This window comes from Bombyx mandarina, chromosome 19 (assembly GCF_030267445.1).
Source record: "Bombyx mandarina strain Sakado chromosome 19, ASM3026744v2".
In the NCBI taxonomy this organism is placed as follows: Eukaryota; Metazoa; Arthropoda; class Insecta; order Lepidoptera; family Bombycidae; genus Bombyx; species Bombyx mandarina.
This window is the reverse complement of record NC_143225.1, coordinates 1-142,920: the sequence shown is the minus strand read 5'-3', so window position 1 is coordinate 142,920 and position 142,920 is coordinate 1. Positions and strand designations below refer to the sequence as shown.

Sequence of the window (142,920 nt, the reverse complement as noted above, 5' to 3'; positions counted from 1 at the left end):
CGGTGGTTTATTAACTGTTTAATATCTGTGAAAGTGCAAAAATGTGGGAAAATGAAACAAAGCCGCTGAACGTAACTTCTCGGGATCCTCCAAAAAGTCCACTGAAAAAATCTCAGTAGATGACCACCATTTCATTGAGATTATATTTCATCCCATCATATCATCTCATTTCTTTTAATTTCATCCCAGTTGATTAGGGTTTCAAATTAATCATCTTCATTTAATTTCATTTCACTCCATATTATCATTTTTCATAAAAATAAGAATATAAATTATAATAAGATATAACCTAAAGGTCTTAGTTACCAGGTCATAAAATCCCTTAGAAAAAAAAAACTAGGTACCTATCAAAAGCTACCGTTCATCACTTCTTTTCTAATTCTTATCGGCGAGCAGTGCGTGCGAGGTGAATATTATTTTGTTATTTGCTGAAATACTGATGTTAAACTTAGTGGAAAAGTGATAAATAACGTTTGGTTTTAATAATTTCGATAACGGTGATCAAAATTTACCGATGAAACAGGATTTGACACACAATCTTAACCTAAACTGCCTTTCAGTAGATCATGGCGTTAAATTATTTACGTTTATGAATGGACAATAAGGCGAAAGTAGTGCCCCAATTAATGACTCCCAAGCGTACTCAACTCTGGAATTATGACTTCTAATTCTAGATATTTACGTTTGCAACAATTAGTGGCAACAACCTGTCTAACATAAGTATCTGGTATTTACAGTTTTCCTTCGTCAATATAACGTTATGAATTTGTTCCGTAATTTAGCTCGCCAAGATGGTGAACAACAGAGTACCGTCGGTATTTTCAAAGACGTACGTGACACCTCGTCGTCCTTTTGAAAAGGCACGCCTTGACCAAGAGTTGAAGATCATCGGAGAGTACGGTCTCCGCAACAAGCGTGAAGTATGGCGCGTCAAATACACGCTCGCTCGTATCCGTAAGGCTGCTCGTGAGCTCCTCACCCTCGAGGAGAAGGACCCCAAGAGATTGTTCGAAGGTACTTAAACCAATTATTTCATCAATGGATACAGCCAATTACCATGCAATTGTAGCTTCTCAAGACTTCGTCTCTTGGTACGCGTGGCGGCATTCACATCGCTTTAGTAACTAACTTTGACCAGTTCAGCTGTGTCCGCACATCTAGGACGGAAAAAACTTAAACATGATGAAAATTGTTCTGGCAACCTCTTATCAGATTACTCTTGGTGACCATAAATTCACTGATACATTCTCAACATTAGCATAATAAGCTTTTTCGAAACAAAATATGATTTTACTGAAACATCTAGGTAATGCCCTTCTACGTCGTCTGGTTCGTATTGGAGTACTGGATGAAAAACAGATGAAACTCGATTATGTGCTTGGTCTGAAGATTGAGGACTTCTTGGAGCGTCGTCTGCAGACGCAGGTGTTCAAAGCTGGCCTGGCGAAGTCCATCCATCATGCCAGAATTTTGATCCGGCAAAGGCATATTCGGTAAGATTTTCAAAAGTAGCATACCATTAATAATCTGCACCTTCTCAGTATATCATAACATGGTAAAGAAATAGTAAATTGTAAATTTGTAAAAGCAACACTGCAAAAAGCGATTAGTAATTGACATGGAGGCCTGAATAAAACTTACTGACATTTGGCATAACAATTTATATATGTACTTAGTGTGTATATGTATCATGTTTAAATTTTTGATTGTACAAACATGAAATTTAAACTAATGCAGGTGAGATAACAGTGGCGCTCTAATTGCTGCTGCCTGAATCTGTTTTGTTCGTATAGACCACTTGAACTTCAACTTTGTTGAATTCAATGTCTTGAAACCATATGTGTTCTCATAATATGAGGCGTTTGTCTGATAATAATGTAAGTAATTTTTTTTTTATTACATATCTGGGAGAACCATTTTACAACATTCTTAGTGTTACTTAATTACCATAGCACATAAACATCACATCTGATGTGGAAGTCTCAATTGCACAGTATAACTTTACCAGTATTTAACTGGAATGCATGACTGCTTTAAGGCAGATCCATATCTGAGTGATGACATTCTCATTTTTATTGAATGAAATGTTTGAAATTAAAGCCGTGTAATTATAGTATAGCTGATGATAACTTTTGGTCACAAAAAGCTAATCTACCATAATAAGTAAGCCAATCAATGAAAACAAAATTTTAATAGTTAACTAATTTCATGTTTATAATGATGTTAAACTTGTTGGATAATGTGATCATGTTCTGCTCTGTGCATTAGGCGTACCATCTCAATATGTACCAAAATGGTAAACTCTGATATTTTAGCCATTGGGATTATTTATAGAATTAGTGTACTTCAGTTAGTTTCTGTAAAACAAGTCTAAGTCAATTAGTTAAATTGAAATATCAATTAATTTAAAACAGCAAGTAATTTGAATGTTCAGATGATAAGTTCAGTAGTTGCTTAAAACTTTTACATAGTGCACTATTTGAGCAAATGTTCAGTGCTGAATATCTTGCCACATTATTTTAGATTCTGAAAGGTCATACACATTTAGATGTCTCCCATCTGATTAAGATGAGCTATAAAAGTTCTATTTACCTAATAACCTTTCCCATATTTTTATTAGTACCTAATTGCATCATTGCAAGCAATCCACCATAGATTGCTTACAATTCTTTTTAAGAAATAAATAATCTTTGAAACAGCAATTCTTGAATGTTATAATATATAATAAGGTTTCTGATTGTAATGCATTTGTTTCCAGTGTCCGCAAGCAAGTTGTGAACATCCCATCATTTATTGTGCGCCTGGACTCTGGCAAGCACATTGACTTCTCTCTGAAATCTCCATTCGGTGGAGGTCGTCCTGGACGTGTCAAGAGGAAGAACCTCCGCAAGGGACAAGGTGGCGGAGCCGCCAATGATGAAGAGGAAGATTAATAAGACAATAAATATATATAATTATTAAATTTGTTTTATTATTCAACGCTAGTTAAGAGGCTGTAGGTCCATCAGTGCCCTACGTGGCGCATGAAGTAGTTATGTCGATTTCTCTTACTAAGCACCTGGCTTGCCTAACTGTCTTTTTTGTTTGTAATGTACTTTGTCTATTAATAGATTCATTCTCAGTATTTTGGGATTCGTCTAGAGACTACTAGTCTAGTACAGAGACTACTAGTCTAGTAGTCTCTGGGAAAGACTAGTAGTACTAGATATCCTGGTGCCTCAGTCAGAAGCTCGAAGAGAGAAATCGATCTACCTCCGACGATCCCGCGTGTAATTAGCATAGGTAGTAGTAGCTTACATGGCAGAAGCGTAAGGGCCCAGTCACACCGGGATGGCAGCGGTCGGCGCCAATGCCAGCGGCACCCGGCGGCGTCGCGCGGCCTCCAGACTGCACGCGCCTAGTCTCCTCTTGACTAGTTTAGTTTTTTAATTCGGCAATGATCGTATAATAAAAATGAAACCTGCAAAATTATAATTTGTGTAATTACTGGTTGTAGGACCTCTTGAGTCCGCGCGGTTAGGTACCACCGCCCTGCCTATTTCTGCCGTGAAGCAGTAATGCGTTTCGATTTGAAGGTTGGGGCAGCCGTTGTAACTATACTTGTGACCTTAGAACTTATATCTCAAGGTGGGTGGCGCATTTACGTTATGGATGTCTATGGGCTCCAGTAACCACTTAACACCGGGTGGGCTGTGAGCTCTCAGCTTATATAAGCAATAAATAAAAACGTGGGCTTGGAGTGAACGTGATGGAATTGGTTATTATATATAACCGCGATGCCGCGAGTGGCCTTGTGTCGCCGCGGGCAAAAACACCGACAAGACGCACGTGGCGGGCGGCTGCTCGCTTCACCGCGGTTTCTTTTAAGTATATAGATAAAGTTTAAAATTATTTCTCACTGAAAGTGCTCGCCGCGACGCTACCGGTCGCTGCCATTCTGGTGTGACTCGACCCTTAAGGATTATTTGTGAACTCGCACGCTTCTAGTCCCGAGTGCTTCAGCCGTATACCAGTTTCGCATTTCGGTTTGGAATGAGATAGATTTCATAAATATCTGCAATGGAGACTGTCTCACGTCTCAGGGCGACTTCTCAAATATATTAAGTGTACAATCTATGGGGTGACTGCAACTAGTTAACAGTAGTCAACGGCGGTAGGAAGACACCGTCGGACGTCGAACGCTATCAAAAGACCGCCATAACTTTGCTTAAACCTTGTTATTTCGTAAACCTTAAGTTTAAAAGCTTTAATTTTGAAAGAAGCAATGTCTTGTAGCACAAGTAATAAGTTAGTCATTCGTTTCGTCTAAAACATCAAGCACGATTTATGTAATCGAGTGGAACTGAATTGGGTAGGTACATAAAAAGTCACAATGGTCAAACTTGGCCAAAAGTGTTCATAAATTTGTGTAGGCTACTCTTTTTTTTTTTTTTTTTTTTTTTCCTACCTAAGCTGATAGCCTTGAGAGGCTATGTCAGCGTAACCCTAACTTTAGTAGGTGAGCTCACGGGGCTCAACCTGACGATGTTGCTAACACGAACCCTAGCAAGAGCCGTGCTTCGCAGAATATACCACCGGATCGGAAACGCGACCCACTGAGAAGATCCGGCGAGAAACTCAGTGGGCTGTGTCTGAGAGTTAGTTTACTCGTCGAGCCCTTCGTCGCAAGCGACGGGTTTGACGAGAACGGTGACCGGTGCTTGAAGTACCTAAAAGCACCGTTAGTGGATCGGGAGGATCCGAGATGACGTGTTTTGGGCGACGTCGACTGCTTTCCATTCTGTCCACAGGATCGGGAATGTAGGCTACTCACTGAAGTAGGAAACCTATGGAAATGAAACGTCAACAAAAAATTCGTGCCACTGTGACGCACTGAAGTAGGAAACCTATGGAAATGAAACGTCAACAAAAAATTCGTGCCACTGTGACGTCATCTGGCCACAAAACATGGCGGTTATAGTGCTGCCCAGAAGATTTTAATGTTAGTAGGTTTTATCGATAAACGTTCTTGGCTCATTTTATTTTAAATATTGTTGAGTGAATGTATTTGTAGAATTTATACTTTAATAGGAAGTAAGTATATTGTTATGTGCAAAGATGATGGGATTTAGATATTATGTGAAATCTAAGAAGAGTTCGTGCTTCAAATTTGCCATGTAAACGATATGACGATTTTTTAAATTTGCTATACTGATTTTATAAAGTTGTCGTTTGCCGCAAAACATAAAGATATGGCGTAGTACAGTGCCATCTGCCCATTTCTAGCATGCTGAATGTTATCGTATTTTGAGTACGTGTTTTTCTTAGACTATTACAATCTATTTTAATTGTTTTGCTGACTCTAAAGTCCGTAACACACTACCGCAGCGCACCTCAAGGAAGGTACGTCGCACCATCAAGTGAGAGTGATTCAAATTTTAAACTTATCAAGGGACCGCCTGATAAAAAAAAACACAAGAACATTTATTCGTTAATAAAATTACAAACGTCATTCCTTGTGACTTCCTCTCTAAAATCACTTAATTATTAAATATTTAACGAGTTGACAATAGTGTTATAAAACTATTTTATTTAAATAGTTCTAACGAATTTCTTGAGATCCTATAAAATATGTTTTAATTATTATTTTTGTATGTTTTAAGCATGATAAAATAAGAAATTTTAGATAAGCAATCATATTAAATCGATATCAAAGTCAATAAATAATGTACAACCCAAAACAGACGGCCGAACTGACGTGACAATGACATTTGGCGCGCTAAACATGGCGGATTTTCGGCCTCATTAGACGGAGACGGAGACATTTACGTATATTCAATGTTCATTTTATGTACGCACTGAAATACTGTTATATTGTTTTCCTGCGAGTTAAAGTGCTGAGTAAGAACGAGATAGATATATGTTTATGTATGTGCCTTCAAAATGGGTGCTATTTATATAAGCAATTGTACGTATAGAACAATATGTCGTGTCCCTACTATATAGGTCTATGCTGTGACGTCATCTGGCCACAAAACATGGCGGTTTTAGTGCTGCCCAGAAGATTTTAATGTTAGTAGGTTTTATCGATAAACGTTCTTGGCTTATTTTATTTTAAATATTGTTGAGTATGAATGTATTTGTAGAATTTATACTTTAATAGGAATTAAGTATATTGTTATGTGCAAAGATGATGTGATTTAGATATTATGTGAAATCTAAGACGAGTTCGTGCTTCAAATTCTCCAAGTAAACGATATGACGATTTTTAAAATTTGCTACACTGATTTTATAAAGTTGTCGTTTGCCGCAAAACATAAAGATATGGCATAGTACAGTGCCATCAGCCCATTTCTAGCATGCTGAATGTTATCGTATTTTGAGTACGTGTTTTTCTTAGACTATTACAATCTATTTTAATTGTTTTGCTGACTCTAAAGTAAGTAACAGACTACCGCAGTGCACCTCAAGGAAGGTGCACTGCACCATTTGAATCATTCTCACTTGAAAGTGATTCAAATTTTAAACTTATCAAGGGACCACCTGATAAAAAAAAACACCTACAGAACATTTATTCGTTAATGAAATTACAAACGTCATTCCTTGTGACTTCCTCTCTAAAATCACTTAATTATTAAATATTTAACGAATTTACAATAGTGTTTTACTCACTGCGGAATAAAACTATTTTATTTAAATAGTTCCGAAGAGATTTTGTCGGTAGCCTTTTTCCCGAAATATCTAAACAGAATGTCTAAATATGTTTTGATGACATATTTTAAAGAGGTATTTATGATTAGTGTCATGATTAATAGATTCCGACCGAAAAATGGTGTCCGGTTTTTCGGATGAGGGCTCCATAATGAATTTAAATATATATATAGATAATAGTTTTGGGGCATCGACTTTCTTGAGATCCTATAAAATATGTTTTAATTATTATTTTTGTATGTTTTAAGGATGATAAAACTAGAAATTTTATATAAGCAATCATATTAAATCGATATCAAAGTCAATAAATAATGTACAACCCAAAACAGACGGCCGAACTGACGTGACAATGACATTTGGCGCGCTAAACATGGCGGATTTTCGGCCTCATTAGACGGAGACGGAGACATTTACGTATATTCATGTTTAATTTTATGTACGCACTGAAATACTGTTATATTGTTTTCCTGCGAGTTAAAGTACTGAGTAAGAACGAGATAGATATATGTTTATGAGTGTGCCTTCAAAATGGGTGCTATTTATATAAGCAATTGTACGTATAGAACAATATGTCGTGTCCCTACTATATAAGTCTATGTGGCTACTCTTAAAACTCGTCAACAGATAATGTCAATCAAACCACTTTAAAGTGTTCAATTTTATAATGCCTGTTATTTGATAACTATTATACCATATGCTGACTCTACTTTAATAATAAAAAATCACAAGTGAACGACACGGACGTAGTATTAGCTGCGACCAAGACTTAATTAGAATAATTCTGGTGTCTAGCGAGAACGGTAGAGCACAGGCTGTGTGCTTAGTGCGAGTTATTGTTCTCGATAGCGTAAAAGTTAATTCAAAGTATGCAATCGGAATAACGCCCATAGCGGCAAACGTTCCAACTCCTTACAAATTTAAGTTAACTTTTACGCTATTGAGAAAGTTAAAAAACTCGCACTAAGTACATCGGTAGATAAACCCACTGTGTTTCTCGCTGGATCTTCCGCGTAGGTCGCAATTCTGATCTGATAATAGATTATACGAAGCCTTGTCCTAGGGCTAGTATTAGCGAATTCTTTCAGGTTAAGCCCGTGAGCTCACCTGCTCGTCCCCGGGGAAGTTTGAATAGCCTCTTGTGCTTTTTTTTATTTATTGCTTAGATGGGTGGACGAGCTTGCAGCCCCCCTGGTGTTAAGTGGTTACTGGAGCCCATAGACATCTACAACGTAAATGCGCCACCCACCCTGAGATATAAGTTCTAACGTCTCAGTATAGTTACAACGGGTGCCCCACCCTTCAAACCGAAACGCATTACTGCTTCACGGCAGAAATAGGCAGGGTGGTGGTACCTACCCGTGCGGTGCTTCCAGTAATTAGGTAGAGGAAAAAACGAGCATGGGCAGTTAGGCGCCCTTCATATTAAGTATAATCTATGCGCCTTACCTATTCTGTTCATCGAGGTTCACTGAATTTGGCCCCACTTTTTTTTTTTTCGGGGTTTTTATTTTATTTTTAATTATTTTTTCGTTAATGTCCGAATGTAAAAATTGTTTGTTCGCCTTTTATTTATTTATAATTAATTAAACAAATGATCACCCTTAAGTCGGCCCCCCTTACTAGATATCTTTATTTCTATCGCTCAGATTAATTAATTTTGATCAATTATCGTTTGTTCGACGACTATTGGTGATTGTTCGATCATAAAAACAATTAAATTCCCAATTATTAATTATTTTATATCTAATAAACAAACCATCACCTCACGCCTTGCGCATGCGCCGGTTTTGTCAGTCAGCTGGCAATGGCCGTATTTACTAGCGTTTTGTTAACAAGTGCGTTTATGCTGTCTAATTATTTCTTATGTAGATCAAAAATTAAACATAAAAAACTCCGTGAGGCTGCAATTGAGTGCTAGGTGACACATACTCTTGTTTTTTTTAAATAAAATTTTGTTTATAGAGATATATATATACTAAGTTTATTCTTCCATATTAAATGAATTTCTACTAAATGTTCCTGCAATATATTTATTGAACTTATAAATAATTATCATTTCAACAAAAACAGATTTTGTGTGACTTTTTCATTTTTTGACTACGTAATGAATTTAGGAATTATTAATTTTATTATAAAATACAAGTATCATAACTATCTCTTATTGCATGTTAATGTTAATGAATTTTAACACGAAAGTTGTACTCCTTAAATATTCTTAGAATAGTTAGAAATCAGTGAAATTTCTATATGCTTGTTAATATTCAATATCATTAAAAATAACTGAATTTATTAAAACCGCGCTAATCGTACTTTAACGACTAATTGGCCGTCTTCATTGACATTTTTTTGTTGAAGTATTGTTGAAGTTTTCAGTATTTTTTTGATCTACTTAAGAAATAATTAGACAGTATAAACGCACTTGTTAACAAAACGCTAGTAAAAACGGCAATTGCCAGCTGACTGATAAAACCGGCGCGTGCGCTATGTAGGCGTGAGGTGATGGTTTGTTTATTAGATACAAAATAATTAATAATTGGGAATTTAAATATTTTTATGATCGAACAATCACCAATAGTCGTCAAACAAACGATAATTAATCAAAATTAATTAATCTGAGCGATAAAAATTAAGATATCTAGTAAGAGGGGCCGACTTAAGGGTGATCATTTGTTTAATTAATTATAAATAAATAAAAGATGAACAAACAATTTTTACATTCGAAGATTACCGAACAAACGACGAAAAAATAATTAAAAATAAAAAAAATCCGAAAATTAAAAAAGTGGGGGCCAAATTCCGTGAGCCGTTCATCGAGGCGTTAAAATTTTCAGTCAATCTGGTGGCAGGTTATTAGTTTATTTTTATTGCACTTAAGAAATAATTAGACAGTATAAACGCACTTGTTAACAAAACGCTAGTAAATACGGCAATTGCCAGCTGACTGATAAAACCGGCGCATGCGCTATGTAGGCGTGAGGTGATGGTTTGTTTATTAGATATAAAATAATTAATAATTGGGAATTTAAATATTTTTATGATCGAACAATCACCAATAGTCGCCAAACAAACGATAATTAATCAAAATTAATTAATCTGAGCGATAAAAATTAAGATATCTAGTAAGAGGGGCCGACTTAAGGGTGATCATTTGTTTAATTAATTATAAATAAATAAAAGATGAACAAACAATTTTTACATTCGAAGATTACCGAAGAAACGACGAAAAAATAATTAAAAATAAAAAAAATCCGAAAATCAAAAAAGTGGGGGCCAAATTCCGTGAGCCGTTCATCGAGGCGTTAAAATTTTCAGTCAATCTGGTGGCAGGTTATTAGTTTATTTTTATTGCACAATTATAAGGCGGCCCTGCGACACATGAGTTATTTATTAAATCGTGTGATTTTAATGATTACTTCGAAAGATATGACGATACACCAGGTGGGCCGTGACTCGTGAGCTCATTGACACCTCTACGCAAACAATAATCAGATTTATCTATGCGAGTGTGCAACCGACACAGTCCCTGCTCCGACCCGGAGCCTCCAGACTCCAGAGGAATGTGGAGCGGTCTTGTGGTTATGTTGGCAGTTCAGTGCTTGTGAAGATAATTAGAAATTAATAGTTTTAATGTTTTTTAATAAATATTATATTAGATATAATTAAGGTTTGTACAAATGAATGACGTGTGTGCAGCGCAGTCTAAGCCCAGTTCCTAATGACGTTATAATAACGTTACTTGCCACGTCTGAAACTTAAAAACAAAAATAAGTGTGCGACGCGACGTCGGCCTTGGCTCAGTCGCCGCCGCCACGGAGCTGCACGCCAGCTGTTATAACAAAAAGCTGGTTTTGGTTATTCATATTTTGTTATCGATCGCTTCCTTCTCGGCGTCAGCGAGCCCAGTGTCTCGCAAAGTGGCTGCGAGGCGGGTCGCTGCTTCGGCCTCGTGGATCTGTTCGATGCAGAGCTCTATGATGCGCTGCAAGCCTCGAGCGGTTTGTTCCGACGAGTACACATTAGTGTCCGGGACGTGGACAAACAATGTGCGGCTATTATCCACGGACAGCGATGTGTAGTAGATGTACTCACACAAATACCTAAAATTAAAAAGATTTAATTGAAGCAGGCCGTCGACATAGTCGGTTTGAAAAAGTCATGACTACCACCGATTCGGAATGCAGTTCACAGCTGAGAATATGGGTTACCACTAACGTTTTGTACATTGATATTATGGAATTGTACATTGATATCATGGAAATTAATGCTCAGAAGCCCTCCTCGAGACCTCAAATAGTATTATTAATTGAACTGAATTAGTGTCGAGAATAACTTGTAAGTTGCAAAAGAGTGATCTGTACCATGGTTCGTTGGTCGCAAAACTACGCTGTTGTAGTTCACAGTTAATATGTCAGTTGAAGTTGTGGTTGCGGGAACAGGTTACCTACGCTTGGTTAAATTACATAAATATTAAGACTAAATGTATTAACTAATTATATTATTTCAGTTAGGTATATGGGATTGTGGAACGGGTAGAGTAAAATCACGGGATGATGGTAAAACAAGCTAAAATTGTGAATACCGTGATGAAACGGTAACGTTGTTGAAGCGGCTAACAGTGCTAACACTGTTTTAATACATATTCCTTTAAAAATAAAGAACCTACAACTCTTGCACAAAATATATCACATTGTTTTTGCGCAGCACATTATGGGAGGTCAGGCCGCGTCCGCGGAGGGCATTTGTTGGCCATCTGAAACACAATCACTGATAACGAGCCCCTGATTAGACAAACGGGCTTATGAAAATATTTAGAAATCGAACAAATTCATAATATTGTAATTGACTTATTTAAGAATTGCAAAATTGCCTATGATAATTGAATGATCGCTTCGTGGGTCTAGAGTACTAGTTAGCGCTCCTCAAAACTGCATGACGAGAACAAGATTCGGTTTGCAAATACTGAATCTAAAACATCTGTTTATCTTGGGCTGTAGGGGCTGGGCAAACTGTTACCTGACGCTTTGACCCAAAGGATCTGTTGTGTCATTCTGCTGTTGTGTACTCTTGATTTCCAAACAGCACCCGCACTAGCACTGCAAGTGTCGGAGACTATAAACATATTGGTGACCACTGTTCAATGTTCATTCTTTTTTTTATTGCTTAGACAGGTGAATGAGTGAATATACATATTGGCATTCATCTTGAGACGTGAGTTTCAAGTATCAGTTATATAGTACCATGGTCGTCTCATCCTTTAAACTGGAACATATTACTACTTCATGGCAGAAATAGACAAGGTGGTGGTAATTATATACTATTATTATGTAATTAAAGAATTACCTGCCAGCATCTTTGGAGCTCACAGCCCTGGTGGAGTCTTCAGGGCTTGCATCATTGAATTCCTTACATATTCTTTCAACATTAAGCTTAGTATGGATCCTGACTGCTCCGTCTGCTGTACAGACATGATTAGCAGGACATTTGTCAAAATAATCCAAACGTTGATAGCCTTTCTTATGTGCTTGAACCTCTAGAGTCAGTTCATTAGCTATACTGGACACCCCCACATGGATCATTAGCTGCAAACATACTATTCATCAATATTACTACATAATACTATCTGTTTTTTTTGTATAACAAACATTGTTAAGTTAATCTACTTTTATCTCTTCATTTCATTCTGTTGTATTATTCTTATTTGAGATATGCAATAAAACTTGTAATATTACTCCAAATAAGAAAAAAATGTTTGGTCATAAAAAAGTATCATATTAAAATTTGTTAAACATTTTAAAAGAGGTTCCTCAAAGCTTGCGGTAAAGTAGGTGCTACGCTACAGAAAAGTTACACAGGTTCTCAAAGAGTATTTGTCTGAGAGTTAATATTCAACATTTTTTAATTAGGCATAACTAAATGAAAGTAACAGAAAGTCATCAACAAAGATAATGTATCTTTGTTCATACCCCGCGCGCCCCCTAGGCGCGGGGACCTCGTAGCAGGTTCGGCACTCGGCCCGAAAAAAAAAAAAAATCTTTGTTGCAGGAGAGCAGATCTCTGTCCACCAAGTGTAAATAGTTAGGAAGGAGGTAACTACAAAGAGGATACTGATGCTGTAGCTGCTGCTACAGGAACGCTCACCACAGCCCTAATTAATAGGACCGACCAGAGCATTATCATTTGTTTTTATTGCAGTACACATCAAATGGCACAGAGCATTGTTAACACAACTTTATTAATTCTAAGTAATTCTGTATTTTTTACTCAATGTGATCAGAAGATCACAACGATTATTTGTCACCAAAACAAAAACAAATGTTTTAATAAAAAAATGGAATTGCATTTAATTTACCTTAGGGGTGTGTGTCTCCCACAGCGCAGGTACAAACTCATCCACGTTTTCATAAGTTACTGGTATTTCAATCAAAACAAGCTCGCACCTGTGTTTATTTTCTATTTCTTGTTTATCTAAAAGTTTCACGGCTTCCCAACTGGCGTTCACTGGATGATTAGCAAACGGGCCGAAACCAGTTACCATTATTATGGGTTTAAATAAAAAATCTAAGTCATTAGACATATTTTAAATGTATTTGCAGATTTGAGAATTCAGTGAGCTCAATCTTGTTTGTGTTATAATCAAAGAATAGAATAAGTAGTGCTTATACTTTAATCTTAGCCTTAAACTTAATTTTCATTACTAGTAGGTTGAATTTGCTACATTTCAAAACATTATCAGTGATAAGTAGGTGCTATTTTACTTGGTCAGCTGATACATTATTTTAATGTTGGTAATGGAAAAACCATAGATTAGTAGAACAATCCAAGAGAGTTAAGTTCTAGATTGGCTTCGATCAACAATAGTAACTAGATAAAGGGATACGTACAAAATTAAAGCAAAAACTGTCCGCGTGAATATATACTTATATAGCTACATTCGTTTATTAACAAACGGAGAAAAAAGTTTTGAAACACTTTTACTTTCAAACTAATAACAACTATGGCACCTAGTAATAAAGTCACAAATCTCCAAAACATTATCTAATACTTACGATCATTCGTCACATAAAACGAGCAAAGCAATAAATTACTCCTGTCACTTACCAATAAAAAGACATTTTAAACAACTTTTAATGTTAAATCAATCTTAAGGCGCAACAAATAAAGTAACTTTTCCCTTAATTGCTCTGAGAACTAACATCGTTTTGCTTTATTTATTTTTGCTTCTTGAAATGCCGATTTCTATTTACTACAGGAGGTAAGGGAGTCGCGCTTAACACTAAAATAATTTATTAATGAATTAAAGTAAAAGTTTAGTTGTTTACTTTTTATGTTTTGGAAATGTATGTTTGTTAGTATCTATACATTACTTAATATTTTATTAGCGTTACGTTTTTGTGTAATATATATTTTTAAGTTTTCGCGACCAGTGCACATAATAAAACAACGTTTAAACGGTTTCAAGCGTGGTATTTTTATTACAATGTTTCGGCCACATTTCAGTAGCCGTGAGCACGGAAGGCAAAGATGTCCAGTGTCAATAAGCGGAGTTCTTAGCTGGCTTATAAGAGTCATCTCTTGTTTCTCTGGCGACAATCGAGATCCATTCTGCACACGTGATTGCTAGGAAAGCTAAAATAAAAATGGAAAGCTAAGTATCTAATGAGAGTCCAACAAACAGACACAAAAGCAGCATTAACCAATTTTAACCAACTAATTTTGAAGTGCTGCTAAAAAATTTTAAAAAATTATTACAACACAAATCTACTCCATGCATTTACTGTTCTGTTAAGCAAAAGTTTGTCCATGTGTTGGCCGAGCCTTGGCCAACATTTGTAGCGGTGGTTAAAAATCGGTAATTTTGTTCAAAATTTAATATTATTTATAAGTTTAAAGCTTACAATATAGTTTATACTTCATGTACTTACCGAAAGTAAGATACTCCGGCCGTTAAATTGCTTTTTCGGGCCTTATTTTTGCAACTTTTGAATACACACTGCAGTATTGTGAGACGGGTTGACATTGGCTGTGTTTGAAGTGAACTAAACAAAATAAGAGCTCACATTTCAAGTGCGCTGTTATTTGTCGAGACGGATTTTATGCACCGACCCGAAATCTAGTTACTATTGTTGATCGAAGTAGATTGGGAAAGCTCAATGATATCAGTGTAAAACTTGTAGCCTGATAATAATGGTAAAAAATATAAATAAAACTTGTAGCCAATACCGTCTTTACCATAAGGGCACACGGGGCCCGTGCCCAGGGCCCCCATTCTCAGGAGGCCCCGAAGGGCCGGCAATTTGTTTACCAATTGTAGTCGAGAGCGGTCATTTTCGCAGCTTAAGAGAATAAAAAATGAATTGCGAACAACAATGTTACAAGAACGGCTGAGTAATTTGTCAATTATGGGCATAGAAAGTGATATCCTTCAAAAAATTTACTTTAAAGATATAATGGAATATTTCGCTCAACAGAAATCCCGAAAGAAACTGTGGCGTGTATATATTTTGTGTAGCTTTAAGTTTATTTTATTGTATAGTGTTATTGTATTTAGTCTAAAATATATTTTATGTTAAATTAAATAATATTATTTCCGGACAAGCAGTTAAATTTTATATATATATGGTGGTGGCTACGCATCCTCGGCGCCCGCGGCCCGATGGAGCGGCTCCGCTGCCGGCCGTGCAGTTCGATCAGTTGGCTCGCCACTACGGACACGCGCGACGTATATGTCTCTAATGAACGCTGCTTCCGATTAGCTATAATTTTCTATGTAACTTCAGCTTTGTTGCTTTCTCGTGTGCTTATACTCCTTCTTGTGGTGTTGACTATTATTGTGTTAAAATATCAAATAAACTGTATAAACCTTTGGGAACTATCATTCAGTTTTAACACCCTACGCTAACTAAAACCACATTGGTGACCCCGTCAGAACACGGAAATGAGTGTATCCAAAAAACAAGTTGTGTCTGCGGAACAAAATCGTGGTGATGTTCCAGAAACTTATCGTGTGGGCGTGCGGATACCCCCATTTTACGCCGAGAAACCCTCACTTTGGTTCTCCCAGATGGAAGCACAGTTTGCTTTAGCAAACATCAAGACGGACGAGACAAAGTTTTACTACGTCACAGGCAACCTGGATCCATAATTTGCAAGCGAGGTCGAAGATATAATTTGCTACCCACCCACGGAAGAAAAATATGAAAAATTGAAAACTGAACTCATAAAGAGGCTGTCAGCATCGCGTGAGAAAAAGGTGAAGCAGCTTCTTATGCATGAGGAGCTTGGGGACAGAAAACCATCGCAGTTCTACCGCCACCTTCTTAATTTGGGTGGACCTGGGGTTCCGGAGGAGTTTCTGCGCACAATTTGGACAAGCCGCCTGCCCAACAGTACGCAAGCCATCATCGCGTCACAGACCAAGGCCGATATGGATGAACTTACGGAACTAGCCGACAGAGTTCACGACGTAGTCGGCTCGCAAATTGCATCGACATCCGTCGTCACAGCATCATCGGGGACTTCTAGTGACGGTATGGCCCTCCAGATTGCCGCGCTGACCAGGCAGGTGGAAAAGCTAACAGGAAGAATGGAACGAATGTCTCGACCCAGGCGACGCTTCGACAGCCGTACGCGTAATCGTTCGAGCTCCACAAGATCACAATCCAATTACCGACGGTACCCTCTATGTTGGTACCACCACAAATTCGGGGAGGAAGCTAAAAAATGCATCAGACCATGTGATCATCACACAGCGGGAAATGCAAGGGGCAATCAATAATGGCGACCGATGATTGCCCGAGCGCTGGTCGCTTGTTCGTCACCGATCGAACATCAAAGACGCAGTTTCTGGTCGATACAGGTAGCGTCCTCTGCGTTTTTCCTCAGTCGGCATTGCCCGAACGCCGGCAGAAGACCAGCTACCAATTATGCGCAGCTAACGGAACGCCCATTTGTACATATGGTTACAAAAATTTTATTTTAAACTTAGGACTACGCCGTGACTTCACCTGGCAATTTATAGTCGCTGACGTCACAAAGGCAATAATAGGTGTAGATTTCTTGTCGTTTTACAATTTAATTGTTGGTTGCAGGAACCACCGTCTTATGGACAGTAATACAACACTCGCGGCCCCGGCTTCTCCTGCCTGCCCGTCTGATGTTGTTTCTTCGGTAAAGGTACTCATTGGTGACAGCACATACCATCACATACTAAGAGAGTATCCTGACATCACCCGTCCTTCAGGTATTCATCGCACACCAACACATAATACGTTACATTACATAAATACTACACCTGGGCCACCAGTTTCATGTACACCGCGTAGGCTGGCCCCCAACAAACTAAAAATTGCAAAAGAGGAGTTTGATGCGATGCTGCGTAATGGCACAGCCAGACCCTCAAAATCACCATGGTCATCTCCGTTGCACTTGGCCCCCAAGAAGGACAATGGATGGCGACCTTGTGGGGACTATCGGATGTTGAACGCCAGAACAGTGCCAGACAAATACCCAATCAGACACATTCACAATTTTTCACACAGTCTATCAGGGTGCTCTGTGTTTTCCACTATTGACCTTGAAAAAGCCTACAATCAAATTCCCGTGAACCCTGAGGACATTCCAAAAACGGCCATTACAACAAGCTTTGGGCTATATGAATTTCCATATATGACCTTTGGACTCCGTAACGCTGGACAGACGTTTCAGCGTTTCGTTGACGAAATGCTGCGTGGTCTGGATTTCTGTTACGCTTATTTAGACGATTTTTTTATTTTTTCGAAAGACCAAAACGAACACGAGGACCACTTACGTCAAATTTTCACCCGTCTTCAAGAATACGGCATGGTCATCAACGCTGCTAAATGTGTCTTCGGTGTAAGCGAGGTATCTTTCTTAGGTTATAGTATATCAGCCAAAGGTACCAGACCGTTACCAGATAAAGTGGAGGCCATCAAGGGATACCCTGCTCCTAAGACCGTTCGGGAGCTCCGACGATTTTTAGGGATGATAAACTTTTATAGGCGGTTCATACCTAATGCTGTGCAGAGCCAGGCTCCTTTAAATGCCTTATTAACAGGATCTGCAAAAGGTTCTCACCCTGTACACTTCACGTCAGAGGAGACAACAGCATTCAACAATTGCAAAGAAAGCCTTTGCAAAGCTGCAATGCTGGCGCACCCAGACTGTGAGGCTAAGCTTGCAATTATGACCGACGCCTCCGACTCAGCTGTAGGTGCCGTGTTGCAGCAGTGCAGAGATGGAAAGCCATGGCAACCACTTGCATTTTACTCCCGTAAATTAAGTCCGTCACAGCAGAAATACTCGCCCTACGATAGGGAATTGCTTGCCATCTACGAAGCAATAAAACACTTCAGGCATATGGTCGAAGCACGGAATTCATCATCTACACAGATCATAAGCCCATCTGTTTCGCATTCCATTCGCGAAAGGAAAACTGCTCACCAAGACAGTTCAGACATTTAGATTTCATCTCACAATTTACGACTGACATAAGACACATCGCAGGTAAGGACAATGTTGTCGCTGACAGTCTCTCACGGATCGAGGAAATCGTCCAACCGGTGGACTTGAACAAATTATCCGAGGCCCAGAAAGGCGATCGTGAGCTTGAACAGTTATTGGACAGTGATACGTCATTACTCTTAACAAAAGTTAAACTGCCGGGATCGAATGTTGAGCTGTACTGTGACGAGAGTACCAAAATCATTCGACCGTATGTCACTAAAGAGTACCGATGTCAGGTATTCGAGAGCTTACACTCCTTAAGTCATCCTGGCGCTAACGCAACGACAAAATTAGTTACCGAGAGGTACGTTTGGCCAGGCATGAAGAAAGACTGTAAAGAATGGAGCCGCGCTTGCATCGCGTGTCAACGTGCCAAGGTTTCCCGTCACGTAGCTTCACCAATTGGAACCTTCAGGCTACCAAAGGCTAGGTTCATGTATATCCACATCGACCTTATAGGGCCTCTGCCGTTCTCACAAGGTTGCCGATATTGCCTCACTGCCATCGATAGGTTCACACGTTGGCCTGAGTGATACCGATACCAGACATCACGGCCGAAACGGTTGCCAAGGCCCTAGTGAGTGGATGGTTTTCACGATTCGGTTGCCCATTGGACATCGTGACAGATCGTGGCCGCCATCGTCTGTCACGCCAAAGACAATTGGATCGAATCTCTGCCCTTGGTGCTTTTGGGTATCCGGAATGCATACAAGGAGGACCTCAAGACAACATCTGCTGAACTTCTGTACGGCGAAACTCTCAGACTGCCAGGAGAGTTCTTTCAGGCAAAAGTTGATGACACAGAAGACATGAGCGAGTATGTGGTGCGTTTAAGAAACTTTGCCAAGAGACTTCAACCGTTACCAGCCTCCCGTCATGGTAGCAAACCAACGTTCGTTTTTAAAGACCTTTCTTCAACCAGCCACGTATTTCTAAGAGATGAAACATCGGGTTCCTTAAAAGCGGCTTACACCGGACCACATGAGGTAGTGCAACGAGGAGACAAGGTGTTCAACCTCCTTGTCAATGGCAAAAGAGTTACAGTTTCTATAGACCGACTTAAGCCAGCCTACACACTACACCGGGTGGTGGCCGCCCGCATCGTCCAGCATCTGACGGGGGTGGGTCCCGATCTGTCAGCGGAGCAGTTCGGATTCAGGGAGGGCCGCTCGACCATCGACGCGGTGATGCGCGTGCGTGCCCTCTCTGATGAGGCTGTCGGCCGGGGCGGGGTTGCACTGGCGGTGTCCCTTGACATCGCCAACGCGTTCAACACCTTGCCCTGGTCGGTGATCGCAGGGGCGCTGGAGTATCACGGCGTCCCTGCGTATCTCCGTCGGCTGATCGGGTCCTTTTTTTTTTTTTTTTTTTTTTTTTTTTTTTTTTTTTTTTTTTTTTTTTTTTTTTTTTTTTTTTTTTTTTTTCGGGTAGAGGGCCGAACCTCCTACGAGGTCCCCGCGCAAGAGGGGCGCGCGGGGTATGTGAGACTCAACGATCTGCATGGTGTTGTGAGCAGACCGCGGGCCCAAGGATTTTAGAGCCCACCCACTAAACGACTCCCCTGCACTCTTACACCCGACGTCCGATCCCCTCCGAGGTCAGAGCCCGGATGAGGTAGGGGGGCTACCGCGGTCAACACTACAACCAGACGGCGCGGCTCACCCCAAGGACGCCCAGCCGACTGAGCCTTCGAGGCGAATCGAAGGCTCTGAAACGTCGGCCGTCCGGGCAGCCCGTCGGGCCGCCCGGACGGTGCCGCTGGTGTCCCGGAATACCCCGCTGGACCAGAACCAGCCTATATATATAGATCGGGTCCTACCTCGAGGACAGGTCGGTCGTGTGCACCGGGCACGGTGGGGCGGTGCTCCGCTTCCCCGTCCAGCGCGGTGTTCCACAGGGGTCGGTCCTTGGCCCTCTCTTGTGGAACATCGGCTACGACTGGGTCCTGCGTAGCGCCCTAAGTGCTCCTCTTCCGGGTCTGAGCGTAGTTTGTTACGCGGACGACACTTTGGTCGTGGCCCGGGGGAGGGACTTACGAGAGTCTGCCCGTCTTTCCTGCGCGGGGGTGGCCTTCGTCATCGGCAGGATCCGAAGGCTGGGTCTGGAGGTGGCGCTCGATAAATCCCAGGCCCTGTTGTTTCACGGGGCCCGGAGAGCGCCGCCTCAGGGGGCCCACCTTGTGATCGGAGGCGTTCGCGTCGAGATCGAGGCGACCGGATTACGGTACCTCGGTCTCGTACTGGACGGTCGTTGGAGCTTCCGCACTCACTTTGAGAGATTAGGTCCCCGATTGATGGCGGCCGCCGGCTCGCTGAGTCGGCTGTTGCCGAACGTCGGGGGGCCTGACGTGGTGGTGCGCCGCCTCTACACGGGGGTAGTGCGGTCGATGGCACTGTACGGGGCTCCCGTGTGGTGCCACGCCCTGACCCGCGACAACGTTGCGGCGTTGCGACGTCCGCAGCGCGCGATTGCGGTCAGGGCGGTTCGTGGATACCGCACCGTCTCGTTCGAGGCGGCGTGCGTGCTAGCTGGGACGCCTCCCTGGGACCTGGAAGCGGAGGCGCTCGCTGCGGATTACGCGTGGCGATGCGATCTCCGCTCCAGGGGGGAGCCGCGTCCTGGCGCGGTGGAAGTTCGAGCGCGGAAGCTTCAATCTCGGCGTGCCGTGCTCGAGGCGTGGTCTCGCCGCCTGGCGGACCCCGCCTACGGGCGACGGACCGTCGAGGCGATCCGCCCGGTCCTCTCGGACTGGGTGAATCGCGACCGAGGACGTCTCACCTTCCGAGCGACGCAGGTGCTCACGGGACACGGCTGTTTCGGTCGCTACCTGCACCTCGTCGCCCGGAGGGAGCCGATGCCGAAGTGCCACCACTGCAGTGGCTGCAACGAGGACACGGCGGAGCACACGCTCACGTACTGCCCCGCTTTCGCGGAGCAGCGCCGCGTCCTCGTTGCAAAAATAGGACCGGACTTGTCGCTTCCGACCGTCGTGGCTACGATGCTCGGCAGCGACGAGTCCTGGCAGGCGATGCTCGACTTCTGCGAGTCCACCATCTCGCAGAAGGAGGCGGCGGAACGGGAGAGGGAGAGCTCTTCTTCCCTCTCGGCGCCGTGCCGCCGCCGTCGGGCCGGGGGTCGGAGGAGGGCGTTTGTCCAGCTCCAGCCCCTATGAGGAGGCAGTCTCCTCCCGGTGATGGTCACGGGGCGACCTAAGGGGGTTGAGACTGCGCCGCACGCTACCGTCACTCTAGCGCGCTGGCACCAGGAGGACGGGACGGCGCGTCGGCGGCTGCGGACTGCGATGCGGTCCGCATTTTCGTCGTCGCTGTCGTCGCCGAACATACTGTTGAAGAGCAACCCGGTCGGCGGTGTATCGCGTTCCGACCCGGCAGGCTGGTTCTGGCCCAGCGGGGTATCCCGGAACACCAGCGGCACCGCCCGGGCGGCCTGGTAGGGCCGCCGTACCGCGGAGACTGACGTCGTTGGTCGTCGACTATCGCCTCGACGACCCGTCGGTCGGGCGTCCTCGGGGTGGCGCCGCGTGTCTGGTTGTAGTGTTGACCGCGGGAACCCCCCTACTCTGAACGGGTTCTGACCCCGGACGGAGATCGGACGTCGGGTGTAAGAGTGCAGGGGAGTCGTTTAGTGGGTGGGCCCTAAAATCCTTGGGCCCGCGATCTGCTCTCAACACCTGCAGATCGTTGAGTCTCACATACCCCGCGCGCCCCCTAGGCGCGGGGACCTCGTAGGAGGTTCGGCCCCCGGCCCGAGAAAAAAAAAGCCTACACACTACACGACTCAACTACACATACTAATACAGCAACAACGCATACTAACACGCACATACCAATACCCACCACCAATTCACCTACTGAGAGAAGCAACATCAGAACGACGAGGTCTGGTCGTAAAGTACGATTCCCAAACTATTATCGCCCGTAGGACGGTCTCTGGAGGGGGGTGATGTGGCGTGTATATATTTTGTGTAGCTTTAAGTTTATTTTATTGTATAGTGTTATTGTATTTAGTCTAAAATATATTTTATGTTAAATTAAATAATATTATTTCCGGACAAGCAGTTAAATTTTATATATATATGGTGGTGGCTACGCATCCTCGGCGCCCGCGGCCCGATGGAGCGGCTCCGCTGCCGGCCGTGCAGTTCGATCAGTTGGCTCGCCACTACGGACACGCGCGACGTATATGTCTCTAATGAACGCTGCTTCTGATTAGCTATAATTTTCTATGTAACTTCAGCTTTGTTGCTTTCTCGTGTGCTTATACTCCTTCTTGTGGTGTTGACTATTATTGTGTTAAAATAACAAATAAACTGTATAAACCTTTGGGAACTATCATTCAGTTTTAACACCCTACGCTAACTAAAACCACAAAACCATTATCGTAATCGTAACCAAAAAACCAGCAGCATTCTAATTTAATATTATTATAACATACTGTATTTCATTACCTATAGTAAATGGTCATACACAGTAAAAAAATGTTTAAGGTGGGTGGCGCATTTAGCGGAACACACGCTGGCGCGTTGCTCTGGATTCGACGAGCAACGCGCCGCCCTCGTCGCGGTCATTGGAGAGGACCTCTCGCTGCCGCGCGTCGTGGCTACGATGCTCGGCAGCGACGCGTCCTGGAAGGCGATGCTCGACTTCTGCGAGTCCACCATCTCGCAGAAGGAGGCGGCGGAGCGAGAGAGGGAGAGCTCTTCCCTTTCCGCACCGATCCGTCGCCGTCGAGCCGGGGGCCGGAGGCGGGAATACGCCCGTACGTCCCGGCCCCTGTAGGTGGCGGCCTCCCCCCGGTGAAGGTCAAGGGGCGACCTGAGGGGGTGAGGCCGCGCGGCGCGCTACCAGCACTCTAGCGCGCTGCCGTGGAGTGAATAGAGCGACCGGTCGACGGTGTATCGCGTCCCGACCCGGCAGGCTGGTTCTGGTCCAGCGGGGTATTCCGGGACACCAGCGGCACCGTCTGGGAGGCCCGACGGGCTGCCGTACCGAGACGGCCGACGTTCCAGAGCCTTCGATTCGCCTCGAAGGCTCCGTCGGCTGGGCGTCCTTGGGGTGAGCCGCGCCGTCTGGTTGTAGTGTTGACCGTGGTAGCCCCCCTACCTCATCCGGGTTCTGACCTCGGAGGGGATCGGACGTCGGGTGTAAGAGTGCAGGGGAGTCGTTTAGTGGGTGGGTCCTAAAATCCTTGGGCCCGCGGTCTGCTCACAACACCATGCAGACCGTTGAGTCTCACATACCCCGCGCGCCCCTCTTGCGCGGGGACCTCGTAGGAGGTTCAGCCCTCTACCCGAAAAAAAAAAAAAAAAGGGTGGCGCATTTACGTTCTAGATGTCCATGAGCTCCAGTAACCACTTAACACCAGGTGGGCTGTGAGCTCGTCCACCTAACTAAGCAATAATAATAATAATAAAAATATAATTCGCTTTTTTTACTTTCCAAAAGGGCCTCAAATTCTTGTGTGCCCAAGGGCCCCAGCCTAGCTTAAGACGTCCCTGCTTGTAGCCTGTAACTGGCAACCTATGAGGCTTTTCCAGATACGCTCTGACGGGCAGGTGAGCTCAGGAGCTCAACCTGAGAGAATTTGATAACACTAGCCTTGACAAGAGAGTAGGGCTTCGCAGAAACTACCACCGGATCGGAATCGCGACCAACTGTGAAGAGCCGGCAAGAACCTCAGTGGACTGTGTCTATGGGTTAGTTCACTCGTTGTAATCAACGAGGACAGTGACCGGTGCTTAAGGGTCCTAAAAGCACAGAGAAAATCCAGAGGATCCGACAAGACATGTCGGGCGACTGCGCGGCGGCGGCTTTGTGTTGCCCCATCGTGGTCGGTTTAGTAAATTTTGTGGGTTAAGCATCGACTTACATCTAAACATCTTAATCTATAAAATAAAGTTTTGATTGAACACATTTGTGGATATACTTGAAAATACTCAACAAACAATCCCTTATTTTACTAGAACATGTCGGCGTTATGCCAGGCTTTTCACACGTAAGATTGATTACAATTAAAATACAATATAATTCTATAAAAAGCTAACATTGCGTGAATACTACAAAAAGCACTGTGTTATTTTTTACACAATTAACCATTTTGTAATGGTTTTAGCAATTACAGCTTCTTATATACAAACAAATGGAATTACTGCGAAACAATTCATGAAATGAAGCATAAAAGTCAAAATGTTAATATTCATTTATTTTGTAACCTATGCTGATAGCCTTTAGATGCTATTTCAGCGTCACCCTAACGTATATGTAGGTGAGCTTACGGGGCTCAAACCAGAAGTGTTCCTAACACTGGCCCTAGTAAGAGCAGTGCTTCGCAGAATCTATCAACGGATCGGAAATGCAACCCACTAACGGCCGTTTTCAATAACCTATCTATCCCTAGTTACGGTTACTAAAGATAGACAAATCTATATTTTTGTCCTTACTTACGTTCCAATAACCTATCGACGGGCAGCAGTTCCTATCGGATTTATCTATCCATCGTCGGGAGGACGGATAGCCTGCTAAAGATAGAACGCTCATACAAATCGTGCTTACTTCCGTTTCAATATGAGTTTTAAGTAACTCTCCGGTAGGCGGCGCTATCTCTAGTATGGACATTCGCTTATCTGTCAAAATCGGCCGGTTACATGTTTATCTTTCGAAAGTAAATCGCTATAATTTAATAATTGTTTCTCTTCATATTGGCATATTGTAGCAGTGATGATAGTGATATGGAATTATTTCAAATGATAATGGATTGTGATGCAGATAGTGATAGTGAGGCCGATATCATATGGTTAGGAAAATAAAGATCGTCTGAATTACATGGCGAAGATCAATAATTACGAATTTGACTATAGATTTCTGAGCAAAGGTGTTGTGAATGAATTGACTAATTTAATGAGACCATATTTGAGTGTAACGTCAAAAAGGTAAGATAAATTTTAACCATAAAAGTACTCGTTATTACAACTTATATTTTTAAAGCAATAGCAAAATTATACCTAATTTTTGTTGTGTTACAAAATCACACTCGACAGGAATTCTATAATACTGCTGGATTCCCATGGTGCCCTAAATGACATTCATATACTAATACAATAACCTGGTAGGCTATTTACCTTCATTCTTATTACACACTGATACCTCTACATTTTATATTTGTGTTACAGATTCAAATATAGGAGAGGAATTTAGCAATAGAAAAAGTGTATTTCGAATGTGTAATTTGTGTGCAATGCATCATTGATGTTTCAAAATGTTGTTGCTTGATGGCCTGGGTCTACTCATGATACAACTATAATTAACCATTCTGATTGAAAAGGTATTTCTTATTTATATTACCTTATTTATATTATTATTATTATATACTAGCTGACCCGGCAGACTTCGTAGTGCCTCAATAGATCAATAAAAGACCTAAACTTTTGTTTAAGATAAACTTAAAACAAACAAAAGGAATCCATCCGACGGGGGACACATCAAAGGAAAAACAAAATTGTTATTTTTATTTAATTCCGAATATTTTTATATTTATCTAACCTTTTAAACCTTCTCTGGACTTCAACGTTTTCATGTTATGTCGTGACGACGGAAAACGGATTTCATTTATATATATATATAGATTATTATTATATTTTTATTTATTTATATTATATATTTAGGTGTTTATATGAATTTAATATGACACTATTATAATAAATTATCTACATATCAAGAGAACATTGATAACAAGGTGGACTTGAAAATTGCTATTTGCTTGCCGATAGAGGCTATCCCCAAAACCCTATCTTTTAACGTGATTAATTAACCCACATACTCAATCGGAACGATTTAAAATGAATCACATATTCAAACAAGGAATACTATAGAGAGGTAATCTTTTTTTTTAGTTAAGAGTTTGTTATACTGTATTGTAAAATAATGTAAGCGAATAATGTATAATTTTCAGATGCATTGGTGTTTGTAAAAGAAGACTCCCTGTATATCATTGAAAAGTAGATTAAAACTAGAAAATATGCAAGCTGTTATTATAGCTGCCATGCTGCATAATATCGTCAGAAGTATGAATTTAGAAGAATTAGAATCAGAAATTTCAGTCGCAGATACACTACAGGAAAATAATATAATTGTTCGTAACAATTTTTCAAAACTTACATCTGAAATACAACTATGTACTTATAAATAATTGCTTCCAAAGATAATTTATAAAATAAACTCCAAAGATAATTTGACAATTTTTTATTTTCCAAAATGATAATTACATGGTAGTTAGTATATGCAAGATATTTAATTTAGAATTTGTACATATACTTAAAAAACTATCTAACATAAAATTATTATTGCCTACTTAATTTATGAAATTTAATATTCCTTTTAAGTAATTTTTAATTTTTTAAACTAGCATTATCTAAATCTAACTTAACTTTTGCTACAACAATCTCCTTTTATTTATTTTCCAAGTCAAGTCTCTTTTTTGCTATTAGATATTCTGCTAATGCATTGTCCCTATGCTAGCCTTGCATTTCTTTTCTTCCATCTTGTTTCCGCTTGGCTGTATAAGTGTTAAAAATATTATATGTGACCTACAACAATGTGCATGCTTTATCCAAAATTTCATCTGCAATCCTTACCACCTCCAGCCTGTAACAAAGAGCATAATTATTTCAAATACTACGGCAACCTGAAGAAAAAATCATGTTTATCAATGTGTTATTAGAGACAAACAATCAACTAATTATACTAACCTTACTAAGGTTGTTTCTTAAGTTGCCGTAGCGTTCTTTAAGTTTTCCCATTTTAGTCGAAGCTGCGATGGAGTTCGTCGGAAACGACGAATCGACGAATTAAAATCATTTATAAGGGTTTGCGAAGCCTGCTCCTTCAATTTATTGTTTGTGGCATTTGTTGCCTTATTATTGAAATGTTTTTTCGCCGCCACAAGTTCTGCTAGAATCATCGTCTCATCTTTTGTCATGGGTGCTGCCTTTCTTGACTGAAAAAGATATATTTTCTAAACTTGAACTCAAAGTTTTCAAAGTAAAATTATTATTATCAATGTAGTTCATAGATACTTACAGAATTCATTTTATTTCACTGTAGCTCTTTAATTATAAACACACTTAGAATTATAAACGAAAGTTTTAAAGCGTTTTGGAGGTAAGTCATCATATAATATAATAGGTAAACAATAGAAAAACAAACAAAAGAAACTGATCACTGCTTATTGGCAAACGGACTGTCAAAACGTTTCGTTTCATAATTTCGACTAGGATAAAAATAGCAATACGTCCAATTTAAAAAAATCTACATATGTTTTTATTACTTTTTGTTATAAACAAATGTGTTTATGATAGTCTACGATATGCTGGTTAAATTATAGATATAATTTAGAATAAAATAAAATAAGTCTTGATCCTGATGTTGTTTCGTATTTGTAGTAGAACGAAACGTATCAAGAGGCTCGGATAAATCGGAGGGAAGAAGCTATCTACTGTTGGTTAAAGAGAGATAGCACTTATCCGTGATTGTGAAACGCAAACTAAGGATAGATACGCTCTTGCTGATATTCGGAGATAGCTATCTATCCGAAAACTCAGATACGTTATTGAAAACGGCCGTTATAAGGGTTTGCGAAGGCTGCTCCTTCAATTTATTGTTTGTGGCATTTGTTGCCTTATTATTGAAATGTTTTTTCGCCGCCACAAGTTCTGCTAGAATCATCGTCTCATCTTTTGTCATGGGTGCTGCCTTTCTTGACTGAAAAAGATATATTTTCTAAACTTGAACTCAAAGTTTTCAAAGTAAAATTATTATTATCAATGTAGTTCATAGATACTTACAGAATTCATTTTATTTCACTGTAGCTCTTTAATTATAAACACACTTAGAATTATAAACGAAAGTTTTAAAGCGTTTTGGAGGTAAGTCATCATCTAATATAATAGGTAAACAATAGAAAAACAAACAAAAGAAACTGATCACTGCTTATTGGCAAACGGACTGTCAAAACGTTTCGTTTCATAATTTCGACTAGGATAAAAATAGCAATACGTCCAATTTAAAAAAATCTACATATGTTTTTATTACTTTTTGTTATAAACAAATGTGTTTATGATAGTCTACGATATGCTGGTTACATTATAGATATAATTTAGAATAAAATAAAATAAGTCTTGATCCTGATGTTGTTTCGTATTTGTAGTAGAACGAAACGTATCAAGAGGCTCGGATAAATCGGAGGGAAGAAGCTATCTACTGTTGGTTAAAGAGAGATAGCACTTATCCGTGATTGTGAAACGCAAACTAAGGATAGATACGCTCTTGCTGATATTCGGAGATAGCTATCTATCCGAAAACTCAGATACGTTATTGAAAACGGCCGTATGAAGATCCGGCGAGAAACTCAGTGGGCCGTGTTTATGGGTTTATTGACTCGTCGAGTCCTTCGTCGCAAGCGACGGGTTTTTTTTTTTTTTTTTATTGCCCTTGTAGGCAGACGAGCATACGGCCCACCTGATGGTGAGTGGTTACCGTCGCCCATGGACTTCAGCAATGCCAGGGGCAGAGCCAAGCCGCTGCCTACCGCTTAATACTCTCCACAAGCCTCGTTTGAAGAAGGACATGTCATAGCGCTCGGGAAACACCGTGGAGGGGAGCTCATTCCATAGCCGGATGGTACGTGGCAAAAAAGACCTCTGGAAACGCACTGTGGATGACCGCAGTGGCTCCAGGTAGTATGGATGAACTCTACTCCGGTGGCGGGCGGTGCGATGGTAAAAACGAGATGCCGGTATAATCTCGAACAATTCCTCAGAGCACTCCCCATGGAACAAACGGTACAAAATACAGAGGGAACCGAAGGTTCGGCGAGGACTGTGATTCGGTACTTGAGGTACCTAAAAGCACCGTTAATGGATCGAGAGGATCCGTAATGACGTGTTTAGCGCGACGTCGACTGTTTACCATTCTGTCCACGGGATCGGGTATGAAAATATTCAGAATAAATATTTTAGTGAATCTGATCCTGACATGTATTTATTTTAGTTATTAAATATTTTTTTAATTAGTTTATTACATACATACATATAGGTCTACCGGAATCTGATGGCAAAAAAAAGTTAAAAAAATAGCGATTTTCATATAGCAACAAAAAAAATGTCATCTGTCAAAACTGAAATTTCGTGGAATTGTTTTTGGTTTGGCTTCAAATTTCCTTTATAAAGTGGTGAAAATGTCGAAGAAACCTCTTCGATCTGTTATAGGGATTTGGCCGAAGGCCTTTTTAAAAAATGAAATTAAGAAAGAATAGATTTATTTAATTAAATTACAATAAATTGGGCTCAATTTAGGGCAAGTGTCACGCGCGCGGATGATGGTTTCAAAGTTTCAAACTGATTTAAATTATACGAGTAATTATAAAGAGATGATAAAACTGCTGACTTTGTGATTTGTAATAGGGTTCCTTAGCACTATTGTATACGGGAACCATTTATAACAGCCCCGGGGCCGAGAGTAAACTTACCCCAAAAGGGTTAAGTTTAGGAAAAAGATGTACGGAGTTTTGGCACACTAGGGGAGACGGCGGCGACTTCCGATAATTCTTCGATTTTTTCAATATTTAATTTAGTTTTGAATTTTAAAAGACGGTGACACGTGCCCGATTTTACAACATTATAAAAAAGAGCTAAAATAAAAATAATAACTATAATAGAAATAATTATGGTTGTATATGAATAATATTCGCCGTACAGAACAATATGCGGCTTTTCATTAATCGTATCTAAACTTTTTATAATATTATTTATCTGTGTATGTTGTTGGGAGGTGATAGAATCAAGGTTAAAGTTAGATAAATTTAATAAAGGCAATTTAGTTTTGTATAGAGTTACAGAATTACAGCAAGAGTCGTTTAAAAGGTTGAAATTTACAATAATTGGTTGAGATTTTATTATCTTTGAATATTTTGGTATTAACCTTGAATCTTTATAAAATGCTACACAATGTATGGGAAGGTTAATGATGCCTGTACCTACTATTATTATCTCTGTACTGGGTTGGTCTTGACAATCTATGGAGAGTTTATAAGGTTCTGTAATTACAAAGACCCACCTATTATTGGACAGTGGTTGCAAAATATCTAAATGACCTCCAAGAAAATTAGTTTTACAAACATTAGGTACAGAGTTTAAGGCTTTAGAAATAATTTCCGATTCGCAGATCGGGGATCTAGAACTGGAATAGGCATCTATCTATGTTTTCACAAATGTAATTTAAATTATATATTACCTTACAACTAATTAAACTATTCAACTTACAATAATGATTTCTATTTCTAGTGATGGCGATATATTTAGTTGATGGAATGATAGTTGCGTATGTTTTGTTAGAAATAATGACTGGATATGGAATACTATGGTATAAGTGATAATCTTTTGAATCGACAAGTGGTACTTTTAAAACAAATACAATTTTATTGTTATTATAATAGGTAGCGATTTCAGATACATTCATTAGTGTATAAATATTATCTAATGACAAACTTATGGGGAATTGGTGATAATCAACCAAAAATCTATAATTGTCTACAAGCTCTGAAAACAATTGTTTCGGGGTTATTATAGACGGATATAAAATATTTGACTTGCTGAACATAATTGCGTTAATAATATCTTGTAATTTAAACGATAGTGTTAACAAACTGCTCTCTAGAACGTTCAATATTTCGTTAAGTTTTGACCTTTGAAGTAGATTGTCGGAAAGTAATGTGGAGTTTTGTTGTGCATGCATTAGAGTATCAATTGCACTGTTTAGCTGTTGTTCATTGATATTGATTTTATTTAAAGTATCTTTAAAAGAAGAGATGGTTGATGTAGTTACCAAAATATTTTGTTTGATTAATTTAGATAATTTAGTTTGGTCTTCTTCTATAACTTGAATGGCATTACTATAACGTATGGCATCGTTTTCGTCCATTGTACCGAATAGATGTTTGGACAAAGTACCGACTCCACCAAACCAGGCCGACCTTTTAGTTATAATTTCGATTAAGTGTGATATTGATTCAAAGTCGCGAACTATGTCATTATATCTTATTGATAACGGCTGGTGTAAGTTTAAACATTCGACATTGGAGTAGAGAGCACTTTGCCTACACAGAAATTTTGAGCTGCCTATCACACCGGTCAGATTTATAATGTGTGGTTGTATGTAAGAAATATCTACAGGAACTATTACACTAAGATGTCCGTCTATTATTTTGAGTGACCCGATAGGGACAAAGTATATACCAGATGTATTCATTGAGGGTTCAATGAATGTTTCGTGTACTGAAGACAAGGAACTGTAAAGGAATAATAACTATACTAAATCTTAATATACGTATCTTACTATAGTTATGTATTAAATATAGTTATCTATTAAACACTTATTAAACATATATAATAATAATTTCATGCATTACATCGGCGTGCTAGTTTTATTTCATCATAGTGATGAATTACGTGACGCCTATTTATTAATAAGGTTAAACTATTCCTACCATTTAATTTAATTACTTTATAAGGACCCTTCCAGATAGGTGAAAGAGCCTTGCGCATTCTGAGGTGATTTTTCAAATAAACGTAGTCGCCAACATGATAAGTTACTGGGCGAGTGTGGGCGTCGTAGCGGGCCTTGGAAGACTCTTTAGATTTCAGTGTATGTTTAGTAGCTTGTTCTCTAGTGACTTTAAGGCGATGTTGCAGCATTCGAATATAATCAGGGTAAGTTGCATTTGGAGCTGGTTCATAAATGGAGTTTGGAAGAACGGGTTTGTGACCGAAAATTAACTCGTAAGGCGTATAATTTGTTGTTGAATGGGTTGCAGTATTATATGCTAACATGGCTGTGTATACATATCTTGGCCAGTTGTCCTGGTTTTCGTATACGTAGGATTTCAAATACTCTTTCAATGTAGAGTGGCTCCTTTCTAATGCACCTTGCGTCTGTGGGTGATAGGGAGACGACCAGAGCTGTTTAATTTTTAAGAATTTGCATGTTTCTTTAAACATTTCAGAAGTAAAATTTGAACCCTGGTCGGTTAAGATGGTTTTGGGAATGCCAAATAAGGAAATAAAATGAATCAGACAATCGCTGGTTTCTTCAGCGGTAGTACTGCGAATGGGATAAGCTACAGAATACTTGGTGAGATCGTCTTGAAGGGTAAGGATGTATTTAATTTTTGCTGTACCGGATTCGGGGAGAAGACCAACTATATCTAGGGACAATCTTTCGAAGGGAGCTGTTGAGGTGGTCGTTATCTGCATTGGTGCACGGTTGATTTTCCTAAGCGCTTTATTAGTTTGACATTGATTACAGTTTTTAACATAATTTTCTATTTCACTACGCATGTTCTTCCAATAGAATTGTTCCCGGATTTTGTTGAACATTCTACTAGAACCGAGGTGTCCGGCGACAGTACAGTAAGTCATGATTTTCGTGGAGAATTTTTTGGACTTCGGTAGGGCAAGGATAGTATATTTTATTACTATAAATGTGTATTTGAATACCGGTATTATGGAATAAGTGAGCAAGTATGTTGTAGATTTTTATATAAATATGTTTATCGAACGGGTTCTTGAAGTCAGTGATGCTTATTTTATCGATAGTTTCATTCATGGATATTAAATGGTTTCTAAGGGCTTTTAATGACTCAAAAATGTCACTGTAGGTGCAATTATCAAAGTGATGTACCTTTATAAATAGAAAGTAATAGTTTTTATCATTAAGTAAAAGGTTTTTGTAGGAAAGTAAGGTTTTCTCTGAATTCGTGAATGATTCTGAATCTGGTGAATTTAATAAGATTTCTTGAACGTAGGGAATTGACTCATCTAAATCAAGGGATGCAGGTATTACGATAGTTTTGTGTTGGCTTTTTATTATACTATCATTATGTTCAAAAATGGCTGTATCGTATTTAAAGCTTGAAGGAGTTTTTAAGAATTTAGTATAGGTGTCGTCGAGATCAGGTAAGTTATGGGGGCTTATTAAAGTATTAGGTTGTTGTAGAATAGGAGCTTGACTACTAGAAGGTTGGGGTTCATTTTCTATTATTGGATTTTGATCAGTGATTTCAGGTACAATTTCTGGTTGGAGCAGAGTATCAGGTAAATTGTTAGGACTTGGACTTAGAGGCGTAAAATCAGGGACTTCGGCATTAAAGGGACTGATGTCTAATGGACCCAGATCAATCAGTTCATTTTCATTTAAGTTTTCAGGATTTTCGGTATAGACAGGATTGACGGGATAACGAGATAGAGCGTCAGCTGCTGAATTTAATTTGCCTTTTCTATATATAATTTCGTATTCAAATTCTTGTAGTTGGAGACGCCAACGTTATAGTTTGCTACTTGGATCAGTATGGTTAAATAGCCATTTTAGTGGACGATGATCTGTTACTATGATGAACTTACGACCAAATAAATACGGTCTAAAAGAATTGCAGCCCCAAACTATATCTAGCAACTCCTTTTCGGTTGTACTATAGTTAGTTTCACATTTATTTAGTGTTCTGGATGCATAGGCTACAGGGCGGTCTTTACCTATAGGACCTTGCGAAAGGATAGCTGATATTGCATAGTTCGATGCATCGCAAGTAAGGTTGAATGGTTTAGTAAAATCTGGGTATATTAATACAGGAGAGGTAATGAGTTTATCTTTGAGCGTTTCGAAAGCTAATTGTTGTTCGTTAGTCCAAAGAAAAGATGCATCCTTTTTCAAGAGGGATGTGAGTGGTTTTGATAGTTTGGAGAACTCTGGGATAAAGCGTCTATAGTATGATATTAGTCCTGAAAAGGATTTAATGTCCTTGGGGGATTTTGGGATTGGAAACTCTTTAACGGATTTTATTTTATTAGGGTCTGGTTTTAGTCCTTCTTCGCTAATTATATGACCTAGGTAGCCGACTTCTTTTCGTAGAAATTCACATTTGTCTGGCTGCAATTTTAGGTTAAATTTACGTAGTCTATCGAATATTGCACCGAGGTTTTCAATGTGAGTTTTAAGGTCATGAGAATAAGACACAATATCGTCTAAATACACAAAACAGCGCTAACCTTGTAGGCCAGTAAGCACATTGTTCATTAAGCGCTGAAAAGTTGATGGGGCATTTTTTAGGCCAAAGGGCATCCTTGTAAATTCAAAGTGTCCTTGAGGGACACTAAACGCGGTTTTGCAAGCGTCTTTTTGAGTCATTGTTATCTGATGAAAGCCAGAAGCGAGATCTAATGTTGTGAAGTACTTTGAGTTTCCTAATTGGTCAAGAATTTCGACAATGTTAGGTATGGGGTAAGTTTCACCATAGTAATATCGTTAAGTTTCCTATAATCAATTACAATCCGCCATTTCTTTTGACCAGAGGCATCGGTCTTTTTTGGGACAATCCATATAGGCGAGGACCAAGGAGATAGAGAAGGTTGTATGATTTTTTGGTCGAGCATTTTTTGTATTTGTGAGTTTACTTCTTGTTTATGAATCTCAGGAAATCGATAGGATTTGACATTAATAGGTTGATCGGAAGAAGTTCTAATCTCATGTTGGATGGCGTCAGTCGAGGTGAGTAAGTCATCAGGGAGGTGAAATATATCAGAATATTTAGAGCACATATCGTAAAGGGCTTCACTTTCTTCGCTATTTAAATGTGATACGCGTAATAATTTAAAGACATCATTAGTTCTATCTAAGCAGGTTTTAGTTGTGATTTGCGACTTACAGAGTTCATAGTCAACTGGAAGTAGAGTGAGTTGAAGTTTAGAATTTATAATAGCAGGTTTTTCAGAGGTATTTAAGACAGTAAGATTTACGCGATTATTATTTTTTACCTTCACTAAGAAATTAGCAATATAAAGTGTATCACTTACGTGTTGATCAAGAATGAGACCTTCTCTTAGCTCAGGATTTGTAACTGAGCACTCAACAGTTACCTCTGAGCGAGGCGGAATTTGGTAAGTGGGATCCGTGAAATTGAGTTTAATTTTATTTTTATTTAAGTAGAGAATTTGACGATTGTAATCTATAGAGCACTGAAAACAGGTAAGTAAATCTGTGCCTATTATTCCGTCATAGGGTAAATCTATTTTGTCTATTACGTGAAAAGTGAAAGGAATTGATTGTTTTCCAAATATAAGTTTAAGATCAAAACTACCCAAAGTAGGTATGGGGTCTTCCGTACTATCTATACCTTTTAATTTAATTATATTATTTATGAGATTTATGTGTGAAAATGATTGAATAGATGTTTTTTTTATGAGGCATACGGAGGATCCAGTGTCAACAAGGAAAGTAAGCGGCTTGAAGGATATAGATGTCGAAACAAGTACATGGGGTAAGGATATTTTACTAGAAATACAAGATAGTTCATAAATTTTACTTTCGTTTTGTTTTGTAATTGTATTTTCAATGATATTGCGTTTGTGTTTTGATATTGGATGAAATGAATGATGAACTTGCTTGGGGCTGGTTACCCGTGTGGTCTTTGGAAATTGAATTAGGGACACTTGTTTGGGGCTGGTTACCCGTGTGGTCCTTGGGAATTGAATTATGGACACTTGTTTGGGGCTGGTTACCCGTGTGGTCCTTGGGAATTGAATTATGGACACTTGTTTGGGGCTGGTTACCCGTGTGGTCCTTGGGAATTGAATTAAGGACACTTGCTCGGGGCTGATTACCCATGTGGTCCTTGGATATAGAAAAGGTGTCTTTATCGTTACAGTTAGCTTGAAGTTGCGGTTTGGGCCTCACGAGACACCTTCGTGAGTCCCTTATTCGTTTAAATTCTGATTAAGATTATCTTGTGCATAATCTGTGCTAGATGATGGTTGCGGCTCGAAATCATCGTAGGTATAATTTTTGTCAACTAAACAGTTTACGCGAGCAGGATTAGGTTTAATTTTTTCTTGAATTGGACGTTGTTGAAAATAGGGTTGAGGTATTTTGAATCGATTATTATTGTATTCACGTTTTTTACAGGTGTCGATTGTGTGGCCTTGGGTTTTGCAGTAACGACAGTACAGACCTTGGTTGCTTTGATTGTAAGGTCTCTGTATTTGAGGTTGAGGCCTAGGATTTCCGTTGAAGTTGGGAGGTTTGGAGATTTGGAAGGGTTTTGGGGACTGGCGTTGTGGCATGGAAGGGTTACGTTTGTTAAATAAATTTAATATTTTCTCCTCGGCAATTGCTAAATTAATAGCTTCGTTGAGGTTTAATGGATTTTTACCTCTGACTAAATTAGAAATTTCAGGCTTAAGGCCGAGTAAAAATGTATGAAGAGCTAAGCCTTCCATGGCTGCTACGCGGCCGCTAAGCTCAGACTTCTTTTTATTGGATAAGGTTACTTCTGTTAATAATTTTGAGAGGCAAGTTTCTAGGCGTAGAGCAAATTGGCTGACGGGTTCACTAATACCTTGACGGCATTCTTGAAAATCGGTTAATAAATGGGCGTAATGCTTTCTTTCCCCAAATTGTGTCTTTAGAAAATCACGTAACTGGTCCCAACTACTGAATTCTTTTATTGAACAGGCTCTTTCGGCTTTTCCCTCTAGTTGTGATAATATAAATTTAAAAATAATTTCTTGTTGTGGTTCTGACGCTAATTCAATGGCATTACTACAGTTAGAAAGAAACGAATTTAATTTCTCGCGTGTTCCGTCAAATGGTTTAATAAATTTAAATAATGTATTAATCGTTACGTTATCGGTTTTTTCTAGTTTAAACTGAGACTCTTTTTGAGACATAGCTAAAAGTAATTAATACACACAAATGAAATAGAATAAAATATAGTGAACAATGATACTATACGGTGTAATAGGCAGCCACCTAAGTAACTTGATACACAGATAGCGTTGAGTAGTTAATGCAGGTGTGACGAGTGACAAGTATAATTCTAAGAATTGACCCGTGAGAATATAATGTTAAAAACAATATTGGCAACTTATGATTAATATTATTAAAATTATTTTCTTTTATATTATTTCTAATTCTTCAATTCGTCAAACACGGATTTTCAGTCACGATGATTCACTTTAATTACGCACTTGATTATTTTCAGCTAATATTGATATGCACTTTCACTATGGAGTAAATTGGTAAATAAATTCACTTACAGGATCACGCAGCAACAGAGGTATAGGAACATGACTGGTTCACCTTGTTTTCTTTCAGGAAACGCCACACGCCTTAGGACTCGCAGATTTTCCACAGGAACAGCAGGTAAGTTTGATAATTATTTTTCTTTTCAGGAGCGTAATGCGTAACAAGACGAAAGCAACTACTTTCGTTTTTAAATAATACGTTTTTCAGGAAACTGGTATATTTTATTTTTTTTAGGGTCGAGACTAAGTGTTCGCCAGGATAATGCGGCGTATTTGAGCACGAAATTCTTCTTAATTATTGGAATTGAGATGGATATGAGTTTGATGCACTTCTTGACACTCGCAGCAAGGTCACTTTAGTTTTCACTTTTAGTTTTTCACTAATTAATGAGCCCGGACGGAGACGTCCCAGGGATACCTTAACCTTCGGTATCCCACCGCTGCCACCAAATTGTTATAGGGATTTGGCCGAAGGCCTTTTTAAAAAATGAAATTAAGAAAGAATAGATTTATTTAATTAAATTACAATAAATTGGGCTCAATTTAGGGCAAGTGTCACGCGCGCGGATGATGGTTTCAAACTGATTTAAATTATACGAGTAATTATAAAGAGATGATAAAACTGCTGACTTTGTGATTTGTAATAGGGTTCCTTAGCACTATTGTATACGGGAACCATTTATAACAGATCGCAAGCAAGAAATATTGTTTTAAATGTTTATCAAAGAATACTGGATGAACAAGGTGCAGAACAAACACAATCATCGATATTGAGCCATGTGCAAGCGTTGACTGGTTAGTAGGAATGACACGTCTTGATACTTTGGTTTATTGCAGTTTCGTTTATATTATGTATACTAAACTTTGGTTTATTTCAGGTGTTTCTAATACTACCATAAGACGAATTGTTGCCTAAGGCAGATCTAACAGAGGCATATTTAGTACGCCCGGTCAAAAGAGGAAAGGTGGCAAAAATACTGCGTTTTCTTCGTCTTCCTCTTCTGATGAAGACTTTTATGGATGTGCAGTATTTGGAACCATTTTCAAGCTCTGATAGCCTATAATTAATTAATTAATTCATGAACAGAGTAATTGGAGTTTTCATCTAAATTTCGAACCCCACATTCGCAGTAAGATTTTCAAACATTATCCTTGATCATTGCATACATTCTTATATTTGCATGTATCATACACAGAATCAGCCGCTATAAGAAAAAAAAGTATCAAAACGTTTTACTCCAATTTTTCCAGTATTGCTAGCGTCAATTTCTTTTTTCCCTTTTTGCCATCAGGTCCTGGTAGACCCATACATACTAACATACGTCTGAACCTAATAAAAGCGTATTATACCTTAATAATAATTAAATAATAACATAGACTTACCTAAACTATAAATCATGTTTTAAGCGTCATTATTGCCAATAATGGTGGTTTGCACCCATAAACACTATCTGCGCTATTGAACTTAAATTAAATGTGTAATAATAATGACTAATTGAATATTTAGGCTCTGTGAAAATCACTACGCATGCATTCTTTGCTTTTTCCAATAGGTTCCCTGAAATATTAGTAATTGTCATCCTATTACTGGGATAAAATTTTACTTCATTTGTTTTTAAATCTTCTCATTTAATCTCATACTTTAATTAATTTCACAAAGATAATCTTCATTTCACTTAAATTTACTTTCCATTCGAAAATTATTTTATTAGTAAGACTCGATGCTGGCAACAACAAAGACCAATTATCATATTAAAAAAAAAAGTAGTGAATACTTGTGAAACCATAATAATACTTGTTTAACATTTTTTGCCTCGTTCAAGTAATTAGTTGAACCCAATATAAACTATTAATTTATGTTTGCATCACTGAGCAAGTAATATCACTACGTTATATTCGAAACAAAAGAATTGAATGTCGATGTTCTGACCAACGGAAATCGATTCATTTGCTTTTAATCGATTCAAAATCTGTGTTTTCAGGTCAATCGATTTTGCGAGTAATTGATCAAAAGGTATTTTAGTGGTATTTTATGACCTGGTAACTAGGACGTTTAAGTCATGTCTTATTTTAATTTATATCCTTATTTTTATGGCAAATGATTACGGAGTGAAATGACATGAAATGAAGATGATTAGACATTAATTAGCTGCGATGAAATTAAATGAGATGATTTTTTTTTTATTGCCCATGTAGGCAGGCGAGCATACGGCCCACCTGATGGTGAGTGGTTACCGTCGCCCATGGACTTCAGCAATGCCAGGGGCAAAGCCAAACCACTGCCTACCGCTTAATACTCTCCACAAGCCTCGTTTGAAGAAGGACATGTCATAGCGCTCGGGAAACACCGTGGAGGGGAGCTCATTCCATAGCCGGATGGTACGTGGCAAAAAAGACCTCTGGAAACGCACTGTGGATGACCGCAGTGGCTCCAGGTAGTATGGATGAACTCTACTCCGGTGGCGTGCGGTGCGATGGTAAAAACGAGATGCCGGTATCATCTCGAACAATTCCTCAGAGCACTTCCCATGGAACATACGGTAGCACTCCCCATGGAACATACGGAACACACGATATGTAATCTTAGTAAAATGGTGGTCATTTACTAAGATTTTTTCAGTGGACTTTTTGGAGGATCCCGAGAAGTTGCGTCCAGCGGCTTTGTTTCATTTTCCCACATTTGTGCACTTTCACAGATATTAAACAGTGAATAAACCAACGTCATTACACATTTAAACCCGAAGAAACACTAAATAGACAAAATAAAACAAATCACACAACTTCACTTCTCGCGTTCCCGCCAAAAAGTCCAAATTTTTTTTAGGAGATTTTATGACCTGGTAACTGCGACCTTTAGGTCATGTCTTATTTTAATGGATATTCTTAATTTTATGAAAAATGATATTATGGAGTGAAATGAAATGAAAATGATTAATATGAGACATGAATCAACTGGGATGAAATTAAATGAGATGATATGAGATGAAATCTAATCTCAGTAAAATGGTGGTCATTTACTAAGATTTTTTCAGTGGACTTTTTGGAGGATCACGAGAAGTTACGTCCAGCGGCTTTGTTTCATTTTCCCACATTTGTGCACTTTCACAGATATTCAACGGTTAATAAACCATCATTATTACACATTTAAACCTGAAGAAACACTAAATAGACAAAATAAAACAAATCACACAACTTCACTCATCGCGTTCCCGCCAAAAAGTCCCTCCCTAAAATTAATGTTAAAGACATAGATTATACACTTAATAGTCAAAGAGTAAAATATTCTGAAGGAAAGTAATATCTAAGCGATCTTTACAACGGTGCTTATTCCTGTTCTATGGATATTAAACAGTGTGTAAAAAAGTGCTTTAAATTGTTACAATAATTTGTTGTAGTATACTACATACTAATATTATATTAAAGTTTAATTTAGATTAACATTACCTAAAATCACGAGGTGTTTACTCTTTCGAATTAGGTTATGTTAGTGAGTCTTTTTTATTCAAAAATTTTGAAATCAGAATGGCCGAGAAAGATTCAAATAGTAATTGTCGTATAGTATCATTATCGTGGCCATGTGTCAAAAAGAAAGTGGAATGCGTAGGGTCAGCATTCCTCAGATATTATAACATTAAATGTCACGGCGATGATCCATCCTTTACCGAGTCCAAATCTCACGAGAAGGCGGAGGAGATAGTCTTCGATGACGATGTGGAGTACTTGCGAAGCCTCGACCCTAAGGAGTGGAAGTCACAGGATCACTATGCGGTACTTGGTATGAAGGAACTTAGATATGAAGCTACTGATGACGACATTAAACGCGCTTACCGGCAAAAGGTTTTGAAACATCATCCCGACAAGCGTAAGGCGCAGGGCGAGGACATCAGGAGTGACGATGATTACTTTACATGTATCACTAAAGCATATGAAATCCTCGGGACACCAGTCAAACGTAGGTCTTATGATTCAGTTGACCACACTGTGGATGATACCATACCCTCAACGGCTGAGATTAAGAAAGAAGGATTTTTCGAAGTATTTACTAAACATTTTGAATCAAATGCTAGGTGGTCAGAAAAAAAGAATGTTCCATTACTTGGTGATGAGAACAGCTCTCGGGAACAGGTAGAAAGGTTTTATGCATTTTGGTATGAGTTTGAATCGTGGAGAGAATTCTCGTATCTTGATGAGGAAGAGAAGGAGAAGGGAGCTGATAGAGAGGAAAGAAGATGGATAGAGAAGCAGAATAAAGCTGCTAGAGCTAAACTAAAGAAAGAAGAGATGGCAAGGTTGAGGAGTTTGGTAGATCTGGCTTATACTTATGATCCTAGAATACAGAGGTTTAAGCAAGAGGACAAGGATAAAAAACTGGCTGCCAAAAAAGCCAGACAGGTAGATATACATTAATGAGGCTTTTGAATCTATTTCAGATAAGACATTTATATTTTTATTAACATTAAATGTGTAGATGCCGCCATTAGCAGCCCCTTTGGTTAAGTGGTTACTGAAGCATACCGACATCAATGCAAATGCTGTCATCCACCTTTTGGCACTGGTACATTGCACTAGGTGAGATTGTGGTAACATACTCAACCAGTCCGCAACACAAAAATATTATAAGTTGTTTTCTTTACAAATAAGCCAAATTAATACTAAATAAGTCTTAGTAAAGCAACATTGCTGCTAGTTAAGAATTTTAATAAATAAAATAAATTTGATAAATATGAATACAAAGTAGATTGAACATCAAATTTGATTTCAGGATGCTGTTCAGGCTAAAAAAGCAGAAGAAGAGCGTATAATGAAGGAAGCTCTCCTCGCTAAGCAAAAAGCAGAAGAGGCAGAGAGAGCACGTCTGGATGCTGCTAGAGCTGAACGAGAAATACAAAAGAAAAATTTACGCAAGGAACGAAAGGCACTTCGTGATCTTTGTAAGGCAAATAACTATTATGCCCAAGGGGAAGATCAAACTGTGACACATATGGCAGCTGTTGAGAAAATCTGTGAAGTCATGAAACTCACTGAACTTCAAGATTTTATGAAAGAACTTGGAATTAATGGTCGAATTGCTTTTGTTAAGACTGTGCAAGAAACAGAAGAAAAACTTGAAGCAGAGAGGAAAGCATTATTTGATACAAAGAAACAAGATGAGCAGAAAATAAAGAAAGATGCTGTTCTGAGGACACCTGTTGAGTGGACTGTTGAGATGACACAGATGCTCATTAAGGCTGTGAATTTATTCCCTGCTGGCACAAACCAGAGGTGGGAAGTGGTGGCAAATTTCTTGAACCAGCATTGCACATTTATTGATGACAAACGGCTATCAGCAAAAGAAGTATTAAACAAAGCTAAGGACTTACAAAGTTCAGACTTTTCAAAAAGTAGTCTAAAGAAAGCTGCCAATGAAGAGGCCTTTGACCAGTTTGAAAAAGAAAAGAAAAAAATTTCCAATCACGTAGACAATACCGGAATTTCAAAGAGCGATAAATTGGTGAATGGAACTACCACTGCTGAGATCAAGCCTGAAGAAAAACCCTGGACCAAAACAGAACAAGAATTGTTGGAACAAGCAATTAAGACGTTTCCAGTAAACACTCCAGAGCGGTGGGAGAAGATCTCTGACTGTATCCCGAATCGATCAAAAAAAGACTGCATGAAGAGATATAAAGAGTTAGTTGAATTAGTAAAAGCAAAGAAACAAGCCGCAAACTTGTCTAAATAACACTCAAATTATATTAGTTTAGTAACAAATTGAATGTCTGTAGATCAGACCATTGCCTTCATGTTGTAAAATATAAACGAGATTGTTTTATATGGAAATGATATGACAAAAAATTTTAAGACTAAAATGTAAAAGATTGTTAAATTATGAGCAAATAATTCCATTCAGGTTAAATGTACTCTACGTAACGGTGTGTTTCATTCCTCACTCACTACTCGTCCACTGTTTGACATTGCAACCGCTCATTGTGTCCTAACATAATAAGTTCCATCCTATTTCATATTTTTGTATTTATTTTTGTTTTATGTGATGAAAATAGTTAATTTAAAATTTACATTGTTTTATTTTTTCTTTCAATTGATGACGGCGGCGAATATCTATAATCTACCTGTTTACGACCCATTTGGACTTGTAGGTACTGTCTCGAATTCATTTATTTTTATAATTAAATGATGATAATTGTTTATTTGAAGGGAGGGCCAGCTGTGGTACTGAGACTTGGAATTCATGTTTCAAGGAGGGCGGGGGCGATTACTAACTCCTACACTACACTAACCACTTAGCATCAGTTGGCTGTGAGTTCGTTAAGTTTTGATGTCTATTCGAACTCTTGGCTTCAAATTTGGCTTGAAAAAATTACTTGGATCAGTTTCTTGCCCAGATGTCTCGGAGTTCCATAGTGATGTAATTAAGATTTACTGGAGGTAGGACCTCTTGCGAGTCCGCGCGGGTAAGTACCACCATCCTGCCTATTTCTGCCGTGATGCAGTAATGCGTTTCGGTTTAAAGGGTGGGGCAGCCGCTGTAACTATACCTGAGACCTTAGAACTTATGTCTCAAGGTGGGTGGCACATTTACGTTGTAGATGTCTATGGGCTCCGGTAACCAGTTAACACCAGGTGGACTGTGAGCTCGTCGACCGATCTAAGCAATTAAAAAAAACTACCAGATTTGTGATAGGTTAATTTGTGGATCGGGAGGATTCGAAATGACGTGTTGTGGCTGTTGTGGGCGACGTCGATGTCTTCTTCATGTCATCTCTGCAACGCTGTTATAGTCGATACAAGTATATAATTATCGAGAAAATTCTCGGGTAGTATGTACTAGTCGTTTCCATATATTATGGTTCAGCTATTTGATAATAAATGGCGTTACACTTCTCGAGCGTTCTTGATATTACTAGTTCTTTTGATATTCGTTTCTGCTATTTGATGACAGATGGCATTACTCTTACTGTCATAACACAATGTTCTAAAGGATTACTACCTATTACTTGACACAAGTAGGTACTCCATCTACTTCGCCCCGGTTAGATTTCGACCAAGTAAATAACACGCATGAAACTTAGATCCTGACAACTCTGTGTGCCGTGAGGTCAGGGTGTGTTTCAATCAGCTGACTTCACTTGTACCTTTTTGGAATTCGGAGAATCCACTCGATTGGGCGGGCTGCAAAACTTCAGACTTTCGAAAGCAACCCAAAGTTGTTGGGATTTTTACAATATTTTTTACATTAATTAATTTATTTAATAATTTTTACTCTTGTTCTCTTCACCCTATTCCATTTTACAAAACACAGATAGCAAGGTTTTCATGAGAAAACTTGGAATATTCTATAAGGGTTCTAAATAATAAGATTCACAAGTATATATTGAAATTACACTCATTTTTATTGAATAAATTTGTATCACTAGAAATTGACATCGACAATAGTTAACAATTTTAATAATCAATTTAAAATATTAACTTAACAGTCCTTTCAATTAACAATCAACATTGTCCTTAAATCTATGTACATATTATACTCGTAAATCTGCAAGACATCGTTTTTTTTATTTTTATTGGAACGAAGTTTCTTACGGCAGGCTTGGAGGGGATAGGGATTTTGCTGCGCGACCGAACTGAAAAAAATGTGATAGTAAAACCGTAAGAAAAAATCCGTGGAAAAAAGTGCGTGGAATGAAACCGTTAAATGAGACGTGCGCAGGCGCGAGGGGATAGGGATTTTGCTGTGCGACCGAACTGAAAAAAATGTGGTAGTAAAACCGTAAGAAAAAAGTGCGTGGAATAAAACCGTTAAATGAGACGTGCGCAGGCGCAACAGTCGCATGCACAAGCGAGTAGTGTTTAATACCTTTCTCTTTCTCCCTCTTTCTTTTACTTTTACATCCTTTCCTGCACTTAAATAAAAACTAATCAACAAAATTTAAGAGAAAAATCAAGAAAACCTACATAAAATTGAGCAAGTTTTTTTTTGCAAATTGTGACGATTCTACATTAGCCGAAGGAACTTCGTTCCTACCTGGTGTCCCACGACACTACATCTTTTTTTTTTTGTATTGTAGATGCCGTAAATCCTCAGCAATGCCAGGGGCAGAGCCAAGCCGCTGCCTATTCTGTCACTGATTATGGACAAATGTTGATTATTCATGAAAATAAATAGAAGAAAAATGACATTCTATAATTAATTAATAGAATAGGTATCATAAAAGTGTTGTCATTATGTTCACACACACTAAGTATTAGATTAAATATTAACTATTCATGTTTGGTTCGGTTTCATATGGGCACTCAGTGGCCACAGATGCAATTAAAGCTTACATTACTTACATTATACACCTGTAAAATATTAAGATAGTGTTGAATATAATACTACATACTATGAAATAACACTTGATATGACAAAATAATATTACTTTATTGCATATTATAAATTAGGTATGTTTTATTGGTGGTACTGCATGAAAGCCCATATTTGTTGGTGCCGCAGTCCTGACTGTTTATGTTGCAAGGTTGTCTGTGGCATTGCTGTAGGCTTGTCTGTTGTTTATATTAACAATGACTAGGCCATTAAGTAATTTACACAAATATGCCATAAAAAAAAAAGAAATTAAGATTGGTAGTATGTAGGGCAGTGAGAAATTATACTACCATTTTAATGTTATTTCCACTTCAGTGCATATATATTCATTATTATACATAGGTTAGAGTATTATTAAATTTCTAATTAATTCCATCCCATATTACCAGCACCATCTTGGATAATGAAATTCACTAATAAAATATCTTGTGGGATTATTATAAAATCAGTCTTAAATAGTAGTATCAAGAGATTAAGTACAGATTCTTCGTTATTATCTACATTGATGACAACAAGCTAGAATAGTCATAAACATTGTAGATTTAGAATTACCTTGCTAAGCTCCTACTTATTTAGAAACGATTCTAAATAATTACAACTGTTATGTCATAAATCAACTTAAAAAACATTATATATATATTCAATCATAATCACAAAATGGAATGTTATCCTAATGCTACTCTTATTACTAAAAGGCACTCTCTGAATTGCAATAATTATATCAAATGGCTCATTGGTCGATACAGGTACCTCAGCACTTACATATAACCCAACCCCATTTCAAATTTTAAAGCAATACATTATAATATTGCTAATGAACTTAGAAAAGTTTATGTCAGTGACTTACTGTATTTTACAACCGCGTCGTTTCTTTTCCTTGTTAGCTTGTTTATTTTTTTTTTTAACCAAGTCATCTGCTGTCATATCAGAAATTACTGACAACCTCTTGGAAGTGTCATGAGTTTCTGATGCAAGTCTAGAATGAGTTCCTAAGTCTGATGGAAATGTGGAACTGTATAGGTTGTTATTTTCACTAAAGCTATGAGATATGTTCTGACTGCTAGACCCATTTTCTGTCGGATCCTCTGTAGAATAATGCGAAGCAGGCCGGATGATAACAGGATCAGGAAATCGTGGCTTTTTACTTGTAGATGGAGGAAGGGGCGGGTGTCTGTGCTGTAAACCAACTGGAGAATTATGAGTCCATTTATCGTTATCAAAAGATCTGGATTGTAAATTTGAAATATTGTTATTAGATTTTACTACATCAGACTTTTGTGTGATATACTGTTTGGAGAACTCCTTTGCTTTTAAAGCACTAGTTCGAGACTCAATATGTTCTTTCTCAAATGGCTCAACATAATTCAAATCTGAATCAACTGATTTACAAAGACGTAATCGATTTTCCTTAATCATATCTCGTGGGTTGCTATATGCATCACAGAGTTCAGCCTGTGGAGGGCTTGGGTATTCAATGTCTCTTTGTAAATGCTGTTGTGGCGCTACACGCTGCTGCTTCTTTAGCAATGCTTTCTGTCTGGCTTTTTCTTTTGCTCGTTGCAATTTTTTATATTCCCTTTCTTGTAATAACCTGGCTAATTCACCATCCTGTGCTTCTACAGCATACTTCATGTCAGTGAGGAGTGCATCACGGTCATTTGCTTCATGACTCAGCTCTCTAGCAAGCCTTGCGTCTCTTTCTTCTTGTTCCATGCGTCTTCTTATCTCCTCTAGTTCTGCAGACGAGAGACCTAATTCCTCTGGGTTTAAGTCATCAGAGGCTATAGGTGGAGGTGTCTTCATAGGTGCTCGAGATGAACTTGGTTGCTGGAGATCCTCATTGCGTTGACGACGTTGTCTCCGTAAATTTATCTCCGCCATCTCACGTGCGATTTCTGCATCTATTTCAGCTTGCCGACGTCGGGAATATTCACGCAAACGAGCTTCGTGCTCGAGGTCTTTCTGTTCGTTGACGGCGACAGGAAAATCTTCGCGGATCTGTTGATTTCTATACCTATTCTCGCAGAGGTGAGAAGATATCTCGCGGTCTTGCAAACGATGAGCAAGCGCTCCGTCGGTGCGCACAAGCCACTGTTCGCGCAGATCCGTTACGTGTCCGAACTTCGGCATAGTATCGCTTGCCTGAAACCCTGCCATCGTTCGTGCGCAACGCTAGAAAGTCGAGACTTTCCACAACGTTTGTCTTTAAGCGAAAATGTGGAGTTGCATTAGCAGCACGTTACACGAATTCGTTGTCAACACGACTATTCCGGACGTAAATAGTTGGACAATGACGGCATTAGTCAGTGCTAGTAACATCGCATACACTCTTACAACACGATAATATGTATTTGTAGGCAGATACGTTTCACGTCTTTCTGAGCGCTTTGTGAGCAGCGTGGGAACTTTTTAATTTCTCTCTGTGAACTAGTCAAACAATGGAAACAGAAAATTATCTATCGATGATTACTTTCGAATGAATGTATCCACCATCACTAACGCAGCTTTTATATTATATTCTTTGCTTAAAACCGTACATGTATATTTCGTAATTACATTATCTAGCAATGCTAGCATATTTTCCAAAACAAACACTTTTGTCATATAGTCATATTTAGTAGCTAGCTACAGTAGGCGCGCGAGTTCATGTCCATCCTGAGGAATGCAGTAGTGCTGAACATAGTTAATTATGGTAATATCGATAATAACTACCGATTTAGTCAAGAGCTGTCAATTTGGTTTAATGTGGTAGTTTTCCAATTACAGAGCATAATGCGACTCAGTGACGCACAATGCCGAATTATGCTGAAGCTTAATTGGAACGTGAATTAGTTTTCAAATGCATCAGCAGAGTGCGCTAAGTTAGCACAGTTTTAATTAACATTGATTATTTCTAAGAAACTACGACGAAACGAAAGCCTTACAATTTTTTTCAACATTTAATAATATTATTATCGATAATATAAACAAAATTTCGATCAATGCCAACTTAAAGAAAAAACACTTGTCAATTTTTTGTCACTGAGCCGGTATCGATTGTGAGTATTACGCGATAGCAGTACTTTTGAGAGTGCTCGATTGTGCGAAGCGTTGCTGTAGTTGGAACATACAACGTTGAGCATTATGCCGCATGCCGCATAATGCGCTCTTGTGCTGTAATTGGAAAACTACCTGTAACTAGCTAGTTTTGCAAATTATAAAATGAATGTGATAAGTAATTACTTATTTATTTCTAATAGAGAAAAATATTTTTTAAATTCCGATTCAATTACTATCAGATGAAAAGACAACCGATAGATCAGAGTCCGAATGAGTGTAGGTTTTTTTCTATCTGAACTTGTTGGAGTAGTTGGCGGTAGTTCTTTTGACGTTCAACAAGTACCTATGTACTTTCATTTATGTTGAATAATTTTTTTTTTATTTGATTTGATTTGATTTGGAAGCGGAGTAGTCATGGACATGAACTCGCACGCATACTGTAGGTACCTACGTGTATTTAATAATTAGGTAGGTACCTATGTCATTTATGGTAGCATCGGGAGGAGAATAGGTAGGTAATAAATATGCAGTGATTATCTATGGGTCACTCCCATCAAATGTCATCAAATGGACTTTTTGGCGGGAACGCGAGGAGTGAAGTTGTGCGATTTGTTTTATTTTGTCTATTTAGTGTTTCTTCAGATTTAAATGTGTAATAACGGTGGTTTATTAACTGCTTAATATCTGTAAAAGTGCACAAATATGGGAAATGAAACAAAGCCACTGGACGTAACTTCTCGGGATCCTCCAAAAAGTCCACTGAAAAAATCTCATTAAATGACCACCATTTTACTGAGATTATATTTCATCCCATATCATCTCACATCATTTCATTTAATTTCATCCCAGTTGATTAATGTCTCAAATTAATCATATTCATTTCATTTCACTCCATATTATAATTTTTCATAAAAATAAGAATATAAATTAAAATAAGATATGACTTAAAGGTCATAATTACCCTAATACCCATAAATCCATAAATTACCATAAAATCCCTTAAAAAAATATTCATCAAATCCCTCTATTATTTTTTGAAATGATGATGAAAAATGATAATATGGCGTGAAATGAAATGAAGATGATTAATTTGAGATCAACTGGGATGAAATTAAATGAAATGAGATGAGATCATGTGGGATGAAATATAATCTCATTAGAATGGTGGTAATTTACTGAGATTTTTTCAGTGGACTTTTTGGAAGACAAAATAAAACAAATCACGCAACTTCACTCCTTGCGTTCCCACCAAAAAGTCAAAAATCTCTCTATAATTATTTAAGGTGCTGCTAGCCAAAATTACGGTAGATGGAAGACTATTACGGTAAGGTTAAATTAAAATTGATCTTATCCGATTCCAGGCGACGCGGACGGGGCAAAGCAAAGCCGCCGCCGCGCCCTGGCCCAAAACATGACGTCTAATCAGATCCCCCAGATCCACTCTCGGTGCTTTAAGGTTCTCCAAGCACCGCTCACCGGTTTCCGCCCTCGTCGAACTCGGCGACTGTGACGAAGAGTTCGACATGCGAACTAACCCATAGACACAACCCACTGTAGATTCATTCGCGAACTAGCTGGTTTTATGTCATTAGGTCCCTTTTGGAGGTGTTCGGGCAGCTATCAGCATATCCCATCCCTTCTGGCTATGCCTTTGCTCGCCCACCTGTCCTGATGATCTGATGAAACTGGAAAGACATCCGAGCTACTAATCATCCCTAAATCACAAAAAAAGCAAGACCGTAACAAACCTGTTTTTTTTAAAGGGATTTTATGACCTGGTAACTAATACCTTTAGGTCAAGGTAACAAACTGTACATTTGAGTCTTACTACTCAACCAAGCGAAATGCTGCCCCCTTCCCGATTCCCCGCACGCTCTACCGCTGTTGCCCACGATGCCGCGACGGGCGCGCAAACCGGCGCATGCGCAATGTAGGCGTGAGGTGGTGGTTTGCAATATTTGAGAAGTGTCTAATCTATGGCTAGTAGGGTTACGACGTTACCGTGGTCACTCGTTATTTTTGCGCGCTTCTTTTTGATTGTTATAGTTTAGTTGTTATTAGTGTATTCTTTTGCCAAATATTGTTGTTGTTGATTTAAAGTTTTACTTGTTGTTGTTATTATTTAATTGTAAAAATTAGTAAAATCATACATAGCAGAGAACGCAGATTTTAAAAATTGAGTTTTTTGAACGGGAAAAGAAGAAGAAATCTTACATTATTCCGATCGACAATATTATTAAAAGAACTTGGCAAGCAACGGGAGTGTCAAAACGAACAATAATGAGAATTAAAAATGAATTTAAAAAAATGAAAGAAAGTTCTGCGTTGGAAATACAGATCCCAGAAGCATCAACATCAGCGACCTCTCATATGACTCTTGTACCGAGGCTTACAACACCTCGCAAGAAGCGATGTCTGAGTAATAAAATTAACGTAGACAGTTTTACTATTTGCGCCATACGCAATATAATAAGTAATTTTTATGTTGTCAAAAAGGAAGAAAAAATATTAACTCGAATTCCGAATAAAACGCACATCGATGAATAATAAAACGCACATATCACTATCCGTCAAATTGACAGCACTGGCAACCTACAGAAAGAATTTAGGGAAATTCCCTAAGCATAACATTTGAATTTCTCTCATCTGAGTTGTCATGATTAAAGTGGGGTTGCAGCCCGTCATATTCATTTTGAAAATAGGAGAAATTTCCAAAAGTTCAGATTGATCGAGATTTCTGGTAAGGATTCGAGGGCCCCTGAGATTGGGGGCCCCGGGGCACTGCCCCGTCTAGCCCCTGGGTAGCTACGCCACTGGGCAAAATGAGTCTGATGCTGACATCAAAAAGAACGAAAACCCCGGCCAACGTCGGATAATGCTGACGGCGAAAACGGTTTTGTCAAAGGTGCAAATTTGGTATATAAGTGCAAATCTAAAAAAGGAGACTACCATGATGAAATGGACTCAAATAATTTCATGAAATTGTTACAAGAAAAATTATTGCCGTATATACCAAATAACTCCATAGTTGTAATGGATAACGCTCCTTATACAGTAAATTAGCAACAAAGTACCAACAACAACAGCCAGAAAAGAGGATATTATATACAGAAATAGTTAACTGAAAATAGAATACCTTTTCAAGAAAAAAATACCAAACCGGAATTAATAGGTCGGGGAAAAGTTTCTTCGCATTTTTTAAGAAAATTCACAAAATTTTTGATATAGTTTATTTACATTTAACTAAAGTATGTAGGTACGATTTTGGTCGATAACTTTTTGCCATCTTGTAGGTAGACATGATTCCATTGTTATAGAAATTTTGGGGCTTCTGATCAAAAACCGCTACAATTAGTTTTGGCAGTCATCTCGTGATGTTAACCTGACACTGCCTAAAAAAATCTGAAGAGACCGAAACAGATGGAAATCTAAAGATGCAAGGTCAGGACTATACGGCGGATGCATTAACATCTCCCAGCCAAGCTCTCTTAATTTTTGCTGAGTGGCTAAAGATGTGTGAGGTCTAGCGTTATCATGATGGAAAACCACACCCCTTCTGTTGATTAATTCCGGCCGCTTTTTCTCAACTTCTTGCTTTAATCTCATCAGTTGTTCGCAGTAGAATTCAGAATCGATGGTCCTGCCTGGTGGTAACAGCTCATAATAAATAATGCCCTTCCAATCCCACCACACACACATCATCACCTTGTTGCGAGTTAGCCCGGGTTTCGCCAGTCTGTGAAGCCTGACCGGCCTTTGACCACGACCTTTTTCGGACGTTCTTGTCGTACCTGATCCACTTGTCCAATGTTCGGTCTCATTACGTCGTAATAAAGAATCACAAATGAGTACACAGCTTATGAACGGTCACTGGTGTTTGAAAGGCCTAAAAGCACCGATAGTGGATCGGGAGGATCTTAAATGAATTGTTTTTAACAGTATTTATGGCTAGGCTGTATGATAGTATGTTATGTGTGCAAAGAAACTTTATTTCTAAAACATAACGGTTTATTGTTTAGAATTCAAGTAATATATTTTCAAAAGTTGAAATACAATTTTCGATAATAGAACACAGCAGACAAATAAAAATACAAAATTACCTGGCACATTCGCGCACAATCCATTTTATGCATGTATGAGTTTACCTGCTTTTTATTTTACAAGGCACGAGACAGAGAGGTAGTCAACGCTGCTTTGCGAGGACGCCGTGTCAAACTACTTACACATCACAATGTCCATTTTTCGGTGTAATATGTTAAAATTTACATCAATTAAATTGACACGACATTATTCAAAATTCGAGTGTAAAGAGGGGTAAGCTATTCTTTGCTTATTAAATTTCAAGTGATACAAAGACAACAAAAAGTGTTCTAAAAATACAATTATGATTTACAGTTTATGTGCATTCAAATTAAGTAAACTAGACGATGACCGAGCTTTGCTCGGTATTTTTTTTATATTTTATATGAAAAAGACACAAATAATATAAATAAACAAACCAAACACTCATTGGCTTCGGGTGGCTTAACAACGCCATCTGCTGAAATAGCTTAATAGTATTATTATTCACCAATAGATGTCGGGAAGAGTCAATCGATAAAGTTGAAAATAGAAAACACGATTAAAACAACATTTTCTGAAAATAATTCGTAGCTAGATCGATTTATCGCCCCCAAAATCCCCTGTATACTAAATTTTATGAAAATCGTTGGAGCCGTTTCCGAGATTCAGATTATATATATATTAATATACAAGAATTGCTCGTTTAAAGGTATAAGATATGTATCAATATTTTTATTATTTATCAATTCTGTAACAAAAAAGTTGCCTTGACTGTGTAATTTGCTATTATATACACACTCGTAGTTCAGGTAGTCATAAAATTGAAATTACGTTTTTGTCAGAAATTTAAGTGAGTTCGTGAATCAAATGAGATCAAAGTTTAAGAGAATTGAATTTCAATTACATGGAATTTAAATAAACTTGTACATGACGGAGTGATGAAGTCCTGGTGGTTTTAAAAGGCGTGACGTCAGGCATGCTGAGGTCACTTATCATCAGCGTGGCCACTCATGTTTGCTTAGAAGTAGCCGTTTATTTCCTTTTTTTAATATTTCAACCACCCTCCTATAGTACAAACATTAGCTTAATACCGGTCACTCACATTCGCACGAATACGCAAACCCGCAAGTGTAGGACGACATTTGCAAATGATTATGCAAAGTTTTCGCTGCATTCGTGGTTTTCCAAGCTGTGTCGGTTTTTTAACAGACATCAAAGCGCGCGAGCCGCGATCCTTCGCGTAGTCTCCCACACATTCGTGACCAGTTGCGCCCAGGATTGCGAAGGCAACGGACTTTTCGCTATTTTCATAGATCGTGACGTCTGTGTAGCGTATCTTCATCAAAAGAAATCCCATAAAAACAGCATGGCTGTTAATGATGTCTGGGAAAGAATTCAAAACTCTTTTTCTATTCAATGTTCTATTGACGAATTAAAAAGGAGGAGAAATTCGTGAGACATTCGTAAACAAGTGTAGGAGGAAGCGCAAACGGGTTCGCAAATTGAGTACCGAACCCATTTGCACAGCCGCTAAGTTTGCGAATGAATGTTTGACGGCCCTTCACATGCCGATTTTGATACGGTTTTTATTTTTTTTATTTTTTTAATAGATAGAGTGATTGAAGAGGAAGGTTTATATGTATAATAACATCCATTAAATAGTCGAGAAATCAATAACAAATTACAGTTTCCGAAGCGAAGCGAGGGCGGGTCGCTATTATTATAAAGAAGCGCCTAGAAATCGTTGAGGTGCTTTTTCGCAAATATTGTCAAGAAATATAATAATGGGCGACTTCTGATTGGCTCATTATTTTCCGAGAGATGTCAAATGGTAGACACGCGGTGACCGTCGCAGGTGGAAACCGCTCAAAATGTCGCGCAGGAGGGCAGCGCGCGTGGCCCTCGCGAGACGTCACTCAGCATGTTAATAAAACTTACTGCATTGTGGCCAGTATGCACGATAACACCAACAGGAACAGATAAGCCTGTTTTCCATCGTTCTAAATTGATCCTTAAATGTAAATAAATTTATATTAAAAAAATATTTATTTCCAAGCTCATTTTATCGTCAGAAATTCTCTCAGGTTGAGTCCGTGAGCTCACCCTCCCGTCCGGCCGTAGCTGGAATAGCCATAGGAATAGGCTATCAGCGAATAGGTAGGGGAAAAAACAGATAAAAATATTAATTCCATAACATTTATGTGTAGCGGTAGTTGTCACAGAACAGACGAGTTTTTGACAGATTCATAAACCTTTTAAAATACATTATTTATTCGTAGTAAAATACTTACATATTTATTATGTAAGACATGTCGTGAGTCCGCACGGATAGGTACCATCACACTGCCTATTTCTGCCGTGAAGCAGTAATGCGCTTCGGTTTGAAGGGTGGCGCAGACGCTGTACTGTAAAAACGGAGATCTTATAATTATTATTTCAAGGTGGGTGGCGGCATTTACATTGTAGATGTCTATGGACTCCGGTAACCACTTAATATCAGGTGGACCGTGAGTTCGTCCACCCACTTAAGCAATAAAAAAATATGTTGCAAGTCCCGGGCAGTAAGACCTGAACCGTCGGTGTAGGTACCGATAAGATCTCCCCAAGGAGATTTTCTTTTGTTGATTGTCCAAATATGAATAAAACGTCCTCGTCGAACCCGTCGCTTGCGATGAAGGGCTCGACGAGCGAATTAACCCACAGACACAGCCCACTGAGTTTCTCGCCGGATCTTCTCAGTGGGTCGCGTTTCCGATCCGGTGGTAGATTCTGCGAAGCACTGCTCTTGCTAGGGTCAGTGTTAGCAACTCTCCGGTTTGAGCCCCGTGAGCTCACTTACAAACGTTAGGGTGAATCTGAAATAGCCTTTCAAGGCTATCAGCATAGGTAGGAAAAAAAAAATTAAAAAAAAAATGTATTATTGTCTGCCGTATTTTATTTCTTCATTTGGTCAATTTTTGTTTATAATCGTTTTTTTTTCGAGATTTACAATTTCACTGTTTTAGAATAACACTTAATTTAAATTATTTTAAATAATACTGCATTACTTTAAATTTGTCCATGAGTGTAGTACCTGTACCCTTTAGATAAATTATTTAACGTTTGATTTTTCTGCACGAATACCTTGTATTTATTTAAAATTCTTTTAAAGCAGACAAGTAAATTCGGCGAAGAAACCTCCCATACTCTACGGAGATGAAGTATCTCCGCCCGTGAGATTTGTGATGATGACGGCAGCGCACCTCAACATTCAGTTGGATTTCCACCCAATTGATCTCTTTAAGTCTGAACACAAAATGGACGCTTTTAATCAGGTAAACTACGATAAATCTCTCAATCTCTTTATTTATTAGTTTGTGATCGAGGACCCCACACTTCAGCGTGGCACTTTATAGTCACATCAACGAGGGACCGTCTACACTAATTGAGCATCAACAAGGCAAACTTGCTGACGTTCCGCCGACACGTGCTCATATCAGGTTAAGAAGAAAACTTCATTCTTCTCACAAAGAAAATCGTCATTTAAGTATTTCTTTTTCCAAGTGAGCCTTTCATGTTCTGATTTTGGAAGCAATTATTCTGTAATATTATGTTTTGTTATCGTTTTTAATAGCACAAGAAGAAAAAAACTACTAAATTTTCTAGTATTATATCCTCAAAAGCTCTAAGAGATTTTCGTGATTCACATAAATAGATAAAGCCAGATGAAAGTGAACAAATAATACAAGTATTTTTCTTTATTTTATTACCCTTGTCGACGCGATGATGAATAGTTAAATTATTTAAATGTTAAGTTAATGATTGTAAGGGTGATTTGTTAAATGTAAACATGTTGTAAACTCGCTCTTCTTCACAGTGAATGCGCAAACCTACTGTGTCGTCAATGAGTTAAGCTGAACTAAATTAATTTCCAATTCTATGGTATGTGAGTAGCAGCCGTTAACGGCGACTATGATGTTCCGCCCACCCGTCACTCGTGTATCTTGAGACGCGAGGTCTCGCTGTCCCTATTGTGAAATCTATGTAAACGTTAAAAAAATTTTTACCGTTGACGATTAATGTACATGTATGATTAATAATATGTAATGGATGTGAATTTGATTTAAATGGAAAAAAAGTGTGTGTGTCCGCTCCGACGCACGACTGGAGTTTACTGGATATAAAAAATTAAACGAAACAATACGAGAAATAGTTCTATATTACGACAACACGATACACTACAGATTATTAACAAATTAACGAGACACAAAACAAACGACTAACAAATATATGAAAATACAATAATGAGAGAAACGCGCGATCAGTACGAGGCTTTGTGGCGGACTGCCGGCGCAGCAGCCCGGCGTCACCTGCGATAACGCGGCCGCGCGTTGGCTCCTGATTGGCGCGCGCACGCATCACGCAATCAGGAGCCAATCAGGCGCATAACGCATTTCGTGTGACATGCTAGTACGATTTTGATTGGCGCGCGCACGCATCACGCAATCAGGAGCCAATCAGGCGCATAACGCATTTCGTGTGACATGCTAGTACGATTTTGATTGGCGCGCGCACGCATCACGCAATCAGGAGCCAATCAGGCGCATAACGCATTTCGTGTGACATGCTAGTACGATTTTGGTCCCCATAATTTTCATACCCCGGGCCTATATATGTAAATCGATTCTAAAGGAAGTCATATTTAGTAGCTAGCTACAGTAGGCGCGCGAGTTCATGTCCATCCTGAGGAATGCAGTAGTGCTGAACATAGTTAATTATGGTAATATCGATAATAACTACCGATTTAGTCAAGAGCTGTCAATTTGGTTTAATGTGGTAGTTTTCCAATTACAGAGCATAATGCGACTCAGTGACGCACAATGCCGAATTATGCTGAAGCTTAATTGGAACGTGAATTAGTTTTCAAATGCATCAGCAGAGTGCGCTAAGTTAGCACAGTTTTAATTAACATTGATTATTTCTAAGAAACTACGACGAAACGAAAGCCTTACAATTTTTTTCAACATTTAATAATATTACTAACGATAATATAAACAAAATTTCGATCAATGCCAACTTAAAGAAAAAACACTTGTCAATTTTTTGTCACTGAGCCGGTATCGATTGTGAGTATTACGCGATAGCAGTACTTTTGAGAGTGCTCGATTGTGCGAAGCGTTGCTGTAGTTGGAACATACAACGTTGAGCATTATGCCGCATGCCGCATAATGCGCTCTTGTGCTGTAATTGGAAAACTACCTGTAACTAGCTCGTTTTGCAAATTATAAAATGAATGTGATAAGTAATTACTTATTTATTTCTAATAGAGAAAAATATTTTTTAAATTCCGATTCAATTACTATCAGATGAAAAGACAACCGATAGATCAGAGTCCGAATGAGTGTAGGTTTTTTTCTATCTGAACTTGTTGGAGTAGTTGGCGGTAGTTCTTTTGACGTTCAACAAGTACCTATGTACTTTCATTTATGTTGAATAATTTTTTTTGGAGTTTACTCCTTTAGAATCGATTTACATATATAGGCCCGGGGTATGAAAATTATGGGGACCAAAATCGTACTAGCATGTCACACGAAATGCGTTATGCGCCTAGCATGTCACACGAAATGCTTTATGCGCCTGATTGGCTCCTGATTGCGTGATGCGTGCGCGCGCCAATCAGGAGCCAATGCGCGGCCGCGTTATCGCAGGTGACGCCGGGCTGCTGCGCCGGCAGTCCGCCACAAAGCCTCGTACTGATCGCGCGTTTCTCTCATTATTGTATTTTCATATATTTGTTAGTCGTTTGTTTTGTGTCTCGTTAATTTGTTAATAATCTGTTGTGTATCGTGTTGTCGTAATATAGAACTATTTCTCGTATTGTTTCGTTTAATTTTTTATATCCAGTAAACTCCAGTCGTGCGTCGGAGCGGACACACACACTTTTTTTATTTGATTTGATTTGATTTGGAAGCGGAGTAGTCATGGACATGAACTCGCACGCATACTGTAGGTACCTACGTGTATTTAATAATTAGGTAGGTACCTATGTCATTTATGGTAGCATCGGGAGGAGAATAGGTAGGTAATAAATATGCAGTGATTATCTATGGGTCACTCCCATCAAATGTCATCAAATGGACTTTTTGGCGGGAACGCGAGGAGTGAAGTTGTGCGATTTGTTTTATTTTGTCTATTTAGTGTTTCTTCAGATTTAAATGTGTAATAACGGTGGTTTATTAACTGCTTAATATCTGTAAAAGTGCACAAATATGGGAAATGAAACAAAGCCACTGGACGTAACTTCTCGGGATCCTCCAAAAAGTCCACTGAAAAAATCTCATTAAATGACCACCATTTTACTGAGATTATATTTCATCCCATATCATCTCACATCATTTCATTTAATTTCATCCCAGTTGATTAATGTCTCAAATTAATCATATTCATTTCATTTCACTCCATATTATAATTTTTCATAAAAATAAGAATATAAATTAAAATAAGATATGACTTAAAGGTCATAATTACCCTAATACCCATAAATCCATAAATTACCATAAAATCCCTTAAAAAAATATTCATCAAATCCCTCTATTATTTTTTGAAATGATGATGAAAAATGATAATATGGCGTGAAATGAAATGAAGATGATTAATTTGAGATCAACTGGGATGAAATTAAATGAAATGAGATGAGATCATGTGGGATGAAATATAATCTCATTAGAATGGTGGTAATTTACTGAGATTTTTTCAGTGGACTTTTTGGAAGACAAAATAAAACAAATCACGCAACTTCACTCCTTGCGTTCCCACCAAAAAGTCAAAAATCTCTCTATAATTATTTAAGGTGCTGCTAGCCAAAATTACGGTAGATGGAAGACTATTACGGTAAGGTTAAATTAAAATTGATCTTATCCGATTCCAGGCGACGCGGACGGGGCAAAGCAAAGCCGCCGCCGCGCCCTGGCCCAAAACATGACGTCTAATCAGATCCCCCAGATCCACTCTCGGTGCTTTAAGGTTCTCCAAGCACCGCTCACCGGTTTCCGCCCTCGTCGAACTCGGCGACTGTGACGAAGAGTTCGACATGCGAACTAACCCATAGACACAACCCACTGTAGATTCATTCGCGAACTAGCTGGTTTTATGTCATTAGGTCCCTTTTGGAGGTGTTCGGGCAGCTATCAGCATATCCCATCCCTTCTGGCTATGCCTTTGCTCGCCCACCTGTCCTGATGATCTGATGAAACTGGAAAGACATCCGAGCTACTAATCATCCCTAAATCACAAAAAAAGCAAGACCGTAACAAACCTGTTTTTTTTAAAGGGATTTTATGACCTGGTAACTAATACCTTTAGGTCAAGGTAACAAACTGTACATTTGAGTCTTACTACTCAACCAAGCGAAATGCTGCCCCCTTCCCGATTCCCCGCACGCTCTACCGCTGTTGCCCACGATGCCGCGACGGGCGCGCAAACCGGCGCATGCGCAATGTAGGCGTGAGGTGGTGGTTTGCAATATTTGAGAAGTGTCTAATCTATGGCTAGTAGGGTTACGACGTTACCGTGGTCACTCGTTATTTTTGCGCGCTTCTTTTTGATTGTTATAGTTTAGTTGTTATTAGTGTATTCTTTTGCCAAATATTGTTGTTGTTGATTTAAAGTTTTACTTGTTGTTGTTATTATTTAATTGTAAAAATTAGTAAAATCATACATAGCAGAGAACGCAGATTTTAAAAATTGAGTTTTTTGAACGGGAAAAGAAGAAGAAATCTTACATTATTCCGATCGACAATATTATTAAAAGAACTTGGCAAGCAACGGGAGTGTCAAAACGAACAATAATGAGAATTAAAAATGAATTTAAAAAAATGAAAGAAAGTTCTGCGTTGGAAATACAGATCCCAGAAGCATCAACATCAGCGACCTCTCATATGACTCTTGTACCGAGGCTTACAACACCTCGCAAGAAGCGATGTCTGAGTAATAAAATTAACGTAGACAGTTTTACTATTTGCGCCATACGCAATATAATAAGTAATTTTTATGTTGTCAAAAAGGAAGAAAAAATATTAACTCGAATTCCGAATAAAACGCACATCGATGAATAATAAAACGCACATATCACTATCCGTCAAATTGACAGCACTGGCAACCTACAGAAAGAATTTAGGGAAATTCCCTAAGCATAACATTTGAATTTCTCTCATCTGAGTTGTCATGATTAAAGTGGGGTTGCAGCCCGTCATATTCATTTTGAAAATAGGAGAAATTTCCAAAAGTTCAGATTGATCGAGATTTCTGGTAAGGATTCGAGGGCCCCTGAGATTGGGGGCCCCGGGGCACTGCCCCGTCTAGCCCCTGGGTAGCTACGCCACTGGGCAAAATGAGTCTGATGCTGACATCAAAAAGAACGAAAACCCCGGCCAACGTCGGATAATGCTGACGGCGAAAACGGTTTTGTCAAAGGTGCAAATTTGGTATATAAGTGCAAATCTAAAAAAGGAGACTACCATGATGAAATGGACTCAAATAATTTCATGAAATTGTTACAAGAAAAATTATTGCCGTATATACCAAATAACTCCATAGTTGTAATGGATAACGCTCCTTATACAGTAAATTAGCAACAAAGTACCAACAACAACAGCCAGAAAAGAGGATATTATATACAGAAATAGTTAACTGAAAATAGAATACCTTTTCAAGAAAAAAATACCAAACCGGAATTAATAGGTCGGGGAAAAGTTTCTTCGCATTTTTTAAGAAAATTCACAAAATTTTTGATATAGTTTATTTACATTTAACTAAAGTATGTAGGTACGATTTTGGTCGATAACTTTTTGCCATCTTGTAGGTAGACATGATTCCATTGTTATAGAAATTTTGGGGCTTCTGATCAAAAACCGCTACAATTAGTTTTGGCAGTCATCTCGTGATGTTAACCTGACACTGCCTAAAAAAATCTGAAGAGACCGAAACAGATGGAAATCTAAAGATGCAAGGTCAGGACTATACGGCGGATGCATTAACATCTCCCAGCCAAGCTCTCTTAATTTTTGCTGAGTGGCTAAAGATGTGTGAGGTCTAGCGTTATCATGATGGAAAACCACACCCCTTCTGTTGATTAATTCCGGCCGCTTTTTCTCAACTTCTTGCTTTAATCTCATCAGTTGTTCGCAGTAGAATTCAGAATCGATGGTCCTGCCTGGTGGTAACAGCTCATAATAAATAATGCCCTTCCAATCCCACCACACACACATCATCACCTTGTTGCGAGTTAGCCCGGGTTTCGCCAGTCTGTGAAGCCTGACCGGCCTTTGACCACGACCTTTTTCGGACGTTCTTGTCGTACCTGATCCACTTGTCCAATGTTCGGTCTCATTACGTCGTAATAAAGAATCACAAATGAGTACACAGCTTATGAACGGTCACTGGTGTTTGAAAGGCCTAAAAGCACCGATAGTGGATCGGGAGGATCTTAAATGAATTGTTTTTAACAGTATTTATGGCTAGGCTGTATGATAGTATGTTATGTGTGCAAAGAAACTTTATTTCTAAAACATAACGGTTTATTGTTTAGAATTCAAGTAATATATTTTCAAAAGTTGAAATACAATTTTCGATAATAGAACACAGCAGACAAATAAAAATACAAAATTACCTGGCACATTCGCGCACAATCCATTTTATGCATGTATGAGTTTACCTGCTTTTTATTTTACAAGGCACGAGACAGAGAGGTAGTCAACGCTGCTTTGCGAGGACGCCGTGTCAAACTACTTACACATCACAATGTCCATTTTTCGGTGTAATATGTTAAAATTTACATCAATTAAATTGACACGACATTATTCAAAATTCGAGTGTAAAGAGGGGTAAGCTATTCTTTGCTTATTAAATTTCAAGTGATACAAAGACAACAAAAAGTGTTCTAAAAATACAATTATGATTTACAGTTTATGTGCATTCAAATTAAGTAAACTAGACGATGACCGAGCTTTGCTCGGTATTTTTTTTATATTTTATATGAAAAAGACACAAATAATATAAATAAACAAACCAAACACTCATTGGCTTCGGGTGGCTTAACAACGCCATCTGCTGAAATAGCTTAATAGTATTATTATTCACCAATAGATGTCGGGAAGAGTCAATCGATAAAGTTGAAAATAGAAAACACGATTAAAACAACATTTTCTGAAAATAATTCGTAGCTAGATCGATTTATCGCCCCCAAAATCCCCTGTATACTAAATTTTATGAAAATCGTTGGAGCCGTTTCCGAGATTCAGATTATATATATATTAATATACAAGAATTGCTCGTTTAAAGGTATAAGATATGTATCAATATTTTTATTATTTATCAATTCTGTAACAAAAAAGTTGCCTTGACTGTGTAATTTGCTATTATATACACACTCGTAGTTCAGGTAGTCATAAAATTGAAATTACGTTTTTGTCAGAAATTTAAGTGAGTTCGTGAATCAAATGAGATCAAAGTTTAAGAGAATTGAATTTCAATTACATGGAATTTAAATAAACTTGTACATGACGGAGTGATGAAGTCCTGGTGGTTTTAAAAGCCGTGACGTCAGGCATGCTGAGGTCACTTATCATCAGCGTGGCCACTCATGTTTGCTTAGAAGTAGTTTATTTCCTTTTTTTAATATTTCAACCACCCTCCTATAGTACAAACATTAGCTTAATACCGGTCACTCACATTCGCACGAATACGCAAACCCGCAAGTGTAGGACGACATTTGCAAATGATTATGCAAAGTTTTCGCTGCATTCGTGGTTTTCCAAGCTGTGTCGGTTTTTTAACAGACATCAAAGCGCGCGAGCCGCGATCCTTCGCGTAGTCTCCCACACATTCGTGACCAGTTGCGCCCAGGATTGCGAAGGCAACGGACTTTTCGCTATTTTCATAGATCGTGACGTCTGTGTAGCGTATCTTCATCAAAAGAAATCCCATAAAAACAGCATGGCTGTTAATGATGTCTGGGAAAGAATTCAAAACTCTTTTTCTATTCAATGTTCTATTGACGAATTAAAAAGGAGGAGAAATTCGTGAGACATTCGTAAACAAGTGTAGGAGGAAGCGCAAACGGGTTCGCAAATTGAGTACCGAACCCATTTGCACAGCCGCTAAGTTTGCGAATGAATGTTTGACGGCCCTTCACATGCCGATTTTGATGCGGTTTTTATTATTTTTATTTTTTTAATAGATAGAGTGATTGAAGAGGAAGGTTTATATGTATAATAACATCCATTAAATAGTCGAGAAATCAATAACAAATTACAGTTTCCGAAGCGAAGCGAGGGCGGGTCGCTATTATTATAAAGAAGCGCCTAGAAATCGTTGAGGTGCTTTTTCGCAAATATTGTCAAGAAATATAATAATGGGCGACTTCTGATTGGCTCATTATTTTCCGAGAGATGTCAAATGGTAGACACGCGGTGACCGTCGCAGGTGGAAACCGCTCAAAATGTCGCGCAGGAGGGCAGCGCGCGTGGCCCTCGCGAGACGTCACTCAGCATGTTAATAAAACTTACTGCATTGTGGCCAGTATGCACGATAACACCAACAGGAACAGATAAGCCTGTTTTCCATCGTTCTAAATTGATCCTTAAATGTAAATAAATTTATATTAAAAAAATATTTATTTCCAAGCTCATTTTATCGTCAGAAATTCTCTCAGGTTGAGTCCGTGAGCTCACCCTCCCGTCCGGCCGTAGCTGGAATAGCCATAGGAATAGGCTATCAGCGAATAGGTAGGGGAAAAAACAGATAAAAATATTAATTCCATAACATTTATGTGTAGCGGTAGTTGTCACAGAACAGACGAGTTTTTGACAGATTCATAAACCTTTTAAAATACATTATTTATTCGTAGTAAAATACTTACATATTTATTATGTAAGACATGTCGTGAGTCCGCACGGATAGGTACCATCACACTGCCTATTTCTGCCGTGAAGCAGTAATGCGCTTCGGTTTGAAGGGTGGCGCAGACGCTGTACTGTAAAAACGGAGATCTTATACCTAATTATTATTTCAAGGTGGGTGGCGGCATTTACATTGTAGATGTCTATGGACTCCGGTAACCACTTAATATCAGGTGGACCGTGAGTTCGTCCACCCACTTAAGCAATAAAAAAATATGTTGCAAGTCCCGGGCAGTAAGACCTGAACCGTCGGTGTAGGTACCGATAAGATCTCCCCAAGGAGATTTTCTTTTGTTGATTGTCCAAATATGAATAAAACGTCCTCGTCGAACCCGTCGCTTGCGATGAAGGGCTCGACGAGCGAATTAACCCACAGACACAGCCCACTGAGTTTCTCGCCGGATCTTCTCAGTGGGTCGCGTTTCCGATCCGGTGGTAGATTCTGCGAAGCACTGCTCTTGCTAGGGTCAGTGTTAGCAACTCTCCGGTTTGAGCCCCGTGAGCTCACTTACAAACGTTAGGGTGAATCTGAAATAGCCTTTCAAGGCTATCAGCATAGGTAGGAAAAAAAAAAATAAAAAAAAAATGTATTATTGTCTGCCGTATTTTATTTCTTCATTTGGTCAATTTTTGTTTATAATCGTTTTTTTTTCGAGATTTACAATTTCACTGTTTTAGAATAACACTTAATTTAAATTATTTTAAATAATACTGCATTACTTTAAATTTGTCCATGAGTGTAGTACCTGTACCCTTTAGATAAATTATTTAACGTTTGATTTTTCTGCACGAATACCTTGTATTTATTTAAAATTCTTTTAAAGCAGACAAGTAAATTCGGCGAAGAAACCTCCCATACTCTACGGAGATGAAGTATCTCCGCCCGTGAGATTTGTGATGATGACGGCAGCGCACCTCAACATTCAGTTGGATTTCCACCCAATTGATCTCTTTAAGTCTGAACACAAAATGGACGCTTTTAATCAGGTAAACTACGATAAATCTCTCAATCTCTTTATTTATTAGTTTGTGATCGAGGACCCCACACTTCAGCGTGGCACTTTATAGTCACATCAACGAGGGACCGTCTACACTAATTGAGCATCAACAAGGCAAACTTGCTGACGTTCCGCCGACACGTGCTCATATCAGGTTAAGAAGAAAACTTCATTCTTCTCACAAAGAAAATCGTCATTTAAGTATTTCTTTTTCCAAGTGAGCCTTTCATGTTCTGATTTTGGAAGCAATTATTCTGTAATATTATGTTTTGTTATCGTTTTTAATAGCACAAGAAGAAAAAAACTACTAAATTTTCTAGTATTATATCCTCAAAAGCTCTAAGAGATTTTCGTGATTCACATAAATAGATAAAGCCAGATGAAAGTGAACAAATAATACAAGTATTTTTCTTTATTTTATTACCCTTGTCGACGCGATGATGAATAGTTAAATTATTTAAATGTTAAGTTAATGATTGTAAGGGTGATTTGTTAAATGTAAACATGTTGTAAACTCGCTCTTCTTCACAGTGAATGCGCAAACCTACTGTGTCGTCAATGAGTTAAGCTGAACTAAATTAATTTCCAATTCTATGGTATGTGAGTAGCAGCCGTTAACGGCGACTATGATGTTCCGCCCACCCGTCACTCGTGTATCTTGAGACGCGAGGTCTCGCTGTCCCTATTGTGAAATCTATGTAAACGTTAAAAAATTTTTTACCGTTGACGATTAATGTACATGTATGATTAATAATATGTAATGGATGTGAATTTGATTTAAATGGAAAAAAAGTGTGTGTGTCCGCTCCGACGCACGACTGGAGTTTACTGGATATAAAAAATTAAACGAAACAATACGAGAAATAGTTCTATATTACGACAACACGATACACTACAGATTATTAACAAATTAACGAGACACAAAACAAACGACTAACAAATATATGAAAATACAATAATGAGAGAAACGCGCGATCAGTACGAGGCTTTGTGGCGGACTGCCGGCGCAGCAGCCCGGCGTCACCTGCGATAACGCGGCCGCGCGTTGGCTCCTGATTGGCGCGCGCACGCATCACGCAATCAGGAGCCAATCAGGCGCATAACGCATTTCGTGTGACATGCTAGTACGATTTTGATTGGCGCGCGCACGCATCACGCAATCAGGAGCCAATCAGGCGAATAACGCATTTCGTGTGACATGCTAGTACGATTTTGATTGGCGCGCGCACGCATCACGCAATCAGGAGCCAATCAGGCGCATAACGCATTTCGTGTGACATGCTAGTACGATTTTGGTCCCCATAATTTTCATACCCCGGGCCTATATATGTAAATCGATTCTAAAGGAGTAAACTCCAAAAACATGATTCTAGATTAACCCACTTCAAAAGGTGCCAGTGTTGAAAGTTGATAAAGATGTGATCTGTGACAGTCACGCTATTGCAATGTACCTTTGTGAAACTACTAAATCTGAAGATTTGTATCCAGGAAGTGCTTTGGCCAGGGCAAAAATAAATCAAATGCTTTTCTACAATGCGACAACTTTATTTCCAATTGACAGTTTCATACTTGTGAGTACAGTTACACAAAATGGTAGTTACATAAATTTGGATACATATATATTTATTTGAACCGTTGCGTTATTTTTATTTTCAGTCTGAATATTTTTGTGGAAAAATGCCATCTGGAGTTAAAGTTGATGAATGGTTTAATTCTCTGCATTACCTAAATACAGCTCTGTCGGTTTCTCCATGGCTCGCTGGAGATCAGGTAACAAATCTGTACTTAATTCATTCTTCTGTACTCGGCTATCACTGAATGTCTTCATTGAAGGGTTAAACGGCTTGACTGACATCGTTTGTATTTAAAACAAATACTTTGCAGTATTCTATGTAGCGTGGCGCGGCTTCCTTCAAACCCAATGTCTTCTTTTAACACTGCGAGTAATTTATTTAAAGTAGGAAGTTCTTTTTTACCGTATAAAACTGGTGAATTTTATGGCGAATAGCACATAGATCGAATCCATCCAAATCTATTTTTTTGCACGTGGGCGACTCTTCCCTGGTGTGACAATCCTTTTCTAAGTACTAGCCGCTACTTTTCCTTCTTGTGTTATCCTCGAAACTGTTTTCTCAGACACACCTGCATTTTTTTAATAGATATAAAATAAAACAGGCACTTCAGAATTTTCAATAGTGTTGTTAAACTTTGACGAAATGTTTAAATCTTAATAAACAATAATAAAATACTTTAATCTAACAATAAGTACGAAACCATAAAAAAGTCCCAAGTAAAATGGTAAAAATCACATAACTGGTATCCCCAACTAACTACCTGTCATGACGACTACTCTCTTACGAACATTGTTTATTGGTATCAAAACCCCCTGATTCTTCCGTTCTGCTTCACAAAACTCCTTCACCTTCAATATTATTTCACGAACGGCACTTTTTACAACTTTAGGCATCGTAAATAATAGTTTAAATACGACAAATGAATAAAAAACGCAATGGTAACGAACACAACAACACTTGACAGCACCTGATAACGACAAATATGGCCGATCTGTCATATTAGTTCCATTTATCCCCGTGGGACTTCTTCCAGTTTAGATTCATTCAACGTTCTTTTCAGCTTCCTAACTATTATATATTTTGATTTCAATGCAAGACAACGTCATCTTTACAGGAAACATCAATTAATTTGCTTGATTTTATTCTCTAGATGAGGATTTGCGACTTTTGCTGTGCTTCCACCATTAGTTCCATGGAGACGGTCGTTAATGGAATCAAGAAATTTGTTTACTTGAAGAGGTGGATGGATGAATTGGAAAAACTACCTTGTTTTGAAATCAACAGACGTGGCTTAGAGCGATTGAAATATTTTATGAGTCTTTACAAGCCAAACTAAATGAACCATTTTATTATTCAAATGAGTAGATGATTAAATTATTGGTTTGAAAAAGCTACAAAGTTTTTTGATCCGCAGTATCGATGCTTCCTAGTTCTATAGCACCGTATACTGTCGGCCCGAGGGAGAATACCTAAACGACTTAAAGGTTATAGTTTGGACAATTGAAGGGTCATTTGTTACACGCAAGACTCTAGGAAACCAATGGCGTATTACCTTAGCGTCAAATGGGATGTGGCCTTTTTTTTTTCGGGTAACGGCCGAACCTCAGGTGCAGACCGTCAAATCCCACATACCTTGCATGAGGTATATGAGACTTGACAATCTGCAGATGTTTCGAGCAGACCACGGGTCCAAGGATGCTTAAGGGCCCTATCCACCAACCACACGACTCCCCTTGCACTCTTTCAACCGACGTCCGATCTCCACCTGGGATCAGAACCCAGTCAGAGTAGGGGGGTTCCCGCGGTCAGCACTACAACCAGACTCGTGGCGCCAACCTTAGGACGCCCGACCGATAGGTCGACGAGGCCATCGTTTTTTTTTTTTTTTTTTTTTTTCCTACCTAATCTTATAGCCTTGAGAGGCTATGTCAGCGTAACCCTAACTATAGTAGGTGAGCTCACGGGGCTCAACCTGACGATGTTGCTAACACGAACCCTAGCAAGAGCCGTGCTTCGCAGAATCTACCACCGGATCGGAAACGCGACCCACTGAGAAGATCCGGCGAAAAACTCAGTGGGCTGTGTCTGAGAGTTAGTTTACTCGTCGAGCCCTTCGTCGCAAGGGACGGGTTCGACGAGAACGGTGACCAGTGCTTGAATTACCTAAAAGCACCGTTAGTGGATCGGGCGGATCCGAGATGACGTGTTTTGGGCGACGTCGACTGCTTTCCATTCTGTCCGCAGGATCGGGAATGGGGCATCGTTGACGACTCTACGTCGGCCGTCTCGGTGCGGTAGCCCGACGGGCCACCCCAGGCAGTGGTGCTGGTGTTCCGGAATATCCCACTGGACTAGAACCAGCCTGCCAGGTAGGAACGCAACATACCACCAACCGGTTGCTCTCACACAACAGTTTCGTGGAACTGCTGCCATGCAGCGCGCTAGAGCGCAGGTACGCCGTGCGGTAAATGGGATGTGGTCATGGCGCTGGCCCCAGCTAGGTGAGGCCGTAGGCTAAGGCGTAATCGTAGGTAGCCTGGTTCGGGAGGTCAATGGTTTTATTGGTACTCCAACCACTATTGATGACGAGCGTTGAAGTCTTGGACCATTACCTCCACAAATGGTTACTTTGCTCAAGCAAGTGGTCAGTCCTCTCTTGCAAATGCTCAAACTTTTTGGCATGGATGATCTAGTGTGCTCACTGGTTGACAGGGTTGTGTTTGGACTTAATAAAATAAATTCGTGTTGGTAGAAATGCGAGTATTTGGAATTTAAAAAAACACAACGTTGAAATGATTAAATTTTTATAGATTTTCTTTGGTTGTCAACACTGAAATTTGTTTAAAGTTTTAACGTTTTCTTCTATGATCTAAAATTGTAATCAATGAAACGAGATGAAAATAAATTAAATAATATCTCAGTGAAGTAATGGGAGATTCGTTAAGCATTTTGGAAGAATCCGAAAAGCTGGATGAAGATTTTGTTTCAATTTTCCGACATGTTTCATTTTAAACAACATATAGAATGCAATTAATAGTTAAAATTAGACGATAATGCCTGAAGAAAAACAGAAAAATAAATCATTTCACGCAACTTGACATTTCATATTCCTGCCAGAAAGTAAATAATATTTATCAGGCATAGACCTATGTCAGTACCATAGATTATACACTTAATATATTAGAGAGGTCAGAATAGGTCAGTACCTTCCATGACAGTGCCAAGTACAATTTCCTTTCTTTAATCTTTACTCCTTCACTTAGCTTAGTCTATGACTGGCTGCATATTGATTGGTCGACGAGGAGATGTAAAAAATGGCTGCCTTGCCGTCTCCTACCCAGGTAGAAATTAATAAGATTTACTGAGTTGTTTTTGATTAAATTGCTTAAAGGAAGTTAATTAATCAATTTAAAGAGTCCAGGTTTACTAAAGTTTAGTGTGTGGTTACCAAAAATAACCGGTTTTAGTAATTTAGTGTGAAGATCGTGTTAGAAACAAATTTATTTGCTTGAATTTAATGTATTGACGTATTTATCCCAACAGTGTTCATTTAATGCCCATTTCGTAGTCAAAGACTGTACCTCAGTTATGGTGAATAATCTCTTTAATAATTTATTAACCTCTTAATTAGTTGGTTGAATAGTAAATGTTAACAAAAACATATCTCGATTAAAAGTAACGCCACCTCAAAAGTGATATAAACAAGTCGAAAACAAATATTATGGTGATCTAAACGGTGTCAATATGTGGACTCAATCGTTACAGGTGGCAGGGACCCACAGCACGATATATGAAGCCTACTATCATCAGGTAAGTGGAGAGTTCATACATACTTACATGTCTTGTTGGTCATTTTGGTATATTAAATAAATTTGTCATCAACCCTGCTCTTGCCTAAGTGATCTACGAGTACATTTGTATGTACAAATGCATAGTTTAACTCATAGATAATTCGACTATAGCTGATAAATTGTAAAGACGGAATTTTGTATTTATTAACCAATCTAAAAAACCCATCAGATTACATATTGTATTCTCTAATCACTGATGAGATATTAGGAAACTTTAAGTATTTTATTTTCATAAACAGTTCTGAATAAATATTTTAACCATAAATTTAAAGCTGGTCGTCAACTAACTTCCTCCAGGTACTCAGTTGCCTCTGGTTGTTAAATCATTTTTCAAAGAGATGTCAATGACTAGAACAGTGATATTGCAAACAAATTAATTAAAATATAAATAGATTAAATGTTTGCTGAGTTGGTTTTGCTCTTTTTATAACTGTTGGTAGAGTTTATTTTGAAATTTAAATCTTCCTCAAAGAACCCTTCAGTACACTGAAATAACACATGAGTGGCTATTCCAAGCTTATGATCACTGAGATAAATGTCATATTGTGTAAAATATAGGCATATGTGTGTATTTATGTAGGCTCATTTTATGTCACAGTGTGTGTATGTAATTTGAATAGGCTATATCTCACTAAATTATAATTATGCCGTTGGACACTTTTGTCCTCCTTCAAATCTTGCTGAGCTTTACCTACATGAAGCTGTTGTGGCCTAAAGTATAAGACACCCAGTGAATTCATATTGAGTCATGTGACTGACCCAGTATTGAAGTCCTGCAGGCAGGCACCAATTTTTGTGAGGAAACAAGTACTTAAAAATGACTTCACTTTACAAATGACTTTTGTGGTAAAAGAATAACATTGTCTTAGAAATCAAACTTGCAGAATTACTGGTGGTAAACGTTGTAAGATAGATCAGTTCTGTTTAAATTAATGAATAGATTACTTACTCTACCAATTCAATAAAAATGCACAAAGTAAATACCATCTCAGATGTAAGATCAAATATGATAATGAAATTTGTATCTTTGATATATATGGTATATTTTAAGATTAGTTGTGATTGCCAAGAGGTGATAAAAAACGTGAAATCAGATAAATTTAAGTGTTGTGTTTTTGGTCATTGGAGCAACAAATATTTTGTACCCAAATGTGAAATAAGTTATATCTCAACCCTTCTTAACTTTAATGAATGAAATATGGTAATAATTCTCTCCAAATTGTTTAATCATTGGCCGTTTGTTGGTTTGCATTAGAGCAATTTTGAGCAAACTTTAAGTCAAAATTTGTAACTAAGAATTATGATAAATATATTCCTGTAGCCCTAACCAGCTACTTCCAGTTGACTCCATACATAATATAGCCGTTCGGATTTTGTACCGTATGTTCCACAGAGTGCTCTGAGGAATTGTTTGAGATGATCCCATAATTTCATTTTTACCATCGCATCGCCCGCCACCGGTATAGAGTTCATCCATACTAGAGCCAATGTGTTCATCCACACAATTTTTTGCCATGTACCACTAGGTTTTGGAATGAGCTTCCTTCCATGGTGTTTCCCAAGCACTATATGCCCTTCTTCAAATGAGGCTTGTGGATAGTATTAAAACGTAGGCAGCGGCTTGGCTCTGCCCCTGGATTGCTGACGTCTAGGAACGACAGTAACCACTCATCATCAGATGGGCCGTATCCTACATAAGTAATAAAAAAAAGTTATGATTTACAAAATTTTTATACTAGTGCTAGAGATAAGCATAGGCTAGTACTGTTGGATTCTTGATTGTAAGTTAAATAACTTAGAGGCTGTGTGCACATTACAACAAGAACAGATCAGGAAATGTGTTGCTCTAAACTGGCTCTGATCTAACATGTTGGTTTCTTCAATTACAGATGCAATACTTCCTTATTGTTTCTTATGTGCTCTATTCAGTGTATTTTCTTGCTTTTTAAATCAGTACTTACTAATATTGGAAATGCAAACATGAATACATAGCCGGCACTGAAAATTTCGGGAATTAACGAAGTGACACAACATTACTATTTAAAAATGTATTTATTGCTTTTCGAAGTATTCTCCGCGAAATTTGACACATTTTTTCATACGATGGAACCAATCATTGAAGCAACCATTCCATTCGGAAGTTGGGGTCTCCAAAATGGCCGTTTTGTAGGCGTCCACAGCTTCTTCAGGTGATGAAAATCTCTGTCCACGCAATTTATTCTTTATTTTAGGGAAAGTATAGAAATCATTAGGTCGGGGCTGTACGGCGGATGGTCTAATAATTCTATGTTTTCTTGCTCTAAAAACTCTTTTGTTCTGTGCGCGGTGTGAGAACTCGCATTCTCGTGATGGAGGATGATGCGGCGGTTGCAGTTCTCTTTACGGAGTTCAGAAACGACCTGTGGCAAACAAATGCTAGCATACCATTCTGCATTAACCGTTCTTTGTCCCTCAAGAGGAATAGTCGTAACATGGTCGGTTTTGAAGACAAACGTGGCCACCATTTTTTTTGCAACACTCCGTGAACGAACAATTTTTGTTGGTTTTAACTCATTTTCGAACACTCAAACTCGTGACTGGTTTTTTGTTTCGGGTTCGTACGCGTATATCCAGGATTCGTCACCTGATACAATGTTGTATACAGCATTTCAGGATCCTGCGTGGAATCTTTCGAGAGTTCTGACGCACCAAGTAACGCGAGCCGCTTTTTGCTCTTCACAGAGCGAATGCGGTATCCATCGGGAAAACAACTTTTTTACACCTAATTGTTCATGCAAGATTATTTGTATTTGACTCATGCCAATGTCTAAAGTTGCCTGAATTTCGCGGTATGTCACATGTCGATCTTCCTCAATCAGCTTACGCACAGCATCAACGTTTTCTTGGGTGACTGCAGGTTTTGGACGACCTTGACGGGGATCATCACTGAGCTTGACACGTCCACGTTGAAACTCAGCAAACCTGCGATAAATTGTGGTTTTGGATGGGGCTTCATTACCAAATGCAGAAATCATCCGGTCAACACACTGTTTTTGTGTTAAACCACTTCGAAAGTCATAATAAATCATCGCTCTTGAATTTTCTCGAGTCAATTCCATTTTCTCAACGACTAAACAAGTTTGACAAAACCTCCTGACAAGACCGAGAATCTTTTTTTAAATAAATAAATGGTATTCGATTTTTAAAACCAAGGAGTTTTTAATTAAAAATATTTTAATATGACAGGAACAGTGGAAATATTCCATTCCCGATACTTTTAGTGCAGCCCTCGTATGTTTGTCTGTTTCACATTTTAAAGCTAAACTTTACAATACGATTTTAATTGAAAAAATGATGCCCCTATCTAACACCTGTGATCCTCTTATCGTTAGAATGAAAACCTAAATCAAACAATTTGCCAGATCTCGAGTTTTTTTATAGTAAAATAGACTTTAGTTAACACTAATAAAGCACGGAGAGACTAACCCTCTAACCCTCTAACTAATATTTTATGGTCCTCTGGCACACTCAATTTTAAGTATTTTTCCTTTGGAGTTTTGTTTTACACTTATTTAAAGGTCACATTGTTTTATGGTTAAATCAAGAGGCATTTGGCATATGAATATGAAGGTGGGTAGGCGAAAAATTCATTCTGGATAGGATTTGGGTAAAATTCTTTCTTAAATGCCAAATTCAAAGTTCATGGTAATGGATGTATTCAGAGATCTCGTGATGAAGCGCTACATACATACAGCGGAGCAGTCTGACGGACCTTATTACGATTACAGGTGGACCCAAACGGCACTGGGGTCATTCAAGCGCTAGACGCTGCTCGGTTCCTCAAGAAGTCTCGGCTTAGCGACGTTGTCCTCAGCAAGATATGGGACCTATCAGATCCAGCCGGCAAGGGTTGTCTTGATAAGGTAATACATATTTCTTGTTATTTGTAGGTGCTTGATTATTTACACAGTGCAAGCTACCGGACTTGATATAAATATAAGTTGAATGTTAGTAGAGGCATTGCAGACGACGACGACCCAATCAGACACAGATGTGCTTTGTGTCTGGGCTCGACCTTGCTGTCTTTGATACGTTAGGTATGCTTCTTCTCCAGTGTAATTAGAGAAAATAACGAATAACGGATTACCAAAACATCATCATCATTATCCTGCCCTTCTCCCAGTCAGTCACCTGGGGTCGGCGCAACATGTTTTCTCCTTCCATACTCTTCTATCATATACCATTTCTTCGCTCACTCCCCTCTTACCCATATCGTCTTTCACACAATCTATCCATTTCTTCTTAGGTCTACCTCTTCCTCTATATCCTTCCACATTCATAGTTAACACTCTCTTACCAACCTCATTTTAATTTCGTCTCATCACATGTCCATATCATCCCAAACGCGCACTCCTCAGCTTCTCTGTCACAGGTGCCACTTTCAGACTTCCTCTAACATATTCATTCCGTATTCTATCCATTCTCGTTACTCCACACATCCATCGCAACATTCGCATCTCTGCTGCATGCAATCGCCTTTCATTACGGATTACCAAAACATATCTGACTTAATAAATTTATACTAGTGGTCGAAATTGGACCATAATTAATTGAACAACAATAAACAAAAGAGTATAAATGCGTGTGTATGTCAAATACATGGTAGTGTGTGTAATGTGTTTTTTTATTGATTTAGTGTATATTTATACATAAATATAAAAAATATTGGCATTCTGCACTCCTTCTCTATATTCTCTATAAGCGTGGGTAATTTCATACTCGTCCGTCCGCGCAATTGTCGCAAATAGGGTACAAAGTTTTTGCTTCACGTATTAGTATAATAATATAGATAATGTGTTTATTGTCATCTTTTGCCTTTAACTAACAGTACATTATACATTATATTAATGATATATAAACAAAAACCAAACAAATTCCCACCATTAGCACAACACACGAGTAGAGAGTGAGTAAAAATAACTGAAATTAATAATTTAACATCAGGTTTTTTTACTCACTCAAAATTTACAAAAAGGTAATCAACTAAAACAATACAAAATACTATAATTTAAAATTATTATGCTTACATTTGGGTACGTAAAGCATTATAATAGGAAATCTATCATATAAATCCCCTTGTCTTTCTCGAAGAGAAATTGAAACTGGAGTAATCACCAAATCGACAATAACATTTCCATCTTTTTATGGAATTTTCTTTTAATTGCCGCGTGTAACGGTTAGAGGAACATTTTCAAAAATACTTTTGTTTAAGAAATTATGAAAGCTGTTCACAGCCAATACTGATTGTATCCAATAAATTTTTGAAAGTGCCAATAATGTCAATAATAGAATAATCAATTTTATTTAAGAACCACATAGATTGCTCTGTAGCACGGCTAGATCTCATACCAAACTCAGGAAACTCTTATGTCTAAAGGTGGATGGAGATCGTCTTCGGACATCAATAAGCAGTGTCACAGAGTTTATGATTAAAGCGTTATTGAAGCATTAGGCACAGCTTTTTATAGAAAAGGTATCAAAACATGGAACAAACTTGAGAAGGCTGTTAAGCCTCTTGACACACCCATCGTCTCTAACCGAGAGTGGTCCTTTTAGCAAGAGCTAGCACAACAGTGAGTGTAAAGCTCTTCTGACGTCTTCAATCCGCTTCATTAATTTTATGCTCTCTCAAAAATATTCTGTATAAAATTAGGGAGACCAATTATTCTATGGACAATGTGCGCATTAAGTCTATCGCGATGAAGGATTGAGCAATGGTACCCTATGCGACGAGTCAGAAGATTCTTAATTGTGGTGGATTGTGCATGCAAGACTGTTATAATCTTTTACGTTGCGGGATCCAAGAAAATTTAATTGTAGAGCGGATTGCTGAACCCCGTCGTTCAGACTCAGGGTCTCATCTGTAAAACCTGGATTACATGAGTTCCTGTGGCGGGAGCGAATAAAATGAGTTGAAGTAATTATTGCTACAGTAGGCTTAAACCAGTTCCCGCCAAGTATCGCCAGTCACCAAGTTCGATAGACACATAATAATAATACAGGCGACGCGTCGGTATAAATTGGCACTGGAGCCTTTCGTTGCGTAACTGTCGCCGACATTAGGCGGTCTTGGACGTTCAGCGCACAATTCACAAACTTAATAGGTCGGCGCCATCATAAATATTGAAACGAGAGCTTCAAATTGTGTGTTTGTTGCTGTGATTCGTAGCCAAATGATAAAAAAAAACGGAAACCCTATTATAAATGCGTCATGTCCGCATGTGAAGTGGAACATAGACAAATACACAGACCGAGCGTCCAAACAGAGTTCGCATTATAAGCTCCGTTAGTCTGTCTAATTGTGCTGCTGCAGTGCTTCAGTTACTATCGCTCGTATTGTTGGTGTGACGTGTCTGGGGTTCAGACTAGCTAACAGGAAACGGGTGGGCGCTGACTGCACCGCGAGCTACACGGCCCGTCTAAGGAGCATACGTGCACAGGACTAACTCAAAGACATTGGTTGGACCGGATTCACAACTGTGCAGTTTCTCAACTCGCTCTCGACACGATACTAATTCTAATGATGTTAACGGTCCTCAACACTTAATTGTTTTGGTTTAAGAACATAAAATGTGATATTTTAAATCGTTACAAATGAGTCATTCTAATGTTACGCATTAGAGTTCTGGATAAGTAATATAGTATTAATTCGTTTGATATTTGTTTCTACTTTATGGCGGATGCCGTTATACACACCGGCATAACAATATATTATGACCTCTAAATCTCTCAAAGGTTATTAGATAGTGACTCATTTTTTTATCGCACAAGGGCGAGACGTCAGCTTAGCGCCAGATTGTTTCTAGGTTGTTTCGAGAGGAAGGGTGTGAGGCCACGTGGCAGTGATATGCAACACGATAGAGATTCTATTCATGTGCAACATTTATATATATATATATATATATAAGTACACATTTAGTTTAGATCTTTTTTTATAATACTTTTATTAATTCGTGCTGTACAATTTTTATTTATTTTCCTAGTGATTTCACTTTTATGTATTGGTTATCACCTTTAATTGGCTTTTTATTTCTTTCTATTTGTTGTTATTCTATTCTCTTATGTTAATTGAAGCTGTTAGTCCTCCCTGTAATAAAACATGAGAGTTGTGAGCGGCGCGTTGTTTGCTCGCAACAGTCGCGACATTGCAGAGGATGTATTTAATTACGAGGCAACAGATAGTGCCTTATCTGCCTGACGTTTGATCGCCGCACACGCCGCCGCCGCCGCCGCCGCTCGTGTAGCGGGGGAGCTCTGGAACGTGTCGTCCACGTACCGATCGATGTGCTCAAATAAGTTGACTAAACTTCACGTTGGCGTGTGCGATGTATACACACGCACCGCGTCCCGGTACTGAACGCTTCCTTCGTGTGTTGAGGTGAAAGAGATTTGGCAGTGTCTTCCGGGAGAAGAGTATTTTAATTTAGTGGTCGCCTTGTGGCACTTACTTGCTGTGTGTCGATTGTAAAAGGAGCGGCCGTGACTTAGTAACGACGCCGACGCCCGCTGTACTGTAGTGAGCTCCGTGGTGTGGTCCCGGGACAGGTACTCAACTTAGTAATTACAATTGTCTCTAGCATGTGTTCGTCTGCGGCGGACATGTTGTGTGTGCAGGTCGACCGGGCTGGTGCCAGATGTATGCAGGGTGGGGCGATCCGTGGGCTTGCAACTAAGTGCGACCAGTGCTGTTACGGATGGGGGCCGGAAAGAGACCGGAGGTCTATCCAAAACTTGTAGTTGACAGCCGGACCGGTAGTTAACATTCTTTGACTTAATTGTGATACAGGCGGGGTTCTTCGTGGCGCTGAAGCTGGTGGCTCTGGCGCAGGTCGGCAAGGACATCACCATGAGCAATATACACGCAGAGGCGCCTCCTCCGAAGCTCGTGAGTGTTTTGCATGCAACGCGATCTTTTCCTAGTGCATTTTGTAACTCGAAAGCCAGTTCTCTAATTCTAACAAATTTTATTGAATGTTGGAATGAAACCTTGAAAGTCAATAGTCGACTGACTAATGCGAGCGGAAGCAACATGTGGCCCTAAAGGCTTCGCTGTTCAACCTTGTATTTTTGTTGTCCAGGGCGAGCTGCCCAAAATATCGGCGTCAGGATCTGTGCCCCCCGCGCGTCCCCCGGCGCCCGCCTCGCCCGCCCCCGCCCCCGCCCCCGCCGCGTCTCCCGCACTCGGCGACTGGAGCATGAAGCCACACGAGCGGGACAAGTACAGCCAGCTCTTCGATTCTCTGCAACCCACCAACGGACTCATTCCTGGCGCTAAGGTAGTTATAACTAATGCACTGGTCGGTGCTGTCTATACTCACGTAGGACTTACGAGCTGGGTGCATGAGTTCACGTCTCATCTGAAGCTAGTACTTACCGGAGCCCCTAGACATCGCAACGTACATTTAGGTAATACAAAACATTCAAGTGAGTTCTTAACCAAATATCTGGATCGCAGTGGATTGGTCGATGTCGCTCTCCCGCCAGCTCGGGCGCGGAACAATTTGTGCTGGTGGGTTTTTGGTCGGTTCATGAGCTCATCTAACGCTAAGCATCTAAGAGCTGTGTGTTGGCGTGTTACAGGTGAAAGGTGTATTGATGGAGTCCAAGCTCCCTCTCGAGACGCTCGGCAAGATCTGGGACCTCGCCGACCAGGACCGGGACGGCATGCTCGACAGGCACGAGTTCATGGTGGTCAGTGCGCCAGTGTCGTCCCTGACCGCACAAGCATTCATTATTTATCGACAAACATTGCGATTTAAATAAGTTGTGTTTTCATTTTGTAGGCGATGCATTTGGTATACAAGGCGCTGGAGAAACACGCGGTGCCCACGAGCCTGCCCCCCGAGCTGCGGACTCGGCCCCCCCCTCGCCCTCCCTCGCGGCCCCCGTCGCGCCCCCCCTCGCGGGCCCCCTCCCCCGTGCAGACGGCCGCGCCGCCCCGACCCCCGCCGGCGCACTCCGCCCCCTCTAATGCTGATCTACTCGAGGGCCTACTCGACTTATCAGAGGTATGTCAACTCATTTTTTTAAACTTAAAAGAAACTTAAATATGAAAAATCATCGTTTATTTGACAACACTTTCATGAAAAACATAATGAAACGCGTACAACACTAATATCCATACTAATTTTTTTAAATGTGAAAGTGTGTTTGTTTCTCCTTTTCTTGCGTCCAAACGAACAGCGGATTGACATGATTTTTTGAAGTGACAGTATTATGTTAGGGCTACCCTTATCCCGAGAAAACTTCTCAATCCCACGGAAAACTACACTGAGACTTTTCCTTCACCGCGGGTGAAGCTGCGGGTAATAGCTAATCCAGAAATAAATACACAAAATTTGTTAATTAATTTAATTTGGCATAATCCTCGTGTCCAGGATCCCGCACAAGGTGGCGGCGCGGGAGGCGGCGCGGCGGACGAGGGCTGGGAGCCCGTGAGCGAGGCGGAGCTGGCGGCGCTGGAGCCGCAGTTCGCCGCCGCCGACCGCGACCGGGACGGGTTCGTGTCCGGGGACGAGATCAAGCACGTGTTCCTCACTTCGGGCCTGCCGCAGCACACTCTCGCGCGCATATGGTCAGCAAACTGTATTGTACTGTCCCTACATGCGCACCGCCGCCTCGACTAATTACTTAATTTTTAATTTTTTTATTTCAAAGAAACCAACAATTTAGATTATCTTAATATAATATCAGACAGGAAACAGATAGCCAATTAAAACAAAAACAAGTGAAACCTTTAGACAAACTAAAATAATAGCAAAGCTATATGCTGAGTAATGCTGTGAAGCAAGTAATATTTACAAACTGAGTGAACGCATCCGTTTGTTCGTATAAATGTAAGTGCGAGCGTCGCCTGCAGGGCGCTGTGCGACGCGGACGGCGCCGGCAAGCTGTCCCGCGTGCAGTTCGCCGCCAGCGTGCGCCTCCTGCAGCGCGCCCAGCGCGGCCTCTCCCCGCCCCGCGCCCTCCCGCCGCGCGCCCTGCAGCCCCCCGCGCCCGCCCCCGCCGCGCAGCCCACGCCCGAGCTCGAGGCACTGGCGCGCGAGGTGGAGGCGCTGGGACGCGAGCGGCGCGCGCTGGAGCAGGAGCTGGGCGACAAGCAGCGCGCGCTGTCCGCCGCGCACGCCGAGACGCAGGCGCTGCAGGTCAGCCACGCGCTCGCCGCGCCGCCCCGCCCCGCCCCGCCCCGCCCCGCCCCGCCGCGCCGCGCCGCGCTGTAGCCCGCGCTTCTGTTGCAGAGCGAGCTGGAGACGCTGACGGCGACGCTAAAGCAACTAGAGAACCAGAAGGGCGAGGCGCAGAAGCGGCTGCAGGACCTGAAGGCGCAGGTGGAGCGGCTCCGCGGGCAGGCCGCCGCGCAGGAGGCCGCGGCCGCCGAGACGGAGGCGGAGGTGGGCGCGCGTAGGGCCGCCGCGCTCTCGCTGGCCGCGCGCCACCGCGCCCTCACCGATGACCTCGCCCTCATGCAGGAGCGCGCCACCCTCGCGCTGGCCGCGCTGCCGCAAGCCGTGCTGGCGCTCAGCCAGGTGCGGCCCCTTCACGCCACTAACAAATACGGATTCTTCTGGCACGAGACACCTTTGTTATTAGTTAGTCCTTTCGGAGAAAGTCGCGCAGATTCCTCCCAATGCCCTTGCCGCAGCACGAATCAGTGGTAAAGTCATGACGCATTAGACGCGCCCGTGAATGAGAACTTTATTTAAAGATATTTTCGTATTAATTGATAATAATGGAAGCATGTATTTCTGCGAATACAAAGTGTGAACGCACACCCACAGCGCTCGCCTACAAGTAAACAAATTGTCAATAGCGGCCGAGTGACCCGCTCTCCCCTGTGCAGGCCAAGATCAAGATCTCTCACCTGGAGGAACACTACCGCGCGCTGGAGGAAGCCTGCGACGCGCTGGAGCGGGGCGCGGCGTCGCACGTGCAGTTAGCGCTGCAGCCGCTGCACGCGCCCGCGCACCTGGAGCGCCTCGTGCGCGGAGCCACGCCCAACGACGCGCTGGTACGTACAGCCGCCGCCCGGAGCCTGCAGCACGCGCACTCAGCGCTGCAGCCGCTGCACGCGCTGGTACGTACAGCCGCCGCCCGGAGCCTGCAGCACGCGCACTCGGCGCTGCAGCCGCTGCACGCGCTGGTACGTACAGCCGCCGCCCGGAGCCTGCAGCACGCGCACTCGGCGCTGCAGCCGCTGCACGCGCTGGTACGTACAGCCGCCGCCCGGAGCCTGCAGCACGCGCACTCAGCGCTGCAGCCGCTGCACGCGCTGGTACGTACAGCCGCCGCCCGGAGCCTGCAGCACGCGCACTCGGCGCTGCAGCCGCTGCACGCGCTGGTACGTACAGCCGCCGCCCGGAGCCTGCAGCACGCGCACTCGGCGCTGCAGCCGCTGCACGCGCTGGTACGTACAGCCGCCGCCCGGAGCCTGCAGCACGCGCACTCGGCGCTGCAGCCGCTGCACGCGCTGGTACGTACAGCCGCCGCCCGGAGCCTGCAGCACGCGCACTCAGCGCTGCAGCCGCTGCACGCGCTGGTACGTACAGCCGCCGCCCGGAGCCTGCAGCACGCGCACTCGGCGCTGCAGCCGCTGCACGCGCTGGTACGTACAGCCGCCGCCCGGAGCCTGCAGCACGCGCACTCGGCGCTGCAGCCGCTGCACGCGCTGGTACGTACAGCCGCCGCCCGGAGCCTGCAGCACGCGCACTCGGCGCTGCAGCCGCTGCACGCGCTGGTACGTACAGCCGCCGCCCGGAGCCTGCAGCACGCGCACTCGGCGCTGCAGCCGCTGCACGCGCTGGTACGTACAGCCGCCGCCCGGAGCCTGCAGCACGCGCACTCGGCGCTGCAGCCGCTGCACGCGCTGGTACGTACAGCCGCCGCCCGGAGCCTGCAGCACGCGCACTCGGCGCTGCAGCCGCTGCACGCGCTGGTACGTACAGCCGCCTCTAAGCTTTGTAAGTGTGCACGAAGACCCGACCGGATGGCGAGTTTCACGTCCTTATCCTCCCTGAAGCTACCGACATCTTACGGTGAGCCCTTTCGACCAAGAGAGTCTAACCGCGACTTGTAACTAAAAAGTACTAATTACTAAATTAAAACACAGGAGGAGAAGGAAGATAAATTGTGCGCGAGTAATGGCTTCGAGAGTATGAACGGTCCGGCGTCGGAGCCCGACCCCTTCAGCGACTCGTCCGGCGCCGCGCACCCCCGCGACCCCTTCGCGCCCGCCGCCTCGCCCCAGGTACCTCGATATTACTCTAAGTCATGAGCGCAGTCTGAGAATACGGATACAAGACCACGAGGTCGGTTCAGCATCCACGCATGCAGTAAGGAAATAGTGGCGGCGCCGGCGCGGGGAGCCGTGACGTCACGCGCGGTGGAGCTGCCTGCTCGCGGACGCTCGAGCCGGCCGTGAACATTAGTTACGCGCCTCGTGTTTTATGATTACGTAGGAATTTATGAATTGATGATAAATAATAATTATATAATGATGTATGTTCGCTTCTATCGCGTGATGTTACACACGTCAAGCAGCGCGCTCGGTAGATGATGAGCTTTGCCCGCGACAGGTCGGGTTCGGCGCGGACCCGTTCGCGGCGAGCGGCGACCCCTTCGCGAACGACGACTTCGCGCCCGCCGACCGGCAGCACGACGTGAGTATTGCGGCCTCGCTTACTGTCGCCGGGGCTGCTAGTCTGTTCAGAAGCGTATTCAGCCTACAGCTCACCTGGTGTTCATTTGTTGTTGAGATTGGAGTCTCAATTGTATTGTGCGACTGCTGCCCCGCCCGGGACTCGGCAGCCGTGAGCAGGACAGTGGGGACACGACCCACTGTCCTGCTGCCACTTTGTTAACTGGTAAAGGTTAAATTGATGAACAGTTCACAAACATAATGAGAACGCGTCGTCGGTGGTGCGCCCCACAGAACGGTGGCGACGGCGCCGCGTGGGACGCAGACCCCTTCGCCGTGCTGCACGCCCCCGCGCTGCCCCCCAAGCACGCCCCCGCGCCGCGCCCCGCCCCGCCGCGCCCCGCCCCGCCCCGCCCCGCGCCGCCCGCCAAGGTACGCCCCCTGCGCGCCCCCTAGTGGCGCCGGTACACCAGGGATTCCCAAACTAGTTTCGCCAGGAGACCCGTTTTCCATATGACCTTAAAATCCTATCTGTAGTTTTTTTTCTATTGATGCATAATAATTACCAATTAACAAACCACAGTTGGTTAACTTGATATCCTTTTGCTATCAAAATTCAACAAAAAAATAAACATCAAATTCAGTATTTATCAAATGTAATTAATAATTGTTAATAAAAAATACCTAAAAATGCATAATTTAGAAGAAAAAAAGTAGGTCGTAAACTAAAAGATAAGTAAATTATACAGTGGTGAAAGTTTCAATTATGAACCTGTGGTTAATGAACGGGAGTCGACTTTCGGATCTCGTCGACTCTCAAACTTAGTTTTGGTATGTCGATCTCCGGGAGATTGATATCGGCCTTCCGGGGTCCACTTTGGGAATCCCTGATCTAGAAGATTCAGGTAAAGATTATACCAAGACACAACAAACATTTCACACGTTCCCAACTAGTAGTACATTCTGTAGAACCGTTTTATTGTCGCTTATAAAGGACGAAACGCCACGTGCTCTCAGGCGGACCGACCGCGCGCGGCCCCCGCTGGCCCCCGCTGGCCCTCCGACGGCCCCCTCAGTAGTCAAACAGTTCTAAATGCGAGGGCCCAACGCTTCCAATGTTTCCTTATTAAGAAGAATCGATAGCGTCACGCGGTCGGTCCGTGCGTCCCGGGAAGGGTTCGTCGGCCCGAGAGCCTATCTACTTGAAGCGAATGCCCCCGCGCGCCGCGACCCGCTTTCGGCCCGGCCCCGGGACGCCCGGCATTTACTTTTTTATGTTTAATTTATTTTAATATATGTTTTGATTTTCAGATATTGTACCGTAGTAAATTTGCGTAAATAGTATGTCAGATCCCGTCTGTTGTGTAGTAGCCGCATGCGGTTCGCCGTTCTGCCCCGGATGAGGCGCTAAATATATTTTGAATTTTTTTTTGTTGGCTGCCGCAGAGAAAGTAACGGTACGTAAAATATTGAAGTAACGACACAGCACAGTGCGCGCCCGCACGCCCGCACGCCCGCACGCCCGCACGACCGCACGACCTGGTGCGAGCGGGTGCGGGGTCGCCCTCGTCACTGTGAGCTTGCTGCGAATAGGAGAGTGTAAATTATTAAACACAACTTTAACATTTAGAAATAGAATAGTTCAGTGAATCACGTCCCAACGCGACCGCACGCGGACCACGGGCCACAGCAGGCTCCGTTGTTGTGCGTCCGTGGGACTGAGCCCAATCCGACATGCGACCTCAGGTGAGGGCACTGGGCGGGAATTTCAACTACTTCGGCGATGTCGCCACTCTTGTCGAGTCGCTGTGGCCCCGGGGCCGCGCCACACGCCGCGCGGTGATTACTTTCTCTGCGGCCGTTTGTTGCATGCCCTCGCCGCTCTGCATTACCTGCTGACGCATTACTGCTTGCCTATTATAAATGTAGACACTATAATAAATGTAGTCTGAATAAAAGTAGAAACGTATCGGAAGCGAAATGATCAGTGACGACTTCTGGACATTTTAGAATAGGCAACCCGCGTGTTGGGGCGCACACGAGCGTGCCCCCCCACCCTCGCCCCTCCCCCTCCCTCCTCCCGCCATGATCCTCATCCACTACTAACTAACTTCATTCCTCTTCATGGGTTGTGCCATCTGAGAAGCTTTTAGAAGGGTTTAATGTCCCGTTTTCATCTTTCCGTAAATAGCCTAACGCTTGTTTGATATCTTCAAAAGCGCACTAAACTACTGAGAGAGACGTCTTGTCTCAATCAGAGCAGCTACAAACCGTACAGCGTGTAGCCACGAGAGCTTCCTGCGGGGGCCGGGGGCAGCGGGACACCGGTCAGGAACAAAGGGTCTTTTGTGGCCGCAATAAATACCACTGAAAATCAAGACAATAATGTATCTAAGATTATTTTCATAATTAATATTTTCGGTTTCTACTGGATACACATTGCACCAGTGGCGCGCTGTGTCGCCCGCCCCCCGCGCGCTTGTAGCCGCTTGCATGCTCAGTTATTTCACCACATTACATTCTACCTACCTGTTTATAACTCTGTTCCATTTACTAAACTGGCGACGTGCGGCCGGACGGAGACCGCCGCGCCGAGTGGCCCGTCCGGCCGCGGGCCGACAATGTGCGTCCTGTATACGCGTCCACCTGGTGTTCACTAACATGCTAACACGGCTCGTGTGCTTGTCCCCACATTACAGCGTTAAGCGGAGCGGCGGCGTGCAGACCCCAAGCCCCCCTCGCCCCTCCCTGCCCTCCTCCCCGTTGACATCTCCCTCGTACTCACGCACGCTTGTCCTCGTCAGAACGACCGCGCGCCCATGGACTTCACCGACGATCCCTTCAAGGACTACAGGTACGAAGACCCTTTCAATATAGAGGATCCCTTCTCGGACGCCAAGCGGCCCGTCTCCGTGGCGGGCTTCGAGACCGACGAGCCCTTCGCGCGCGTCCCCTCCCCCCGCCCCTCCCCCGCGCCGCCCCGCCTCCCCTCCGGCAGGGTGTCGGCGCCTCCCGTCGTCCGCAACCACAACAACAACAACAACGACGCCTGGCCAGCCTGGCCCGACGAGGGCGGCACGCGCAGCGCCTGGCCCGCCGACGCAGACTGGAAGACGGACAACTGGGCCAGCAAGACCGACGGCTGGACGACCGGAACCGACGGCTGGCCGGACAAGACCGACAACCGGACCGGCAAGGCGGCGGCCGACGGCTGGGCGCCGAACTGGCCGGACGCGGACGACAACCTCAACGAGACGTGGCCCGGCGGCACGCTGCCCGCCAAGAAGGACAAACCCCCCCGCCCCGTCATGTACGCCAAGTCCCTCGTGCACACCATCGGGGGCATCGGGCGCAGCCGCCACAAGGACAAGAAGAAGGCGTCGGGCGGCGACGCGCTGCCCTCCGAGGAGCAGCAGTGGGCCTGGGCCGCGGCCGAGTCGCGCCGCCTCCACGCCGCCGCGCAGCAGCAGCGCCAGCGGGAGGACGACGACCTGCGCCTCGCGCTGCGCCTGTCGCGCGACCACCGCTGACGTCACCGCTGACGTCACCGCCACACCATCAAACTAATGTCATAACACATTCAACGAATATTGAACACGAAGTCGCGGTCCTACGCCCGGGCTTAACAAAATTGATTCATATTGTTTACCACTTATTTGTGTTATTTTATTCCTCGTGACAATATGTGCGGTCACCTGGGGCCTACAGTAGTTACATTACAAATGTAAATAACATTAGTGTCAGCAGCCGGGCCGGCGGCTCGCGGGCGGGCGGCTCGCGGTCGGTCGACTGGCGGTCAGTCGGCTCGCGGTCGGTCGGCTCGCGGTTGGTCGACTGGCGGTCAGTCGACTGGCGGTCAGTCGGCTCGCGGTCGGTCGGCTGGCGGTTGGTCGACTGGCGGTCAGTCGGCTCGCGGTCGGTCGGCTCGCGGTTGGTCGACTGGCGGTCAGTCGACTGGCGGTCAGTCGGCTCGCGGTCGGTCGGCTGGCGGTTGGTCGACTGGCGGTCAGTCGGCTCGCGGTCGGTCGGCTCGCGGTTGGTCGACTGGCGGTCAGTCGACTGGCGGTCAGTCGGCTCGCGGTCGGTCGGCTGGCGGTTGGTCGACTGGCGGTCAGTCGGCTCGCGGTCGGTCGGCTGGCGGTCAGTCGGCTCGCGGTCGGTCGGCTCGCGGTCGGTCGGCTCGCGGTCGGTCGGCTCGCGGTCGGTCGGCTCGCGGTCGGTCGGCTGGCGGTCAGTCGGTTCGCGGTCGGTCGGCTCGCGGTCGGTCGACTGGCGGTCAGTCGGCTCGCGGTCGGTCGGCTCGCGGTCGGTCGGCTGGCGGTCAGTCGGTTCGCGGTCGGTCGGCTCGCGGTCGGTCGGCTCGCGGTCGGTCGACTGGCGGTCAGTCGGCTCGCGGTCGGTCGGCTCGCGGTCGGTTGGCTGGCGGTCAGCCGGCTCGCGGGCACACGCTCAACGAGCGTCTTGTAAATAGTATTGTTTGTGTAGATCGGCGAGGTAATGATGAGGTCGCGCGGCTGCAGCGGCGCCCGCTGTCTGTATTATTATTTTAGTGTTTTATATAATATAATAGATTTTTATACAAGTAACTTACAAAGTGCATCACATTTCTAACATATAGTTTACAATTATTACGTAACCTCATCATTATTTGGTTGAATCGGAAAAAATGTTATTTTTTTGCGATATTGATCTGTAGATATTGTATTGGAGTGATGTAGGCGAAATAAAAGAACTGTTCAAGTCGACAATTCGTGTAATACTGTCATATTGTGTGTGCAGTTACAAATATAAGGTTAGGCGAGATGGACACTACACATCCCCCTTTTTTTTTTTTTTAATACATTATTACATAATTCTTCTAATAAAAAAGGGGGGAGGTGTAGTGTGCAGCTCGCCTAACCTTATATTTGTAACTGCACACTACAATATGTATTTCAACGATTATGATGTCACGCACTGTCCGTGACGTCACTCGTTACAATAAGCATTCGCTTTGTTATTAATTTGTATATAGCTGATCTAAACGAGCGCCCGTTCTGAGATACGCATTCAAGCCGTCGTACATTGTGACGTCACAGTCCAGTAGAAGACTCCAAAGAAATAGCATCAAGCACCACCGAATATTCAACAAACGATCACGAATCATATTTCTTAGGTTTTAATTATTTAGGCGTTATCGACTAAACGACGCTCATCGCCCAGCGCGACCGCTTGTCAACGAATGTGGGCCGGGGGCACGGCCGCACCGCCCCGTGGCTGCGGGGGGGCACCGCTAGCACCGCGGGGGGGCACCGCTAGCACCGCTAGCACCGCGGGGGGGCGCCGCTAGCACCGCGGGGGGGCGCTAGCACCGCCGCCGTGCTAGTCGCTCGTAGGTTAACCGACATGTAATCTGTATCATATGGTATATTATATTGAAATTGTTAACTCTTTCTTAGGAGCCGTTGTGTGTAGGGTCGGGGCGGTAGTGGTGCGATGTACCACGCAGCGTCACGCGCGCGCCCCGAGCCGACTCTGTTGTTGTTTCCAAATCGTAACTTTCTGTTCCGAAATAAAATGTAAGCTTTAACGTAGTTAACTACTGTACTGGATCATTTAAATAGATGAGGTGTATTATATGTATAAGTAGATAATATTGACTTTATAACTCGCTCGGAGTCGGAGAGCGCACAGTAGCGTAGCACTCTGCTGGCCTTGTCCACGAGTGCTTGTGTTGTGAACCGGCACGGACTCTGAGATCGCGCACTGTTGTTCCCCGCAGCGATCTGCAAATATGATTGTTTAAGTTAATTTTTGATGGCTGTGTTTTGTTTGCGACGACTCGGTGTGTCGTCCGGTCCGCGTCGCGGCCGGACCTCCAACGGAACACGCATTTGGAAAATGATAACGTTCAATGCGAGAGTAAAGAAGGTCGACTTTATTACAATGAAGGAATGGACGTTGCGTTCAATCATAATGACTCTTTGAATCATTGAGTCATTGTATGCCTCGAGATCTGCATTTTATAGGCTGAGCTCCGACGGCCGAGTAGATGTCACATTCCGTTATTAAGTAGATAGCTCTTACCGCATTCCGTCATACTATTTGTTATTTTCGATGAAGATTGATTGGGCAGCAACGAACTGCGCGGTCCAAATTACTTCATTTTGATAAGGTCGATGGGTTGGAGCACACGTCATTACCCCTGTTGTATCTACTGTAATTATAACTATGATATTAAATTATTATGAACATCCTCGAATAAAAAGGGATTGTTAAAAATGTGTATTTTATTTTGAATTTAACGACAACCGTGCGCCCTCCTCACGTCGCTGGGGTGGGGCCCGTCGCCCCGCCCGGCACTGCAGCGAAGCAGTAGTGGGTCCCGGTTGGGCGGGACAGCATTTTGTTATTGCTATTGTAATCAGAGGAGCATTCGGTTCATCTGATTCTAAGTAGTCACCATCGCCAATGCACATCACTTATGTCTTGCGCGCAGTCAGGCCGCTGTCTACTGCTGAGGACTCGCCCCACACCTCGTTTGTAGAGGGACACGTCATAGCACTCGGGGATTATCGTGGAGGGGCGAGTATTGTACGGTACTCGTATGTGTAATCTTTAGGCAAAACCGCAATATTACACGACTAACCTGCCGAGTTACCAAGGTCAGACTAATCTGACCAGATAAAGCTAAGCTTGTTCATTTTATGTCGAGTCTGTTCTATCCTGCCTGTCATTTGGCAAACAAACATTACAACATAAAGAGAGCTCCCGGTACCCAAATGCAAAACAAAATATGCCGACGAATTCAAACGCTAAGGCCACACATTGGTCTCTACCACGGAATAGATAAATAAGGTTGGAAAGGCCTTTGCTCTAATTTTGTATTAGAACCAGTGTCGCCGCTTCATCCCCACTATTTTAATTTCCACACATACGCAGACTATGATTACAAATATTTCGCACACAACAAAAACACCCACACATAAATCTCAGGGCAGATATTCGTTCGCAAACTAGCACAGAACTCCCGTAGGCATACACACTCACACATGCAAAAAGGCAATAAAAATGTTCATACACGCTAGTGCTTGATAAAACCGATATTCTTTATCGATAAATTATTTGATGAATGAATGGGGAAAAATGAAACATGAAATAAATATTGAAAAAAAAAACTATTTTACTTTTATTAATTACAAATAATCACTGTCCTTGGAATAAAACGTATTTGTTAAGCAGTTGGTGCTTGCTATTAATTGCGAATGAATTTTTCAAAACAAAGTGTAGCCTGATTTTTTTATGTTAAAATCATTTTCAGTAAAATGTTTAGAGCAAATAGTACTCGTCTTTGTCTCCAGTTTTCTCTACCTGTTACGTCAATCCATTGTTCACTGGCGTTAGGTTCTTTAGGAAACCTAAAATTTATAGTTTATTGCATAAGTCAAATAGCATTTTACTTAGATTTTAATACGTCTTAAACAATATAGTAAATACCCGTAAATGAGAGGTCTACATGTCCCTTTATATTAGACCTTTACATTAATTCAATGATAATAATTCAATAAAAATAATAAATATTTATTTTACTCAAAATACGTCTCACTAAAAATATACTAGGTATCATTAATTAAATATAAAATAATACAAAAATTACCCATGTCAAATGTAAATATAGTCGAGAATTCTGTCGATGATTTTATTTCACCACATGGTCACCTCACTATCGACAAACTAGCGCCGTGCACCACGGCCAATCAGGGCAAAGGCTGAAATTTTAAATATTGAAGTGTAGAGAACGCAATGCATGTAGTACATTGGAAGCAGACTTGGTCACTGCGTTCATTGGGCGAGTACACATCGCGCAATGTATGCTATTTATAACTTGTTGCAATAATATTGTTAATGTTTGGAATTTCATAATGCTCAGTATATTTTTATGTTTCAGACAAATAATATTGTAATTAAATGGTAATTTCGACTTACGGATCGAAAGATATACCTCCTCGCTCTATACTTGAGGTCTGACTTTTTGTTTTACAAGTTATAATTGCACAACACGGCATTATAAAGCGGAGATCTGTTCGCCCAAGTAGTCCGAAGCGCATTAAACGCGGTGAATGAAGGAAACGGTCGAGTTATGATTGTAAAATCATAACTGTGGCACGCTTGCCCCGCCTACATTACCATTCCAACCTTATTTATCTATTCCGTGGTCTCTACATTCGGAGATAATTCGTATACGCTTTCCTTTTCCCCTAATGTTATAATTACAACCGCAACATAAATTCGTTACAAATAACGCCGTCTAACGGAGGGCATACGAACGACACACAACGCGCTACGAACATTCTGGAATGTGCGATCTGGTGTGGTGATCCATACCGCTTGTGCATGGTGACCGTCGGAGCACCTTGCGGATCCACTATTTAGTGACGTTGGATGCTGCTACTAACTACATACTAACGCTGGTAGCAACCAAAGCGCAGTGCAATGTACCTATTTGTCGAACTCGCCCTAAAGTTTGACGTGACACTCAGCTCGCTCAGTGTGCTTAGTGCGAGTTTTTTAACGCTCTCGATAGCATCGCAGTTCGCAGCCGCCGACGCGCCGTCCCATCCTCCTGGTGCCAGCGCGCTAGAGTGACGGTAGCGTGCGGCATAGCCTCAACCCCCTTAGGTCGCCCCGTGACCATCAGCGGGAGGAGACTGCCTCCTCATAGGGGAAGTGGCTGAAGGCCTAGTACAACCAGCCACTGCACGGGCTTACGAACAGCAAGCATGGTAACTACGCAACCCACCACTGCTACGGAAGACAAGGACTTAATGTCGATGAAATGCAGATACAACACTTTTGTACTGCTTCTTTGCATTAAGTTAGTGAACGAGGGCACGGCCCGCCGGCTGTTGAGTAGTTATACCGTCGGCTACCCGGAGCCTAGAGCCACAAAGCCAAACGACCAAATTAATGTGTAAAAGCCGTCCCGCCGTTGACACCGGCGGCGCGGCGCGCATGCGTGCTCACACCCACACAGGATGAATCACCTTGCAATACGTTTTTTTTGTTTTTGTTTTATTGCTTAGATGGGTGGACGAGCTCACGGCTCACTTGATGTTATAAAAAGTTACCGGAGCCCATAGACACCTACAAGGTAAATGCTGCCACGTACCTTGAGTTACACCTCAGTTCTAAGGTCTCCGTTTTCACAATACAACGGCTGCCTCACCCTTCAAACGTATTACTGTCTCACGGCAAAAAAAGGCAGGGTGATGGTACCTACCCGTCCAGACTCACAATATAATTTTGTGGGCCTGATTTTTACAAGTATTACAGGATGTTATTCCTTCGCCGTGGAAATAGAATCGTGAAAATCATTCATTCTTATGTAAGTATTTCATTATTAAAATTGGCACTTGCCTGGGGGATTCGAACAGCCTTATATCGCTAGATGAACCATCCCACCGTCAATAATTACAAAATATATAGGTACTTGTTATGAATTTGATTCTGGAAGTATAACTCAGGCGCTGTATGACAGTAACTGAGAACTTGTTCTGATAAAACAATGTTTCTTTTATATTTACGTAGTTAGGCCTTTATAAATATTTACTATTGTCCGTATGCTATGTTTCCTGGATCTACATATTTATATATTGGGTCTTTACCTACAAAATTGCCTTATAGTATAGTACAGAAAGTAAGTATTTTTTTATAAACGTTATTTCTCAATACCTTTGATAAAGAAGTCAGGTGTATGGGAGTAAACAAATTCTTCGAAGGTATTTTGATTGACTCGGGTATTGAATTGATTCTCTGCCAAGAAGTTGTTTAAAAATTGGAAAAAGTTTTTGAAGTTATACTTCTTTAGGCGCGTTATGAAAAATTGATGAGAGTGAAATTTTACGATGCGCGCGCACCGTGACACAAAATTAACAGAATGAAGTTGCCCACTAAATCGCTCATTACAATACGACCGACGTAACTTGGCGATTCTGAATATAGCCGCAGGTGAACTTTCCGAACCGTACCGAGAATTACCGAATTTATACGATGTCAAGAAAAGGGATGTCCAATATGCGTGTTTGAGGATGTTGTTTAATCGTTTTTTTTTCAAATTGATTAAAATTTAAATAAAAAAAAGGAAATAAATTTAATAAAAATAAAGTATAACTTACTACGCGCGTACATAAGTACACGCACCCTTTTTTTAGGATTGTAGCATTACTGTCGGCCCGGAGGCCTGACCAGTTTTACCAGGACAGGTGGGCGAGCAAAGGCTCAGCCAGGAGGTGTGGGATTTGCTAACAGATGCCCGAGCACCTCCGAAGGAGACCTAAAAACTCAAGAGCAGCTGCTTCGCGAATGAATCTACTACCGGATCGTAATCGCGACCCACTGAAAAGATCCGGCGAGAAACTCAGCGAGCTGATGCATGGGTTAGGTTGCACGTCGAACTCTTTGTCGAGTTCGACGAGTACGGTTACCGGGTTCCCTAAGCTTGCTCCTAGTGTTAGAGTTAAAGGCGACTAATGCAAGGGTTACTGGATCTGATGGATTCGTAAGGACGTGTCTAGGGCATCGATAGTGACTGGCTCCTGCCTGATCAGGATTCGGGGAGTAGTCAGCGGCGGCAACGACAAGGCGATTATAGCCTTATCGAAGTAGCGTTCAGACGCTGACTTCATATAGCTCGATGGATGGATCCGAGACCCAGGTCGTCGTGTAGGTCAACGTTCCTGACGAATCACGGAGCTCCGACGGCTAACCTGCAAAAGCGGGACTTAAAGGATTGGAGGGTGTCTATGTGTGTGCGGGCCGCGTGAGCGAACACCACACTCGCGTAAGCCATGACCGGCCTTTTGCAAGTTTTGTAAAGTATCACCTTGTTCCGAAGGGACATTTTACTCTGCTTGCAGATCATGGGATGGAGTCTACCAAGGATAAACGCGGCACGGTCGCGGTCTGATTTTATATGCGGGCGGAATGTCATGGACGCATCCAGGGTAACTCCCAGGTACTTGATCTTTCTGGCCCAGGGTATATGTTGGCTAAAGAGGGTAATGGGGGGTGTGAGATTCCTTCTCCTAATCCGGAAGGAAATCCGTGTGGAGTTTCCCCTTTGAAATAGCACAGCAGTACTTTTCGCTGGGTAATGTCTATGCGCCATTTTCGAAACCACTGTCCTAGGGCTAGGGCTGCGCTCTGAAGTTTCCTCGCGATTAGTGACTTGTTTTTACTTGAATAGTAAACAGTCGTGTCGTCGGTTGGAAAAAGTACAAGTGTGTCGTGTAGCCTTCATTTTTTGGTTCAAGATTACTCACCGACGAGTTGCAGTGGTTAACATGAGAGTTGGGGATGTGAATCTGAATACAATAAAGGACAACACATTGTGGTCCACTCCACAGCTATTTATTTATTCTTAATATTTCGCACAAGTTCTTCAGCTGATTGTCGCTTTAAAATTCTTTCTTCTTTTGAAATTCTTCGATATTTTGTCATTAAGAAAGTGAAGACTTCATAGTCCACTTGCACCTCACCACTTAGTAAAGCGTGGTCTTTACCACTTGAATCCAGGGACAATGCTCCTTCATCCTTCATTAAGAAGTGCCGTCGGCTGTATGACATTACGAGCTGCCGCAGTTTAATCCTGCGCCGGGCTGGCTTGGTCTATGGTGTAAAGTTATTTCATATGTTAAATAATTCATAATTGGCCGTCCGAGATGGCGTTCATGTGAAAAGGAAGCATCGTCTTGTGAACGCCGCTTTTACTTATTATAATGATTTTGACGCGTTTTAAAAACGAGCAACACCGTCCTCGGCCTTACACAAATCTTAATCTATGTAGTGAAATTACATAAGAGTGAAATCCATACATAATTTTAGAGTTTTAACCAAGATGTCACACATGTCAGTAATTTTAATTTTGTTTGCTCGTAACAGTCGTTGCACGTTCTAGCGAGTAGGAACAGTACGGTGGATGCCGCTGAACTTCAAACCCTGGCAGTTGTAGTAGAGAGACCGCCTGTTGTATAAGTAGTGTGAACGCGAGCGTTGTCGTATAGGATCAGCGGGCTGCGCGACTAACCAAGGCTGGCCGGAGATTCGCGATCTTCTCCATAATTGTTCCCGGTTGCTCACAGTACTTACATATCCGCAGTAATGCTGGTGTCACTTGGTAAAAGGCTGTGATGAATGATACAAGCAATAGACCACCAAACAGTGTATGCATGAGTTATGTTTTCGTTTGGGGCATTACCTAGATGCTGAACCAGAGTCTAACCAACATAATGACCGTTTACGACTACCAACCGAGTGACAATGCGGCTCAAAATCCCTTTCTTTCTGAGTTTGTTAAGTATCACGAGGCATGCGCATACCTTGACACGTTCGTCGCGATCGTTCTGTTTGTTCGGCACCCTCTTGTCAAGGTTTCTTACCTTGCTAGTTTGACGCAAAATATTGTTTTAATGCTAAACTTGAAAGCTGCTGTTAACTCAGCGGTATATTAAGTATCCTCAGGCTCTACTATTGCTTTTAGTTCATTGTTGTTCAAAGCAATAACGAGTGGTGCGTTCGTTTGTAATGACGACAGAAATTAAGCATTAGTTCTGCACGCCGCTAATGTCCCATGCAAAAGGGTTTGTTGAAATAAAGCGTGCTAAGTGTATAGCCACAGGTATGTATTCAGAGGTCAGATGTTGTCTTGTTTGTAGAGAGGGGGGCGGGATGCGTGCGAGGAGTGCGCGGGGGGTGCGGGCCGAAGAGGGCGCGGGTGAGTGCGGAGCTCGGCGCCTCCACGCACACATACAGTGCGCACCCGCACACGTACGACATCACCGCCGTGGCACACAGCACCGTCACCTGCAACACGCGCCGGCTGTTGTCTCTTGGACCTCAGGTCGCGGTATGCGAACTGCGGAACGAAGATGTCCAACGCAGTCGTCGAAGGTAATATGTAATAGTTACGACGTAGTAGTCGGAGATGTGCAGCGGCATGGTCTGCGAGCCGACGAGCCCGCGCTGGAACAGCGTGTGCAGCAGGAACGCGCTGAACGACACCCGGCCGCTCCAGCCCCAGCCGCGCCACTCCACCACCGCGCGGTAGCTGTCTGCAAACATCATAATCATATATACTATGCTAAACGAATACTACTATCATTGTACATAAGCAATTGAATCAGTTACTAACTTTCCAGCTTCAAAACGCAAGACAAGATCAGAGCGACGACGAGCAGCTGGAAAATAGGTTTGTAGAGTGCAGCGTACATCACTCTGAGCGCTGTCGGGGGCTCCACGCCGTCCCTGTAGAATATACCTCCCGACAGGATCACCGCCACGCCCAGCGGGAGCAGCAGCCACACCAGCCAGCGGTGCTTCTGCGCAGAGACCGCGCCGGGGTCAGACATACGGGGATACGCTTACTCGAGGTGTCTCATGGTGTGCGCGCGTGCGCTAGTTGCCACCTTGTATCCAGTAAAACGTTGAGGCTGAGTCTGGGCGCGGTAGGCCAAGAAGCCGCCCGCCAGCCCCAGCGTGTACGTGGAGAGGTTGGTGTGACCGCGGATGTACAGCAGCCGGAACGTGTCCTCGCGCTCGTAGAGGTTCCTGTATGTCCTGCAAGACAAGTTCACACATCTAGTTAGCAACCGCCTCATGTACCGTGTGGGATCAGACCTACGTGTACCAGTACAACGTACTCGGGAGACTGCAGGACGACGGCGTCCAGGTGTTGCAAGTACGTGTGCAGCGCCGGAGTCAGCAGCGAGAGGAGGAGCAGCACCGCCAGGCACACCGCGCGGGCACGCGGCCGGCGCGCACACACGCACACCGCCACGCCCACACAGAACAGCTGCGTGTCCGCCGCCAGGTACCTGCACACTCACATCTTTACTTCCAAATTTCATTGACTCGTGTAGCTGTGTGTAGTTAATAATATTATATTATTAAATTAGTACTAGCTGACCCGGCAAACGTTGTGTTGCCTTAAATAAGATTTCTAGGGAAATTCTAGTGTAGGAAAAAAACCTAATTCAACCACAATACCTCATTATAACCAAAAATTATTTATCCAAAAAATATAAATAAAAAAGAAATGTTTGGGATGGACAACCCTTATCACTTACGGGGTATGAAAAATAGACAGTAGCCGATTCTCAGACCTACTGAACATACTATTGATACACAAATAAAACCAAAAAAAACATGGCTGGCAAGCTACGATTGATAAACAAATAAAACCAAAAAAACATGACTAAAAAATGTATAGTGAGTAAGACAGGAGACCGGCTTCGTCCTTATCCCTACTACGTGATGTTTGCTGGATGAGTGGTGACACCTGGCGGGGATAACTGATCGATTGATAGTTGATCAGAAGTCCGTATCGATTGATAGTTGATCAGAAGTACCGGCGGGGGCGGGATCAAATTAAATAAAATAAAAAATCATAATTAAAGGAACTTTGTAATTATAAACTCTGAATAAGAATGTATCGTACTACAATAATTATAATATTTGATTGCCATCTTGCAAACTTATTGCGGATCTGTGCATAGAATAAAAAAGAAAAATCGGGATGGAAAAATAGGGGTTGACCGTATAAGAGTGAAAATTGAGAGTAATATGTTTTTTTTTTATTTTAGGTCAAGACAAAAAAAAATCATGATAAAATAAAAATAAAAATGAAAATCTTGCCAAAAAAATTAAAGTTTAAGAAATAAAAAAAATGTGATAGCTTCCGGGAAATAGTTGATACGGAGCTAAGCCTAAAAATAGCACTTAAAACAGAAGAGGATATCGAAGAAGCCACAAAGCATTTCACCACAACATTTCAAGCTGCCTGCTGGAAAACCTCCCCGGAGCACTTGAATCCCAGGCCACGGCAAAATAAGATATCGTTTGAAATAAAAGAACTGATTCTGAACAAAAGAAAACTGCGAAGAGTATGGCACACTAGCAGGCTCTCAGTAGATAAAAGAGCTCTTAGCAAAGCAGTCAAGGATCTTAAACTTGCCATAAAAAATGCAAGGGACAAAACTATGGAATGTTATCAAGATTTCTTAACTGCAACAAGTGCTACTAACTACTCTCTATGGCGAGCTTGTAGGAACTATAATAGGCCTATAGATCCCAAACCGCCGTTACGGTTGCAGAATAACACTTGGGCAAGGACAAGACAAGAAAAAGCTGACGCCTTTGCTATTCACTTAGCAAAAATATTCACGCCTAATGATGCTGACCCAAACACTGATGATTCCTTCATAGATTCGGTCCTAAGTCAAGACTTCCAGCTCGATTTGCCGATTAGGCCTACAACTCCGAAAGAAGTCGTGGCAAAAATCTCAAAATTGGAGGACAAAAAAGCCCCCGGGTTGATTTAATAGACAAAAAAGTCTTGAAGGAACTTCCCAAAAAAGCCATAGTTTTTCTAACCATCTTATTTAATGGCATACTAAGAACTGGACAATTTCCATCGCTGTGGAGAGTTTCACAAGTAATTATGATACCTAAAGTAGGGAAGCCAGTGAACGAACTTAGCTCATACAGGCCGATTAGTCTACTAACAGTAACGTCAAAACTTTTTGAGTCAGTCCTGCTGCACAGATTATTGGAGGAGATTCATCAAAGAGCCATAATCCTGGACCACCAGTTTGGCTTTCGCCAGCAGCATGGCACTGTGGAACAAGTCCATAGAATCTGCTCTGTAATAAGGAAGGCACTAGAGAGAAAGGAGTACTGCTCCTTTGCCTTCCTAGACGTGCAGCAAGCGTTTGATAGAGTATGGCAGAAAGGTCTCTTGTATAAAGTAAAAACTCTTTTACCCTGTACATTCTTCCCTATCATAAAATGTTATCTAACAGAAAGAATATTTCAAATAAGAGAAGAGGAGTGTACATCGCCATTTCACTCAATCAAAGCTGATGTACCGCAGGGGTCTGTCCTGGATCCAGTCTTGTATACATTTACACATGTGATTTACCACAAAGCAACATTAGCAACATTCGCAGACGATACCGCTGTACTGGCATGTAGCAATAGCCCAAACGAAGCTTCAGACTTCCTACAGACTGGATTGCAAGAAATTGAAACCTGGCTTTCAAAGTGGAGAATAAAAACTAGTGTGACAAAATCCGTTCATGTAACCTTCACTCTCCGTAGAGGAGACTGTCCGCCAGTAACTCTGTGCAATCAACAACTCCCGCAAGAACACTGCGTAAAATACTTGGGAATACACCTAGATAGGAGACTCGTATGGAAACAACACATACAGAAGAAGAGAGAAGAAATCAACCTGAAATACAGAGGACTCTACTGGCTACTCAGTGTTAGTAGATAATAAGCTACTCATCTACGAAATGCTCTTGAAACCAATTTGGACATACGGGATTCAACAATGGGGTTCGGCGTGTGACTCTAATATAAGTATCATACAGAGGGTTCAAAATTACATCTTGAAACAAATATCGAACTGTCCGTGGTATATAAAAACATCGGAGATTCATGAACACCTCAAAATCAGGACTGTTAAACAGGAAATCAAGACCTGGAGTATGAAATACAGAAAAAGGCTAGAAATGCATCCTAATAAGCTTACCACGCAACTAACCACACCGGACCTAATAAATAGGCTTAAAAGGCGACAAATCCTAAGTCTTGATAGACACGGTTGACAGAGTGGAGCAGTCTCGATGGAGATTTTGCTCTGACCGTCTAACAGCTGACTGATTGCAAGATAAAGAAAAAAAAAAAAAGGTTACCAAGTCTGCGGTGCACAGAATGCGTCTTCGTAGATGTAGTTGTTGATGTAAAGTAGATGCGCCCACCAGTAGCGACGGCAGGCGGCCGCCTCGCTGCCGACCACGAGCCCCCACAGCGGACCGGCGCCCGCGTGCCGGCCCAGCGTAGAGATCGTCGCCAGCACCAGGCCGTACGTTGGAGTCAGTCTGCAATCATCGACAGGGCGCAGTCGAGAAGTTCATGGGAGGTACTCAGTATTGTCGCGTCGACAGGCGGGGCTGACGCAGTGTACATGATCACCGTACACATGCCTCATTGTCTGGCGGAATGTACACAGGGAGCTGCAGATGTACATCACGCCGACATTCCATACATACAGACTAATGTCAGGTTTTTACAAGCAAAGAAAAAAATTGTTTCAAGAAACCGATGTTTGTCATAAAATTGTCTACAGCGGACCGAGGTCGGGCGACGTCACTAGTCGAATGTATAAATTGAGATCTTACACCGTGGCACATAAATATACTAAATGGTGCACATAATTATGGTCGCATCCGCAGTGTGCTGGTTTGTCAAAGAAAGCGTCCCCCTGTTTGCCGGGATTCCGCAGTCGTCTCACACTTTGAAGTCGTCGTGGCCTAAAGGATAAGACGTTCGGTGCATACGTGTTGAGCGATGCACCGGTGTTCGAATCGCAGGCGAGTACCAATTTTGCTAATGAAATACGTACTCAACAATTGTTCACGATTGACTTCCACGGTGAAGGAACAACATCGTGTAATAAAAATCAAATCCGCAAAATTATAATTTGCGTAATTACTGGTGGTAGGACCTCTTGTGAGTCCGCACGGGTAGGTAGGTACCATCACCCTACCTATTTCTGCCGTGAAGCAGTAGTGCGTTTCGATTTGTAGGGTGGGGCAGCCGTTGTAACTATACTGAGACCTTAGAACTTTATATCTCAAGGTGGGTGGCGCATTTACGTTGTAGATGTCTATGGGCTCCAGTAACCACTTAACACCAGGTGGGCTGTGAGCTCGTCCACCCATCTAAGCAATAAAAAATAAATAAAAAACACTGAGTAGGTACGAGTCGAACGGGTCTGTTCTAGAGAGCGCCGCTGCCGTCACTGCATTCAATTATTAGGGGTTAAAGTATGAAATTTCCGATTTGTACTGAAAATTTTAAATTCGTTTTTTTTCATTTAACATTATTATTTAATCAAAATATCTACCATTAATATCTATACATTGCTGCAATTTAATAGGAAGGTCATTTATGTCTTTGCGATAGAACTCTGATGATCTAGATTCTACAAACTGTGTGAAAGCATTTGGTACTGCCTCCTGGGAAGAAGACCTCTTATCACGTAGAAAATTGTCCAAGCCACGAAAAAAATGGTAGTCCGTTGGAGCAAAGTCTGGCGAATACAAGTTTCTAATATAGGCTCCCAAGAGGTCCTACCACCAGTGATAGTCCTACCACCAGTTGTTCTTTCTTCAAATCAAAATATCCACCATGAAAGCGTTTAAACCAAACTCGCCCTGTGCGTTCATTAGCAGTGCCCTCTCCAAACGCAACATTGATATTGCGAGCTGTTTCTGCAGCGTTAGTTCCGCGTCGGAACTTGTATTCAAAAATCACTTAAATTTTCGAAGTATCAGTCTTTCTTGTCTAAGCTGAATAAAAACAACATCTGAAAGTAGATAATCGAATGTTGCACATTTTTTTAAAAGAAGAACCTCATTGGTACCATTTGAAAAGAGTTTCACTTAAAAACCTCACCATGAAGGTTCTATGTCAATTCGAAGTACATATTACATTAGAACGACCATTTCATACTTTAACCCATATTATATAAAATTTTATCAGTGTGCCCGGCAACTACTTACCTCCAGGTGCGTCATATTGTCTGCAGCAATACCAAAAAACGGCTCTACTATTAATAGTTATAGCAGTATTGGACAAAACAATAAATTAGATTTAATTATTTTTTAATTTATTAGATGTTCTCACGGTTCGTTTAAAGCCTTTTGGTCTACGGAGGGACTTTGGATCTCTCTGTACTTTTCACTGTATGCGCCATGGAGAGGGCTCAGAGGAATTATTCGAAATGACTTTTTGATTTCCTTTTTAACATTGCATCGCCCGCCACTAGAGCAGTGTCATTCATGCTATGTGGAACCGCTACGTTCATCCACAATTAATTTTGAGAGGTCTTTTTTGCCAAGTACCTACCTTGTGGCTCTGGAAAAAACTCTCCTCCCTCCCCTCCCCTCCAAGCTGTTCCCTACAAGCCCGCTACAAGCTCTATTGCATTTCTTTTTTTAAAGAAGTTTAAAGAGAGTCTTGATCGGCAGTAAGCAGTGGTCTTGCCGTGTTCCCCTAGCATTGCTACTATCTATACTAATATTATAAAGAGGAAAGATTTGTTTGTTTGTTTGTTTCGAATAGGCTCCGAAACTACTGGACCGATTTGAAAAATTCTTTTTCCATTAGAAGCCGACATTGTCCCTGATGAACATCGGCTACTTTTTTTTTTATTTTTATTTTTTGGTTTCATGTGTGTTTTAATGTTTCCGAAGCGAAGCGAGGGCGGGTCGCTTGTTTATCATAAGGTGGCCAGTCTGCCAACAAGAACAGTAAAAAATCTAGTCTCATAGTTATTTCATTGTACATTTTCTGATATATTATTACTTAATATATATTATAGCTTTCTTAGTGAAATGTCAAAAAAAGCACTATTTTGTGTTTGTAGGAGGCTAAAAATCAACTGATCATCCGCATCGATAACTCCATTTAGTTCCATCTCTATTTTGGAGTAGCTCGACGTAGGAGCGCCCGTACATTTGTTAACCAACTTTGGCCGTACTGTATGTGGCTTTGTTCACCTGTCGAAGTACGGGTTAATGTATAATTATTTTCGTATTTTCTTTTCTTTGAAACACATTTAATACAGTGGCGTAGCTACACAGGGGCTAGGCGGGGCAGTGCCCCGGGGTCCTCAAGCTCAGGTGGCCTCGAATCTTTACCAGAAATCTCGATCGAACTGAACTTTTGGAAATTTCTCCTATTTTCAAAATAAATATGACAACCCCACTTTAATCATGACAACTCAGATGAGAGAAATTCAAATGTTATGGTTAGGGAATTCCCCTAAATTCTTTCTGTAGGTTGCCAGTGTTGTCAATTTGACGGATAGTGATATGTGCGTTTTATTATTCATCGAGGTGCGTTTTATTGTGAATTCGAGTTAAGATTTTTTCAGGAGTAAGTAAGCTCGTAGAGGCCCTGCGACGCGCCGCCAAGCAGATACAATACACCGACGCGGTGTATCGCGTCCCGACCCGACAGGCTGATTCTGGTCCAGCGGGGTATTTCGGGTCAACAGCGGCACCGTCTGGGCGGCCTGACGGGCTGCCGTATCGAGACGGCCGACGTTTCAGAGCCTTCGATTCGCCTCGAAGGCTCCGTCGGCCGGGCGCCCTTGGGCTGAGCTGCGCCGTCTGGTTGTAGTGATGACCGCGGTAACCCCGTTACCTCATCCGGGTTCTGACCTCGGAGGGGATCGGACGCTTGGGCGCAGAGTGCTGGGGAATCGTTTAGTGGGTAAGGCCCTGAACACGTCCTTGGGCCGATGGTCTCGCAGTCGCGGACCAGTCCCACATATCGCGCGCGCCCCCTAGGCGCGTAGGAGGACCTCGCAGGAGGTTCGGCCCCCAGCCCAAAAAAAAAAGGCCCGACCATTATATACCTAATAAACCCTTGAATCTTCTCTATTTCGTTTTATTAGCCAAACCTACACCAAGTATTAATAGTAATTTATGTATTTTTTATGCAGTGCACAAAAAAAGAGCTTAAGTAGCTTAGCATTTTTAAAGTATTGGTATATTTCATATTTTTATTTGATAAAACCATGATTTACATAGCAGTGGGGCCCCATTTTTTAATTTGCCTCAGGGCCTTTGGTTACCTAGCTACGCCACTGATTTAATATCAGCTATTTTCAACTTAAATAATACTTTATAGCCCTCATCGTCATTAAACTGTTTAGGTACCATCACCCCGTCTATTTCTGCCGTGAAGCAGTAATCAGTTTGAAGGGTGGGGCAGCCGTTGTAACTATACTGAGACCTTAGAACTCATATCTCAAGGTGGGTGGCGCATTTACGTTGTAGATGTCTATGGGCTCCAGTAGCCGCTTAACACCAGGTGGGCTGTGAGATCGTCCACCCATCTAAGCAAAAAAAATATGTTAGGTAATTCTCTAAAACAAATCTAATTTTTATTATAGGATTTTCCAAGTTACTAATATCCGAGAAGTTAAATACATATTTGTATATTCATAATTCGAGATCTTAGCGCTGGATCCTTTTATTTTAAATCATTATGTTTAAATCAATTATTATCAATGAACCTGAGCCATCTGAGTAGTACAGCCTTAGGCAGGTGGGTCCAGGTGAGGTCGTGGGTCTCCGCGTAGATCTGGAAGTTGTACGCGAGGAGGAAGCTGGACATCACGAAGAAGGTGTGCGTCACCAGGGTGCCGTTGAACAGTATTTGTTTGAGGGGATCGTCGTAAGCCTGAAACGTTTGTACCAGATATGGTTTGTAAAGGATTCAATCATTTACATAACGCACTGTGGCTGTAAATATACCTTCTCTATGTAGAGCGGGTTGTCCACGTACGAGTAGGCCATGATCAGCACCGTGTGGGAGAACAACACGCACAGCATCGTCAGCGTCCTGCAACAGAGCCGATCAACACTGAATCTCCTCTTCAACGCGTGGCCACCCGATGCTGAGTGTAGGTCTCTTCGGTCTCTTGCCTTTCGCATCCAGTCTCTACCAACCGCTTTGACTAGATCATCGGTCCACCTCGTTGGCTGTCTGTCCACGTCACAGCGCCAAGTAGGAGGTCTCCACTCCAGTACTCCTCTAACACTGAATACTGGACATTAATTACAGAGACCGCGGCGGGTCTGGCCCCTACCTGATTCCGTGGAATGCTTTCAGCCTGTCGAGTCGTGGGTCCCGCAGCGCGTGGCTCGGAGACACCATCCGCTTCCAATTACGTTGCACTGAGAACGCCAACAGATACGGGTTCCCTGTCAAGTTAATTTGATCTTCATCATTATCGTTGTCCGTGCTCTAAGGTTTCATTATTTGTCTACTAAGTACGTACCCTTGCCATTCTTACATATGATAAGATCATAGCAGCTCCCCACAGCGTTCAACAGCATCACAAGTAAATAAAGAACAGCAACCACTTGGTCGCTCGCGTCGAACGGGCTGGTCTCTCCCTCTCGGACACAGTAGTGTAGCTTAGCGAGCTTAACTTGGAGCCCGTACGCCTTCGAGACAGTTTGGTTGAGACACTGTGTGAGGGCTCGTTCTATTCCTAGTGCAGTGCGGTTGACGTGTGCACACGAGGTGCTGAGACAGACTCCGCGGTGGATCTGGGTGTGGTTGAAGTGCTTCACGCAGTGCGCAGAGTAGCCCTGAAATACCAATCGCAAAGTTTGAATGGTCATTAACGAGAACGCTCGGAGGTCTGAGGCTGACCGGACCGGACCGGACAGGCCTCTGTCGAGTGAACCAATCCGAGCATAGTGCGCGTCTCGTTCGGTTCCCAGCTGAGCAATTAGTCGAGCTGATGAGCATTACAGGAGTATCACAGGGTGTTTTGTGATTATTAGAACTTATCAGAGTTCCGTTCCAACTGTCAAGAACCACCATTTTTAAAGTAGCTGAATGGCTGTGAGAAATTTACCGTTTTCACAAAGTTCTTTCGATTCAGACACATCATCAACTATTAGAAGACAAGAGTTACAAACGGAGCGCAGACCTCGAATCTGCAATACCGTAGATAATTGAACCCATTCTCTGGGTCCGTATGGTCACCCAACTAGTGACTCGTCTACTCGGCACCAGCCGCGTCAACAGCATTGCTCCTGCGCGTTTGTGTGCACCAAAAAATTACAGAACTATTACAGATATTTTTTTATAGTTTAGGATAATAAATGAGCTGGTTTTAAGTATGTACTGAAGCTCAGAGCGTTACGTTACGTCACATCGTTAATGTTTATATTTATTTTTTATTGCTTGGATGTGTGGACGAGCTCACAGCCCACCTGGTGTTAAGTGGTTACTGGAGCCCATATTGGAGCCCATATACAACGTAAATGTGCCACCCACCTTGAGATATAAGTTCTAAGGTCTTAGTATAGTTACAACGGCTGCCCCACCCTTCAAACAGAAACGCATTACTGCTTGACGGCAGAAATAGGCCCCAGTATATAATACCACCAGTAATTACACAAATTATAATTTTGCGGGTTTTATTTTTATTACACTATGTTACTCCTACACTGTGGAAGTGAATCGTAAACATTCGTTAAGTACGTATTTCAACAGAACAAGTGGTACCCGCCTGCGGGATTCGCAAATCGTTTCATCGCTCGATACGAATGCATGTTGTCTGCGTGAGACATCCTGTCTCAAAGAGATCATCATGAGTTCCAATAATAAATTGGCTCATATAACGACTGTCCTAGCTTCAAGCCAGAACTAAAGGCTGCTTCGTGCTTTACAAGATTGGTATAATATTTCTGAAAGTGAAACCGTATGTGCGACGTAACGTTAATTAACAACTTCGGTACCACCGGCACTGGCACTTGGGACGCACGAGCTTCCGGTAACCTACTCTTACTAGTACTAGTATCTCACCTGGATTAGGTCCATGAGGCTGGAATCAGTCCCGGGGAGCAGGTCCGCATCGAGGAGGCAGTACGGACCGCCCTGCTGCAGACATGGCTCGTATTCGTCTAGCGCGTACAGCGCCGGCATCCTGCGATATTCACTCTCTGGAATATCGAAAGCATCACGTGTCATACAGGACTCCGATATCCTCATGGTGTTGTCTTGTTGGCGTCACGTAACCGTAAACACACCACTATTACCTACTACTCACGACCACGGCACGCCGCGCCGCCATTCATGGATTGAAATCAACTTTGGTGGATTTTATCACAAGTAGTAGCTTGTCGTCCGTGGCAATAAATAGAGTAGAGTTCATGTGCTTAATGAGGCCTGCATGCTCCTTATATGAGTATATTAGCACGAATTAAAGTGTCTTAAAATGTAATGGAGAATACTTGGAAATGGATTACAAATAAAACATTTATGAGCCACGCCACTTAACCAGTGCACGCACGTACTGCTCCATGTGTGCGTGTGTGAGTGCTGCGTCACGTGTCGGCTTGTGGTCGGCCGACCTCGTGCCCCACGGTCGTAGGCTCAATTGTATTTGAGAAACATTTTCCTGGTTATCACACCGAACGCATTACAGCAGCTCTTGAACTCCATTCCAGAGTCAAAAGCACTTTATATTTGTCAAGGCATTATTCAACCTTAAAGCGAACACGCTACATACCATGCCCTGGACACAAAATTCTTCACGTAGCCATTCCAAACTACACCCGCGGTTGTTTGTTGAGATAATATTAATAATAAATACGATTGTGATCGGTGTTTATATGAATACATGTGTTACGTGTGTTTCAAGCTAATCGCAAACGGCCTGCACGTGTGAATGACTTGTACGGAGCGACTATTACAAACGAACGCACGACTCGTTATTGAGTTGAAACCTCCTGACATTTAAACTATAATCTAAAAAATTAATATCATGGTCGGCCGAAAACTAAAATTAGCAACAATGTTTTAAAAGCGACGGTAGACGCTGACGATACTCAATATACATGTATGACTTAGCAATATCAGTCCATTTGCGTCAAATTGGCAAGGTCAGCATTACTGGGGATGTGAACTGTGATGAAGAGGCTCGCGACTCTCCGGCAAGCCCTGGGTGATCACTCGTCCCCGCTGCTCCTGTACCGCCGACCTCATACAACACAACAGACGGTCTCCAACCTACAAGAGCAGGGGTTGGCAGGTTTGCGTCATCCGTCACCGCACGCACCAGACCTTGCGTCAACAGACGTGTACTTTTCCCAAAATTTTGGACAACTTTTTTGCAGGGAAAAATTGAATACTTGAGGGGCAAAACAAAATGCCTTTGAAGAGTTTGTTGTATCCCGTACACCTGACTTCATCAAGAAGGGCATTGAGAAATTACTACTGCGTTGCTAGAGATGCTTCGATACCATACCACACCGTGGGTGTATATATTGATTTATAAAAAAAAAGATTTTTACGTTGTATGTATACTCAGAGAGGGTAGGGTAGTTTGCCAGAATACACATCGGCTCTGTATTTTATCGTGATTTAAAAATATTTAAATAGTGCCATTCCTTGAAAAGTGAGTTTAAGTACGCGTAATTGCCTGTACTCTGCAATTGTTTAAGGATTTAATGAATAATTGTAAAAATTACTCGAGTGAGAAGAACATCGTTGAATATCATTTTGTGATCTGATCGAGGGAAAAATCTACGAGGAGCGAACGGATGGCACAGAGTGTCGAACAAGCATAAGTCAGTGGGTTTTGGAAAGATTATCCGAAAGAAATTATAATAATCTAAGTCCCATTAATATAATACCCATATATCGCCACGTCAACTAACGCCATCTGCCGATGCTAACAAACTTCGTCATAACTCAGTTTTCACGTTATCCCGACTACTATTGACCTCTTATTTAACGTCCATTGAAATAGATACACCTAAGATAAGAGAGGGCGCCACCAGTATCAAAACAAACTCGTTACTCGTTCTATCGTTACGCTATCTAATAAACAATGGAAGAAATTTTAATTGCACTCAGAACCATCCAAAAAGAACTGGATGAACAAAAAGCTATGATTAAAAAAAGCGGCGAGAAAGTGACAGAACAAGTGACTCAAAACATAAATAAAATACTGGACGAAAAGTTTGATTCCTGGGAAGAAAAATTCGAAAATCTCAAAGCTGAAGTGCAAAATCAAGGAAAAAGACTGTATTTTTTAGAAAAACAAGCAAGACTAAGGAATATTGTCTTCTTTGGGGTGGAAGAAACGGAAATTTCATATTCAAACTTGGAAAGAAGTATAGCCAGTTTCATAGAACGTCACTTATCTATTAAACTAAATTCTACAGACATTCAGGAGGCTAAGAGAATAGGCAAGAAAGGAGAAAAACCTCGACCAATTATTGTGACATTTGTAACTTTGGGTTTAAAAATAGATATATACAAAAATAGAGGAAAACTGAATGATACCCCTTACTATTTAAAAGAGGATTATCCACAAAACATTTTGGAAAAAAGGAAAGAACTACAAAAACAGGTACAGGAAGAGCGAGAGAAGGGCAACACTGCGATCATCAAGTGTGATAAAGTGGTAGTAATAACTAAGAACAATAACACAAAAAATACCAATAAAAGAATGCTTTCTGCTTCACCCGAAACCCCCCGTTTTCATTCCCGCCCTCAAGATGAGAAAAAGATTCAAGCAAGCAAGAAGAACAAAACACAAGCTCCGATACAAAGATCATCTAGTCTATCGGAGGGTACCTTGAAACCGGGCATGCTCAACTTCCTTACTACAAAAAATACTAACAACACACTGATTAAGCAGAACAATCAAAACAAGATTATATAGCCACTACCACCCCCCTCCCACAAGAAAAACAAACAAAATACACAAGAAAAACATCTTCCAATCCGGTTGGTCCCCGTGGAAGATTATGACCAAAACCCTCCAGGGAATCAAAAAAACCTTCAAAAGATATTCTACATATTGACATACAATGTCAGATCACTCCTATCACATGAACGATTAATAGAATTAAACGAAGCATTGAAAGAATTTAAATATGACATCATATGATTATCCGAAACAAGACGTTCGGGAACAATCATTGAAGAACATGATCACTTTATATTCTGTCACTCAGGTAATACACCTGGTATGTATGGGGTGGGCTTTTTGATAAAGAAACAATATAAAAATAATATAGAAAGCTTCATTGGATTCACAGAAAGAGTTGCATTACTAAACATCATTATCGAAGACACTCCCATATCCATCATACAAGTATATGCACCAACCGAAAAAGCTAGCGAAGAAGATATAGATAACTTTTACATAACAGTCCGTATAGCAATAGAGGCTGCTCATAAATATTACATACTGATGGGAGACTACAATGCCAAAATAGGACAACCAAAACAGGAAGAAAACCTGGTCATGAAACTCCATGGATATGGCGATAGGAACGAAAGAGGCCAGAAATTGATAAATTTTGCAATTGAAAATCGACTAGTAATCCTAAATACATTTTTCAAGAAAAAATCGAAAAACAAATGGACTTGGAGATCCCCAGACCAAAAATATAAAAATGAAATTGATTTTATGCTATCCAACCAACCACACATGTTTCAAAACGTAGAAGTATTAAATATAAATTATCCATCAGACCACAGACCAGTCCGAGCAACAATAATATTAACAAAAAATAGGAAGAGTAGAGCTAAATACCACAATCAACCAAACATTCCTTTAAAAACTGATCAAGAGGTACAAGCATATAGGGAATGCTTGAAATCTGACGAATCACAATACTTACTTAATCAACCAGAGAACAAAACTGTACAGGAATATTATGACAGCATTATAAAAGTTATCAAGTTAAGTCAACAGTTTGTTACAACTACAATACCTAAACCTGTCAAAACTCAAAAAATATTGTCAGAACATACTCTAGATCTGCTAAAGAAGAGACAGAAGATGCAGAAAAGTAAAAACAAAAGTCGAGCTACAAAAAATCATATCTCAGCCTTGTACAAGCTTGTAAATAAATGCATAAAAAAAGATTATATAAATCACAGACACAAGATTATTAACAAACATCTTAGCAGAACGGGAAGCACGAAAAAAGCTTTCAAAGAATTAAGGACAAACAGAACATGGATCGGCGGATTGAAAAGAGATGGCATAGCACTACACAACCGGAGTGAAATTATTAATATAGCAACCGATTACTACAAAACCCTATACAGCGCTAGACACAGCAACATCAACACAAGTCAAAATACAAAATACATGTTTGAAAATAAAAGCGTAACTCACATAGAGGTAAGCGAAGTCATAAGAGCCATGGAGAAACTAAGATTAGACAAAAGCCCAGGCCCGGATAACATTACAAATGAATCTCTAAAACTAGCTACACCTTTGCTGGCTTCTCCTTTCGCAATATTGTTTAACTTGATTCTGGAAACTGGAGAGACACCCACCCAATGGTCAGAGTCAAATATAATCTTACTCTATAAAAAAGGAGATCCAAACGACGTGGGGAACTACAGACCGATAAGCCTGCTACCATCAACTTACAAACTTTTTTCCTCAATTATTAACGAGAGAATAAGTAGTGCAATAGAATCAAGGCAACCTGTGGAACAGGCGGGCTTCAGAAAAGGATTCTCAACTATGGACCACATACATACGCTACAGCTTCTTATAGAGAAATACCAAGAAATGCAGAGACCACTCTATCTTGCGTTTATTGATTACCAGAAGGCCTTTGACACCATATCCCACGACAGCATTTGGGAATCTCTAAGATGCCAAAAAGTGGAAGAACAGTACATCAACGTAATCAAAAACATCTATAAAAATAGCAGAAATAGAGTTAAACTAGAGACAGCTGGCCCCTGGTTTCCAGTGAAAAGAGGAGTTAAACAAGGCGACCCACTATCCCCAAAATTATTCATAGCCACACTAGAATCGATAATTAGCTCACTAGACTGGAGGGGATACGGAATTAAGATTAAAAATGACTACCTAAGCCACCTACGATTCGCAGATGACATAGTGCTTATTACAGAAACTAGATTTCAACTAGAAACCATGATAGAATCATTAAATGAAGCTAGCAAGAAAGTAGGCTTAGAAATCAACCGCACAAAAACTATGCTTATGACTAACAACACAAAGGCACCAATATCAGTCGAAGGCGAACCTCTGAAGTACACAGAAGTATACACATACCTTGGCAAACAAATAGGGTTCAACGGAAATCACAATGACCTAGAAGTAAACCGTAGAGTACAACTGACATGGAACAAATATTGGAGTCTAAGAGAAATATTCAAGAGTAACCTGCCTACTAATCTCAAAACTAAAGTTCTAAATTCTTGCCTTCTGCCTTGCTTATTATACGGATGTCAAACATGGACGTTTAGTAACAATATAAAAAACAAAATAGTCACATGCCAAAGAGGAATGGAGCGTAGTGTGCTAAATTTAAAGAAAATACAGAAAATCCGTCACTCAAAAATCAGAAAAATTAGCAAAGCAACTGATGTACTAGTTCAAGCTTTAACTTTAAAATGGCAATGGGCTGGACATGTTGCACGCCTTCAGGACCAGAGATGGACAAAAAGGTAACAACATGGACGGGTCCACTAGGAAAAAGAAAGAGGTTAAGACCATATACTAGATGGGAAGATGATATAAAGAAAGTAGCAACTACAAATTGGATTAAAATTGCGCAATCCAGAGAAGATTGGCTATCCTTGGAGGAGGCCTTTACCCGAGGAGGGGTTCTTGCAAGTGGGAAATAATACCTAATATTATACAACAGATACAATATTTAATTTTATTAGTTAGGAATTGCATTAATTTTTTGTTTTTGTCACTTTTTATGTTTTTTTTTTTTTTTTTTTTTTTTTTATGATTGAAAGTTTACTGGTGGCCCGAAGGCCTTTCCAGTTTCACCAGGACAGGTGGGCGAGCAAAGGCTCAGCCAAGAGGGGTGGGATTCGCTAACAACTGCCCGAGCGCCTCCGAAGGAGACCTAACAACTCAAGAGCAATTGTTTCGCGAATGAATCTACTACCGGATCGGAATCGCGACCCGCTGAGAAGATCCGGTGAGAAACTCAGCGGGCTGATGCATGGGTTAGGTTGCACGTCGACCTCTTTGTCGAGTTCGACGAGTACGGTTACCGGGGTCCCTAAGCCTGCCCCTAGTATTAGAGCTGAAGGCATCTAATGCAAAGGTTATTGGATCTGATGGATCCGTAAGGACGTGTCTAGGGCGTCGACGGTGACTGGCTCCTGCATGATCAGGATTCGGGGAGTAGTCAGCGGCGGCAACGATAAGGCGATTATCATGACGCATAGCCTTATCGAAGTATCGTTCCGACGCTGACTTCATGTATTTCCGAATTGATTCGAGGCCCAGGTCGTCGTGTAGGTCAACGTTCCTCACGAACCACGGAGCCCCGACAGCTAACCTGCAAAAGCGGGATTGTAGGGATTGGAGGGTGTCTATGGGTGTGCGGGCCGCGTGAGCGAACACCACACTCGCGTAAGTCATGACGGGCCTTATGCAAGTTTTGTAAAGTGTCACCTTGTTCCGAAGGGACATTTTACTTCGCTTACAGATCATGGGGTAGAGTCTACCGAGACTAAACGCGGCACGGTCACGGACTGATTTTATATGCGGGCGGAATGTCATCGATGCATCCAGGGTAACGCCCAGGTACTTGACCTTCCTGGCCCAGGGTATGGGTTGTCTAAAGAGACTAATCGGGGGTGTGAGATTCCTCCTCCTAATCCGGGAGGAAATCCGTGTGGAGCTTCCCCTCTGAAATAGCACCGCAGTACTTTTCGCTGGGTTGATGTCTATGCGCCATTTTCGGAACCACTGTCCTAGGGCTAGGGCTGCGCTCTGAAGCTTCTTCGCGATTAGGGACTTATTTCTACTAGAATAGTAAACAGTCGTGTCGTCGGCGAATAAAGCTAAATGGGTCGGCGGCGACCGGGGAATATCGTTGACGAATAAGCTAAATAGGAGGGGTGAGAGGACAGAGCCTTGCGGGACTCCAGCTGTGAGAGGTCGTGGGGAGGAGCGGGTTCCCTCGACTCGATATCGAAAAGAGCGGTTCGACAAGAAGTCCCGTATGATGAGCACGAGACTATCCGGCACGCCCATGTTGAATAGTTTGAAAATCAAACCATTGTGCCAGACTTTGTCGAACGCTTTTGCGACGTCGAAGAAGAGAGCTCCCGTGTATAACGGTTTTGGTCGATTAAGCCCCACAAGAATGTGCTCCGTGAGGCGGTGCACCTGTTGAACGCATGAGTGATTTGTACGGAATCCGAATTGTTCATCGATGAGAATGCCCTTGGATGAGACGAAGTCTCTGAGGCGTTTGTAGAGCAGACGCTCATACAGTTTGCCTAGAGACATGAGGAGGCTAATCGGGCGGTAGCTCGTCGGATGATTTTTTGGTTTACCGGGTTTATGTATGCCGATAACGTCCGCTTCTTTCCACACCGCGGGAAAGATACAGTTCGCCATAGCGGCATTGAAGATAGATGCCAACATCACGATGAGTTGGACGGGTAGAAGTTTAATAACGCGGTTAGATATACCGTCGGAACCGGGAGCCTTGCGAGGACGTAGGTCTTTGATCAAGTCTTTAACTTCTATCGGGGTGACGGGTGGTAACGCATCCGAGGGTGGCAAGGAGGCTCTGCGTTCTACCTCACTGTCTACTAATTCTACATGAACAGGGTCCACGGATTGAGTGCTGGGCGTGCACTGGGTTTGCAATGTATCGGCCAGCAGCTCTGCTTTTTCGTCATCATCGAACGCCGCGAGTCGGCCTGAGGGGCCTACGAGGGGGGGCATAGTTACTATCCGATTGTATCCGATGAGTATGTATCCGATTTGAGAGTACGAGCTAAGCGGTAGTAAGACCTTTGGGAGGGCGCGAGTCCTTCTAAGAAATCAGACCATCTGGCATCTCGGACTTCGGCGATGCAAGACTTTACGTCGCGTTGTAGGGCACGCATTCGAATTCGATTTTCCGCGGTAGGATACCTGTCGTAGGCGCGTATCGAGGCGTTCTTAGCTCTAAGGAGTTCCCTAATATCGTCGGACAATTTGAAGCGGTGAAGGAAGTCCTCCGCTACAACTTGTTTCGATGACCTATCTAATGTCGAGGTGATGTGTGACGTTAAGATGTCTATGGCTTCAGCGGTATCCTGAGGAGACGGGGTAGAGTCCGGGTTAAACGGGAGCGATGGTGGATCAGATTCAGCCAGGCTGATGCCCAGCGTGTGCCAATCCACCACAGTCCTCGTGACGGGAACGGAATCGGGAGTGCGACCGAGCTTCATAACGACGGGATGGTGGTCTGAATCTAACTCTGAAACTACTTCGATCGAGTGTAAGCGCAGAGTTACGTTTCTTAATAACGCTATGTCGAGTATATCCGGGCGATGCGCGATATTTAGCGGGTAGTGAGTCGGGGTTAACGGAGCGACGATATCGAAGGCGAGATCATCGACTAACGCGTCAAGCCGCCTGCCATTCGGGGTTGTGGTGTGTGAGTTCCACCTGATGTGTTTACAATTTAGGTCGCCCGCCAGAATGACAGAGCTCCCCATACCGAGCAGCGCCTCGATATCACTGCTTAGAACGATCTTATCCGGTGGAAGATAAACGGACGCGATAACGATCGGCGCGTGTCCCGTCAGTGAGATTCGGCACACTGATGCTTCGATATTAGCGAGCGCGGGAGGATCGAGCGGGACGCAATGCAGGGCTCTTCTATAGTAAATGACGGTACCACCACCACGGGCAGAGAGCCTGTCGTTCCTGACCATGTTATAGTTCGCGATTTTAGGGTCATGGCGCGCGGGCTTAAGTAGGGTCTCCTGCACTAAAAATATATCAATTTGATGGTCACGCAAAAAGTCAGAAACCTGATCACGTTGATTTGCGAGACCGTAAGCGTTAAAAAATCCTATCGTTACGGATAGATGCTTTATTCTACTTATATACGCCATTGATTACCGGCGGAGTGAGGGGAGGACGTACGTATTTAATGACGCGTATACGTCGGCGTATTCCTGCACAACGACGATAAAGTGTTGTGCAGTGGAGGCAGCGCGAATGGCGTCGCCCAAAGCGTTAACGCGCTCAAAGTTGATCGACTGAAAGAAGTCGATCGCTAAAGCGAGATTTTCGGACGCGGTCGGAGGGCATGTCGCGGGAGAGGGACGAGTCGCGGGGGAGGGACGAATCGCGGAGGAGGGTGTTGTAGCCGTGTTCGTGTACGGCAGCGGTTTCGCCCAGGCCGAGACACTGGGCACCGCCGCCGGAACGAACGCTGGCTTAGCCTGCGACGCAGAGGGTGCCGAGGCTTTGATGTCTGGGCCGGAAGCTCGGAGGCGGTTTTGGCGGGCGACGCGGCGATTTATTTTCGGGGCTCGGGGGCATCCGCGGTAATTTGCGGGGTGACCCTGTGTTCGACACAGGACGCAGCTAGGCGGTTCCGTCGCGGTTTTTTGATCGCGAGTGCATAGGGCCGTGGCGTGATCGCCTAAACATTTGACGCATCGGGGGCGCGCGTGACAGTTACGGGAAGAGTGCCCGTACAATTGACAGTTATGGCACTGGCTAGGAGTGCCTTTTTTATGGGGGGCTTCGACAGCGATACCAGAGAGCCTACAGACGGTCTGTGTGTTAAAGATTTTCTTACCCTCGGGGGTAGGCTGGAGAGCGACTAGAACCATATTATATGGCTCCCTACCGCGACCGGTGTGCATACGGTGCACAGAATTCACTGGTAGGCCTTGTTCTAACAGGTCGACTTTTACGAGCTCTACATCTAACTCTTTAGGGATTCCGCGTATTACAACGCGGAGTTCGCGCTCCTCCTGAAGCATATAAATGTGGAAGCTTATACGCTCCTTACGGAGGTAAGAGGTGAGGGCTCTATGGTCATCAGATGAATGCACCTTTATTTGGATGCCGTTCGCGAGGTTACGGGCATTCGTGAAATTGATATTTTTGGCCTTAAGGGCCAGGGAAACTCGATCCCAAGCTGCCTTCTCTTGAAGGATTACCGGAGGAGGGGACTGGGTTTTATTTTGTGCCACCGGACGCGGCGACGGAGTGGCACGGGCTGGAGGCGCAACGGGAGTCTGGGGGCGGGGGCGCGACGCGTTCGCGGCTTTGCTAATTTTAGCGGCCGCGGGAGCTCGAGACTCCGCGGCACGCTTCTTACCCTTTTGTACCAGGGTAAATCCATCCGTCGATGAGGCGGGGGCGAGGTCGACCTCCATCTCCGAGTCAGAGTCGGAGGACGAGGAGGCGGGCGCAGGTGACCTACGAGCAGGTGTTTTGGAGGGCGCGACGGAGGCCGCGGATGATCGCACAGCTGGAACGGTGGCCACGGCGGACGACGCAGCAGTTTTACTCGCCAGTATAGGCGACGCGGGAACGGCAGGCACGACGGAGGCTGCGGTGCTCGATGCAGAGGCTTTGCACGCAGGTACAGGCGACGCAGGAGCAGCGAGGTCGGCGGAGTCCACGAGAGGGCTTGCTGTGTGGTCGGCCTTGAAGGCCAGAAACTCGGAAGTGAGCTTTGGGTAGCGAAGCCGGAGAAATTCCGCGAATACAGCGTTCATTACGGATACGTGCCCAGGTGGGGCTGCCCCGGGACTTTGAATACACTCGCCTTGCGGCGAGGCCCCAACTTCTCGGAACTGAGCGGTTCTATTGAACACAGGTGGCGATGCGGCGTGATTACTACAGGACAAAGAAAAAACACAACAAAACAGGAATAAGAAAAAGAAACAAAACAAATAAACACTTCCTGGAAAACGGTTTGTCGGCAGATGTACCACGAACACAGAAATAACAAAAAGAAACAAAACAAATAAAAACTTCCAGAAAAAACACTTGGTCGGCAGATGTACCACGAACACAGGCCGCGCGAACAATAGCCGGGCTAACAAAAGCCGGGCGAACAAAGGCCGGGCGATCGAGTGGTCGATGGGCACGTCCGCACGTGACGGGTGCCTCTATCGGAATCCGGACTTTTTATGTCACTTGTACGAAATAAAAGGCTTTTTATTTTTATTATATTTATTATTATTATTATGTATACTCAACGGAATTTTGTAGATAAAGAACTTATATGTGTGTCTAAAAGCAAACACTTTGTGACAAGCATCTTCACTTTAAACGAATGACTTCCCGATTCGGTTTTGATGCCCGCCACAGCGCCATCTGCAGCCCAGCCACAGGACACTTGCTCGCAGGTGGGCTGCATGTGCATCAGAATTTAACTAATTCAAGAGTATGGGGACTGCATTCGTATGTATGAGACTAGACCAGTGATTCTCAACTACTGTTCCGCGGCACTTTTGTGTGCCGCCAAATTTCAAAAGTGTGCCGCCAAATTTTGCGAATATATAATAATGTTAATATTATTAAATTATATCATTTTAAAAGAAAAATATTTTAAACATGAATATATATTTAAATCTACAAAAGAAAATTATATTATATTTTAGTTTATTTCGTATATTAAATTTTTTTGATAAACTATTTATGCAGTGTGTTGTAGTAAGTAAATAATTTTTATCTTTTTTTTTGTGTGCCGCCAAATCTTGAAATCGTTAAATATGTTCCGCAACAAAAAAAAGGTTGAGAATCACTGGACTAGACAGTTGAGGTATAGTAAATTAAAATTTGCACTAAACTTCTACTTTAAATACTTAGTGAGTGCATTATAACCGTTAACCGATCTATTGCACACGAACACACCGTCAAGCAGTTGCATGGGCCACACTACACACTACACACTGCACACTAACACACTACACACTGCACACTACACACTATCACACTGCACACTACACACTGCACACTACACACTGCACACTACACACTACACACTACACACTACACACTAGCACACTACACACTGTACACTACACACTACACACTGCACACTACACACTACACACTACACACTACACACTACACACTACACACTGCACACTACACACTGCACACTGCACACTACACACTACACAACACACTACACACTACACACTGCACACTGCACACTGCACACTACACACTGCACACTACACACTGCACACTACACACTACACACTGCACACTACACACTACACACTACACACTACACACTACACACTACACACTACACACTACACACTGCACACTGCACACTACACACTACACACTACACACTACACACTACACACTGCACACTGCACACTACACACTGCACACTACACACTACACACTACACACTACACACTACACACTACACACTACACACTACACACTACACACTACACACTACACACACTACACACTACACAACACACTGCACACTACACACTACACACTACACACTACACACTACACACTACACACTACACACTGCACACTACACACTACACACTACACACTGCACACTACACACTACACAACACACTGCACACTACACACTGCGCACTGCACACTACACACTGCACACTACACACTACACACTGCACACTACACACTACACACTACACACTACACACTACACACTACACACTACACACTACACACTACACACTACACACTACACACTACACACTACACACTGCACACTACACACTACACACTACACACTGCACACTACACACTACACACTACACACTACACACTACACACTGCACACTACACACTGCACACTACACACTACACAACACACTGCACACTACACACTGCACACTGCACACTGCACACTACACACTGCACACTACACACTACACACTGCACACTACACACTACACACTACACACTACACACTACACACTACACACTACACACTACACACTGCACACTACACACTACACAACACACTGCACACTACACACTGCACACTGCACACTACACACTGCACACTACACACTGCACACTACACACTACACACTGCACACTACACACTACACACTACACACTACACACTACACACTACACACTACACACTACACACTGCACACTACACAACACACTACACACTACACACTACACACTACACACTAACACACTACACACTGCACACTACACACCATCACACTGCACACTACACACTACACAACACACTGCACACTACACACTACACACTACACACTACACACTGCACACTACACAACACACTACACACTACACACTACACACTACACACTACACACTACACACTACACACTGCACACTACACACTACACAACACACTGCACACTACACACTGCACACTGCACACTACACACTGCACACTACACACTGCACACTACACACTACACACTGCACACTACACACTACACACTACACACTACACACTACACACTACACACTACACACTACACACTGCACACTACACAACACACTACACACTACACACTACACACTACACACTAACACACTACACACTGCACACTACACACCATCACACTGCACACTATAACACTAGCACAAAAACACATTAACAAAAACACATTAACAAAAACACATTAACAAAAACCAAGGAAGGCAACTTTGTAGTTAGAAAAAATATCATCAAACATTCTTCCATTCACGAAGTAATGCGGCGGCGACGCGCGCTGCCACTCAGCTATCTCCCAAATTTATTTTGGACCGGTACAGATCCACAGTAATGTTTTGGGAAGAAAATTTGTAAATAAACAGCGCGCGCGATAGTAGCAGGTGTTTTTATATTACATAAAAAAGAATAGATATTCGTTTTCCTTAAGTATAGGAAATTCTTGAAGACCAGCAGATGTTCATGGGACATGTGTTCACAGGACCTTGTGTTTAGTTGTTCGCAAAAGCCATGGCCCCGGCCGTTGCTCACGGATGCATACTAGGCGCGTTTTTTTTGAGCCCATAGACATCTACAACGTAAATGCCGCCACCCACCTTGAGATACGAGTTCTAAGGTCTCAGTATAGTTCCGACGGCTGCCCCACCCTTCAAACCGAAACGCATTACTGCTTTACGGCAGAAATAGGCAGGGTGGTGGTATTATTATTATATTTAATATTCTACTCACCGTTCAAGCTATAGATGCCTCCTCCTGAACAACAAGTCGCACACAGCATCAGCGTCACTGCGGTGCGGCAGTACACCTTGGACAGGCCCGTGGACCTGAGCATCCTGCTCCGTGGATGTGGGTCCAGCGCGGCGAGGGGCGCCCGGCGGTACGGTCAGGTCCGGGGACAGCGGCCGACTGAGCGCGCGACGCCCTCGTTCGCTCCTCCACTTTCGATTTACTTGTACTATTCAAGTCATTATTCCAAGAACAACGTGGTCATTACAGTAAGCCTTCAAAAACGTAAAACAAAATGGTTTTACTTTAAATATTTATTGCTCTAGATTGGCTAACGCGCCTGCCGCTCACCTGGGACACCTGCTGTAGAGCCGAACTCAAAGACAATGGATGTCGCTGGCCCGCTCGGGACACGAACCCTGGGCTCCGATCGAAGAGCCGTAGCTTGTAGCGGGATCCTCAAGCGATCGTTCCCCAGCACTCGTCCAGTTCACTTAATGTACGTATCGCAAGCAACAGACGTTCTTGCGATCTACATATTTATTAAAAAGTAATGACACAGTTTTTAAAGCAAAGATCTCGCTGGAAGAGCCGCCGCCGAGATAAACCATACCTAATTTTTTATTATTCTTTGGAACATCCTCTAACTACCACTGAGTCTCTCAGCCAAATAGGCAGGACAGATGACCGGATATTTGAGTGTCTTTTAACATTTAGGATCATTTATTAGGTATATTATAAGCATAGTAAACATATAATGTAATTAAATAATCAGAATGTTATTTGAGAAGTTATCTCTCGTCCAGTGGTCACGCGTGCCCACTGGCTGGTGACCCACTATTATTATGTACCCTGATCTAATTCACGTACGCAGCTTAATGTCTTTATGACTTCCTTATGTTTGAGTCGCACAACAACTATAGGTATAGACGTGCTAATGCGAGGTGACGCGGGCGACGCGACGCGGGCGACGCGACGCGGGCGGCGGCCGCGTACAAAGAGAATGTTTCGTCTTTTTTTTTTAAATTAAACTTAAATAAATGAGTTGCTGAGTTCGTGGCTTGTTTTTAAAATTATTTACTATGTAAATAGATAATATTTTATTATGTAAATTAAAAATTAAAACTGCTCAAAAACGCGAATGTGTAGTTGTCCAGTTCGACATTACAACATCAAATATTCTTTTTTTTGTATAATTATTGGCAGCCTGACAATACAGCTGCTGACAATACCTGCTGTGGCGGGTAGCCATCATACAACGCAAGATAATTGACAGATGCCTGAATCTCGCTTACGACATTTACAAAATAAGCTTGCATATATATACAAGTTTCGAACAACAACATTTGGACGCATCATCGGTAATATCTCGAATATATTAAGTGTATAATCTATGGGTAATACGCATCACTGCAAATTGTCCTTCGACTTGAGCGAACCATATAGCTGGTTTTTCAGGCCAGAGCGGTGGTGTCCTGATATGTATAGAGGGTAGTTGTGTATTCGGGCACGCTGGCTCGACAGGCGAGGTCATCTTGACGTGTCGACGTGGTCGTGTGGTTACCTGCGAACGCGCCGTGTCCGATCCGCTGGATTCCGACATCTGTTTCTCCGGGGTGCTCGTAGTCGTGGGTCACCAGTTTGGTGAGATATATACGACAAAGGGAAGATCTTCCACCGAGCGGGTGATATTTGCTCGGTAGACCGACGCGACGTTCCGTCAGATTGTTTTTTTTATTTTATTCCTACTAAAGCTGGTTACCTTGAGAGGCTATTCCAGCGTAACCTTAACTAGTAGGTGAGCTCACGGAGCTCAAACCTGACGACGTTCCTAACACGAACCCTAGCAAGAGCAGTGCTTCGCAGAATCTACCGCCGGATCGGAAACGCGACCCACTGAGAAGATCCGGCGAGAAACTCAGTGGGCTGTGTCTGAGAGTTAATTTACTCGTCGAGCCCTTCGTCGCAAGCGACGGGTTCGACGAGAAACGGTGACCGGTGCTTGAAGTACCTAAAACCACAGTTAGTGGATCGGGAGGATCCGAGATGACGAGTTTTGGGTGACGTCGACTGCTTTCCATTCTGTCCGCAGGAGCGGGAATGTAGTTACCGGCGGCCACGATGAGAGGGTTCTCGTGTCGTGCCGCTTTATCGAAGTGGGGGAATGTTGTTGTTCGGAACTTGTATATATGCGCTTTATCTTGAAAATGTCGTAAGCGAGATTCAGGCATCTGTCAATTATCTTGCGTTGTATGATGGCTACCCGCCACACCTGCTTAGTGTCAGCAATTTATGCCAGTGTCGCGTAGTACAAAACCAAGCCTGTTCTGAATTTGTTTTGTCATTTGTACAATAATAATCATATATTACAAGTACAAGCGTGCGCCAAGTCAACCAGCGCGCAAACTAGCGTCCACTTGGTACATGATTGAACTGTCCTTGAATTCAATCAAACTGAAACGGCTGTCTCCTTTGTACAGTAGATATGGCATTAACACTATAGATTATACACATTAATATGTATACACAGTAATATTTTGTTCATCGAGGGTATAGATATAGATAGATCATGTCGAGGGGTGAAATGCCTGGTTTGGTTTAAGGGACATTTCACTTAACACGCTACATTTATCTTTGTAATTAAAGGTCCGTTTTATTTGGTATCAACATCAACAGTTCGATGTTGTTAATTGAACTTCAATCAAGTTTACTCCATTCAAATAGCTGAAGAAGGTTTTTTTTTGGTATGATATTTTTTCCAAATCTTAAGACTGAGACTAATTCTAAAATTATCATCATTTGGGACACCCCATAACTGTGGTTACGAAAATTAAAGTCCCCCATCAGGAAAAGTTCAGAAAGATGAAGGTGATTGGCGCGTCCGAAAAAACAAAGATGTGGAGCAGGTTTCGTGAGCTAAATATTTGGTGTGAGATGAGGGCGCGGCGGCTCTGATGGCTCAGTGGCGTAGTGCGAGTGGAGCAGGTGGAGCAGGGCCGGGCGGGCGAGGTGCTGTGCGGCCAACATCCGCTCCGGGTCCGCAGTGCAGTGTCACAACTGCTATTAAGCTGCTAACAAGCTGATATTAATGTACTATACGCATCTTTTGCTGAGATTGATTGGAGTGACATTGTTTCTGAGACGGATGTCAACATCGCTCTTAATACATTTTATAACAAATTATACTCTATAATCGACTACTGTGTGCCGACCAAACGTTGTATAGTAACAAACCAAACCAATAAATACCCAACTTGGTTTACTTCCGAAATAATACAAAACTTAAGATTCAAACATTTTAACCACAAAAGGTACAAAGCTGAGGGAAAAGAAGTAAATTTAGAATTGTTTAAATATTATAGGAGTAGAATAAAATATCTGATGGAGACAGCGTATAAAAAATATTTGTTGAGTATAGAGAGAGACATCGGTGATAATCCAAAAATATTTTGGAAGTTTATTAAAGATAAGCGACAAAGTAGGCATAATTGTAATAAATATTATGATTACTTGGGAAAACCTGTGGAAGGACAATACGCGGCAGATGCATTTGCAACTTACTTCAGTTCAGTTTTCTTAGCCGATGAACCCAAATTAGATCCAACTGAGGCCCAGCATAGTGCAGCAATAACATCACAGTTTTGTTCCAGTGCTCGAGTAGCTTTATTGACTGTAGATAATTCCGACCTGCGCTGTGCTGTGAAGCGCATTAAGCCGTTCTCCGCATCAGGTCCAGATCGTATCCCTTCCTTTTTGGCTAAGGATTGTATAAGTGTTCTTCACTGGTGGTAGGACCTCTTGAGAGTCCGCACGGGTAGGTACCACCACCCCGCCTATTTCCGCCGTGAAGCAGTAATGCGTTTCGGTTCGAAGGGTGGGGTAGCCGTTGTAACTATACTGAGATCTTAGAACTTATATCTCGAGGTGGGTGGCGCATTTACGTTGTAGATGTCTATGGGCTCCAGTAACCACTTAACACCAGGTGGGCTGTGAGCTCGTCCATCCATCTAAGCAATAAAAAAAAAAAAAAAAAAAAAGTGTGCTTAGTGTACCACTACTACATATTTATAATCTCTCACTCCAAATGTCGACATATCCATCTACGTGGAAGCACACTAGAGTAACTCCGGTCTTCAAGGGTGGTGACCGCACAGATGTGAAAAACTATCGACCCATCGCAGTATTATCAGTATTTGCAAAGATATTTGAGTCCATTATTAATAAACATGTTAGTGCGCAGATCCGGAACCAATTGACTGACAGTCAACATGGTTTTCGAGCTGGTAGATCTACGGCAACTAACCATATTAATTTCGTCAACTATGTTGCTGCTGAAATGGATGCAGGGAAACAAGTCGACGCTGTATACTTAGACTTCGACCGTGTCGATAATGACGTACTGTTGATGAAATTTGCTTCAATCGGATTTACCCCAAAACTCCTCAAATTATTTTCTTTTTATCTCTCTGATAGGTCTCAGCATGTTGAGTTAGCGGGTTTCAAATCTAAAACTTATTTTACAAGATCAGGGGTCAGTCAGGGTAGTAACCTTGGTCCCACTCAGTTTTTAATCATGATAAATGATCTATCTTCTATTCTCAGTGAGAGGACCAAGTGTCTTATGTTTGCTGACGATCTTAAGCTGTACGTTGGGGTCGGGTGTGATGCTGAGCGCCATGCTTTGCAACGCGACATTACTCGGGTTGCAGAATGGGGAGAGCGTAACCGCTTGCATTTTAATACTAATAAATGCAAGGTCGTTGCTTACAGCCGGTCACGGTCGCCCGTGTTGTTTCCATACCATTTATCTGGAGTCATTTTGAATCATGTGGCAGTTATACGTGACCTGGGAGTTATTTTCGATTCCAAGCTAACGTTTAAAGATCACATACAAAATATATGTAAAAGGGGTAGTGGTCTGCTCGGGTTCATAATTCGTCAGACGCACGACTTTGTAGGCCATCGTGTGATTGTTATGCTGTACGATGCCTATTTGCGAAGTAGTCTTGAATATAACGCACTCGTGTGGGATCCTCGCGAAGCAGTTCAAAAGCTAATGCTGGAAAAACTACATAAAAAATTTTGCAGGTTCCTATTCAAGAAAATGTATGGATACTATCCGTTCTTGTATCCATCACTTTATGTGACTGGTATGGTCGGATTAGATACTCTTGAGCTCAGACGGAAGATGACTCTTATGGTGCATTATTATCAGCTATTGCATAACAAAATTGATAACTCCACTGCACTGGAATCAGTGTCGTTATATTATGTGCCTGATGGCTACATGCGCGGATGTATGTGTGGAGGGGTGCGTCGCCAGCGGCAGCTTCTTAGTACTACGCACGCGCGTACGCAGCACACCGCTAACTCCCCGACGCATCGTGCTGTCTCGCTACTCAATGGCTTGCTAGCTTATGCTCCGGAAATGGATGTATTCCATGATGGTTTGCAGCGATTTATTTTTGTTGTCAGGAATTACTTAAGCTAATTATTAATACCTTACAAATGTTTTGGTTTATACTGTTAATTTGTAAGTAGACTAATTAAATAAATAAATAAATAAATAAACAACCATTGGTGCATTCAACACTCCAACTATGGAACGGCAATGTAGGGAACGGGCAAGGGCGATATTCGTTCTTGGAACGTAGATTGAAATATAACATTAGGAGTTATTTATTTCTACAGCTTTGATATTAAGAGAGTTATTTTTTTAAAAAAGGAATGCTATTTTTAAGCAATCTATCCATCTGATCTATCATCTAGGTCATCATAGAAACTCAGAATTTAACCAAGTCTTCGAGACAGCCACACTGAGAAAGTTGTTTTTATTTAATACTAGCTGACCCGGCAGACTTTGTATTGCCTCAATCGATAGATAAAAGACCTAAACTTTTATAACAAAAGGAATCCATCCGACGGGGGACACATGAAAGGAAACACAAAATTGTTATTTTTATTTCATTCCGACCATTTTCATATTTATCTAGCTTTTAAACTTTGTCTGGACTTTCACAAATAATTCAAGACCAAAATTAGCCAAATCGGTCCAGCCGTTCTCGAGTTTTAACGAGACTAACGAACAGCAATTCATTTATATATATTATATATATATATAGATAGGTAGAAGATAGATAAGGATAAAAAGGGCCTCGTTTTGAACTATGATCTTACGGTACCACTGAGTTATGAAATCTATTTTGTAAAAATTTAAAGAGAAAGATAGTGAGGGAATGTATTGATTTTTTTTATATTTAAGTGATTAGGTACTAGTGGGCCGGAGGCCCTTCCAGTTTAACCAGTACAAGTGGGCGAGCAAGGGCCCAGCCAGGAGGGGGTGGGATTTGCTGACATCTACCCGAGCGTCTCCAAAAGAGACCTAACAACTCAAGAGCAGCAGCTGCTTCGCGAATGTATCTACTACAGGATAGGAATCGCGACCTGCTGAGAAGATCCGGCGAGAAACTCTGCGAGCTGATGTTTAGGTTAGGTTGCACGTCGAACTCTGCCGAGTTCGACGAGTATAGTAACCACAGTCCCTAAGCCTGCTCCTAGTGTACTAGATCTGATGGATCCGTAAGGACGTGTCTAGGGCGTCGATAAAGACTGGCACCTGCGTGATCAGGATTCGGGGAGTAGTCAGTGCGGCAACGACAAAGCTATTATCATGACGCATAGCTTTATCGAAGTAGCGTTCAGACGCTGACTTTATGTGTTTTGGATGGATTGATTCGAGGGCCAGGTCGTCGTGTAGGTCAACGTTACTCACGAACCACGGAGCTCCGACAGCTAACCTGCAAAAGCGGGACTGTAGGGATTGGAGGGTGTCTATATGTGTGCGGGCCGCGTGACCGAACACCACACTCGCGTAAGTCATGACCGGCCTTATGCAAGTTGTACAGTGTCACTTTGTTCCGAAGGGATATTTTACTCCGCTTAGGAATGTATTGACTCAAGCGCAACGTGTTCTGGTAATTTAGAATTTGAGAAAAATTATAGCGAAGAAGAAAGATGGTGCTTAATGTCTTGGAATGTCAATTGTAGAGTAGAAGATTCGTGGGAATCCTCAGTATAGCTCAGCTTATTCAGTGCGCAACCAAAACAACAGGATAGAATTTGAAAAAAGATGAGTAGATCCTTGTAAGATTTTAAAGAGTATTTTAAAGTATGAGTTGTTAACTATGGGGATATATTATAGGATTTGGAGATAATTTTAATGAAATGTTTCACCACTGCACGCCAATTCTGCACTGGTGGAATGGGTAGACGGTAACGTTTCCTCATACGATTTTATTAGCTTCGGAAATAAGTATTGAAGCTTCTTGACATGATGTTGGCTGAGCTGCTTCGCAAATTAGTTTGTGGCGGGTAGCCATCAGAGAACACAACATAATTGACAGATGCCTGAATCTCGCTTACGACATTTTCAAGATGAGCTTGCATATATACAAGTTCCGAACAACAACATTCGGACCGTTGGTCTACCGAGCAATATCACCCTTTGTCGTATAACTACAAGTTATTGTCAAAATGTTTTTTTTTTTGCTTAGATGGGTGGACGAGCTCATAGCCCACCTGGTCTTAATTGGTTACCGGAGCCCATAGACATCTACAACGTAAACGCGCCACCTACCTTGAGATATAATTTCTAAAGTCTCAGTATAGTTACAACGGCTGCCCCACCCTTCAAACCGAAAAGCATTACTGCTTCACGGCAGAATAGGCAGGGTGGTGGTACCTACCCGTGCGGACTCACAAGAGGTCCTACCACCAGTAAAACGTTGCATGCATCTAACCACGTTCCACTGTAACCACGTTAGAACCTCTCGATCCAAACCCATCCGTGAAATATTATGTGAAGGGATGACGTTTCTGTAATTATTATTTGACTGCATGACCTGTCATCATTAAATAAAATAGACAGTCAGAATGTCATAGAATCTATTTTTGTAAAGAAATGAACCAAATGAACTAATGTAAGTACAAGGTTCCAGCAGCCCGGTCCACTTGTGACAACGTACTTACAATGTGTGTATGTGTGTGTGTGTGTGTACTCGGATGATACTGAACGTTCACTTGACTGAGTCTCCTCGACGCGACGCGGACGTGTCTTATCTGTTGCTGTCCCCACTGCGCTCGGTGATGTCAACATCCCTGGCCCGTTTTACGTAAACTTGCTGATTATCAGAATTCGATAAATAGTTATTATTTTTTGGAAAATTTTAAGTAAGAACTTTCCAGCATTAATTAAAACGAAGCAAGATCATAGGTTTGTACCAGTTCCGAACAACAGCATTTGGACTGACATCCGGGCTGGATGCTGGGTGCGCACTATTATAAAAGATTTTTTTATTTTTTTATTCACCTTCTGTTTGGTACGATGCAGTATTGTTATATATGTTAAAATGTATTATCTGCTTGCTGCGGCGTTAAAGCCGTTATCATTATGAACTAAAATTGAGCACTCCCTGTTCTTCAACATAGTTATGCACTTAGGGCTTACACGCTCGTGACGCTGCCTCCTCGGGATCTAATAAATCCGGTTTGAAGACGTAGGATTTTTAAAAATGAAACGTGACTGTACGTAATTTAAAATTTGCAACTCACGCGCGCTCAACTGCTCTTTGCTCATTGAGTGACCTTGAGCCATCTGATAAGGTCCTATTGTGAGCGGCCACGTCTCACTGTCGTATGTCCTCACGGGCAACGCACACTAATCATAGACTTTTGCCTTAAGACACTACGGTATTGGGAATGCGAAGATTATGCGCAGCTTCCCGAATGTTGTCCATTCTAATTAGATTCGACTATTGATATCTTACCTACCTAGTTGGAGCTTTTTTGCTAGATAGATGTACTCGTGAACAGGTTCGAGCGTGGGAAGTACACGGGCATTCGACATAGTTGTCGTTTTGTCCACGTTCATAGTACGGCCCCACGGACAGAAGCCTTGCTGAGGTAGCTAGTTGACGCAGCCCGAAGGATTGCCAGGTTGAAGTGGCAAAGGACGTTGCTTGAAGAGCAGATGGGCGCTGGGGCCGAGGGGTTTTCGAGCGGCGACTGGGCCCCGGCACCAGCGCGGCGAGACCTCCCCAGCTTCCCCCTCCCCCCCGGGTGGACTTACGACCTGCTGAAGTCGTCTGGATCCAGACTGTGCATTTGTCCGGTCGTTTCTCTAATGAAAGACGTACTTGACAATTGTACACAGTTGACATTCACGATGAAGGAATTGCATCGTGTAATCAAAATGAAACCCGCAATGTTGTAATTTGCGTAGGTAATGATTAGTGGCAGAACGTATTGATACCACCACCCTACCTAATTCTGTCATGAAGTAGTAGTGTGCTTCGGGGTGAAGACTGGGACAGTCGTTAAATTGTAAAAACTGAGACTATAGAACTCATGCCTCAAGGAGGGTGGCAACATTTGAGTTGTAGATGTCTATAGGCTTCGATAACTACTTAATATTAGGTGGGCCGTGAGCTAGTCCACACATCTAAGTAATAAAAAACAAATTGTGATGTAACTTGGGGGAGGCCTGGCTTGGAAGTGTGGCTTGTGACGATAATAATTACAAACAAACAAAATTCCAATATAAATTGATTTTAAATACATGAACAGCTTAACAATATTCCCAGCATCCGATATCACCACGCTGATATAGCGCTTAATGCAATAGTTATAGAGGTAGATTTACTTTATTCGGTTAATACTAATCAACTGCTCGTGTCGACCACTTAGCAACTTTCATAAATATTATACTTATATCTACATATTACTACTCGTATATCTACTGTAATGACACTAACATTACAATTACACACACTATTATTCTTGCGCAGTCTATCCGTGATGATGGCGCCTGCAAATTGTCGAAATACCGGCAAGTCATGAGAGGTGTGTGTGCGGAGGGGCGGCGAGGGGCGGCGAGGGGCGGCGAGGGGCGGCGAGGGGCGGCGAGGGCGGAGGGGGCGCGAGTCAGAGCTCGGCCCACGCGATGCAGTCCCGCAGCACTCCGTTGAAGCGGTCGGCGAAGAGCGAGTTGGTCGGCAGCGCGAACTGCGAGATGTCCCCGTCCGTGGCGGGCGCCAGGCTCGCCTCCACCGTCACCAGCGGCAGGACCACCACCGCCATCAGCAGCGCGCGCGGGACCATCTGTCACGACACACGTCACCACGTCACGCTGGGACATTCACGCTCCAACACACCTTACTATAATCATTACTGGGCTAGGCAGTGACTTTCTTATTGTCACAGACCTTATACAGATTATATTAATGCCCCAACATTTGCTCTTGTCTGGAACACCATAGCGGGACTTTAGTTTATCTGTACTAATAATAATAATAATAACTCTAATAAATAATAATAAATAAATAAATAATAATAACTCTAATAATACTAAGAGGAAAGATTTGTTTGTTTGTTTGTATTGAATAGGCTCCGAAACTATTGAACCGATTTGAAAAAATTTTTCACTGTTTCGAAGCTACACTATTCCCGAGTGACGTAGGCGACTATCTTTTTTGAATAAATTAGGGATCCTTACTAAAACTTTAATAATGTAACCCAAAGTGTAAAAAAATACTTAAAATATTCTTTACATCGCATGCCCTGCGAAAAGTATTGATGATAGAATAAAATAATGTACTACGACTTTGTAGAACACATTATTATTTACAAAAAGTGTCGCGACTGCATATGTCTAACTATTATAGTTATTTTTTTTTTTTCATTTACATCAGATTTTGCATCCATATTACACTCATTAATATTTCATGTATACTACAATTAAATAAAAATAATAACTACAATCTCGGTTATTATTTTTATTGAATTATGCCGCAATATATTCTTTTATTTAAAAAAATAAAACAACGTCGACCGTCGTTGAAATTTTTGTTTTTGTTGAACAATTCCTCAGAGCACTCCTCATGGAACATACGGTACCAAGTGCAGAGGGAACCGAAGTCCCTCCGCAGACCCAGAGTTTCCAAGCGATCCGTGAGAATGAGACTGTCGACAATCCGAACGGCCCTCTTCTGTATGGAGTCAAATGGAAGAAGCTGGTATTTCGGAGCCCCGGCCCAGTGATGGGAGCAGTATTCCACGCGAGGCCGGACTTGTGCTTTATGAAGCAAAAGTCTTTGTCCAGGCGTGAAGTACCGCTTCGCTCTGTTGAGGACTCCCAGCATTTTGGACGCCAACTTGGCTTTGCCTTCCAAATGACTCCGAAATTGGACATCGCCCGAAATGTCGACCCCAAGTATCCCGATTCTCTCGGAAGGTTGCAGGGATACTCCTTGGAATTGCGGCGCCACGACAAAGGGGTCCTTCTTTGCAGTGAACTTGTGTCTTTAACGCCCCAGAGAGTTCTCCACTTCAGACACAAGTTTTGATCGTCTCTCTTGCACCACGCTCCGAGAAAGACTCTGATGGCCGATATATCGCGCATCCCCCGTGCATAGCAATGCATGCCATCAATAGACAGTATGTCATTGATATACAGGATGAAAAGCGTGGGGGAGAGCACCGAACCTTGTGGAACGCCAGCGTTAATGGTCATGGTATCAGAACAGTCACCGTCTACAACGACCGTGATGCTCCGCCCATTCAAAAAACTAGCGATCCACTTGCAGAGACCCTCGGGGATTCCGTAAGATGGTAGCTTCGACAGAAGTGCCCTATGCCAGACCCTGTCGAAGGCCTTCGCGATATCAAGGCTCACAGCAAGAGCCTCGCCCTTGCTCTCCAAGGCTTCAGCCCACCTGTGAGTAAGGTATACAAGAAGGTCGCCAGCTGAGCGACCGTGACGGAAACCGTACTGTCGGTCACTGATCAGCTGGCTATCTTAGTGATTAAAAAGAAAGCACCTACTACATGTATAATGCTATCAGTCAGAAAGTGAGAGACTTGCATTTTGGACTCATCCACTGCTATACTGATACTCGTACCGACGCTACATTACAGGATACTACTACCGTTCTGCTGAATTCTTAACTCCCTGCTATCCCTATCTTAAGTAATGGTGGTAGGACAAGTTGGCGGCACAGTGGCCCTAGTCGTCGCGTTGCGTCGCTGCTAACATCAAGTACCTGTTTGAGTTCCGATTGGAAGGTGTCCCAGGGGTAGACGTCGTCGACAGCGATGTCGAGGCGGCGCAGCGCCGTCGCCAGCTGGTCGTGGTAGTGTCGCAGCAGCGGGCGGTAGTGGTCGCGGCGGAAGGGCTCGTCGGTCCCGAGCAGCACGTAGTACAGCAGGTCGGCGGCCGGGCAGCCCGCGTGCACCGTCTGGTAGTCCACCACCATCGTCTCGAGCTCCTGGAACACAATGTCTTACGGCTTTATTCCGATACTATCACTATATGTTTTACTAGGTACAGACGTATGTGTGTCAGTTTGTGTGGTTGACCGCGGACTGACATGCGTCTGACATGGTTCCCGGTGTGTACAGCATGCATGCATGTGTATAGCAACAGCACAGCAACAGTACAGCAACTGTGCTCCCTGGGCACCGGCCGAGCATCCTCCTCGGGCGAGGCTAGGAGTACATACGATGTGGTAAGAACGTCCCACTTGGGCCCGCTCTAATGAACCAGTCATGCTTTACTGTTTCAAGGATCATAGATGTTATTAGGTCATAATGAAAATATCGACATATATCTAATAGTGTACTACCACTGCACTATACCACTTTACATCAAGTAGGCCGTGATTTCTTTTACCCGTCTATCACAATGGAACACACACTAACTTGAATGCTTGTGACACGAACGCCGAGAGCTGGCCGACCCCAGCCCCCCGCCCCCCGGCCCCCCCGGGCGACCCTTCAACGCAGTTCAAGTCTCAGGGCCTCTGGACCCAGCGGCGCGTTGCGATTGCTGTGGCGTTCATTCCACCTTAATTGTCGTTTCGGAGAGTACATTGAATACAGACGAAGTAAAGTAACGGCTCCTGGCTCTTCTGTACGTGCACACTCACACGCCTCCGACTCCAGGTCGCCCGATGGTGTCGAGTCGCGGGTCCCGTCGGCTCAGCGCTTCTCCTGTCCTGTACAACACATTGTCCACTCGTCTCATTAGCTCTTGTCAAGCTAACGAATAAAGAACAATAAAATTCATTCGGAGGTCGATCTACTCGTTTTTATTAAAACCTTCAGCTCATTTTTGTCAAATCAAGTTTTGGTGAGCGACCATGAATTCTATGCTTTGTAATGTAATACTACAAGAGTGCGAACAGGTGAAGCGTGACTTGAGGCGCATGTTGTTGCGACATCAGGGCCATTGTCTGTCCCAGAAACGAATCGAAGAGTTCAGTGAATGTTTGTCGACCGTGACTTCACAGCGTGAACACAGTGCGACCACAAGATGACGCCAGCAGAGATACGCGGTTGTATGTCTAAGAGACGCACGGACGGGGCAAGGGAGTGACAGGCGCGGGTCGAGGTCGCTCCTCACGGCGGACGGCGCCGGTCTCCGAATGACCTCTGCACGCGCGCTGCCGGTGCGACAAAAACTCAAGCCGCACGAAAATATAATCACAGATAAATTGAGGCGTCCACCGAGCGATCACTGCTCATCTCTGTTACATTCTGTACAGTGTACGAGTCTCTCGGTGCTCATTTTCCAAGTATCGCAATAGCACGCTGCGGCCGCCGACCGCGTGCCCGGCTCCCGCGCCGACACAGCTGACTTAAAAACATTTTTTTTTGCTTAGGTAGATGGACGAGCTTACAACCCACCTGGTGTTAAGTGGTTACTGGAGCCCATAGACATCTACGACGTAAATGCACCACCCACCTTGAGATATCAGTTCTAATGTCTCAGTATAGTTACAACGGCTGCCCCGCCCTTCAAACCGAAACGCATTACTGCTTCACGGCGGAAATAGCCAGGGTGGTGGTACTTACCTGCGCGGACTCACAAGAGGTCCTACCACCAGTAATTACGAAAATTTTGCGAATTTGATTTTTATTACACGATGTTATTCCTTCACCGTGGAAGTCAATCGTGACGATTTGTTGAGTAGGGATGTATTTCATTAGAAAAATTGGTATCCGCCTGGGATTCGAACACCGGTGCATCGGTCAACACGAATGCACCGGACGTCTTTATCCTTTAGGCCACGACGACTTCATCAAAAAAAATATCAATGACACCATATCAAACACTAAGTTAGCCAGAAAAAAAATATACATATATGAAAAAAAAAAACGTTAAAAGAGTTGTGATGCATTGTTACTACCGGCTGTTGGTTTAACGATACTGTGTGCCTAGTCCGTGTGCCTGGTCTGCAGCCCGGTCAGTCCAGTGATTGTGCTCCGAGATGAAGAGCGCGCCGCCGCCCTGCACTAGCCCTGCACTGTGATGTTCTACATCGTTAATACGATGTGTCTGTTGATGATGCTGATGCACCTCGGACAATTTACGCGCACTTCCGGTGTACGTACAAAGGTAGGTAGGTAGGTATTTCCGATTAGCTCCATCATAAACTGGTCAGTTCGTTAATTTGTACTTTGTACCTCACCATTTGTTGAGCATCACTCCGGGCCGCTGAAGGTCGCCGTATGTTACACGACTGCTCACTGGCGGCCCCCCGCACCCCGCCCCACTATTGTATCGTCTGATCCAAGTCGTCGTGGCCTAACGGATAAGACGTCCGGTGCATTCGTATGTAGCGATGCACCGATGTTCGAATCCCGCAGGCGGGTACCAATTTTTCTAATGTAATATGTACTTAACAAATGTTCACAATTGACTTCCACGGTGAAGGAATAACATCGTGTAATAAAAATCAAACCCGCAAAAATTATAATTTGCGTAATCACTGGTGGTAGGACCTCTTGTGAGTCCGTGTGGGTAGGTACCACCGCCCTGCTTGTTTCTGCCGTGAAGCAGTAATGCGTTTCGGTTTGAAAGGTGGGGCAGCCGTTGTAACTATACTTGAGACCTTAGAACTTATATCTCAGGGTGGGTGGCGCATTTACGTTGTAGATGTCCATGGGCTCCAGTAACCACTGCACACCAGGTGGGCTGTGAGCTAAGCAATATAAAAAAAAAATCCTTTGCGCGACTGAACTCTCCATCATCATCATCACATACAGGTTCCATATATTATAGCGGTACCAACATCGTGGGTACTTCGAGTTTACCCTTCCAACGCATGTCCATCCACGTCCGATATACGACACGACACGACGCGACGCTCATGTGCAAATACCGATTAAAGATTCTCACCGAACTGAATAATAATCGTTGATTAGTTATATACTGAGTGACACTTAGAGCAGGTAGTTACACAGGTAGCACGGGAGCACGCGCGGGGCGGCGCCGCGGCGTGTTACAGGTTCAATTGGGACATCAAGTTAGTACATACGTAGGTACATAGTTTCGTGCTAATTCTATTATATTCTTCGATTTTTGCGACTTGTAGACGTAATTCTATGCAAGGTATTTTTTCTTGACAAAACAAAACAATTAGGTTTGTACTACTCGTAAAATACTTGAACAGTCAGAAATAATTTAATGAAAAAAAACGCTAGATTAGGCCTTAAAATTAGGTATCTCACAATTCTATAGATCATGATGAGATGATTGTCGCAGCAGCATTGGAGGCTGCGGTGATGACCGTCGACTCGCAGACGAACAACGTGCGGTAGGACGCTCTCTCGCGGGCCTCATGCTACTGACACTATGACATGGGTAGGAAGGCGCTAAAGTAACCCGACGTACCTGATCGACTCGCCTGACGAGCAGATTGCTGGGCCGGTAGTCGCCGTGCGTCATGACGGCGACGCTGAGCGGGCTGCGGAACTTTGTGAACTCCTTGTTGTAGTCGTCGAGACAGATGGCCCTCATCAGCTTCCTCTTGTGTTGCTCGTCCTGCACGACCTCGACGGCGCCGCGCACTATCCGCTCCATCGCGAGCTTGGCGCCCTCGTCTTGCACCTCCCGCGGCGCGGCGGTGAGGCGCCGGACCGCCTCCGCGTGCAGCTGGGGCAGCTCCCGTGCGCACGCGAACGACAAGGCGTGGAAGCGAGCCAGCGCCGTCACCGCGCTCCTCGCGTGCTCCCAGTCCACCGACGCGAATCGGTCCGGGGTCGTGAACCCTCGGTCGCGCAGGTCCTCTAGCAGCACTGTCTCCTCGCCGACGACGGGATTCCCACCGAAGTACTTCGGGAACACGAACCACTCATCAGGCGGCACGGCGTGGTCGCGCTGCAGCTGCCCGTAGGCGCTCGCCAGCCGCTCGTACACGTACTGCTCCGTGCTGTACAGGAGCTCCGCGTTCATGATGGCGCGCATCTTCACACCGATATTGGCGACCTTCGCGAAGAGTCTCCGCGAGGGGAGCCGCACCCCGTACAGCGCGGAGGTGTAGTTGGCGCCGCCGCTGGTCAACTCGTCGAGTTCCGGTTCCTCGTCAGGGAAGAGGCGACGCAGCAGATCGCGCAGGACACCCTCCGCGGGAGACATATCGCGCTCGGTGTGGCCGGGCGCCGCTCGCGCTCTCAATGCGGAACTTCCGACGACGAACACAAATCGAACACAATTATCAGCGAGTATCGGATGGCGACGCAGTGCCGCCGCTGCGAGGCGCCGCTAGACTGGCCCGCGCCACGTCGAGCTGGGCGGCGCGGCCTCGCCCGGCCCCCGCACTGCCGCCGCGCACACGCACACTCTCGACCCTGATCAATTATCTCTGGCTTGTAATAAATCAATTAATAATAATATGATAGTCCCCTGTTTAGTTTGAGAAACGTGTCACGGGCGCAGTGCGCGCCGCTCACCGACATCATCATATTATATTGTTATTATGACTCTCTCGTTACAGTGATTCATTCAATATTGTATCTGTTTCGGTGGGTTCATAGTTGGACGGGATGTCTCCTGCCCGGTGTCTGGACGCCGTCGCGCCAAGAGTGATACTCAAATATTATTATTTCAGATTATATTGGAACAAAATGCGGTTAGTACCAAGTGGTACTAGGTGGTTATAGCCATATATCATCACTCAGAACATTTAGGGATATGGTGGGATAAATAAAGATAATGCCAATACACTTGGTAGCGTATGTAAGCGACTTCGCTGTCGCATGCTTTGTTTGGTCCGCGTGTGGATTTGTTATGATCAGTTGACAGAGCGGCGGCGGCTGCGAGCCGCTGCACTGTACTGCACAACAGAGCTGTGAGCTGTGTGTGTGTGCGTGGCGCGGGAGACAGCACGCGCGCGAGGGTAGTCGTGAAGTGGCCGCGCGCAGACCGGGCCGCCGGGTTCCGTCCGTTCGTCACCTCGTACTTCATATCACATCGTGACTCGCGCGAGTGTGACTTAGCTGGAGACCGAGACTCCACTCGCCTTGTGCTTGGAATGTTCTCGAAAGAACTCCCCTTAGAGTCTACGGTGGGTAAGATTTCCAACGCACTCAGGTGGTGCACACCGTATGAAGGATATCGCTACGGAAAGAGATGCGTCCCACAGTGAGCAAGTCGCCCAGTTGAACCAGTACAATCTCTGGCGATGTTTCGACGTGGCTTCTTCACAAACATATGTTGGTACACGTACTCCTAGCTCGTAATAATAAATGTAATTTTATTTGTATTTAGATATTAGATTCATTAACACCAGACTGGCGGCATGATCCTAGATCTGTATGGATGTGTATATTTGAGATCAGAATTTTCAACACCTATTCCGCTACTTTCTTTACTTACTGGAGTATCTATTGACTTATTTACAGTTAACAAAAACAAAGGCACGTGTTAATGCAAGCGGAATCCTAAAATGTAAACGGCAAATGTCGGGTGGCGTTAGTGCAGTCGCCCCGCGGTCAGTCCGCTTGGACAGCGAGCCCGACATGACGGACACCGAGGAGCGGGACCGCGCCAGCTCTGTGCTCCGCGACGTGATGCTGCGGCTCCACTACTGCGCCGTGGCCGAGCTGCAGCCGCTGTCCTCCGGCGGCGCCAACTACACCTCGCTGCTGTACCGGGCCCGCCTGCAGGCCCCGGGCCGCCCCGACCTGCGGCTCTTCGTGAAGGTCGCGAACATGAGCGAGAACGTCCGCGCGCACGCCATCAACAGCGTGTACGACACCGAGCTGCTCGTCTACGAGGAGCTGTCGAAGCTGTACTGCGCGCTGGAGGAGGAGCGCGGCGTGGCGGAGCCGGAACGTTTCGTGTTCCCCGCGTTGTACGGCGCGCGGTCGCGGCGGCTCGAGGAAGCACTGGTGCTGGAGGACCTGCGCGCGTCGGGGTTCGGCCCCCGCGACCGCCTGCGCCCCGTGGACTGGGAGTACGCGTGCGCCGCGATGGAGCAGCTGGCGCGGCTGCACGCGCTCGGCTTCGCGCTGCAGCTGCAGGCGCCGGAGCAGTACGAGCGGCTGGCGCGGTGCGTGGAGATGCGCTTCGACTTGGAGAGCACGGGCGCGTGGTCGAGCACGGTGGAGCTGGCGCTGGCGGCGACGCGGCCCGAGCACCGCGCGCGGCTGCAGGCGGCCCTCGCCTCGCCCGCCGCGCGCTTCCTGCACCACTACACCGCGCTCCGCCGCAGCACGCTCGTGCACGCCGACTACAGGACCTGCAACCTCATGCACAGGCGCCATCAGGTATCTATCTACCTTACATATAATATCATCCTTATCTAAAACTTTAGATTCCACGTTTTCCGAACAATCAAAACTACCCACCCGTAGATTGAATTATTAGGAACACCTGAAAGCTGAAAACCAATAATCAGTTTTCAGCTTTGTTATGTACCTCCTGTACAGTGAGCGTCACAGGTATCCAATTCGCGTGTGGCGACTCGTTACAATAGTTACATTATTATTAACCCGTGTGTGTGGCACAGGGCGGCGCGCTGGAGGTGCGAGTGGTGGACTACCAGACGGTGCAGCGCGGCAGCCCCGTCGCTGACGTGCTGTACTTCGTGTTCACCGGCTCCGACGAGGAGTTCCGCGCGCGACACCTGCGCCCTCTGCTGGACCACTACCTGCAGCGTCTCCACGCCGCGCTCGGCCGCCTCCGCCTCGACCCGCTCACCGTCTACTCCGCGCAAGACTTCGAATACGAGCTCAAGGAGAAGCTGCCGTTCGGGCTGAAGATTGCGGTGTACACGCTGCCCGTCATCACGGTGGAGGAGGAGGATGCACCAGAACTCGGGACCGACTTCGACAGTTTCAAGGTGAAGAAGACGAGCAGCCGCTTCCCCGCCAGGATCAACGGCATCGTTGACGACTACGTCCGCTGGGGTCTCATCTGAGGCAGTTTGTTCGGCCTTAAGTTGTCGTGATTGGGGAGTGCAGATGTATGAGTAGATGTCTGAGCGTATGACCACGACCGGCCCGAGGGTCTCCGCGCCTCCGCCCCCGCCCGCCCGCTGCGGGGGTGTCCGTCCGACCATTCTAATGTTGTAATATTTATTGATTAGTTGACTTGAACTGACTGTAATAACATACTCGTATAAGATGTAAGGTACGTAGACCGCGCCGAGCGTCTACATCGGTCTGTGTGCGGCGGGGGCGCGTCCCTACTCTGTGGCGTGTAGCCGCTCCGCGTCGGCTCGCTCTCGCTCTATAGTTTTAGTTAATGTTTAGATTCAATGTGTATTAATTAGTTAGTTAGTTGACATAAAAGATTGTTGATATTGAACTAATGAGAAATGTTAATTATAGATTAAGCTAAATAGTTAAATTTGAACGTAATGTAAAATAATTATAATGATAGTGGATGACAGGAGCCAGCAGGGACTAGATGTAAGGGCAGGGACGTGTGCTGTATAGGACGCGACCTGCCTCTCTGTTAATGTGTCGTCGTGTTGCACTTGTCATTGACATGTTTGTTGTTGTTAATTCATTAATATAATATTTAGAGTCGATTCAATAAATTAATCTTTACTGAACTTATTGTCTTGTCTTCCCCTACTATACCAGGCTTCCAGCACCCCCGCCCTGGATGGCGACCTACTTGCGTTGACATTCAAATCAAGGTGTAATCAGCCGACGACCATAGGGACCTCTCTTCATACCTTCGTAAGGAGCGTATAAGCTTTCACACTTATACGCTTCGGGAGGAGCGTGAATCGGCGCGGTCATATGCGGCATCCCGGAGGAATTAAATGCCGAGCTCGTCAAGGCCGACCTACTGGAACAAGGTCTGCCGGTCAACTCCATGCACCGCATGCACACAGGACGCGGGAGGGGGGAGGCATACAATATGGTTCTCGTCGCCCTCCAGCCTAGCCCCGAGGGTAAACAAATCTTCAACGCCCTTTGTAACTATACTGAGACCTTAGAACTTATATCTCAAGACGGTTATCGCATTTACGTTGTAGATGTCTATGGGCTTCAGTAACTACTAAACACCAAGTGGGCTGTGAGCTCGTCCAATCACCTAACTAATAAAAATAAAAAAAATAGTCTGTAGGCTTTCCGGAATAACCGTAGAAACCCCCAACAGTGCCTTTTGCACTCCGAGCCAGTGCCATAGCTGCCAACTGTACGGGCCCTCCTCCCGTAACTGACACGTGCGCCCTCTATGCGTCAAGTGTTTGGGCGATCGCGCCATGGCCTTATGTACTCGCGATCAAAAAACCGCAACGGAATCGCCTAGCTGCGTCTGTGCCGAACACAGGGTCACCCCGCGAATTACCGGGGGTGCCCGGAGCCCCAAATTTAATAGCCGCGTCGCTCGTCAAAACCGCCTCCGTGCTTCCGGCTCTGACACGAAAGTCGTGGCAGCCTCTGTGCCGAAGGCCAAGCATACCTTCGTGCTGACGCCGGTGCCTCCCCGCGACTTGCCCTCCAACCGCGTCCGACAACCTCGCTCTAGCGATCGACTTTTTTTAGTCGATCAACTTTGTGATTACTTAACTTTGTGATCTTTGTTAACTTTATGATCAAGTTTATGATTATTTTTTTTGCGGGACCATCAAATTGACATATTTTTAGTGCAGGAGAATATACTTATAGACTAGTCAACGAGTGCCATTTGGATCAACTTTTTTCCGCAGTCTCCGACAATTATAAATAAGGTGTCATTCGATTCGGAATGGCATCTAGATGATTTTTGAAAAAAATGAAGTTCCGCTTGCAACAATTGTAAAAGCTATTAACAATTAACTAAAAAAAAAGGAGGTTTAGTTTTTTACAAATGTCTCAAAAGGTAATAAAGATTTTTCAAATTTGAAAAAAGATTAAAAAAGATGAGGAAATTTCCTAAAAAAAAGTCTCGATTCCCGAAACTGTAAGAGCAATATTTATAATTTTCCCAGAGGGATGAAAATACGGCCGAAAACGGGTACTCTGGCTTGGAGAAGCCACGCCCACTTTGGACACTTTAACAATAAAAAAATTTAAACATACTAAATATGAAAATTAAAAATTGATAAAATTCAGGCACTAACTGAATAGATGAGTAAACAATAATCCGCTTGAAAAAAAATTGTTTACTTACTTATTGAATAGTTAGAGACTTGTCTAAC

At 42.7% G+C, this 142,920-nt stretch overlaps 11 protein-coding genes and 4 long non-coding RNA genes across 23 annotated transcripts; 8 read left to right on the top strand and 7 right to left on the bottom strand.

Annotated features, from left to right (window-relative positions):
- The first annotated feature begins 247 nt into the window (after positions 1-247).
- RpS9 (ribosomal protein S9) lies at positions 248-2,962 on the top strand. The gene is made up of 4 exons (XM_028182526.2): positions 248-406; positions 783-1,014; positions 1,307-1,493; positions 2,759-2,962. The coding sequence occupies exons 2-4, from the start codon at positions 792-794 to the stop codon at positions 2,931-2,933; spliced, it is 585 nt and encodes a 194-aa protein (XP_028038327.1). The 5' UTR covers positions 248-406; positions 783-791; the 3' UTR covers positions 2,934-2,962.
- Positions 2,963-10,309: 7,347 nt separating this feature from the next.
- On the bottom strand, positions 10,310-13,264 carry LOC114249049 (pyroglutamyl-peptidase 1). 2 transcript variants are annotated; one of them, XM_028182515.2, is made up of 4 exons: positions 13,040-13,264; positions 12,031-12,269; positions 11,704-11,783; positions 10,310-10,787 (listed from the first exon to the last, which is right to left on the bottom strand). In XM_028182515.2, exons 1-4 carry the CDS (start codon positions 13,262-13,264, stop codon positions 10,660-10,662), a joined length of 672 nt encoding a protein of 223 aa, XP_028038316.2. In that variant the 3' UTR covers positions 10,310-10,659. The 2 variants fall into 2 exon arrangements, with proteins under 2 accessions (XP_028038316.2, XP_028038315.1); XM_028182514.2 differs by lacking the exon at positions 11,704-11,783.
- On the top strand, positions 11,765-14,149 carry LOC149500763 (uncharacterized). Its single transcript, XR_016324664.1, has 2 exons — positions 11,765-11,987; positions 12,733-14,149. It is a non-coding gene; the product is annotated as an uncharacterized LOC149500763 (long non-coding RNA).
- A 10,456-nt stretch (positions 14,150-24,605) lies between these two features.
- LOC149500762 (uncharacterized) lies at positions 24,606-26,459 on the top strand. The gene is made up of 3 exons (XR_016324646.1): positions 24,606-25,162; positions 25,403-25,554; positions 26,182-26,459. It is a non-coding gene; the product is annotated as an uncharacterized LOC149500762 (long non-coding RNA).
- Positions 26,460-26,496: 37 nt separating this feature from the next.
- Positions 26,497-28,617, bottom strand: LOC149500761 (uncharacterized). Of its 2 annotated transcripts, none has more exons than XR_016324645.1 (3): positions 28,073-28,617; positions 26,978-27,989; positions 26,497-26,873 (listed from the first exon to the last, which is right to left on the bottom strand). It is a non-coding gene; the product is annotated as an uncharacterized LOC149500761 (long non-coding RNA). The 2 variants fall into 2 exon arrangements; XR_016324644.1 differs by having other exon boundaries at positions 26,498-26,873; positions 26,978-27,225; positions 27,309-28,617.
- Positions 28,618-35,716: 7,099 nt separating this feature from the next.
- On the bottom strand, positions 35,717-37,806 carry LOC149500760 (uncharacterized). Its single transcript, XM_089735077.1, has one exon. It carries the CDS (start codon positions 36,998-37,000, stop codon positions 36,029-36,031), a length of 972 nt encoding a protein of 323 aa, XP_089591203.1. The 5' UTR covers positions 37,001-37,806; the 3' UTR covers positions 35,717-36,028.
- Positions 37,807-40,606: 2,800 nt separating this feature from the next.
- Positions 40,607-43,409, top strand: LOC114249060 (dnaJ homolog subfamily C member 2). Its single transcript, XM_028182528.2, has 2 exons — positions 40,607-41,749; positions 42,120-43,409. The coding sequence occupies exons 1-2, from the start codon at positions 40,880-40,882 to the stop codon at positions 43,077-43,079; spliced, it is 1,830 nt and encodes a 609-aa protein (XP_028038329.2). The 5' UTR covers positions 40,607-40,879; the 3' UTR covers positions 43,080-43,409.
- Positions 43,410-44,725: 1,316 nt separating this feature from the next.
- Positions 44,726-48,404, bottom strand: LOC114249055 (uncharacterized). The gene has a single exon (XM_028182522.2). It carries the CDS (start codon positions 47,874-47,876, stop codon positions 46,563-46,565), a length of 1,314 nt encoding a protein of 437 aa, XP_028038323.1. The 5' UTR covers positions 47,877-48,404; the 3' UTR covers positions 44,726-46,562.
- Positions 48,405-61,793: 13,389 nt separating this feature from the next.
- Positions 61,794-68,726, top strand: LOC114242418 (glutathione S-transferase 4). Of its 2 annotated transcripts, none has more exons than XM_089735268.1 (5): positions 61,794-62,680; positions 65,584-65,743; positions 67,128-67,325; positions 67,411-67,524; positions 68,479-68,726. In XM_089735268.1, the coding sequence occupies exons 1-5, from the start codon at positions 62,598-62,600 to the stop codon at positions 68,662-68,664; spliced, it is 741 nt and encodes a 246-aa protein (XP_089591394.1). In that variant the 5' UTR covers positions 61,794-62,597; the 3' UTR covers positions 68,665-68,726. The 2 variants fall into 2 exon arrangements, with proteins under 2 accessions (XP_089591394.1, XP_089591393.1); XM_089735267.1 differs by having other exon boundaries at positions 65,581-65,743.
- On the bottom strand, positions 67,279-68,397 carry LOC149500759 (uncharacterized). Its single transcript, XR_016324681.1, has 2 exons — positions 68,089-68,397; positions 67,279-67,896 (listed from the first exon to the last, which is right to left on the bottom strand). It is a non-coding gene; the product is annotated as an uncharacterized LOC149500759 (long non-coding RNA).
- Positions 68,727-70,561: 1,835 nt separating the features above from the next.
- Positions 70,562-90,113, top strand: Eps-15 (Epidermal growth factor receptor pathway substrate 15). Of its 2 annotated transcripts, none has more exons than XM_089735141.1 (15): positions 70,562-70,669; positions 71,094-71,138; positions 74,947-75,081; positions 79,005-79,103; positions 79,297-79,494; positions 79,799-79,909; positions 80,002-80,226; positions 80,596-80,792; positions 81,078-81,363; positions 81,457-81,744; positions 82,059-82,226; positions 83,325-83,462; positions 83,791-83,874; positions 84,147-84,284; positions 86,657-90,113. In XM_089735141.1, exons 1-15 carry the CDS (start codon positions 70,643-70,645, stop codon positions 87,380-87,382), a joined length of 2,865 nt encoding a protein of 954 aa, XP_089591267.1. In that variant the 5' UTR covers positions 70,562-70,642; the 3' UTR covers positions 87,383-90,113. The 2 variants fall into 2 exon arrangements, with proteins under 2 accessions (XP_089591267.1, XP_089591268.1); XM_089735142.1 differs by lacking the exon at positions 70,562-70,669 and adding an exon at positions 70,695-70,919.
- A 5,639-nt stretch (positions 90,114-95,752) lies between these two features.
- On the bottom strand, positions 95,753-130,887 carry LOC114242302 (nose resistant to fluoxetine protein 6). 4 transcript variants are annotated; one of them, XM_028173402.2, is made up of 13 exons: positions 121,790-122,075; positions 121,442-121,667; positions 107,295-107,431; positions 105,751-106,066; positions 105,559-105,673; positions 105,224-105,311; positions 104,983-105,149; positions 100,586-100,771; positions 97,529-97,702; positions 97,295-97,445; positions 97,021-97,207; positions 96,798-96,940; positions 95,753-96,692 (listed from the first exon to the last, which is right to left on the bottom strand). In XM_028173402.2, exons 2-13 carry the CDS (start codon positions 121,542-121,544, stop codon positions 96,516-96,518), a joined length of 1,944 nt encoding a protein of 647 aa, XP_028029203.2. In that variant the 5' UTR covers positions 121,545-121,667; positions 121,790-122,075; the 3' UTR covers positions 95,753-96,515. The 4 variants fall into 4 exon arrangements, with proteins under 4 accessions (XP_028029203.2, XP_089591269.1, XP_028029204.2 ...); XM_089735143.1 differs by lacking the exons at positions 121,442-121,667; positions 121,790-122,075 and adding an exon at positions 130,268-130,887; XM_028173403.2 differs by lacking the exons at positions 121,442-121,667; positions 121,790-122,075 and adding an exon at positions 108,001-108,462.
- On the top strand, positions 109,014-110,309 carry LOC114252181 (uncharacterized). The gene has a single exon (XM_028186687.2). The coding sequence runs from the start codon at positions 109,324-109,326 to the stop codon at positions 110,161-110,163; it is 840 nt and encodes a 279-aa protein (XP_028042488.2). The 5' UTR covers positions 109,014-109,323; the 3' UTR covers positions 110,164-110,309.
- A 141-nt stretch (positions 130,888-131,028) lies between the features above and the next one.
- LOC114242304 (uncharacterized) lies at positions 131,029-138,564 on the bottom strand. 2 transcript variants are annotated; one of them, XM_089735144.1, is made up of 4 exons: positions 137,172-138,148; positions 134,422-134,490; positions 133,537-133,761; positions 131,029-131,596 (listed from the first exon to the last, which is right to left on the bottom strand). In XM_089735144.1, the coding sequence occupies exons 1-4, from the start codon at positions 137,913-137,915 to the stop codon at positions 131,420-131,422; spliced, it is 1,215 nt and encodes a 404-aa protein (XP_089591270.1). In that variant the 5' UTR covers positions 137,916-138,148; the 3' UTR covers positions 131,029-131,419. The 2 variants fall into 2 exon arrangements, with proteins under 2 accessions (XP_089591270.1, XP_028029208.2); XM_028173407.2 differs by lacking the exon at positions 134,422-134,490 and having other exon boundaries at positions 137,172-138,564.
- Positions 136,638-141,339, top strand: Eck (ecdysteroid 22-kinase). The gene is made up of 3 exons (XM_028173406.2): positions 136,638-136,815; positions 139,181-140,047; positions 140,290-141,339. Exons 2-3 carry the CDS (start codon positions 139,238-139,240, stop codon positions 140,698-140,700), a joined length of 1,221 nt encoding a protein of 406 aa, XP_028029207.2. The 5' UTR covers positions 136,638-136,815; positions 139,181-139,237; the 3' UTR covers positions 140,701-141,339.
- Positions 141,340-142,920: the final 1,581 nt, after the last annotated feature.

Coding starts and splice junctions, on each gene's coding strand:
- RpS9 (XM_028182526.2), top strand. CDS start 792: ATGGTGAACAACAGAGTACCGTCGGTATTTTCAAAGACGTACGTGACA. Junction 1,015..1,306: donor CCCCAAGAGATTGTTCGAAG/GTACTTAAACCA, acceptor TGAAACATCTAG/GTAATGCCCTTCTACGTCGT. Junction 1,494..2,758: donor ATCCGGCAAAGGCATATTCG/GTAAGATTTTCA, acceptor ATTTGTTTCCAG/TGTCCGCAAGCAAGTTGTGA.
- LOC114249049 (XM_028182514.2), bottom strand. CDS start 13,264: ATGTCTAATGACTTAGATTTTTTATTTAAACCCATAATAATGGTAACT. Junction 12,270..13,039: donor GGGAGACACACACCCCTAAG/GTAAATTAAATG, acceptor GTATGTTTGCAG/CTAATGATCCATGTGGGGGT. Junction 10,788..12,030: donor AGCTCCAAAGATGCTGGCAG/GTAATTCTTTAA, acceptor TTTTAATTTTAG/GTATTTGTGTGAGTACATCT.
- LOC149500760 (XM_089735077.1), bottom strand. CDS start 37,000: ATGTCTCAAAAAGAGTCTCAGTTTAAACTAGAAAAAACCGATAACGTA.
- LOC114249060 (XM_028182528.2), top strand. CDS start 40,880: ATGGCCGAGAAAGATTCAAATAGTAATTGTCGTATAGTATCATTATCG. Junction 41,750..42,119: donor CTGCCAAAAAAGCCAGACAG/GTAGATATACAT, acceptor ATTTGATTTCAG/GATGCTGTTCAGGCTAAAAA.
- LOC114249055 (XM_028182522.2), bottom strand. CDS start 47,876: ATGGCAGGGTTTCAGGCAAGCGATACTATGCCGAAGTTCGGACACGTA.
- LOC114242418 (XM_089735267.1), top strand. CDS start 62,598: ATGTCCATTTTTCGGTGTAATATGTTAAAATTTACATCAATTAAATTG. Junction 65,744..67,127: donor AAATGGACGCTTTTAATCAG/GTAAACTACGAT, acceptor ACATGATTCTAG/ATTAACCCACTTCAAAAGGT. Junction 67,525..68,478: donor CATGGCTCGCTGGAGATCAG/GTAACAAATCTG, acceptor TTTATTCTCTAG/ATGAGGATTTGCGACTTTTG.
- Eps-15 (XM_089735141.1), top strand. CDS start 70,643: ATGGCTGCCTTGCCGTCTCCTACCCAG. Junction 83,875..84,146: donor CCGCCGACCGGCAGCACGAC/GTGAGTATTGCG, acceptor TGCGCCCCACAG/AACGGTGGCGACGGCGCCGC. Junction 84,285..86,656: donor GCCCCGCGCCGCCCGCCAAG/GTACGCCCCCTG, acceptor TGTCCTCGTCAG/AACGACCGCGCGCCCATGGA.
- LOC114252181 (XM_028186687.2), top strand. CDS start 109,324: ATGGAAGAAATTTTAATTGCACTCAGAACCATCCAAAAAGAACTGGAT.
- LOC114242302 (XM_028173402.2), bottom strand. CDS start 121,544: ATGCTCAGGTCCACGGGCCTGTCCAAGGTGTACTGCCGCACCGCAGTG. Junction 106,067..107,294: donor GCCTCATGGACCTAATCCAG/GTGAGATACTAG, acceptor TTGGTATTTCAG/GGCTACTCTGCGCACTGCGT. Junction 100,772..104,982: donor GTACTACTCAGATGGCTCAG/GTTCATTGATAA, acceptor CGATGATTGCAG/ACTGACTCCAACGTACGGCC.
- LOC114242304 (XM_089735144.1), bottom strand. CDS start 137,915: ATGTCTCCCGCGGAGGGTGTCCTGCGCGATCTGCTGCGTCGCCTCTTC. Junction 133,762..134,421: donor CGACCTGGAGTCGGAGGCGT/GTGAGTGTGCAC, acceptor ATTGTGTTCCAG/GAGCTCGAGACGATGGTGGT. Junction 131,597..133,536: donor TCCAATCGGAACTCAAACAG/GTACTTGATGTT, acceptor GTGTCGTGACAG/ATGGTCCCGCGCGCGCTGCT.
- Eck (XM_028173406.2), top strand. CDS start 139,238: ATGTCGGGTGGCGTTAGTGCAGTCGCCCCGCGGTCAGTCCGCTTGGAC. Junction 140,048..140,289: donor TCATGCACAGGCGCCATCAG/GTATCTATCTAC, acceptor TGTGTGGCACAG/GGCGGCGCGCTGGAGGTGCG.